Here is a 121,120-nt window from a genome sequence, read left to right as displayed (position 1 = left end):
GCAGGCTTCTCATTGCGGTGGCTTCTCTTGTTGAGGAGCACTGGCTCTAGGCACGTGGACTTCAGTAGTTGCGGCACGCAGGCTCAGTAGTTGTGGAGCATGGCTTAGTTGCTCTGCGAAGCTATTATTCTTGATTTCATTCATTAGCTGGAAGGTATTCAAATTTCCCTCGCATTATCTATGATCAGGGTGTGGAGACAAAACACGCACGTGTCAGTAAGTAAAGGAAGCCATCAGGTAACAGCCATCCAGGGACACAGTCATCCGTCCATTCACTCATTCCGTGCGTCCACTATTTTCTGGCACTGTTCTATGCACGGTGGGTCCCAAAAGAAAACAAGAAATCGAGGTCCCTGTTCTAATTGTTTACATTCTGGCAGGAGGAGACAGACGATAAAATAAGCAATGCGTAATGAGGGGGGCGGTGAGATCTGGGAAGACGGAAGAACAGGGGACGTACGAGAGGGGGCGGGGCAGGAGTTCCTTCATACAAGAAGGTCAGGGAAGGCCTTTCTGAGAAGCTAACATCTGAGCCGAGACCTGGATGATGAGAAGGAGCACTTGTGAGAAGAGCTGAGGGAAGAGCGTTCTAGGCAGAGGGAACAGCCAGTGCAAAGGCTCTCAGGTTGGAATGAGGACTAGAGAATAGACAGTGCGGCTGCAGCCCTGTGAGCAAGGGGAGGGTGGTAGACGCTGAGCAGGGGCCTCGCAGGCCATGGTGCCGGGTCGGGATTTATTCAGGTACAGTATGTCACCTGGGAGAGTTGTAACCAGGGGAGGGACACGATCACGTCTGTACTTCTCAAAGCTCCCTCTGGCTGCTGGGTGCAGAATGGATTTTAACGGGGCAAATGGTGAAGCCGAACAGTGAATGAAGAAGCTGCTGCCCGAGATGGTGATGTGGACTAGACATGAGCTGTAAAGGGAGATCTGGAGAGAGAGGGAGTGCTTTTTAGAGGAGAGGCTCTGGACTGCTGCTGACTGAATGCGGTGCTGATGGAAAGAGGGACTTTGGCGTAGAACCTGTGAGTGACACAACCTGGACTCACTGGGTCTGTCTGGCTCCCAGAGGCAAGCCTGTTTGCTGTGTTTATTTGTGGTCATTGGCCCTTCTATTGGAGCATCTTCCTCAAGTCTCAGGATGGGTCCCATCGTCTCCCGTGTGACACTGGGAGGACAACCGCAGGCCCCAGGCCACCACATCCTAGATGAGACCCCAAGAACTGTCCACAACGAACTTCAAATCTTTAAACGTGTCCCCATTTGTTCAGAATGGAAACAAACCCTCAGCACAGGCTGCAAAGCCCCCACAGCCTGGGCTAACGACCTCATCACACACCTACACTTGGGTCAGCACCGGGGTCACCGGGGGGTATCAAAAATATAATGCGGTGGCACAGTTTCCTGGTCCCCTACTGTGGTTAGGAATATAAGCAACACAACGGAGTATTCAGAAGCCCTTCTAAATGTTTTGCATCTAAGTGTTTACAAGTATTAATGTACATTAATTCACTTAATTTGCAAGTTGCCCTATGAAACAGATACTATTAGCAAACCCATTTAATAGATACGATGATTGGAGCACAGGGAAGGTAATTAACTTGCCCAGTATCATTCAGCTGGCAAGTGGTGGAGCCAGATTTGAATGCTAATAATCAGATCAAAAGCCATATATTGTATCTGTCCACAGTCTCCTTCTAGTGTTAAGTCTCAGGTGCTGAATGTGGGTGCGTATTTTCTTCTGAAAACAGGCTACTGAGGCCTGACTTCCACAGCCATGAAGAGAAGAGAGAAAACCTCTTGGGTCCACAGCCAACACTTTGACCAGGCCCTCTAGGGAGTCGCCGAGCCTGGGTTAGGACCACAGAGATTCAGTTCCTGTCTGTGAACTCAGACCCCATATCTGCACAAGTAAGAGAAAGGAAAGGAATGTCAGCTTCAACCTCCTGTTCTTTAGAAATCCCTGGTGCTCTCCTCAACCCCACCCTCAGGAACACCTTGCTTGAGATGGATTTCATAATGAGATGAAAGGCAGCCTTTATTTCTCAATAAGAGCATTAAACGCTTGTCAAATGCAGTCTATATTTAGCCACTAAAAATTACCTAACCGAAGACAACGTGCGTGGCTATGTCTGTGTGTGTGTGTCTGAGTGTGTGGTGCAATCGTGCTCAGCAAAGGGGAAGCTGCAGACCGGCACAGCTCACAGGTACAAGAATCTCAAAGGGAAGAAGGGAATTCTGAAGGTGGAGGCCAGGTCGGCCCTGTTACTGCGTGACTCCCGAAGGCCCACAGAGTCCAGCTGGGAGCACTGCGGGGGCAAACCCAGCCGGCATCCCTCCTGCTCCCCAGGCCCCAGGACTTGCCACGAGGGGCTGTGTGGCTCTTTACTTTGGCTCCTGCCAGCTCTGGGCTGTGAGGTTGGCCTTGGGCAGCTATCTTGAGAAGTAGCTGAACCACATGGCATTATCCCTGGGCCTCGGAGAACCATCACCGACTTAGGTAGCCTCTCCCACGTAATCCTCAAAAATAGAACACAGAAGAGTCTAAGCGCTGACGTAATTTGTCCAAGTGGTGGAGCTGGGGTTTGATCCCACGTCATGTTGGCGTCAGGACATGAGCCAGAGCGGGACTCCCCAAGCCCTCAGCCTCGTGGGGTACCAGGGACAGAGCATCACAGGGTCTGCTGCCTGCAGTGGAAATGACCACTATTTGAGCTCCCAGGGGAGGAACAACTGGAGGACAGGACTGGACGGCCACCGTGCAGAGCCTCCCCGGGAGCAGAGGGCCCCAACCCCAGGCAGGTGCAGGGCCCAGAGCACAAAGGCATGACCAGAGCAGGACCCCGTCACAGCAGGCAAGTCTGCGCCAAGCCAGGTAGCCTGGGCCCTCTGAGACCTACCCCCAACATTCGTGGGGCCAGGGCAGGAAGATAGATGGAGGCCACAGGCCATATGTCTACATATTTAAACTACTTAAAGTTATCCATCAAGCGAACAAACTTTTAAGTAAAACATATTCTCTCCTCCTACCTTGACATCTAAGCCTCCATGAGGCCCTGGGCGCCCAGGTTTGGGTTTAGAATTCTTGGACTCCACTGAGCTCTGTGTCTGACTGAGGAGGTGTGGGGAAAGTGGGCTCCAGCCCGAGGCCCGCCCTTCCTCTTCTCGGGCCCGCTCTCTTCTGCCTCTTGGGGGCCTTCCCGTACATGTGTGGACATAGGGCCTGCCTGTTCAAGCTCTGCCCACGGCTTTTTGTTTTTTGTTTTTAATACATTTATTTATTTATTTATTGGCTGTGTTGGGTCTTTGTTGCGGCACACGGGCTTTCTCTAGTTATGGCGAGCGGGGGCTACCCTTCGTTGTCCTGTGTGGGCTTCTTCTTGTGGTGGCTTCTCTTGTTGTGGAGCACCGGCTCCAGGCACGCGGGCTTCAGTAGTTGTGGTGCATGGGCTCAGTAGTTGTGGCTCGTGGACTCTAGAGCACATACTCAGTAGCTGTGGCGCATGGGCTTAGTTGCTCCACGGCATGTGGGACCGTCCTGGAGCGGGGCTTGAACCATGTCCCCTGCATTGGCAGGCGGATTCTTAAGCACTGCGCCACCAGGAAAGTCCCTGTCCATGGCTTTTGCAAAAAGCTGCCACTTGGCCACCATTTGGGTCCACTCAAGAGCACTGTCCACCCTCAGGGAGATGAACCCAGGGGAGAGGCCCTGGAAGCAGACTCGTGGCCATTTGAGTTGGGAATTCCATAGTCCCAGGGGCCCAAGTGTGGTCTAGAAGGGGGGTGCAGGCTTTCCCCTTGGCCCCGTGGATTCTCTGCCCTGTGGGGAGAGACCTCCAGAGCACGGCCTTCTAACCCGTGAGGCTCAGGGCACAGGAACCTCAGTCTGGGTCTAAGGAGGTTGTCGTTGCCACTTCCTCACTGATAAACTTTGAGCACATTGTTGAATCTCTCTGTCCCTTGTTTTTTACATTTGTAAAAAAGAAGATTATTGCAATAAGGAAGAACTGGGGAATAAATAAGCTTATTCAGTATAGGGAAAGTGCTTACGGCAGTGCTTGGCAGAGAGCAAGGGTTACGTAGGTGCCATCAGTTAAGTGTAATTACTGTTGGACTCAGTCAGGCATCCTCAATGTTGTTAATAGATAGAATGCTGCCCCAGAATCTCATTTCTTGACTGGCGATGGGCAAGAGCTCTTCCTAGAGACCTGGGGAATTCTAAGAGCCAGGCACTCCAGAAGGCTGATCGGTCCTCAGGCCAGAGCGTGTAATAGCACAGAAACTTTGGAAAGACAGGAACAGAAGGGAGCGGGATAGAGGGAAGGGTAGAGCATCGGCTGCTAATTTGTTAAAAATATGTCTTGGGTGGGCACTTTCCAGACCCCAGGTGATCCGAGTGCACAAGACAGACAAGGGTCTGTGCCTTCATTAGTCTTACCTTCTTGGGGCAGGGGAGAGGGAGAGAAGGAAGCTATTTCACAAGAAAGCAAAGACATAAACATGACCATCACTGATAAAGACAAGGGTAGCCAAAGCAACCAAAGAGGGTGAATGGAGAGTGGACGACTAGTGAGGAAAGGAGGGAGGGGGAGAACTGCTTTCTACAGGATGCTTACGAAGGCCTCTCAGGAGGTGATGTTAAACGGAGACCTGCACAATGAGGAGGAGCTGGCCGTGTAAACAATCAGGAAACCGTGTTCCAAGAAAAGACACTGGCCAGTGCAAGGGCCCTGAGGTGATAATGTGCTTGACATAACGTAAGAGACAGAAGGCCTATGTGGCTTAAAAGTCGTTTGCAAGGGGAAGAGTGACAGGAGACAGAAGTCAGAAAGGTAAAGAGATCATGCCCTTCTCAAAATATAATATGCCTACACACCATCTGGAGATCCCATCGAACTCCAGATTCAGATTCAGAAGGTCCGAGGTGGGGCCTGAGATTCAGCGTTCCTGGTGTGCTCCCAGGTTAGGCTGATGCCACTCGTCCGGCAGCAGATTTCACTTCAACCACATTCAGAAGACTTTAAATGATTTTAAGTAGGAATGTGACTTGGTCTGGCTGTATTTGTAAAGCTCGCTCAGGTTGCAGTGCAGAGACCTGGTTAGGGGTAAGAGAGGAGGCTGAATACCAACTGGGAGGCGACTGCAGTGGTCCAGGTAAAAGGTGGTGGAGGCCTAGAGATAGTGAGGGTCGGGGGAGTGGAGAGCAAGTCAACAAGCCTGGCTGATTGGATGAAGAGAGGGAGTTCAAGACAGAAGCTGGCAATAGCCCTCAGCTAACAGCAAAGTTGTAGGACCTCAGTCCTACCACTGCAAGGAATGAATTCAGCCAGCAACCTGAATGAACAAGGAAACAGATTCTCCCCTAGAGCCTCCAGAAGGAAACACAGCACTACCAGCACCTTGATGTTAGCCGGTGAGACCAGTGTTGGGCTTCTGACCTGTGGAACTGTAAGATAACCAATTGGCATTGTTTCAGACTGATAAGTTTGTGATAGTTTGTAACTGCAGCAATAGAAAAGGGATTCATGTGGTTTAAAAGCAAAAGAAGAAAGTGTTTCAAGAAAGAGGGGGCCATCTGCTGTGTCAAAGTGAGAGGAAAGAGGTGTGAGCCCTGGACCGGGTGATGGGGAGCCTGTGGTTAAACCTGATGGGCAGTTTCAGCCGTGTGGTGAGGCCAGAAACCAGACCGGAACCGGTTGAGGAGTACAGGGCGGGGTGAGGAAGTGGAAGCAGTGAACACAGACAACTCTGTTGTAAAGTTTGGTTGTGAAGAGAAGGAAGGAAACGGGATCGTATCTGGGGGAGGGTGTACGTTCATCAGGAGTTTTGTTCTGTTGGTCTTAGTGGGAGCCAGAGAGCATGTTTGTTTGCTGAAGGCATCGATCTAGTACCAAGAAAGAGTTAGGGTTGCAGGGGCAGGTGGATGGTATCAGGAGCAAAGTTATTGAGCCACAAGTGGGGCTGACGCAGAGCACAGTGGAGGGGTTGGCACTGATGGGAGGAAGGAGCTGGAAGGGAGACTAAGAAGAGGAGCACAGGTGTAAGGGGTTTGCAGTCTGATGGCTTCTGTTTTGTCATTCAAATGACTGAAGTGAGGTCTCACATGAGGGTATGGGGGGACAGGCATGTTGGAGGTTTGAGGAGAGACAAAAAGATAGAAAACAGTTTATCTTGGAACAGGGAAAGACACCTGATTATGGAAGTGAAGTAGCATTGCTCCAGGAAGGAAGTGGCTTCTGCTATCTTTCCTCACCCCCTGGCACTGGGACTGTGGGTGGTCTGTCGCGTCCAGGTTGGCCTCTGGAGTATATTACCTACTAGACACATATCCTGGAGCAACTTTCTTAGCCTGCCCGAGCCTCAGTTCTGTGTCAGCGTTGTCATCGGGCTTGTCCCGCCCATTTCCGTCAAAGGAGACGGCATGTGGCCAAGTGCCTCACGGCTGTCCAGCCCCGTCCAAATGTGAGACGTGCTCTTTCATCATGGGCGAGGTCCATCTTATAATTCCTGGCCACGGGAAGGGGAGATCCCACCAAGGCTGGAGCTTAGTGTCGGGGAGGGTGCCCGTCGAACAGCAGCCTCAGCATTCTGAGATCACTCCCTTCCGTAGATGAGCCATTCCTCCCACCTCCACCAGGTCCCAGGATGCCTGAGAAACTCCGGCTTGAGTTTGCCCTCCTGGTACCTGGAGCGAAGGGAGTGAAAATCTGTGTCGGGCTGCCTCCCTCTGGGGCGCTTCTCTTACAGCCTGCAGCCATCCCCTGGCTGGTCCTGCAGTGCCCCTTGCTGAATGGCTGCTTCCCAGGGGCGTGGGGGGTGGGGCATCAGAGCGGCAGTAAGATTTCCCAACTCAGGTTCCCTGCAAAAGCTGTCTGGTGGATTAGGCCGTGTTGTGTAGGTTGTTTGGAAAAGGGCTACCTTACAAAAATTAGATAAATAAACCTCACTGTGACCAAAGAGAGGCAGCGTTCTCGCAGCGGAAGGCTGGGATCAGAAAGCAAGAGGACCTTGACCAGCCAGGGTCAGACACAGTTCAGCTGAGGCCCTCAGGGTCCAAATCAGGTCTGTTTGACTCCAAGCTCATGTGGTTTTGCCCCCACCATATAACACTGCCTTCTGGGATCCAACAAGCTTGCCTGCTTCTCAGGAAAGGGAAGGGGAGGGGAGGCACCAGCATTTACAGAGTTCCTGCGTGCCAGCAGTCATGCTTCTGTCCTGGCCTTCTTTGCAGGAGGGGAAAGGAGAAGGTGCACCCCTGGGTGGCTGAGCGCCATCAGTATAACAGGGACAGAGGCTGCTTTGTGACTGAGTGCTGGCAGTCGGAGGTCTGCAGAGGACGGGTGTGCTCTGCCATGGAAGCCAGGCGGCACTCGGTATTTGGTCCTGGTTCCTGGAGACAGAGGACCAGGGAAATAACACCACCTCTTCTGCAAACACCTTCTCTACTCCTCCTCCCAGTCCCCCGTTGACATGGAAATGATTCCATTTTTTTCCTCTAAAATGGGAAGCAGCTAGACAAAAGAAAATTATCAGGAGAATGACGATGGGATAGAATGCCTTCAAATCTGACAGACATTCAAACGGTGGAGGAAAAGACATATAGAAACTGAATAAGGGATATAAAGAGAAATAAGGAGACAGCCCCTCCCATATGTATGACCCCCAAACCCTCCATTTCTGTTGTTTATTCACTTGCCATATTTCTAGATGATATAAGCCAGTTATGTGGCAGCTCTATGGACTTCTTACATTGCTCAAGGCCAAGGTTCCCGAAAGGAGCTGGGAGGAAGAGAAGGTTAAGCCCAGCACTTTCTTCTGGCATAAAGTTTTATGAGAGTTTTAATAAATAAATAGAGAAGGAGTGTGCTGATAATACTTTTAAATTTTATATTCACAGAGGGATATATGGCAGAAAGTGTTGGCACCCTTTCAAAAACAAAAACAAAAACACGATTCATAGCCTCTGTAAGACTAATGATTATCGTTTTCTTACCAACATCTAAGCATCGACCAGGACATGCAAAGACAAGAGAAGAGAGATCTCACATCTCACAGTCAGTGAGTGTGCAAGAGGGACCACACAAGTGTGATTACTTTCAAGACAAGGTTAATAATATAAACAAGTTTCCAGAAAGGACAGGAAGATAGGGATCTTTTATTTTAGATGGAAAGGCAAAGTTGGGAAGAGGAGATCTCGAAGGTCAATGAGGAAAATTCAGGCTCACCAAGTGGCTGTCTGGGCATTCCATGTTTTTATGAGCGTACAGTAGCAGACACTGCATTCCCCCTCCCCTGCTGGACCAGAGGGTGCAGTGCCCAGCTGCAGCTGCAGCAGGACCAACCACCAAACTGCAGAGTTTGGCACCTCGGGGGATAGGGTGACGCTATCTGGGCACAGCCAATCTAGAAAGCCGCTCTGTCCAACAGAAACCTCTTCTCAAGGGGCTGGGCAGGAGAGTGAAACCAGTGCTGAAGGGGTGTGGCTGACCATGGATAACAGCATGGAGCAAGTGGTTTCCGTAAGGAAGGAGAGGTGGAGCCTTGCAAAGTCCTTCAGGGTGTCTGCGGATAAGCAAGGCCATCATAAAATAAGAATGCAACATCTGGATGCTGATGTGGTCATCTGGGAACATAAAACACTCAGTATTTCTTTTAAAAAAATTTATTTAGTTATTTATTTATTTATTTATTGGCTGGGTTGGATCTTTGTTGCTGCGCATGGGCTTTCTCTAGTCGTGGTGAGCGGGGGCCACTCTTCGTTGTGGTGTGCAGGCTTCTCATTCTGGTGGCTTCTCTTGTTGCAAAGCATCAGCTCTATGCACGTGGGCCTCGGTAGCTGTGGCATGTGGGCTCAATAGTTGTGGTTCACAGGCTCTAGAGTGCAGGCTCAGTAGTTGTGGCACACGGGCTTAGTTGCTCCCGGGCATGGGGGATCTTCCCTGACCAGGGCTCGAATCCATGTCCCCTGCATTGGTAGGTGGATTCTTAACCACTGTGCCACCAGTGAAGTCCCCAAACACTCAGTATTTCATTTGGGCAATTCATGCAAAAGCATTAATTGAGTGCCTACGGTTGGGTAGGCAAATTCTTGCAAGATATCCTTTCTTCTCTATATATGACTCTCCCTCCTTTTGCATCTAAATGGCTTGAGTCAAGTTTATCTGGACACCTGAAAATCTCTGGTGCATTCATGACACATCTGGACATAGGTATTGTGACCTCTAGGCGTACTCAGATCTTAGCCTTTCCTACTATTTTAACAAAACAAGTGTTAGTTGAGCCTGGCTGTCCTGGACAGTGTGCTAGACTCTTTCACATTCTCCCATTTGATTCTTACACTCTACCTCCTGATGCTGGTCAACGGCTTTGGTCTGTGCCACCCCATTTACCCTCTTGCTCTGACAACAGTACTCCTTTTTCTTTGGAAAAGCGATCCTTTTTTACTCCAAACAGGTAGTTATTGTCAGGGTTGCCAATTACAGCGCTTGCCCCAGTGGTGATATGATCTCCCTGATCATAGTGACTGACCTAGGAATAAACAAACAATCCAAGCCTGGCCAGAGTTTTCCCCAGTAGTTTTCAGACTAGGGTTAGGAGAGAAATTCTGTTTTTTTTTCCCTCTGATCTCAAAGTTGAAAGCATATGGCCAGAATTCTGGACTTTCAGAAGCAGCCCAGCTGAGAGAATAAAGCCAATGTACAGAGACTAGAAATGCAGAGCAAGACGGTATCATGGTGTCTCTGAGGCCAGACATGGCTTTGCCCTACCCTTGATTTGGTTCTTTCAGGCAATCGATGTCCCTTCCCTGCTTCAGCTGATTCAGTTTAGGATCTTCTTGAGTATAACCAAGGGTCCTCCTAAGGTGCTCATTTATTCAGACAAATCCCAGAATCTCAAGCAGCGCTTTCAGCTGACCAAGAGGCTCAGCTCCTGCTCCTCTGAGTTTTGACATCCCTTTGAAGTTATCTTGTTTCCTCTGTAGTTACCCCCACTACACTGGTTCCAGCTCATAATTTTGGACTAAATATTTATCTTACCACTGCTAAGATAGACTGGAATTTTCAAAGACGATTAAAATTCTGAGGGCTGACAGCCAGCAAACAGACATGAGGTAATAAATGTACAGAACAGACACGATTACAGAACAGAAGTCTTCCACAAGCTTACTTCAGGGCGTGCAGACCTATATTACTGCATGAGCTCTCTTGAAATTACTTTGTTCTAATCCTAAAGATGTGGTAAAAGGTTTTAGCAATTCAGCTCAGATTCTTTGCTTGCTAGCTATGAGTCTGACTCCACATAGAGAGCATTGTGCAAAAATTAAAGAAAAAAATTAAATGTAGCAAACCAAACTCATTTATAGATGCAGAGCTCTGGAGTTGAAACCCAACTCCACCCTCATATAGCTGTGTGACCTTGGGCAAGTTACTTAGCTCTCTATGCCTCGGTGGCCATGTCTGTGAAATGGAGATCACAATATTATAGGATAATTCTGAGGATTAAGTGAGATAAAACATGCAAAACGTTCAGGGTTGATAAGTGGCATTTCCATTACACTTCATCCCCAAAAGAAAGCAAACTATAGGCGGACGCATCCAGCTTCTTTCTGGTCCTCACTTGCCTCACTGGGAGGGAGGACAGGTGACTTAACGGGTAAGCTTCTGGAAAGGAACTCCACCGTGCAGCTCCGTCCCTCCGGAGTCTCCTTCTCTGGGACCTGGCAGCCCATGTGGGGGCAGGTGCTATCTGATGTCTTCTCCTCCATTCAGACAGCTTACCACACAGGCTCCGCCCCTGTGGAGAAGGCCTGGAATTGGGGGTCATGTTTAATGAGGAACACTGTGTGGAAGCCACATTTTCCAATCAGCTTCGCCGGTAAGAAAGTGGAGGAGTTTTCGTTTCCATTTGTGTCTTGTGCTTGTTCCTCACTTGAGAGGGGACACGGGGGTATATTCACCCCGCCCCCCATACTGCCACCGCACGCCCCTTTACTTAGCACAGTGCTCGGCCCCTAGCAAGCGCTCGGTGAGTGCTTGGGCATCTGCTCCAGAAGCCAAAAGTTCTCCCAGCTCAATCTCACAGTATCACAAAGTCGGCAAGGTCCCCAGAAGCCTCCTATGGGGAAGATGGGACACCCTCCACCCAGCAACTCAGCAATGAGGCCTTGCTTTCGACCAGGCCTCCTTGGATGAGCTGCAGATTCCTGAAAGTCTTCTCTTCTGATATTGGCCAGAGAGCCCAAATAACAAGGTCTTGAGTGTACAGCCTCATATCTTCATTCCGCTTTAAATAATCAGCTTGTCCTTGGGGGCAGAGGGCGGAAGTAGGGAGCAGGTAGGGAGGTTAGAAATGTGTGTGGAGGGTGCCTAGTCCCTGTGGATTGCCAAGTGACCTGGGGACCCGGGAAGCTCTACGTGAACATAGGGTTTTGCCCCAAAGATCCCTTTCACAGAGGTTCCCATCTCAATACTCTGAAAGCTATGCTGCAAAGCCTGACAAAAATGGACTCTATCATTACCTTGCTGTGTGTCCGCGAGCAAGTGCCTTCACCTTTCTCGGCCCCAGTCTCCTCGACAGATGAAGAACAAGACCATTGGACTAAGTGTGAACAGGAAAGAACGAGGAGCTGGGAAGGACGTGCTTTGCCGCCCTCTTGTGCTGGCTCTCTCTCTGGTGGGTGGGTAGATCTCCAGTTCCCTGCTCCCATTCCGGAGAGTCACAGAAAGGCAGTTGGGGATTTTTGTGTTTTCCATTCTCACTTCTAAGCGCTGAAGGGCCTAAGTTTCGATACAGTATTCTGCATTCTCCACCCTCCTCTAACCTGCCTTTTGCCCTAGAAGCCCATCTCTACGGGCTGTAATCAGGGCATCCTCACCTCTGGCTTTGATTGGGTTTGGCCAATGGGAGGCACCGGCAAGACAGCAGAAGACTGGGGGAAAAAGAGGTGGAAGGAAGACTTTCCCGGCGCCTCCCTGCTCTCCTCCCAGCTCTGTGTCCCTGGCAGTGGCAGCATTTTGTGGTCATGGCTCCTGCTGGGTGGCTTCTCTTCCTGGATGGCTTCTCTTCCTGGACTCCAGCGCCCACTGGTTTTCCTCACAGCTCCCTCCCCTTGTCTCCTCCCATGGAGGAGTGCTAAAAGGACTTCCTATCATCCGTTGCTAGGGACCTCGCATCTCCTGTCGGTTCCCTCTACCCGCACACACCTCTGGAACCAGTCCATCCATTAACACCCCCCTCAGCAAACCTTCTGAATGTGCCTTCTCTTTCCTGCCATATCTGATACAGACTCTTACTACCTCTCTTCTGACTTTCATAACGGTTATTCTAACTGACCCCAGCTACGGAAAGGTTCATCTGGAAGACCAAGAGGCAAGTTCTGAAGGGACAAAGCAAAGATTCCTTCTCCACTGCTGGGCTCTTGCCTTCCAGCTGCTCACACTCTCTCTGATCCTCGGTGCTAATGAGTAAGTGGAAAGTCATCTAATGTTCTGCTACCGGGTGACATATTTTACCAAACACTGTCCTGTTGCTCACCATCATTATCTACATTGGTGTATAAACTGCATTCCTCTCACCATCTATCTCATTTTGGTGGACAGATTCTCAAATTCCCTCTCTTTTATTCATGCATAACACATGAGTGATTCACAAGCGGGAAAGTCAACAGGGCTCCTTCAACCTCAGTCTTCTCATCTGTAAAAATGGGATAAGACTCTCAACCTCATAGAGTTGGTGTGAGGATTAAATGAGTAACATCTGTAAGTGCTCAGAACAGCAGGTGTGAACTATTAGCCAATACTGTTATTATTCTCTCATCTGATCTATCTTGCCTCACTTTCCTACTTTCCACTTTCCTTGTATGCAGGAAGGGGAACTGGGAACCTGGGCAGGAATTCCTAAGTCCCTCCACTTTCAATGCTTTCCTCAGCATGCCTTTCCCCTCCAAACCCTATTGTTGAGTAGATATCCTTCTCTGCCACCTTTTCATCCCAGGAAGTTCCTGGAAGGGCAAGCAGGGAAGTTGTGATACTTGTTTTCTGCTTTCAATTTTAAACCGGTGGTTTTCAAATGGTGACCTAGGGAGCCCTGGGCTTCCCAAGAAGCCCCACGGACCACAGAAAGTGGGTATTGCTGTAGGTCACACCTTTTATCTTGCTTTTTAAAAAAAATTTATTTTTATTTAAAAAAATTTTTGGAGTATAGTTGATATACAATGTATTAGTTTCAGGTGTACAGCAAAGTGAATCAGTTATACATATACACATATTTATTCTTTTTTTTTTTTAAGATTCTTTTCCCATGTAGGCCATTACAGAGTATTGACTAGAGTTCCCTGTGCTATACAGCAGGTTATTATTAGTTATCTATTTTATACATAGTAGTGTGTATATGTCAGTCCCAATTTCTCAATTTTCCCTCCTCCCCTTATCTCCTGGTAACCATGCTTGTTTTCTGCAACCGTAACTCTACTTCTGTGTTGTAAATAAGTTCATTTGTACCCCCTTTTTTTTAGAGTCCACATATAAGTGATATATGATATTTGTCTCTCTGTGTCTGACTTACTTCACTCAGTATGACAATCTCTAGGTTTATCCATGTTGCTGCAAGTGGCATTATTTTGTTCTTTTTTATTGCTGAGTAATATTCCATTATATATATGTACCACATCTTCTTTATCCATTCCTCTGTTGATGGACAGCTTGCTTTTATCTGAGACTTCTTAGAAATTCTATTTGAATAGACTTCCAAGACTTAAAGTTGAAAATCCCTGTATTGCTGTTCTGAGGTATTGAAGCCCCACATTTTACAACTCTCAATGCTGATTTCTTTGGCCCCATTGCCAAGAAACTTTATTCCATTCAGATCATTTGTATTCTTTTCCATTTCTGATGTTCTGAAATAGATATGTGAACAAGCAAATCTTTGTGTATTTATGTGAGCTGTCCTTCTCAGGTGCTCTTCACATTCAGCCAAAATTGTCCCCTTAATTCTCAGGGAATTCTGTGGGGAAGAGAACTACAACATTATTTAACAATAGAGACATGTGAAGGCACGTGACTTTTCCTGGCACCTGATCCAGCCGCTAGAGTACGTCCACCCCTTGGAATCCAAGGTTGCTAGGGGACCATCTATGCAGTTCAAAACTTGGCACAGAGAATATGAATGCATGAAGGGAGCAAAAGCTCCAGCCTCCAGATCTCTTCCTGGAATACTCTTATCCCACATTGCCACAAGTTTCCCTCCCATTCTTCATTTGGGTCTTTGGCTCACATGTTACCTCATTAGAACTGCCTTAAGACTGGGGCAAAAGGAGCCCTTACCTTTTCTTCTGAGCAATCTGGCCCTCTTCCAGCCATGCCTCTTTCCACAGAGCTAGAAGCCCATGGGCCAAGGGGATGTGCCCACCCAAAGCTCCTGTGCCTTATCCCTGCTTAGATCGTACTGTAGGTACCTGAGACCCTAAACTCCTTGCCCCAATGACGCCAGGCCAGCTTCTAGAGGCTGCACCAGCCTTTTCCCGAGGTCTGTTCTCTTGAAGAACCAGGGAGTGGCTATTTGCTGGAGGTGCAGATGGAGCTCAGGTGTGCAGACAGGGATGTTATAGGTGAGGGCATAAGGTCCCTTGAAGTATGGGATAGAGCTGGGGTGCAAAGAGTAGGAGGAAGGTCTAGGGCCAGGGATCAGTTACCACCTAAGCAGCCCCATTCCAGTGTACATCTTGGGGGAAGTCCAAGAATTCCAAAATTGTTTGGCCTCCCAGATTATTATGAAGGTATACTTGTCAAGATGAAAGGACAGGAATTTTACATAACAGTTTAAATTGGTTTACAGTTTTAAATTACATAGACATAGGATATGTGTGCCTCCGTTTGCATTACTTACCCTGGCCCTGCAAATACCAGGGATGGGCCCATCCCTGACCTCCCTGCGTAAAACAAAATACCACTTCCTCTGTCACTTTATTCTTCCCCTATCATACATTTCTTCATAGCCTTTCTCAACATAGGATCTATATTTACATCGCTCTATCCCTATCCACACTAGAGTGTAAGTTCCATGACTATAGAGTCCTGGTTTTATTTACTGCCTTAGCTTTAGTACCTAGAGCAGTGCCTGGCACAAAGAAACCACGCAGTAAATGTTGAATGAATAACGAATCTAGTCTCAGATGGCTTACAGGTGACATGGGCTAATACAGTAGACAGAAAGGAGAAAGACCTTTTGTCACAACACTGAGGAATGCCTGCTCCCCTTAAGATAACTCAGCATTGGAGCTACAAAAGGTAGACCAGGAAAAATTAATCATTGACACTATAGTACACATGAACAAAAGATTAGTTATCAGGTTACTGGTGAGAGGGATCTGTGAGTGAATGTGGAGATCTGTGAGTAGGCTGGAGAGTTAGATGTGGGGCGCCTGGGCTGCTGGGAGCCCCAGTTGGAGGAATCGTCCTGACAACCTTAGGTGGCCAGACCCGCGTACTGAGGGAGCTCTGATTCCACCCAGTGGACCACGCCAATTCAGCCCAGCGCAAGACGGGGGGTGGCTTCTGATTCACAGTTAGGAAGCCCTCAGAGAATGTCTTCCTTCGACGGTCTCAGGCCTCAGGGGGTATGGACACATCCCCATGGGGTCACAGTGGTCACAGACTCAGAGACTGTCCTACCACCTGTCCTTCTCTCCCATGTGCTTCCAATTCACAGCTTCTCATCGCTTGGTGGAATCTCCACAACTTTCTGGGAACAGCATAAACAGGTCCACTCTACTCCCACGGACTCTTTTTCCGTTGGATGCGGGGCCTGTGAGAAGCCAAATGACTTCCTGGAGTCCCCGAGAGCGACCGGAACGGGGGCCGGGACGCTGCCCCGCGGAGGTCCCACACCTATCGTTCGGCGGGTGGGGCTCCGGGGCCAGGCCGCGCTCCCCGCCTCCTGCGGCCGCGGCAGACGGCCACGGGGGCGCTCGCCGCGGGGCTCGGACGCCAGCCCCCAGGGCCGGCCTCCCGCGGCTCGCCGGCCCACTGGCCGGCGGGCGGGGCGGGGCAAGGGGCGTGACCGGCCGCGGTGGGCGGGGCCACGCGGCTCCTCCCCACGACAAAGACAGGAGGTGCCGCGGAGCCACGGGGCACCGAGTGGTTCGAAACTTGCGCGCAGCGGTGGACTCCGCGCAGCTGCCGAGGATGGGGTGGCGCGGCCGCGGCGGTGAGCCGCAGCCGTCGCTGCTGCTGCTGCTGCCGCTGTCGCTGCTGCTGGCGGTGCCTGGCTGTGGCGCGGCCCCGCGCTCGGCGCTCTACTCGCCCTCCGACCCGCTGACGCTGCTGCAGGCGGACACGGTGCGCGGCGCCGTGCTGGGCTCCCGCAGCGCCTGGGCGGTGGAGTTCTTCGCCTCCTGGTGCGGCCACTGCATCGCCTTCGCTCCGACGTGGAAGGCGCTGGCCAACGACGTCAAAGGTGAGAAACCGGGGGCGGGGGGAGGCTCGTTCCCCCCCCCCCCGGGCGACCCCCGCCACCTGCCTCACGGAGGCCCCTTCCGCGCTACCCGCTTCCCCCTGCAGATCACCTCCGCCCATCTTCCTCTCTGCCCCCTCCTCCCCCCCCTCCAGTTTCTCAACCCTCAGCTCCATCTTTAGCTCCCGCCCCTCCCTTTCTTTTAACCCCTGTGGCTGGTGTGCCGAGTTTCTGGCCCCGTCCCCGCGGTCTGGGTCCCCAGACCTGCTCAGCTTTCCTTGTCAGCCCTCTGCCGGCCCCCAACCCCAAGACGTGGTCTCCTTTGTTCCTCCTCGCTGACACCTTACGGCTTCCTGTAGTTCAGCCTTGTGGCAGTCTCCTTCCTACCAAGTTCCGCAGCTGCGGTGGAATCAGAGCTGGGGAGAAAAAGAACTGGTACTCCTTCTGCCGTCCCCCCCGTTCCCACTCCTTCCTTACTTTCCCCACCCCTTGGCTAGTAGACCCAGCTGGTACGTAAACTTCCTTTCTCAGCTTTGTCTTGGAGGCAGTTTCCCTGTTTCCTGTTTCCAGGCCTCTCTTGACCTGCTGCCTCAAGCTCCTTAGCTTCTGAGCCACATCCTTCTCTCTCTTCCCCTTGCCACGCACCCTCTCCTGCTTTAACCTCCTGAGCCCAGAGGCCCCACTGAGGGCAGCCTCTGGGTGTGTGTTTGGCCCTTGCTCCATTTTCCCATTCATTGGCCTGACCACTAATACCATATTTTCTTCATTCTAAGAGGCCATCAATTGTGAGACCCACCATTCATCTGCTAATAGCCAGAGGGGTAGAGGAATAAGATGACCACTGATAGATGTATAGAGATTTAAAGATGTACTCCATTACAGAAATGCTAACATTTTAAGAAACTTAAGATTTGGGGCTGAGTAAATAAGGCAACGATAGTAATTATATTGAGTGCTTACTACGTTGTATGTCAGACACCTTCCTGAGTAAGTACTTGATGTACATGATCTCAGAGTTTCCTTTCCACAAGTAAAGATCCCTGTGGTGTCATCCATCTGCCTAGCCCAGGTGGTGGGGATTTGGGGAGCTGGTGTGGCGTGGTGGTAGTGGTGTGCCTCTGATATGCTGCCTCTGAGTGGGGCTCTTTCCTGATTGTGGTGCTAGGGTCCTAGCAGGGATGCTGACCTTCAGCAGGCACTGAATGAAGGCCTCTTAGGGAATAGGCCTCTTCCTGGAGGGAGAATAACTGGGATTGTTGTTCCCTTGCTGTGCCGTTGATATATTTTGATAAACTCTTCTGTTGGCGGTAGAGTAGTGCTTTTGTAGATGTTGGTTTTCAAACTCAGGCCACCTCTAACCCTGAGCAGCTTGCACAGTGGTTCCCGAAGTGGCTAGATGGAAAGATGTACCATCTGTTAGCCATATGGTCTTGGAAAGTTATTTTTAATCAAAACCGATAAGCCATCTTCCCTCCAGATTACTTGTAGACACTTCTCTGCATGCCTCTCTGGTCCCATCACCTGAAAGTGCCATTTCTCAGCAGCTCTTCACACTGTTTCAGTGATGTCTACGCATCCGGTCAATCCAAGGAGGTGTTTCCTGATGAGGCCCTTCAATATTTTAGTATTCTGAGGTGCCTTGAGAGAGTTTCATTGTGGGCCAGAGGAGGGCCGCTCTCACACCACCCTGGGCCTGAGGACATGTGGCCTCTGCCCTTGGTATGTCATGGATAGGAACAACAGGACTGTGGAGGTCATGGGGGGAAAGAAGAATTTTGCAACCCTGCCTAGCTGGCCTCGGGCATTTAATCTGACCGGCCAGGGTTCATTCCTTCAGCAACTTGTGGGCTAGGTTCTTTGGGGCAGTTGTTACCCTGGGGCAGAGCACTTGTTTCTAAGGACCTGGCTCACTCCTTTCTTTTCCGGAGCATCTCATTGCCCCACCATATGTTTGGGAAATTGATGGTGTTCATTTTAGACCTTCAGTCCTTTTCACTGGCTAATCAATCAGCAAATATTTGTTGAGTGACCTCTGTGTGCAAAGCATTGTTTACATTGCTATTGGGTAAATCACACAGCAGGGAAATTGGCACCAGTAAGAAGCTGTATTTGGAAAGGGTCAAAGGAGCATAACTCAGCCATTTCTTGTTGCAGGAATTCAGGGAAGGGGAGAGTCACAGAGGCCTGGTCACCAAAGGCCTTCACCTAAGCAGTTATTTATTACACGTTTGCCTTATGCCAGGCACTGTGCTAAGGGCCTTTATAGGCCACTGTTATATATAATCTTTACAAGAAAATAGCTGAGCATCAGATAGCCTTTTTATTTTTTAACAGATAAGTAACTTGCCCAAGATTACACAGATGCTGGAGGAGGTTCTTTTTCTATTTTTATTTTTTCTGTTTTTCGGCTGTGCTGCGTGCCATGTGGGATCTTAGGTCCCCGACCAGGGACCGAACCCATGCCCCTGGCAGTGGAAGCGCAGAGTCTTAACCACTGGACCGCCAGGGAAGTCCCTGGAGGAGGTTCTTGAACTTTTTACTCTTCCTGACACTCCAGAATCTGGGCAGGTGGAGAGACAGAGGACGGAGGAAGGGTAACTCCAGGTGGGAAAACGGCCTGTGCAGAGTGTGGAGCTGGATTTGTAAGGCATGGGTGTTGAGTGACAGTGAGCAGTGTTGGTTTCCTCCCTTTCTCCCCCAGGGCGGAGCCCTCCTCTGCTGCTTGTACCCCTGTGCTACCAGCGCGGAGCCTGGCCCAGGGGAGCCCTCACTGAGCACTCATGCAGGCCGATGGCACAAGCCTCACAGGATTCCAGATGAGGCCGTGAGTGACCAGGCCTTTTGCTGCTGCCGTGGCTCCTCTCGACTCAGACCTGGGGAGTCAGCCAGGCGTGAGGGACGGGGAAGGCGTTTTGTCTGTGTCGTGACCTCCCTGCCCAGAAGCCGGCAACAAGGAGGAAGGGATGTGGTGGTCACGGCCTAGGCCTGGCCGGCTCCCTGTGTCGGGGGGACTCCCGGAGACTCAGGTGGGGGTCTCGTGCTGACCTCTTGCCCTGACTGGCTCTTGTGGTTTGGGTGGGTCTGGCCTCTGCCTCAACAGAGGCCCAGGCTGCTTAACACCCAGAGGCCTCACGGCCATTCTTCTTGGCAAGAGTGTTTTGCCATCTAGTGCCCCGGCAGTTGTCAGAGCTGGAAAGGACTTGAGAGACCTTCATCTCGGCCCTCATTTGACCAGTGAGGAAACGGAGACCCAGAGAGGAGACGTGTGGAGCTCATGGTGCTTCGACCCGTTACAGCTGTATGCCGGCCCTGCGACTCTGGGTCCGGTGCCCCTTCCTGGCCTGTGAGTGGGGGCGGGGCCGCTGCCTGTGACTGCAGAAGGAGCCCCACCCCCCTCACCACAAAGCGTCCCCTCTCCCACCGCCCCAGGGTCCGCAGCTGTCCTGCCTGCACTTACCTCCCCTCCCTTCCCCTCCATTTGCTCGCTCACCCTGTTGTCAGTGGGGAGATTACTTTGCCAAGGCAGTAATTGTACCCGGGAAGGTTTTCCTCCTAAGAGTAGGGCTGGACTAAGACTGCTAATCCTTTTGGTGTTAGGCCTGCAGGTTGTGGTATTGTCACCCGGCACTGTAAAAAGCCTCTCTCACCCCCGTTCTGTGCCTCTTTGGCAGCAGTGCACTTCCCGTAAATGCAGCTTTGCTTTACCAGTGGAGCACCCAGATAAGGGTCCTCTCTATTCCTGGCCCTGTGACTAGAATAGTCAGGCCCGCGGTGATTAGTGTCAGACCAGAGCTTTATAGGTCATTATGGCTCATTAAGGTATTGACATTGATATTCCTGAGAAACATTCCGCAGCCTGGACTCTCCCAGCACCTGACTGGCCCCAACCTCCCCCTCCCCATCCCCCGCTGGGGCTGGTAAGAGGCGCTGGTTCTATTTCATGGAGGTGCAGGCAGTCAAGGCATACAGAGAAGGAGTCACAGACCTTCCAGGGGCCAGGAGCTGAGAACGCTCAGGCATCACCTCCCCCTGCATCCCTATAACTAACACCCACCCCACCCCGCCCTCTCTGAGTTTCCTGGCTGGGCAGAGCAGCTCTCTGTTGCGTCCTGGGGTCCTGGGACCTCTTGAGACCAGCGGGAGGCTCAGATCCTGGGTTCAGATCCCACATTCACCACTGATTAGTTGTGTGCCTCAGGCACAGTTATCTCTATTTTACAGTCTTTATTTTACAGGAAAGCAGGTCTGGAAATAAATACCTTTTTACTTTCTTCATAACATAGTTGTATTCTTCATCGCACATTAAACTGTGTAAGTTAGGCACATGATAACCTCTCTACATGCCTGATATCATCATCATCTAAGGGCTGAGGCTGTGACATTGACCGACAGTTGGGCATTACAGAGAATGGTATGTAACTAGAAGACAAAACTTTTAACCATTCTCTCTCTCTCTCTCTCTCTCATGGGGAAGGTTGTGATTGGAGCAAACAGCAAAAATATAAAGTTAGCATCCTGAGCCTGGTGATGTAGGGGATGAAAGTGGGTTTTTGGGTCTGGTAGCCCTTGGACCACTTGGAGGCCTCTTGATCTCTCTGTCCTCGTTTGTAAAGCAGGTAAAATAGTGCCCACCTCCAATGGGGTGGTGGAGTGAGAAAATCTGGGGTGTGCTGTGGGCGCTCACGGGACACTGGCTTTCTGTCCTCTCCCCTCCCTGTCCCTTCAGAGCCTCGTGTCCCAGTGGGCAGCAAGAAACAACTCTGGCCCGAGGGATGGTGGCCTGCACTCTTGGAGAGGAGAGGAGAGGAGCGGTTGAGGCCTGTTGTCCTTGGTCACCCTGCCAAGTGGCCTTGTGAGACCCCCTGCCGGGGCCATCACTGATGGTCACAAAATTGCCTCTTTTCTGCCCTGAGGTTGAATTGACTTGCTGATTCTTTTGAGAACAGCCGGGCCTCTCCTGGGGGTCTCTCTCAACAAAGTGACCAGAGCCCTAGATGCAGAGCCGGAGCCAAGCCTGGAATGTGCCAGGTGGCCCTACGGGGTGACCTGTGCTTCCCAACCTCCCCTGGGCCTCCCTCGGGCAGGGGAGGAGCCACAGGAAGGAGGCCTGGGGTGTTCTCCTTGTGACCCAGGGCAAAACCCCAGCTCGCTTCTTCTGCATTCGCAGGTGACAGGCATTAACCTCACCCCCTCCTGGACCTGAGGCTAGAGCAAGGCTGAGAGAAGATGTTCCAGCCCTGGGGCGGCCCCTGGACTGGCTCGATTGTATAATTCAGTCAGTAGTCACTGAGCACCTATGGCGTGCGGGATAATGGGGAAGCCAGGCAAGGAGGACACAAGGATGAAAAGACACGTAGGGATGGACAGGCTTGTAACTGTGGAAACGAGAACAGGGTCCTGAGCCTTGGACTTGGAAGGCAGCTCATCCTGGGGGGGAAAATCCTGTTCAAACTGAATTTACCTGACAACTGGGAGTTTGTTAGGAGGTAAAGGCGGCCGTGGCAGTAGCCTAGACGAGTATTGTGCTTTCAAGGAAGGAGAAGACCTCAGTGCTCCTGGAGCATAATTTGGGGAAGTGGTAAGAGGAGGCTGGGTGGGGAGGGACCAGATCGAGAATGGTCCGATGCCTGTAGGTTTTCTTCTAGAGGCAATGGGAGCCAGCAAAGAATATTGAGTAGAGTGACAAGTTCCGGGACAAGGTAAGAGGTCCTGGCAAAGCCACTGGTCTCAGGGATGTTGTTGATGTTTGGATATTAGTCTTCTGTCATTAGTGGGTTCTGGGTGGGCTGCCTGTGTAAATCCCCCACCCCATCCTGCGCTCCAGGTGGGAGGTGTAGGGCCCTGTGGGGAGCATGTACAGCCCCTGCCACTCCTCAGTCAGGCTTGCTCCTTCCCGCCCCTGCCCAGAGACGCCTGTGCTCCAGGGTGCTGTGGGAGTCAGCCCAGACCCCCCAGGCTGGCACGCCCACGCTGGTGGCTGCCCGCCTCCCAGCAGAGCTGCCCCTGCAACCCACCTGGTCTCTGTAAGAGCCCTCACAGTCTGTCCTCTCCATCCTCCCCTCCGCCGGTTCACCCCGTTCCTTGGTTCTCTGTCAACTTGACTGACCGTCGAGGCGTCACTCCATTTCCTCCTTTTCTGCCAGGTGCCCCGCTTGGTCCCCAGGGCTGGTCTCCCCTGCGGCCACATTCCTTCCTAGCCCTGTGCCACACAGCGGTGCACGGGTGCATCGCCACCTCACCGTCTGTGCAGCTTCACGTGCACATCCTCCCTCCCAGCGGGAACCGTCACTGTAATGTGGCACTTTGGTGATGCTCCCGGGGCACCTGACCTGGGACTGGAGCTCAGGAGGCCTGCTTGGTAGATGAGTTTGTTTTCTGTTTCCCAGATCCTGGGCTGCAGCCCCAACGGTGCCATTGTTCTCTCTGCCAGTAAGTTCCAGCCCTGTGGCCTGGGGCCTGATGAGGGAGCAGCGAGCCCGGCAGCCGGCCTGGGGAGCTGTTAATCTCCTTCCAGCCTCTGGTCTCAGGGCTTCTTTCCCCCGGCTTCTAGATCCCAGGTGTCTTCCCCTTCCTCCCCCTAGACTTCCTGCCTCCATGTCTGGCTGGGGAGCCGGTCCCCACCAGCCTATGTCCCGCCCACCCAAGCTGGGCTGACAGCCGGCACCTCTGGCCACAGAAGCCTTCACCGAGGGTCCACTGGGGAATTCCAGACTCCTGAGGCGTGGTCTCACCCTTCTGGGACCGATCCTCTCTGGAGCTCAGCAGGGACAGAGGCAGCAGCCCAGAGGCTTTTCCCCAGGAGGGCCAGGCTGCTCTCACAGCTCTCCTCAGCTCCTCCAGCCCTGGGCCCCTCCCCCACCGCAGAATAATGGGGGAGCACAGGCTGCTGTACAGAGTGGGCTGCTGGTGCTATTTAACTGTGTCCTAAGCACAGGCTAAATGCAGGATAACCCAACTATCTCAGAGGCCCTTTTTTGAGGAAGGGGTGACCTTTCTCCTAAGAGCTCTGGGGGCAGGTGCGGTGGGCACTGGTGCATGGGGGAGGTCCCCAGGCAGAGGTGCCAGCCCCTTACTGACCTCAGGGTTTTTTTTTTCCTTTCAGATTGGAGGCCGGCGCTGAATCTCGCTGCCCTGGACTGTGCTGAGGAGACCAACAATGCAGTCTGCAGGGACTTCAACATCCCTGGCTTCCCGACCGTGAGGGTGTGTGACCCGGGGGCCAGCGGGCCTGGGGGTCCGTGCTGTTGGAGCACAGTGCCAGCTGCTCTGCGCGTCCCCTGGCGTCTGCCCTGCTGCTGAGCTCTGTGGGCTCCTCCCAGGCTTCTGGGCTGGACCTGTTTAAATCTCAGCCCCTGGACCATATACCTATTTTAGAGGCAGAAAGGGAAATGAACTGGGAGGCCGAAAAGAAAGAGGCTCACTTGGTCTGGCACTTTCTCCCCTTTGTAAGGGAAAGGGGCTGTGTGGTTGTGTTGGGACGGGTGGATTTTAGCTGTGAAAAGTGATCATCACGTGGGCCGGTGAGGGCCCCCAGCTCCCAGGGGCCTCTTTCCAATGCGTTCCTCTCCTGCCTGACCTCCCAGCCTTAGAGGCCTGATCTAAACCCTGTAAAACCAGGGCTGACCCACCTGTGGGCAGGATCAGACTCAGGGGGGCTCATGGTCCCCCAGAAAAGACCCTGGAGACACTGGCAAGCCGCATTCTCATCAGGGAAGTGCCTTGAACCCAAGTGGCTTGGAAGTGACCTGTCAGGAGAGCCTTAGTCTGATGCCTCAGGCAGCAAGGATCCCCGTCACGGGAGTCGTCACCTCCGACACATGAGGGCCCCGTCACCCCGGCTTTGGCTGCAAGTACCACGGGCTCTCTGATGAGGCCTTGCCTGCCAGCCTGCCCACCGCGGGGCATCAACCGCTTAATTAACATCTGGACAACTTCCAAGGCTCTTACATCGGAGGCCCTGGGAAGCCCAGAGCAGCAAGGCTGTGCTGTCATACTTAGTGCCCTCCCCGGGGCTCAGGACCGGCTGTAATCCAATTAGTTCTCTTCCAAATTAAAGAACCCGAATCCAAATCTCTCTCTCTCTCCCGCTATAGGCAGTTAGCCTGCTCCCACCAGAATGGCATCTAGAAAACCAGTTTCCTCTCTAGCCACGAAGAATAATCAGGAAATGCCTTTGAAAACTGAAAAGCCAAGCATTGTCCCCAGAACAAGAAATCTCTGAGTTCAGGCACTTCAGTTGCCAGGCAGAACCATAAACCATATCTGAGGCTGATGAGGCCAAGGGAATTCATCTGGAGAGAAGGCACCAGGCTCCTCCAGCAACATCCAACTCTGACTCCATGTGACCTTTCTGTTCTCACGGCCAGTGAAATCCTGCTGGGTTCAGGGTTTCCACGGCCCAGGAGAGCTCCCTCCTGCGCTCCTGTTACCACTTAGGCCAAGGCCCAAGTCCCCACTCAGCAGGCCTGAGCCAACAGCTACTGCTGTATCATTTAGCGGTGGCAGCAGAGACATTGTTTATCAACAATCTCCTAAGTAAAAGACTTCCATGACGGGGCCATTGCCCTATCCTTGGCCCCAAGATGTGTAACTTACATTCAGAATTACTCTCCAGGGGAGCATCGAGCCCTCCGTTCCTTGTGCTGAGCCAGAGCGTGCAGCCCCACGTGGGAAGCTGGGGAAAATCAGTGTGGCAGCAGGCGTCCGTGTTCACAGGCCAGTGTCCTTCTCCCAGTGAGACTCCACGCGGGGGTCCAGCCACTGCCCAGCCCCCTGGGAAGGGGGTTGGCATTGGCCCCGTGGCCAGGTCGGGACATCCTGTGGGGGCTCGGTGGCGCCTGGCACCTGGGGCGTTCTGTTTCTGTCTGGGAGAGGCTGGGGCTCCGTGGATGTGAAGGAGGTAGCCCAGGTACATCAGGAGATCCAGGAGCTTCTCAGCGCCTACCCGAGTCACGCAGCACACGTAGCCTGAGTGCCTCAAGTGACTCATCATCTCCTCAGCCGCCCAGCAGACCGTGTGTGGGAGGGGCGCTGGGAGGGTCCTGAGCTGGACTGCTTGCTGCCTCTACACGGGCAGCATCTGGGCTGGGCTGGGCCGGGCCGGGCTGGTAGTCACCTGTCCCTTTCTTGAGAGCTCCAGAGCCTAGTGTTGTGACCGCCCTTGGCCAAGCCCTCCCTGCCTCTCCTGAGAAGCCTGCAGTTCAGCTTCGGCAGGGAGAGGCACTCGGTCCCCTGTCCTTAGGTGCAAGTGGTTCTCGCTCCTGGTAGGTCTCTGCTTGAAGGCCCTAAGCAGTGGCTTTCAAACATTGTTACTGTGACCTACAACGTTTACAGCAAGATCCAGAAGTTGGTTCGTATCTGTTATCCCTAAAAAAATGGTTTCCTCAAACAATATTCTGAATAAGTGCAGTACATGCTATTTTCTATTCTGTTTATTTTTTAAAAATACTGGCTGTGATTCACTAACTTGATTTTACAACTTACCACTAGATTCCTTCTAGTGTTTAGAAAACACAACTCAGTTTCCAGATCTCCAGAGATTCTGGCCTGAAAGCCTGGTGTGCCTGTGGGCAGTGTGGCTGGACTCCCTAAGAAGCAGTGCGGACCCTAGAGGTGGGCCTGGCTGCCCGCAGGCCAGAGAGACAGTCCTGTTCCCCTGTCTGCTGTCCCCTGGGGACTGGAGCCTGCCCTTGCTCCACCCATCAGGGCTGAGAGCTCTAAGATGAGGACGTGTTGAACAGAGGGAAGGAAGAGTGTTGCCGGTGTGATGGGGACAGGCCTGCACAAGAGTCTGGCCACCCCAAGTGACATGTGTCATTGTCCCTTTCCTCTGCTTCCTGCCTCTTGTCACCGTGAGCAAACAGTGAGCTTCTACCACCCCAGCCTGTTTAGCAAACAACTGGCCCTGCAGGGCGAGCCAACTATGCAGGGCCTTATCAGACTGGAGCCAGTGCCCATCTGGAGGAGAGCAGAGGGGAGGGACAGAGAGGGTAGCTTAAAGCAGGTTCTGGCTGGTGCTTGGGGACCTAGAGGCTGGAACCTTGCGGGGAGAGGCTTTGGCACGGGCCACAGGAGTGTCCCTCGGTGGGTCATGGAATAGGACCCTTTGTAGCCAGAGGCCTGGCTGGGATTAAGACTGCAGGAAGTAGCAGCATTGGGTGGGAGAGAACAGAAGTCTTGCCTTTGCGAGATTCTGAGGAGATAATTGACACGAGTTGAAATCCTGGCTCCCCTGCTTACTGTCTGTGACTTGGGAAGTCGCTTAACGATACTCTAGTCGCCGGCCTCAGTTTCCTTGTCTGAAAAATGGTATGATAGTATCTACCTAGTAGGGTTGTTGCCAAGTGTGAAATGAGGTCTTACGTGTCAGAGTGCCAAGACACTATGGCATCAGCCAGATTGGCATAAATGTTAATCATCTTCCTTGCCGTCGCCCTGTGGGCTCACGGTAGCCCCTCTGTGATACCGCCTTTGAGGCAGTCCATCCATCAGCAGCTGCTGAGTGAATGTTTGCTCACCGTCACAGAGAAGCCAGACCCATAAGCCATGGCCGGAAACATAAGGGAGGCCGGCCAGCCAGGACATTGCTGTCCGCAAGGGCACTCGAGCTCCCAGCTGGTCGACAGGCAGCAAGTGATGTGTACACAGTGGACACTGGGGGCGTTTCCCTGGGCTCACTGAGCTCTTTCCCTCCCACATCCGAGAGGGCTTCATGTGGGAGGAGGAGTTCCCAGAGGATGGGGGACTTCTGAGTGGTGGTAGGATGGATGGGGTTGGCTGGGAGAGAGGAGCAGCGTGGGCAGGGGAGGATGTGAGAGCAGAGGACGTGGGCGGAACCGTGTGGGGAGCTGAGAAGGCTGGTCTGGCTGGGGCAGAGGCTCCTGTGCAGGGCTGAGGCAGGGCCCCGGGACGGGGGAGCCCAGGAATGGCAGGTCCTTGAATTCAAGGCTGGGGATGGGGGGTACAATCTGGGCTATTACTTTATGTAGCTCTTGTGAGATGTCAGGGAGGGGAACAGAACTCAGAGGGACATCTCCTGCCTCTCTGGAAAAAGGAGATAGGCCCCCCCCTCTGCAGTCACCTGCCCTCTGCAGGCGTCTCCTCCACTGATGGTCCACAAGGTAGGACCTTGTGCATCCTCATGGGCTCACAGTAAGATATTTGGAGGTCACTTTACTCAAAACTTGTTTTAAAAGCTTGGATTCAATGCCATTGATGGTCACCACTGGAAAGTGTGCTTTCTGTGTAGCCTTATTTGGCCCCCAGGAAGGCAGTTGCTCCTGGATAGGTTGGTAAAGACCTGCCCAATGCCGCCTGCTCACCTGCCTTTGGGGAGACGTGGAGGATGCCAGGGGCTCCATGGTTGTGGAAGGCAGAAGCTGCTGTTTAAAGTGTTGAGAGGAAAGGGACTAGGTGCTGACTGCTCCTAGAGGAAAGGAAAGGAAACTGCTGAAGTCTTAACCACCTGTTTTCAAGGAGTGGTGGTGGTTTCCCTTGAGTAGGGCACACGCCTCCAACAGCTGACTTAATAAGGATGCAGATTAATAAGAGGACAAAAATGTGCCCCGACTCGATTTTAATGTGATTTTTACATGAGCTTCCAAGCTGATCAAAGGGCAGAGATTCTTTGTTCAACTGAACAGATGTCTTTTGAGTGTTTCCATGCCCTAGACTCTGTGCCAGGCACCATGGGGCTTGCAGCGGTGAATAAGCGATAGCACTGCCCTCCCAGTTGGGAGGTGGATGGGTGAAAAGTTCAAGTTCATCGTAGCTGAAATGTAGGGAATGGGGGGCAGGGGGAGGTAAGTGTGGCTGGGGGCAGATCCCCAAAGGCCTTGAATACTCTGAGTTTGGACATTATTCCTTGGCAGTAGGGAGTCGTGGAAGGGATTTTAGGAGGAGGGACATGATTAGATGAGAATTGTCCCTTAGAAACCTAAGCAAAGTGGCAGTGAAAGTGATGGCTGGAGAATGAAAAGATGGAGCATATTGCCATTTCTGAGGGCATGAGGTGGAGACAGGTGGAGGCAGGTAGAGGCAGTTGTAGTGGTCCAGGAAGTAGGTGGTGGGTCCTGGTCTAGACAAGGCAACTGGTCTTGAGGACTGTAGAAGAGGTATCACAAAGGTCAGGTTCCAGAGCACAGGGGTTGTGGGAGGGGAGATGCTGGTCTGGGTGACGGGGGAGGAGGACGATCGCTGGGTGAGATAAGGAACGTGGGTGGAGAAACAGTTGGGGGAGGGGTGACTCAGTCTTGGAGAGTGTGTGCGTATTGGGGGAGGGGTGCCCTGACACCTGGAAGAAACAGAAGTTAAGACAGGTGAAGACCTGAGACAGAGTTCAAACCATTTGGACAGCGTAGATGACATCAGCAAGGGAGACAAACAGTGGGTTTGTGTGTCCATTCACCCATTTATCCACTCATTCATTCACATCACAGATTGAGCCCCTCGTTTGTGGCAGTGCCTCCCAGGGCTTTTTAAACAGAAGCGTGCCGTGATCTGACGCGTGGCTGGAGGAGAAACTAAGGGCAGGAGACAGCGCAGGAGAGGAGTCCAGGGCAAGGCTGGGACGAGGGTGAGGGGAAGGCTGTGAGGGTGGCTCCGAAGCCCTGGGCAGTGTCAGGGGTCCCTTCACAAACCAAGGGAGGGGGTGACGTGAAGGCAAAGAAAGGAGAGTGTCGGGAAGATCCGGCATTGAAAAAAAGAAACAAACCAGCCCTGGACGAGGGGGAGAAGCAGGCAGTGATAGCATTAGATACTGCAGCCAGAGCAGGAAGGGCTGGAAGGTCCTTGGACCAGCCAAAGAGAAGGTCAGCCGAGCTTTCCTGGAGCGGTCGCGGCTGAGTGGCGGGGGCACGAGCCACCGCCGGCTTCGCGGGAGGAAGGAGGACACTGTTTTGAGAAATCTGGCGGTGCAGGGAATCGGGACGTGCAGAACTGGAGAACCTCTATTTCCATCCTCCATCCCTTCCTGTCCTTTTTTTTTTTTTTTTAACGTTGGGAGGATTTGAACCTATTTGCAAGCATAGGGAAGGAGCTGGTAGACAAGGGGAAAGATGAACGTGTGATTAATTGATAGGAAAAAATTCCTCTAGCGTGTGAGGTGTGGGAACCAGCGCGCAGGTGGTGACATTGTACTGGAAGGTGGCTGGGAAGCTTCTGGGGACAGAAAGGAAGGCTGTGTGACAGAAGTAACTGGAGAGAGGAGGGGGCCTTCCCTGTAGCCCTGCACCTCATGGAGGAGGGGGGGTCTTGGAGTCCCTGCACTCCCCTGACGCAGGCTCCTGTCTGACGCCCCGCTGGCCGTGGCTGGGGCTTTCAGAAGACTCAGCTGGGATCTGGGGAGGCCTCCTTTAGATGGAGGTAATGCCAACCCCTTTTCATAAGGCACCTACTCAGGTCTTGGAGACCTGATGGTTGAGGAAGAAGAGCCACCACACTACTTTACAGTAACTGACAACGGCAAGTGTAGCCGTGGGAAAGCCGCACGGCTTAAGGCTTCATGACGTCAGTCGAGTTTCTATGCTCATGCGAGCACATCGAGTCTGTTCTGTCTGTACAGGAGCACCGTCACTGAATAACTGCAGGTGTAAAGATCATCCTCTGGGTTATTATCTCTGAGCAAACCAAACCCCAAATTAGGTGTGTCTTTTATTTTGTTTCTAGGAAACAACGTCAGCCCATAAATGCCTTAACATGCTTTATCTGCTTAATCTCATGTCACAATCTTGGAAAACTGTGCTCATTTTTGCAAGTATAGTAAGGATAGCATATAATTTTATTAAATCAAAATGTATTCAATAACTGCGAAGAACACTATTATGAATATATGTGGCCTGTGTCAGTGGATGGTTTTCACCCAGAATAGACGTTAACATTAATGCTCTAAGTAGAGAGAGAATAAAACAGGGTCCAGGCGAGGTCAGCAGGAGCAGGAGGAGGTTGCAGGTGGGGAGAGATGGGTGGCTTCTCTGCATCTTTGTTGTTCATGTGGGAAAGGGGGGCAGGGGGCCTCCAGATTTTAGTTTTCTGCCTGCAGATGTCTAGAACAGACAGATCTAGCTGATCAATGCTTCCTAGTGTTTAAAAGGAACAAAGGAAGAGGATGATGATGATATGATAATAATAATAATGTTAACATTTCTTGATCTCTTACTGTATGCACCAGGTACCATGCTGAGCACTTTAGATGTGTTGTCATTGAATCCTCACAGCAGTTCTTCAAGGTAGATGATGTCATCCTCATCTTAAAGATGAGAAGGTTCAGAGAGGTTAATAGATTGCCCTATGTCACACAGCAAGAGCATAGCAGAGCCAGGCCTTGAACTCAGGTCGGTAGACCTGAGGGCCTGCACTCAACCACCAGCTTGGGATAAGGCTGAACAGCCATGCTGTTGGAGACAGAGGCCCAAGGTGGCTACAGGTAGCTCCAAGGTTAGGGACCTTAGGAAGAGGCCTCTTCCCTGCCTGCAGGCTCTTCCCCAGGCAGTTAAGTGGCCGTCTGTCAGGACAACTGAACTCCATTCTCTCCTGAGCCCAGGAGAGCACAGGCCAGAGTTCTGGCAGCTCTCACCACTTAGACAGGAGCCCAGATTCTAAGGAGTTGTCCTCTGTTCTCTCTGTCCTCTCTCCCAAGGAGGTGACAGTCTGGGCCTGGGTGTCATGTAAGTGGGGAGAGAGTTAAACTGGCCCATCTGTAACAAGGCTTGTTTCTGCAAGGCCTCAAGCCTACCCCTCAATAGGACCAAACTGGAGACCCCTCCCTTCTGGAGTGTCTGCTGAGCCCGGCTTGGGGTCCTCGGTGGCCAGAGACACCAGCCGCTCTGCCTCTTTTCCAAGATAAAGGAGCCAAGACAGATCGCCTTAGAGGGCAGCTAATATTTTCCAGGGGGTGGGGGTGGGGTATGAAGTGACTTCACTTTATTTTTTCAGATGGGCCTGCATCATTTATTCGTAGAGTAACTATTTTCTAGTCCCTATGTGCTGGGTCCCGGTGCTTTGTAAACAGGCCACGTCCAGTCAAGTGTCTGAGACGCAGCTTCCCTGGGGCTCCAGAGCTATGGGGGCAGGGATCGGGTGCAGGACACTAGGGAGAGGAACCAGAGTCCCGCTCCAAGAGCAGAGACCTCCTGCTCCCATTTTACAGATGAAGACACTGAGGCTCACAAACGGTATTTCCCCCAAATCGCCCCGTTTAGTAAACCGCTGGGTCTCAAACGCAGACCCGACGGGTGCAGGTGTTAATGCTCTTAGCTCCACTGACTCTTGCCTGTATGTTTGCTTCCAGTTCTTTAAGGCCTTTTCCAAGACTGGCTCAGGAGCGACACTGTCAGGTGGGTGTCCTGGCTCACGGGGTCCCACCGGCACTGTCAGCGTCTTCCTCTCCCCCTTTCACCTGGGCTTCTGCTGGGGTGAAGAGAGCCCAGCAAGGTCTGCAGGGTGAGGAGGTCCCCCGTGAAAGCCAAGTTTGTGTTTTCCTGGAAGTGCCCTTCCCAGCCAGCCTGGAAGATACCTTCGGGAAAACCAGGCTAAAGAAGCCCTTCCATTTGGGCCCCTGCTGGGAAGCGGGGAGGGTCACATGTTCCCAGAATAGCCCTTTGTGTCAGAGTGGGGCTGGCAGACAGCGTGGAGGGGGCCCTCGGGGCCCAGGTCTGAGGCACTCTCTCCTGCCCTGAGGGATGGGTCCCCCTCATGCTTAGGGCCGCAGGGGCGGCCCCTCCCACCCCGTACAGAGGAGGACCGATGTGCTCTGTTTTGCTCAGAACTAGCTTGTGCCCTGGGCCCTTTGCTTCCGTGAGGGAAGCTGACGACGGCACTGGGATCCGGTCACCTCTCTTCACGCCCCTTGCCTGTGTCCATCTTCATTTACAGTGGCTGGTGCTGATGTGCAGACGCTGCGGGAGAGGCTGATTGATGCCCTGGAGTCCCACAGTGACACGTGGCCACCCGCCTGTCCCCCACTGAAGCCTGCCAGGTATTTGGAGCTGGAACAAGCCCGGGGCAGCGTGACAGGATGGCAGGCCTGGCAGTGAGAGGACGGTGGGGACGGCGGGGCTGGGGACCGGGTTGGTTCTTCCTGTTGCCTGTGGGGCAGACGCCCAGTGGGCCGGAGCCCAGAGCCGCCTGGAACCGCTGGTGGAGGGCTTCCTGCGGCTGGAGGTCCTACCCGAGGAGCCCTGACTTCCTGGGGCTGACTGGGATGCAAGGGCCCATCCCACTGGGTGGGAAGGAGAGGATGGGCGGGGTTCTCCGGGTCCTACCTGCTGCTGCTTCTAACAACCTGGAATATTTGAGGGATGCAGCTGGATTTCACATGATGTAACCTGGGGAGGGTCACTGAGAGGGTGGGGCGTGGGGAGGAAAAAGGGAGACAAGAAGCCGTTTAGAGGAAAGGGGGTGGAGGGCTGAGAAGCACAAAGCCCTGTAAATGAAGGTGCTTGTTTGCGGAGCCGAGGCTGTGACGGGGGGAGGGGCAGGCGGCTTTGCCCCCCGCGCTGCGGAGCTGGTGTCCTGTATCTGCCTGCCAGGCAGGCTCCCAGGATTGCCTCTATTCTAGGACACCAGGGTAACGAGGTGCACAGGGTCTTGCCCTGACTCTTCCACACAGGGAGACAGACCGATTGAAAACACGGGGTCCTGCCCTTCTAGACGAGAACTCCGGACAGGAGAAAGCCCACCTTAAGGGGCTGAGAACACAGTGAAGGTTCCAGGTGCCCAGAAGGCCTCAGGAGGCAGACACTGGGGCTTGAGGCCCCCTAAGTTTGTGTGCTGGTGTCCTGAAAGTTGAGACCCTGCTGAGAGAGTGTGTTCCCAAGTGTCAGTTGGTGTTAAATCCAACTCACAATGATGCTTTTATCATTTTCCCCAGTTCTCCATCCTCCCAGAGGGCCTCACAAAGACCCTGAACTGCGCATATGGTCTTGGTTTGGGGTTCCACAGCCAGACCCCATCTCTCCAGGAAACACCCAGGCTAGCCCTACCCTGCTGCTTACTTCTTCCACTTCTCAGTGACCGTGTCTGTCTCTCTCTTTCTTACACCCACACCTCCCTCATGGTGCCTTTTCAGCCCAGAGGGATCTCAAAAGCAACCAGCCAGGTAAACCTGCCAGCCTGTCTCAAAGTGATCCTTCTAGAGAACTTTAGGGAGGCGGCAGAGACCTGTGATGGAAGGTGGACTGCCTCTTCCAGAAGTGTGAGTGGGAGTGGACGGGACGGGGGCAGGCTCCATGAACCCTGTGGTTCTTCTGCCAGCCTAGGGGAGGTCTGGTGAAGTTGCCTGAGACACCACCCGCTGCCATCCCAGGGGCTGCCGGTATCCATCCACCCACTGGGGTGTCCTCTGGCCCCCACCTCCCTGGCATGTCCGTTTGTACTGTCGCTGGGCTTCACTGGCCCCGTGTTGCGCCTTTTGTTTGGAGGTAACCACTGCCACGTCATTGGATCCGGAGGAGGGAAATAGGTCATCGGGTTGGGGATAAAAGTAGATGCCGTCATCTCCCATTACATCTGATGATGTTCTGCTTTTAACTGAAATAAGGGCACCAATCATTTTTGTATTATGTAATTGTTTTCTGTTGAAACTTGAATTTTTAAAACAACTTGTATCTTAATTCTTTGATTTGGGGGAATAATAAAATTTGCCTTCTTATTAATTTCCACCTTTGTCCTAGGGCCCTAGTTTCCTCGTCTTAAAATAAGGAGGTTAAAATCTTACAGTAAGATTAGGTATCTTGTAAGATGTCCTGTACCCAGGACTTTCTGATTCTTTAATTCCTTTCTTATGCATGCTCCAGGAGAGGAAAAAGCACATCTCCCAGTTGGTAGTGACTTGGCACAGATTAAGGCTTGTGTCTGATGGGTAGTAAACACCGGCCTGTTAGGGGACCAATAAAAACTGCACTCTAAACCTAGGCCTTGCCCAGAGCATAGAAACAACTGATCTCAAAGCATGCCTCCCCAGGTCTCCTCCCGAGACTGCCCATACTCACTCCTGACTTTGAAAAACAACCCAAATAGGTGGGTAAAATGAAGAACCAGGTTTAGGTAACAGGCAGAGAGAGTCTTTTTGAGAATCAAGGTTTGGTTTTTACTCCCACTGGAGGGCTGGCATGGAGAGACTTCCTCCAAGTCTTGTGTTCAGACAGGGGAGGAGGTGTGCGTGGCTGTACTCACAGTACTGTGTCAGCCACATCTGCTGTCACCAGCAGTTTTGCTTTCATTACCACAGAGAAAGTGACTGCCAGCATTGTCTCTTGCAGGCTGGAGGAGATTACTGAATTCTTTGCAAGAAATGCTGAAGAGTACCTGGCCCTGATATTTGAAAAGGAAGGCTCCTACCTGGGTAGAGAGGTGAGTTGCCTGCAGGATCCGGCAACTCCTGGGTAGCCACTGGGAGAGAGCCCAGTGTGTTCAAGAGCAGGACTGGTCCTGTGCGCTTCTTAGCCCAGCACTGGCCTGACCCCTGCAGGGGGAAACGGGAAGTGCAGGAGCTGGACCTTTCCGTTTAAAGCCTTTATGTGTTTTGATCTTCCGTGTGGAAACTGAAAATGATAACACCTGCCGTTTATCGAGCGTTGCACTAGATTGCTGACACACTTAATTGCTAATCTTTCTAATTAAAACAAATAGCAGGTCGAAGATCACACAGCCAGTGAATTGGTAGAGCAGGACTTTGAACAAAGCTCATGTTGTTTCCACACTGCCCCGCCCCCAAAGAACTGGCGTAAAAAATTTGGGAGGAAGAAACATCAGAGAGCATCTAGTCCCTCTTGAGGAAATGGGGTCCCTTCCCAGGTGAAACAGATAACAGAATCAGGCAGGTTGGAACCTCCACGCCATCACTTATGTGGTATGTCTGTGATCACGTTATTCAACCTTCCTGAGCCTCATTTCCCTGTCTTTGAAGTGGTGATAATTACCTTTTCTCAGAGTATGGTTGGGAACAGCAAGGGAGGCCGTTTAGGGGAAGAACCTGGATGAGTGGCACAGAGTACATGCTTTATAAAGATCCATCCCCAACCCAATGCAGAGAGCCCACCATTCCACTGCTGCCTCATGGACTTTGCAGGCCACTGGGCTGTACCCAGATGCAGAGGTGGGACGGGCCAGCGCCCGGGAGATGTTCCAAGGCGGTGCAAGGAGACAGAGCAGGGATGAAATTAAACACCGCTGTTGGCTCTGAATGGTTTTCCTCATGAAACTCACCAAGCACAGTTGAGTGCTCTGAGCTGTCTCCGAACCTCGCAGCCCTGAGGGGGGAGCATGGAGGTGGGAGGGACAGGGAGCTTTGCTGAAGGAGTGCCTGACCCTTCTGGTCCCATTCCCAGCCTGGGGTCATGCCTGTGGAGATGCTTGATAAGTGTTCTTTGGAATCAGCTCTTCCCCCTGTGCTCCCCCCATCTACCTAGTAACCAGGGGCAGGGGTCCCATGTCCATGCAAAGGTGCTCAGGGACGGGTAGTTTGAGAGGCAGGAGGGCACAGGTGGCCAAGAGCCCCGGCTCTGGAGGCAGATTGACCTGGGATTTATAGCCCAGCTCAGGCGCTTGTTGCATGTGTGACCTGATCCCATGATGTCACTGCCGAGCTTCAGTGTTTGCATCTACTATACAATAGGAGTTTTATTTTTTAAACAAATACTTATGTATGTACTATTTACTAGTTATTGTTAGAAGCACTTTTATAAAATTAACCCATTCAATATTCTTAACATCCCTTGGAGGTGGGTATTGTTACAATTTTGCAAGTAAGGAAGTTGTCAGGGAGAGGTTTAGTCTGGCGGGGCCAGAATTTAAACCCAAGCAGCCGTGGTATTCTGTGCCACCTGGCTTGCTCTCCTAGTCATTGTTCCTATTCCATAATGAGTGTTATTTTGAAGATTAAATGAAGCAATCTGTATATAGAACATAATATGTACTCAACACATATTACCTAATATTATATTTCTCCTTAATTTTTCTAAAAATAAAATCGTGTCTAAGTATGTTTTTCTGATTTGGAATATAGATAGAAAGTCTTACAAATATAAGAATAAAAAACCACATTTTGTTATGCCTTTTACAAATTGTTTTCATTGGAAAGAAAATTACCTTAAATTGGGACTGTCCTCAAAGATTCAAGACGTGTGGTCTGCACAGTTCTGAGCAGGCAGTGTTTGCACTCCTTACTGTGGGGTGGATGTGGTTGGTTGGTGGCGGGACAGTCTACTCTTGGAAGGGTTTCCAGTCTGGCTAGAGCACAGCCGCCACCCAGGCGCCTGCCCAGGGCTGCCTCTACCAGTGGCTTGTCCCCCACACCCAGATGTCCTACTGTCTCTGCAGGTGACTCTGGACCTGTCCCAGCACAAGGGCATAGCGGTGCGCAGGGTCCTGGACACAGAGCGTGGCGTGGTGAGCAAGTTTGGTGTCACCGACTTCCCATCTTGCTACCTGCTGTTCCGGAATGGCTCTTCCTCCCGGGTCCCCGTGTGAGTGTCTCTGTGCCCCCTCCCCTCTCCCTGTGCTCCTCCTTTCTTCCTGCCTGGAGAGGCTGCCAGCCTTTCCTGGGGGCTGATATGTTCTTTCTCCTGAGTCTTCTGAGGAGTCCGTGGGCAGGCAGGGAGCACCCTCTGCAGGAGGAGCAGATATCTGCCTATGGTGGGGTGGGGTGGGAGGAGGGGTAGGGAGGAGGGGGGGGCTCTACAGCCAGGAGTCGGGGCCCAGAACGCTGCCCCCGCCCCCAGCTCGGCAGTCCAGCCTCAGGTCCCTGGCGCACTCAGCACCCGGCGGGCACTTCTGCGCCATCCCCACCGCAGCCCTGGCCCTATTCCCCATCCTCCTCTCTTCACAGACAGACGTGCTGGCAGGCTGCAGGCCTGGCAAGCACTCAGTGATGCCTGACCCTCCCTCCCTTCGGTTTGCTAATTGCAGAAAAGTTCATCAGGAGCCAGACAATAGCCCGTTCCAAAATGCCAAGAGAGAACAATCAGGCCCGCCGCAGCCCCTCCGTCAGGCTCCTGCTGCTGAATGGCCGGTTCAGTGGCGCCAGATGGTGCCTCGGTGCCCTCCTCGGGCAGATGATTGATGTCCGCCCCGGCCCCGCAGGCAGGAGCGCGAGGGCCAGGGAGACCAAGCCTGGCCTGAGACGTCCAGTGAGCCGCTCCTCAGGGCCGTTAGTGCCATCCTGCACCGGGGCAGGGCAGCGCGGACACTGGCCCTCGCCCGGCCTGGTCCCCTGGCAGCGCCGGGCCAGGCCTCGTCCGAGAGCGCCGCCGGGACAGGGAGGGGCAGAGAGCGCCAGTCCTGGTGGGGAGCGGACGCGTGGTTTCCTCTCTTGGAGTTGGTGGAGGGGAAAATTGTTTGTGACGAGGCTGCTTCCGAGCCATCTGCTCGTGGATGAACACTGGGCCGGGACAGTGGAGTGGAAAACGGTGCTTCCCGATGCCAGGTCCCCGGGGTGTCCCATTACGCCGCTGGTCTTCACATCGCTCCGTCCAGTGGCCCTGACCGGGAGGTGTCACCTGCCCTCGAGGACTCCTCTTTGTGAGAAGAGAGAGGAAATCAAAAGGATTGTAAAAGAGTTGGGAATTTTAGTGGTTTGGGGTTGTTGCTGCTATTTTTTTTTTAAATCACATATCAAACTCCCTTGACCTCCTTGGGGATTAATGTCACCTCTGGTACCCTGGAGCAAGCTGATGAGTTTCCTTGAGTCCACGTGCCACTTTGTACCTTTGGTCTCTGGGGAGGGTCGTCAAACCCACCATCCAGTCCGTGGCCAGAAGTAGCACTGTTCCCAGAGGGCCCGCCTGCTCCCGAAGGTGCCCTGTCTCCCCACCTCCCCAGGGCAGGTTGAGGAAGTCACGGGCCCAGCCTCTTTTCCAGGTGAGATTTTGATTTCAGACTGGTGTCAGAGAGGCTTTCCACAGCATGAGCAGTGAATAGAAAGGTTAACGTGAGGTGGGGGTGCCCCGATTTTGACCTCAGTGCGGATGAGACCAAACCAAGTTCACATAGTTCTTAACAAACATTTCCGTCAGGTGAGCCACCCGCCTCCTCTCCTGCCGTGAGCTAGCTCTGGGGTTTTGTTCCTCCATGCTCACTGCCTCTCCCTCGCGGCTCCCTTCCCTCACAGGCTTATGGAATCCAGGTCTTTCTACACAACGTACCTGCAGAGATACTCTAGGGGCACCAGGGATGCTGCCTGGACCACGACTGCGCCAACCAGCACTAACGCGGTAGCCCCCACCGTGTGGAAGGTTGCAGATCGGTAAGGCCACGCCTGGTCCTCCTCCCCCCTTCCCTTCCCCACCCTCTCCTCTAATCACAGACCCCTCCCCGCCTTTCTGTTCCTCATCACAAGTTTGGCACAGGCCATCCTGAGCCCAGACCCCTGAGGGCTGCCCGTGGCCTTTGGGGGCCCCCGGCTGCTGGCCACGCACAGGAGAGTCTTAAATGTGTGGGGGCAGCAGTGTCTGCTGACTGTTCTTCATGATGGAATGCATGCTTTCCGATGCCCACATTCCTTAGGCTGAAATCTATTCAAGACCAAGTAAAATCAGCTTGGAAGGAAAATCTGCAGCCTCCAGAACAACTTCCCACCCAAGCAATTATTTCTTCAGCACGTATTTTTGAGTACCTGCTACGTGCCAGGCACAGTGGATATCGATTGTGCCGGGCGGATGTAGTCCCTGCCTAGAGTTTATAGTCCCTTCATAGCATCCCTTCTAGGAAGGCACCCGACCTCACTTGAATACCCCTGGTGTCAGGGAGCTCACTGCTTTTCGAGGTAGCCAGTGTCATCATGCACAGTTGTGAGCACAAGGAAACTGTTCTTCTCTCTGAGGCTCCTTAGCTCTGCCCTGGTGGTAGAATTTCTGCTTGTTGGGCAGGGAGACGAGGCCGTAGACCTCTTGCTCTGGCCCCCGGCGGGGTACCACGTGGAAATGGCTGACCAGGAAGCTCAGAGCTGAGTTCAGAGGGCAGCCTCCACGAGGGGGCTGCGTGAGACACCTCGGGGCAGGGTCACTGGATTTCAGGAAGGGTTTTGCATCCCAGCACGAGGGTCTCTGAGGGTGGAAAGTGCAAATGGAGAGGTTTTTAGTAAATCAGGCGAGAAGGAAAGAGCAAGTGAGAGGTGGGGATGGTCATCATAAGCATTCAAGTTATAACTGAGATCATTCACGTTGCCTGACGGCCGACACGTCTAGCCTCACGTGCCGGCTCTGCTGGGCACTTCTGTCCATCACCTCCTTTAGTCAGGGGCCGCTCCTTGCGGCAGAACACCAGGACAGAGGGCAGCTGAGGTCCCAGGGCCTCCAGGAAGTGGAGCAGAGAGAGGGGACTTTGGCACAAGGGTAAAACGCAGGTGGCCACAGTGCTCACCTCATCAGTTGAGCTTGTTGGCTCCCCCCTCCCCCTGCTGCCCCCAATCTCAGAAAGCAGGTGGGGCAGGAGTCCATTTCACAGGTGAGATCACTGAGGCTGGACAGGTGGGTTGAGTTTCCCGAGCTCCCATAGCTAGCCCACCAGAGAACGCAGCGAGGACCCAGGGGTCAGGAGGCAGGGGTAGAGAAGCTGCCCTTCGCTCAGGGCCTGGAGCCCAGATCCCACAAGAGCCTGATGGGCACCAGGTGGAGCAGCCAGCCGGGAGCCTGCAGCCCTCCCACCTGCCTGATGCCCAGGGTCTGGCAGCTGCGAGGACATCAGCCAGGATACATATAAACCCCGCTTCCCCTTCTCCCCAACCCCATTCTCAGCCTTGACGGGCAGCCAGACCCTTGGTCTTTCAAAGAGGGCCCAGCCTCTCCAGAGCCACGTTGTGTGGGTGCCCCGTTGGTCTATTTGTCTGTCCCTACGGATCTTTGTTCAGGACAGAGAATGAAGCTCAGCCTTCTACTAGTGGCCGGATTAAAACACCTCTAGTGAGTGATGGGAGGGGCTGGCCCTGGACGTGCAGAGAGGAAACCCCACGCTATGCCAGGAGCTGCTGAGAGTTTTGTGTTTGTGCTTTTGTTTAATTCTCTCTGCAAGCTACCTGTGAGCAAGTTATTATTATCCCCATCTCACAGATGAGGAATTGAGGCGCAGAGAAGTTAAGTAATTGGCCCAAGGTCACACAGCTAGTTACCATCAGAGCCAAGTGCTAACTTATTTTTATTTTATTTTTATTGAAGTATAGTTGCTTTATAATGTTGTGCCAACCTCTGCTTTATAGCAAAGTGACTTAGTTATACACATGTAGACGTTCTTTTTTTAATCTTCTTTTCCATTATGATTTATCACGGGATATTGACTATAGTGCCCTGTGTTGTACAGTAGGACTTGGCTGTTTATTCTATATACACTGGTTTGCATCTGCTAACCCCACGTTCCCAGTCCTTCCCTCCCCAACCCCAAGTGCTAACTCATAGGACTCTGTGACCGCCAGTAGCGCCTCTTCTTCTCTCCCTTTGGCCCTGGGTGCTGCCCTCCCCAGCCCCTGCCCGATGGTTAACACCCCTGTCTCCCTCTGGCTCCCGCTGCGTCCTCAGCTCCAAGATCTACATGGCCGACCTGGAATCTGCGCTGCACTACATCCTCCGGGTCGAAGTGGGCAAGTTTTCTGTCCTGGAGGGGCAGCGCCTGATGGCCTTGAAAAAGTTCGTGGCGGTGCTGGCCCAGGTGAGCAGGGCCCTGGCCTCCCTTGTCTGGCCGCTCCACACAGGATCCGTGCGCATCCCTGAAGCAGGTGCCGGGCCAGCCTGGGGGAGTCAGCCCGGCCCCTCCCTGGGGAGCTCGTCGCCGGGCGGCACGTCTGCATCCGCAGCTGTCCCAGTACGCTGTGGGCGGCCACCCTGAGGTCCCAGCTCTCCCCCCACCGGCCCCGCACCACCAGGGACAGCCCCCTTCCCCCACCCCACCCTGCACAGGGGGTCCGTGGGACACAGGGCCAGATGCCCTGGGGATATTCCCAGCCTGCTCATTGCCGGTGGCTCTGCCGGCCTGAGTCCTCTGCCTCTGGCCAAGCCTGGAGTGTGGCCTTTCACTCCCTGCCGTGATCACTGGGAAAAGAGAACCCGTGGACCCCACAGTGAAGGAAAGAAAGCTTTTCTCAATCTCTCTTCCCTCCCAGACACTGGCCAGAGTCTGACGCAACTCCCTGGCCTTAGCCATGTCTTCATTATTCCTCTGTGGTTTCCTGCCAGCCTGGCTACTCCACCAAGTGTAGCTCCTACTTACGGAGGACCTGCTGTGTGTCAGGCATTTAATCCTCTTAATCTCGCTGCAGGGTGGCAAGTACTACCGCCATTTAAGAGGTGCAGGTTGCTCGAGTGATTTGTCTTAGGTCTCCCATTAGGAGGTGTCCTGGCCAGGATTTGAACTGAGGTTCCAGGTTTAGAGCCCTTTCTCTGCCACACTCCTTGCTTGTCTCTGAAGGTGAGATGCCAGCCACCTCTTCCCTCTGCACCTGCCGCCACCTCCCTCCCTGCATCCTGCTCTGTGGCTCCAGGTCCACCGCCAGCTCTGCCCTACTTAAATCCCGTGGCTCTGGCTGCTGGGACTGCTGAGTCAGATGCGGGCTCCGGTCCCCTTCAGAGGCTGACTGCTGACTCAGCCACCCTCCGCCCCGGGAGCCCGTCTGAGCCCCTCCTCCTGGCGCAGGTCTGCGGGCAGCCAGGGCTACTCCTGGGGGTGGGCTGCGTCTCTCCTGGGAGCTGCCGCCAGCCTAGTCCCTCTGCCCCCCTCACCAGCCCTGGACATCTGGTCGGCTTGGCTCAGTGACGGGCACGTGTGGGGACACCGAGGGCCCTGTGAGGTGACAGGTGCTTGTCACAGTGCTGGTCCAGTCTGAGGCAGGACGGCCGTCAGCCCCTCTCAGATGCCCCGGTTCTTCAGCCCAACCTGAGAATAGAGCCTTTCCTCGGAGGCCCTGTGAGCTGCTTGGTCCTCCAGTCGCTGAGGCCCAGGGTGGCTGGCCCAGAGAGTCAGAGGGCAGAAATCCTCCAGTAGTTCCGTGTGCTGTCTTCCTGCCTGCCACGTGAGGTGGGGCCCCAGGAAGCTGAGAGGGGGTCCCCTTACCCCCCTCAGTCCAGTCACTCTGAAGGACTCCTCCCAGGGGAGTTGTTTACGGTGTGCTGCTCGCATCTCTCCGCTGGACTCACAGCTGGTTTTGGTGCGACCTCCAGTGGGGCTGTGGCAGCCAGTGTGAAGGAACAGAATGAGACCCAGGGAACGCCCGAGCGGGACAGAGGCTTAAGTGGCGCCCTCTCAGTGGTGCCCGCCGAGCGTCTGCCCTCAGCAATGCTGGAAGTGCGTTTGGGGTGGAGGAGTCCTTCCTGCTGGAAGCCAGGGCCCTCAGAGAGGAGAGCGGAGGGCTGGGGGGCACACACGCGGGGCCCCTGGGTGAGCTGCACAGCACGGCCCCTGGAGGCTGCCCAGGGTTCTGGTCCTACCCCAGCGCGCGTGGCAGGCATGGCAGCAGCTCCTGTTTCTTGAGCTCTGACAAGCTGTCCGACGCTGCACGGGGCTCCTCTGTGTCTCAGCTGGTCCTTATTTCTCAGAACAGACGCCGTGGGGTGGGAGCTAGCGTTATCCCGTCACAGAGCGGGGATGGAGGCCCAGGGGGTAGAGCACCTTGTCCATGGTCCCCCAGCCAGTGAGCGGCTGAGCTGAGGTTTGCACCTACGTCTCATCTAACCCACGTCTTTATCCACTGTGTGCGTGGGGCACCAAAAACCTGAAGGGTGTCAGTTCCCTCTGCCCTCTCAGCCTTGGGGGCCTGTCAGCTGTGGATGGGGCCCGTCGGGAGGCCCTGGCCTGGGGCCCAGCTGGGATCTCCCTGCTCCCTCGCGGAAGCGACTGGCAGGACTGGCCACTGGGTGGCGTGTGGTCACCAGGGTTTCCCCGCCCCCGACGCCGGGTGACTCCCCAGAGTCCAGAGCCCCTTAATTCATCCTTCCTCCTGGCACTGTGGCCTTAGAGGGCATCATCCTTCCAAATCAGGACGATGGGTGAAGGTCAGTGAGAAATGCTGACCCGAAGCTGTAAATCTGTGTTGCGAGCCCAGAGGCCCGTGTGAGCTGACCAAGAGGCAGTGTGTCAAAGCACAGGATTCCTCCTGGCCTCCTCTCCCACTGCGGGCCAGTGCCAGCCTGGAGGTTTGATCAGACTATGCCACGACTGTCTCGGAGGACTGGGTCCCTTTGCAAGTTTTTCTATTTAGGGATCATTCCTGTCTCCAGCGTCCTTCCTCTCACAAATGTTTTTCTTTGCTCTGTTTCCTCTGAGTTTCTCTGTGTTGTCCTCTCAACCTGCCTCTTCGTGTTTATCTGACCTGCTGTGCTACTGCAGCCCTTTCTCTCCCTCCTGCCGCGTAAACACACACACACACACACACACACACACACACACACACACGCATGCATCCGTCCTCCTCCCTGGAGTCCTTGTGGTTTTAAAGTGCTGATACTAATCAGATTTGAGTTGACTTATTGTCAGAGTGGCTTTTCATGCTCCGCAGAGACTACTGGGAGTTCCCATCAAGATTTGGATCTCGGCTCTAGCCCCTGCGCTGCCTTGTCCCCCTTGGCAGCCCATGGAATACAAATGAAAGGCCATTTGCCAGCCTAGCCCAGCTGGTCAGTTAGCGAGTCAGCTGCTCTATCAGGAGATCACCTGCAAAGAGGCCCGTGTGGCCCGGAGGCCCCAGCAGCCCTGGGTAGCGACACAGGCCTTCCTCCCAGTGGGCATGTGGTCGGGGTCAGTCCCGGAGTCCGCAGTGGCCTTGAGGGCCCAGCCCCACTGAGCGCCTCTGCCCACCCCTCCCCCTCACCTTTCCCGGGTGCCTCAAAGCAAAGGCAGTGAGGAGCGCACATTTGGGTCTTAGGCAGGATGTTTTCCTGGTGGTTTTGGAGCATTCCAAAAACCTGCCTCGGCCCGCTTCAGCCTGGCCCCCTGCCCTCCCCGGGACTGTGGAACTGCAGGGGAACTCTTTCTCACTCTCTACTTATCGATCCCATAGTACTTCCCTGGCCAGCCCTTAGTCCAGAACTTCCTGCACTCCGTGGATGATTGGCTCAAGAAGCAGCAGAAAAAGAAAATTCCCTACAGTTCCTTTAAAACCATCCTGGACACCAGGAAGGAGGTGAGTCTGGGAGGCTGAGGAAGATCTCCTCTTCATCCTCGATGTCTATGGGAATGGGAGGCATTCACCCCGTCACCTCTGACCTCTGGCACCAGTCCGCACTCAGGACGGAGGCAGCGGAGGCAGTGATCTTGGTTGGGTCCTTCCATGAGTAATGAGTAAACTGCTGTCTGTTGAGCTCTCTCTGTACAGCCCTCACTTAATCCTCACAGCATTAGTGGGAGGTAGTATCCCCATTTAGCAGATGAAGAAACAGAGGTCTAGCAACTTGTCTAAGATGGTACAGCCAGTAAGTGGTCGGGCCAGGATTTGGAACCGGTTGTGAGACACCGGTGGTGAGACACGGTGGTGAGAGAACTTTAAGCTACAGCTCTCTGTTGCCTCCCAGCACGGCTACCCTCCAGGGGCAGCTTCCTGGGCTCCTGCTCTCACCACTGTTTGCAAAGGTGGACACGTCAGCCAGCAGAGGTGCAGAGCCTCACAGACGTGTGGGGGTGTCAAAGCTTGAAGGGACCTTAGAGATGAACCCCCTTGCTCTACAGAGCGGGACTCTGGGGTAGAGTAAGGATGTGACTTACTCCGGTCTGTGTCACGGGTTCTCAGACCTCCTGCTCCCTTGACGGGTGTCACCAGGGGAAGAGACGCGCCACCTTCGAGGTGATAGGCTGAGCGAGGGACCGTTTGTCTCGGGGCTGTGTGCTGACCTGGGGTCTCCCGCAAGGCGCTCTCCCACGCCAACTCCATTTCTTCTCCACGCCAACTCCATTTCTTCTCCATACATGCACTCACGCTCGTGTGTGTCCCTTAGGGCACTGTGATTGCCGAGAAGGTGCACTGGGTGGGCTGCCAGGGGAGCAAGCCGCATTTCCGGGGCTTTCCCTGCTCCCTGTGGATCCTCTTCCACTTCCTGACCGTGCAGGCAGCTCGGCAAAACGTAGACCCCGCACAAGAAACAGGTGAGTCCTGGCCCGTGCACCCGCTGGGCCTCCGCCTGCCCCCGCCTGCCCTCTGCTGGCTCCCGGATGCGGGCCTGGACTCAGGAGAGCCGCGCGGTCCTGCCGGCCGCCCCCAGGGTGGTGCCCCACGACATCGGGGTGGTGCCCCACCAACTCGGCGGCGGGAGGCTGCTCCCTGGCTTTCTCGTGGTCATCAGCCTGACTTATTTTCAGTCTTCATGAAAGAGTCCTGGTTCTATTTTTTATACCCCCAGGAAGAAAAGAACTATGTCTTTTTCACAATTCATGCGGCTGATATGGTGGACTCTGAACAATTTTGCTGTATTTCCCACGGAAAAATCATTTTCTAGGGGAAGCTGGGGAAGCACGTTTCCCCTTTTGCACCATTTCATCCCAAACCACGCAGCTGCTCTCCACGACCCACACTGCCCACAGCCCCACACAGTGACCGGACGGGTGGGCCTCCCGTTCAGTCCTGTTCAGTGAGGTCCCAGGCTCACGCCAGGCCCTGGCCCAGCCTGGAGGATACAGAGGAGGAGGAGACAGTCCCTGCTCCCAGGGGACGGTGAGACAGGGGGGCACAGGGCCCAGGGAGAGAGGAGGACGTGCGGGTGGAAGAGAGGGAATGTGCCACGCCGTCGGGAAGACAGGAGGAGGTACGTGAGGGGGAACGATGGACAGGAGTCCCCGACAGAGGAGACGGCCTGCGCAGAGGCAGAGGGAACTAGAGGGGCTGCTGGGCGTGCGGGCAGACAGCCAGTCTGTCAGCCCAGATGTACGGAGCATCTCCAAAGGGCTGGGCCCCGCTCGAGGCGTGGGGTACAGCAGTGCGTGCCGCGAGACGTCCCTGCCTCGAGGGGACCATGTTCCAGTGGCAGGAGATAGTAAACACACAGATAGATCATTTCAGGTGTGATGGTGAATCTGTGAAGAAGACGGAGCCACGCGGTGAGGGAGGGGGGCTGGGGGTGGGCTGCTGTGTTGAGGCGGCCTGGCTGGCTGGGGCCCCTGTGCTGAGACCTGATTGGTGAGAGGGAAGCAGAGGGGGGACCTCTGGGGCGAGAGCCTCCCAGGCTGTCTGAGTCTGCTCAGGCCACCATGACAAGGTGCTACACGCCGGGTGGTTTAAACAACAGAAATGTATTTTCTCACTGTTCTGGAGGCTGGAAGTCCACGGTGAAGGCGTTGGCAGGGTTGGTTCTGCTGGGGCCCTCTCCTGGGTTTTGTAGATGGCCGTCTTCTCCCTGGGTCTTCACATGGTCCACAGTGTGTGTCCCTGCCTGTGTCCAAATTTCCTCTTCTTTCAAGGACACCAGTCATATTGGATTAGGATAACCCCGATGACCTCATTCTCACTTTAAAGACACTGTGTCCAAATACAGTCACCTTCAGAAGGTCTGGGGGTTAGGACTTCAACGTAAGAATTTCAGAGGATGTCGTTCAGCCCATAAAACAGGTTAAGGACTAGCAAGTGCAGGGAACAAGTCTGGCATGTGCGCAGCACCAAAAGGAGGCCAGTGTGGCAGAGCCTGAGAGTGGGGAAGGCAGGAGAGGAGGTGGGCACTGGGAGGTCCTGGTGAGGGAGGGCGTCTCTGCATTGTGAGACTCTCCTGGAGAGCCTAAGAGGAGTGATGCGCACTTTAGAGGGATTTCTGGGTGGCGGGCGGGCTACAGCAGAGCAAGGTGGAGGCAGGGGAGCCAATGAGGGAGTCGTGGAACCTGTCCGGGAGAGGCGGTGGCAGCCGGGACTAGGGCTGGAGGTGTGCACGTGGAAGAAGGGGGCCGATTTGGGAATATTTTAAAGGTAGAGCTGGTAGGGCTCAGTGACAGGTTGGATGAGGAATATGCAGGATTAAGGGCATTGCCTGAACGTCAGGCGGAGGATGGTTCTATGAGCTGAAAAACGGGAAGGCTCAGTGGTGGGAGGGAGTCGATGGGGGGAGGGCACACTCAGTGGTCTGTGCCTGTGGCATCTCTGAGTGGAGGTGTAGACAGCTGAGTCCGAAGGTCCGGGGAGAGGTCCAGGATAGAGGTACAGATCTTGTGGTCGTTAGCATATATTGGGTTGGCCACAACGTTTGTTTGAGTTTTTCCATAAAATGTTAGCGAGAGCTGTTTCAGTGGATTAGTGGAGAGGGAGACCTGGTTGGATTGGGTTGAAGAGAGACGAGCAGAGAAGAAATTGGAGGTAATGGGGGAGTGATTGGGGTGTGGCTTGGGTCAGAGAAGGGATTTCTTTATTGTAGTTATGTTGGAAGGAGACCATATAAGGGAGATATCGATGATGCCATAACAAAAGAAGATATTTACAGGAGTGAAGTCTTGGAGGAGGTGAGAGGGGTGAGGTCCAGAGCATGAGCCAGGCGGGGGAGGCGAGCATAGCTGCAGGGCAGGCGGTGAGGGGGGCAACAAGGGTGAATGTGGGAGCGGAGAGGGCCGAGGAGGTGAGAGGCAAGGCACGGCTTGGAGCGGGCACTGAAGTTGCCAGAACCGAGGGTGCGGGAGTGGTGGTAAGCGGGGCAGAGAGCAGGGTGCTGAAGCCCCAGTGGATGGAGGGGTGAGACTGGGAGATGGGCTTTTAAAGGGCTGGGGGTTTCGCAGCAGGAAGGAGAGAGAGTTTGGAAGCAAGCAGTAGCAGGGAGGGTACTTCCACCTCCTCCAGCCCTGAGGTGTATGGAGTGTGGAAGACAAAGTGGTTCGAGAGGGATGGGTTTGGGGGAGCAGTGGCATCTTCAGGGAGGAGCCCGTGTCAGAGCAAGAAGAGGGTGGGGGGGGTATTCAGAGCCTGTGCTGTTGCCAGTCCAGAGGGCCCAATGGGAGGGAACGAGGGGTCCAAGGAGAGTTGGAGACAAATTCGGGAGTGTTCAGCGCCAGATCAGGATGGGCTCTGGATGTAGTGCCCGAGGGAGGAGGCAGGATGGGGAGCAAGTGGGAACAGGAAGCCTAAAGCCACCGGGACCCAGGGGTTGGGCAGTGGACGCTCTGGCCCCTGCCTGCCTCTCCAGCCACGTCTCTAAGCCTGAGTATCCTGACAACGAGTTTGGACTTTATCCTGAGTGTCAGTAAGTGGTGAGGGCCTGGATGAGAGGCAGACAAGGGAGACGGAGGTTTAAGACTTTGGGAGAAGACGGCATCAACTCTGACATGACCCCTGGAAGGGGACGCAGACAAGGAGGCCTGGGCTCCTCATCGGGTGGGCTGGGGTGTGTGTTCCCTGTGCAGAGGCGACCCTGGTGGGCCTGTGATGGGAATGATGGTGGGGCTGGCAGGGGAAGGCAGCCTGAAGGGCCCCTGTGACTGGAGTGTCCTCTCCCATGTAGCCAAGGCCCAGGAGGTCCTGCAGGCCATCCGGGGCTACGTCCGCTCCTTCTTTGGCTGCCGAGACTGCGCTGGCCACTTCGAGCAGATGGCCGCTGCCTCCATGCACCAGGTGGAGAATCTGAACAGCGCCGTCCTCTGGTTCTGGTCTAGCCACAACAAGGTCAATGCACGCCTCGCAGGTAAGGAATGGCCACCGCCAAGGCTGGAGTCACCTGCGGAGGGAGGATGGGGGCGGGGAGCTTTGGAGTCCTGGACCAGAGGCAGGAGACGGGACCTTCACGGTCCTCGAGGTAACACCCCGTGTTTCACGATGCGTCTCGGTGCCCAGCGCCCTCTCCCGTGCTCTGCCAGCCTGCTGATGCATGTCAGTATCATCAGCCCTATTTTCTAGGTGAGGAAACTGAGGCTTTGGCACCCTGAGACCCTGGTGTTCTGATGCCATTGCCGTCTCCCCCCCACACACACCAGGACCCCTCCCTCTGGCCTGTTGGGGTCCCTTTCCTGCCTCCCCTCTTCTGCTTTCTGGCTATTGGCCCCTTCCTCAAACCAATACAGAGGGGAGAGCTGGGCCTTTCCATCCCGTGGGAAGGGTCTGATGGTAAAATGTACTTGAAAGGGAAAACCAAGTCCTTCCTAGAAATACCAAGGACCGATTCTCACGGGGGAGGCCTTGTCTTCTGAGTTTCCCTCATTTACAGTGTTCTCTGTTTCCCATGCACAGGAGTCTGATGGGTCCAACAGGCAAAAGCATTAAACTCCAGGGGCGACCAGAAGCGGGCGGGGTGGGAGCCATCTGTGGACGGAAGCCTGGGCTTGTCTGTGGGGAGAGCGCGCGTGCTTGGCTGGGACAGACCTCCCCGGGGTGGGAGGTGGGGGATGAGGCCTGGGGCGGGGCCGAGGTGAAAGGAGCCAGTGGAGCAGGTGCAGGCGGCCACACTTGGTCTGCATCTCCAGGGGCCTCCTGGTGGACTTCAAAAGAAGACCCGTGCCTGTCTCTCCTCCCACCCCTTCTCCCCCTGCGCCCCCTCCCCCCACCACCACATGCTCGTCTGACCCTCCAGCCTCAGGACCTGCAGGCTTCCAGCTTCCCTGGGAGCCCAGCTGCTGCTGAAGGAGCCCATGCCCCTCCCTGAGAGGAAGGCGGTGCCCGACTCTCTCTAGGGGAGGTCCTTGCAGATCCGCTAGTCACAGTAAGGAGCAGGTGCACAGGGAGCGCGCACTGCGCGAGGCCCGATTGCTATTACTCGTCACCGGGCCCGTGGCCTCTACATGTTGCTCCCTCCCCCAGATAGTCGTGCTGAGTTTTACATCACTTGCTGCTGCTGTTTCAGTCTGGCCAGCAACTTTTTTTCCCCCCGTTAAACCCTTTAGGAGAGGTGCCTCCCCCAAGAGAGATGGGCTGATTCCCATTCCCCAGGTACACTGGGCGAGGGGCCGATGGCAAGCCCGCTGGGGCCCAGCCTGGGGCTCTGCCCACAGGGCCGGCCCTGCTTGGGGTCCCAACTGCCCGGCGGGAAGGCCAACTTCCTGACTCTCTTCTGAGTGTCCTCTTCCCCATCCAGGCCCCCAGGCCTCCCCACACCCCTCCTTGGGGCCCACCCGAGAAGGAAATTCCACTAACTCCTGACTACCCCAGAGGGCCACGGGGGTAAAGGAGAACGCCTGGTAACTACCATGTGCCTTGAACTCTTGCTTTAAAAACATTTTCCCTTAAATTATAAAAAGAATATATCTTCACTTATATAAAACCTGGGAAGTTTCAGAAACACGCAAAGAAGATAAATAGTAGTGGACCAACCGAAGTCTGCAAGACAGATTGTTCTGAGTCTTCCTGCCCTTTCTCACGTCTGGTCCAGCAGGGGTGCAAACCAGCAGTGGAGTTTACAAAGAGAGACAGTGGGTTGACCAGGGGGAGTGGCTGGCAGGGACGCTGTGGCGTGCTGGGGGCGGGGCTCCACTGTGGGCCAGGCCCTGTGCTGGGTCTTTCCTCTGCCCTCCCTCATGCCCGTCCTCACCCAGGCAGCAGTGCCCGCTTTTTGCAGAGGAGGGAGCAGGTGTCCTGAATGGAAGAATGAGGTCTGGGCTTCTGGGTGGCCAGTGTGTCACAGGCAGCCTGTGTGTGCTCCCCTCCCCAGGTGCCCCCAGCGAGGACCCCCAGTTCCCCAAGGTGCCGTGGCCGCCCCGTGAGCTCTGTCCCGCCTGCCGCAGTGAGCTGCGGGGTGCGCCTGTGTGGGACCTGGACAACACCCTCAACTTCTTGAAGACCCACTTCTCCCCGAGCAACATCGTCCTAGACCTTCCTTCGGCTGGGCTGGGCCCCCGGAGGGGTGTACAGAGGATGGCGGTCGCCCCAAAGCAGGTGGAGCTGGAGCTGGCGACGGGGAATTTTACTGTGGGCCCTGAGAAGGCTGGGATCGTGGCGGGCCCAGGGACCGCGTCCCCTGGAGCCACCGTCCCAGATGTTGCAGCAGAGGGACTGGGGGCTGGCCTCGGCCTGGCCAGAGACGAGCCAGACCAGGACGCTCCTGAGCACACAGCGGAGCTTCAGAGGGATGAGTCGGAGCGGCCGAGAGGGCAGCGGCGCTTGAGCAGGCGAGACACAGGAGCCGTGTTGTTGGCTGAGTCCCTGGCTGAGAAGAGCCCCCCCAGGGGCCCTTCAGAGCTGAGGCGAGTGGGCCGCAGCTCCAAGCAGCTGGCCGGCGTCCCTGACGGGGAGCCAGAGGCCGGGGCCAGGCAGGGCCGGGGCCCGTGGCTGCAGCTGCTGGAGGGGGACGTCTCCCACCTGGACATCAGCCTCTGTGTGGCGCTGTACTCCCTGTCCTTCATGGGCCTGCTGGCCGTGTACACCTACTTCCGGGCCAGGATGAGGGCCCTGAAGGGCTGTGCCAGCCACCCCGCAGCCTGACCCGTCCCGCTTGGGAGGGTCAGGATAGGGAGCGGCCATCCACGGCTCTTCCAACCCCCCCCACCGCCACCTTGGTCCTTGTCCGGGGAAATCCAGGAAAAGCGGTTGCTGGAGCAACCCTCCCTGTGGCTTCTGGAAAGGGATGTACTATAGACATGGTCCCCTGCCAGCACAGGGGAGGACAGCCTTGGGCATTGGGGTAGGGAGGCTCCGTCCTGGGCCTCTCAGCAGCAAATTCCTCTTTTTCAGCTTGTTTGAAGTCCCGCCTCATTCTCCTTGAAGCTTCCATGTTTCACGCTTGGTGTTGGCCCTAAACTGGGGCAAGTGAGGCTGCAGCCCCCAAGGTTCCCCATCTCCAGAGGAGGGGCCCTGGGGCTGGAGTGGACGCCTCACGACATCCTGGGACTCCGCCCGTCCTGCTACAAAGAGCCCTTTGCGCCAAAGAAGGAAGGACTGCCTCTGGCCCTATGTGCCTGCCCGTTCTCCAGCCCCCCAGACCCCCCACCCCGGGTGGGGTTGGGCTTTAGGGTGGGCTCTGGAAGCTTCTGGAAGTCATGCTGGTCTCCCAGGTGAGGTCTGCGGGAGGAGAGCCTCTGGCTGGCTCCTTTCCAAACCTCGGGTACAGGAAGAGTCCAGGCTGGCATCGGTGGGGGGATGGTCCTGGGGTGGGGGGTTGAGGGAGGGCTGTTGGGGTCTCTAGTGCCTTAGCTGTGAGAGGTCGCGTGAAGCATTTGCTTTGAATGTGCTTTGGCTTCTGTGCATTGGGCTCGACCCTTCTTGGAGCTGGGTCTTTAGTCTCTTGATTTTAGTCTCCAAAATAGATGCTAATCTTTGACTGTGGAGGGAGCTGGTGGAAGGGGAGTATCGTCCCTCTTGAGGGTCCACCTCCCGTCATGTAGAGGTGAAAAGGGTCGGAGGGGAGATTGACCCTGTACACATGCTTGGCTCCCACTCTACCCCACTGTTGCAGAGGCTGTGAAATAAATTATTTTTGTTAAGGCAAACACCAGTGTGTTCTTTAACTTGCTGCTAGGGTCCAGGTCTAGATAGAATGTGCAAAACCCAGCTTCACCTGGGGTCCAGCCAGCTCCCAGGGGATCCAGGTGCCTTTGTCACAGCCCCTCTCTCCTGGATGGGGCCCTCCCCCACGGCCCACAGAGCTCTCTGTGCCCCGAGCCCCTCCATCCCACCTCCCCCTCCTGCCCCCCCCCCCCCCGGGGAGCACCTGCCCCAGAGCTCTCAGTTCTGCTCCAGGAACCTTGGCCTGCACCTGCCTGGCCCTCCTCAGCCAGGCGGCCTCCATCTCCAGCTCTCTCTGGAGGAAGGAGAGGGGGCTTGTTTATGAGAGCGACCTGGGCTGGCTGCTCAGCAGGGAGGAGTCCGCCAGATTAGAGAGCCTGCCCCTGATCCGGCCTGCTGGGTTTGACAAGCATGAGAGCCGCTGGTAATGAGCCTCATTAAGGGGGAGCAGGAGCCTCCGTCGGATCTGGGGTTCTCTCCTCGGCATCTTCACTCTGCTCGGACGGCCTCGGCCTGGGTGGAGCAGGTGCGGTGCCAAGCACGCTCCCTCTGCTAGGGCGGCTGGGGGAGGAGGGGGCGGGGCCGGCAGGGGTCAAGGCCACCCACCTCCGCCCCCCGCTTGTGTTAGCCCTGTGTCACCTCCTTCGTTGCCTGCCTGGCTCGTCAGGTGAATTGCAGCCCGGAGCCTCTCTGCAGGCCTCTTGTCTGTCCAATCTTCCTGCCCTCTCCATCCTCCGAGGTGGGCTGCCCCCACTTACACCCCTGCCCTGCTGGGCCCCGGCTGACAGGCTGACGGGCCCACAAAAGGGTGAACGAGGCTCCCGGGGCCAATGCCCACTGGGCCAAGACCACTTGAGTACGCCTGCTCCCCCCCCCCACCTGGTACCTAACACGATGCCAAGAGCAGAGGATTTCTACCAGCCAGCCCTCATGGCTCCAGTGACCGTATTTTCTAAAACCAAGCTCGGGTGTTCAGAATTAGGACTAGGCTGGAAAAGCCGATGGGGCAGCCGCAGCTCCACGGTGACTGCCCACAGTGCCTGAGGCAGGAGGCAGGGCCTTACTTGGGGACGCCAGGGCCCCAGTGGTGGCTGTGGGTCTCCTTCCTCACCGCAGCCTCTGGCAGGCAGCCGAGCATCTTTTCACCCTGTCCCAGCCCCTCTGATTGATAAACAGGGGTGGGCCTCCTCCTCCGCAGGACTGCTGCCTTTCACCCTGATTTCCCCAGGGCCCTCAGCAGCATCGATAAACTGGCTTCGCCCACCAGCTGGTCCCCTCCCCCACCCGGCTGCCAGCCTGGGAGCCAGGGCTTCTGTGATTTGAATGCCGCCCGCCTGTCATTTTAGGTTGTTCTCTGCACCTTAGGAGAGGTCCCCTGCTCTGGGGAGGGGATCCTTAGAGGAGCCCTGCAAAGCAAAGGGCCCTTGTTCTGGAGCCAGACAGAGAAATTCATCTCTGCCTGGGATGTTACGTGCTGAGTTCAGGAATGACTTCCTAGAGGAGGAGGCAGCTGAGCTGGGTTTTGAACGATGAGTGTGTATTAGCAAGAAAACTGAGGAAGAAAAGGCATCAGAGGCAGAGGAGAGAGCACGTGCCAAGTCCAACAAAGAAAAATAGTGAATACAAGAAATTCTAAGCAAAAAGCTTAAAAAAATGTTAAGAATTTTTTTCCAATGCTGCACTGGTCTAGAAGCTGGGGATAAACACAGGAGAGAGATGCGCTGTTATAGAGCTTACACTCTAGAGGAAAAGACAGACAGATGACAAGAAAATGACAGGTTGTGGTAAATGCTCTGAAGGCTAAAGAACGACAGGGGGTTAGGGAGGTTTCTCCGACATCTGAAAGAAGGAAAACCAAGCAGGGGTCCCACAGGTGGAGGTGGAGGGACCACAAGCCTGAGGGGCTGCTGCATTCAAAAGCCACCCCTGGGCTGTGGACATCCCAGAGAGGTGGCCCACCTCTGGCCTGGCTCCTCCCCGGCACGCTTGGCACAGAGCGGGTGGGGGAGCCTTGGCGACTCTGTTCCTCGCAGAGGAGGGGGTCTCCTTCCCAAGCCTTGGTCTCTGCCCTGGAGAAGAGCACCCCCATGAGTGGGGGGTGATGGCCTCCAGGAGGGTCCCTGGAGTGCACAGGGCTGACAGCTCAGTCTCTCTGCTGGCCCTCTCTGCCCCTTCCCTCTAGGTGTCACCTGTGCCCAGGGGGTTGGGGGGGTGGTACCAGGCGTGGGTACCAGACAGGGAGGAAAAAGTCTAGAAGTCACAGGGCAAAGGTGGGGGGACCTCTGCCAACAGAAAGGGTAAAGCTAAGGGGGGCAGTCCAGGGGGGCATAGGCCTTGGGCATGTTGAGGGAGACTCAAGGGGCATCTATTTAGATTCTAGGGTGAGATCTACCTGGCAGGGCTGGCAACTTTCCAGGCGCTTCTTTGGCAAGACTTGCTCATCTCTACACTGAGACAGCAAAAGGCCTTTCCCTACTAGGGTGACCGGGCTCCCCCAGAGGAGAGTGGGCCTAAGTGCTGCCTGTTAACCTTCTTCCTCCACCACCGCGATGGCACGTCCTGCCCTCACCAGGGTCTTCCTGGAAACCAATGCTGCCACAGAATTGCAGCTTGTGGTTGGAAGGAACTGAAACCCCCATCGAGGTTGAATCTGCTCTCGTCCCCATCAAGTTCTCAACCCTCATGCTTCCAATGGTCATAGAGTTTAGCAAATGATGTTAAGAATATTGATCATTTGAGGAAAACTCAGCTAAGATCCCATTTTCACACCATACACCAGAATAAATCCCAGTGATGCAAAAACTAAGGCATAGGAAAATATCGCTGAATACTGTTTTTATAAGCATAAAAACAATGGAAAAGATAACTAAGGTGAGAGTTTGATCTGCTTGATAACATCAATTTTTAAAAATAAGTTAAAAATCAAATCAAGCTACATGTTAAATGAACTGGGAAATATATGTATAAATATTACAAAGGGACATGTCTATTATGAAATATGCCATCTTGAGAAAGAGGTCAGTTTGCAAGTATTGACAAAATATGTCCAAGGATACATTTCTATAAACATAAGTATTACCCTTTATTATTACCTTTATTAATAAATATATATAACACTGATTATTAAATGTAATTTAATGTAAATGTAGTAAATTAAATTATTAAATTTAATATAATATATCCATATATTAATAATGTTATAATGTATATAAATAATGTTATTTATAACATTATTAATATATGCAATGTAATATATATGTGTATATATATATATATATATATGTGTGTGTTAATGTTTGTCTAGAAAAAGTCTGGAAGAATATACACCAAACTATGACTGCTGCAGTTATATCTAGAGAGTGAGGTTGGGTGGACTTCAAACAGGGCTGGGAGTAGAGTGAGCAAGGGAGGTATGTAGGGTGCAAAATTTAAGGAGACACATATTCAGGGTCCCACTAGTGCAGGTCAGCCCCTGAGAATGAGTGCGTCCTTAAATTTGGTGCCCAGGTTCCTCCATAGCCTCACCCTAGTGCTGGCTCTGACTTAAATACTTAAGTATGTTTTTGAGTTTTTGCAATAAACATTTTTGAAAAGAAAACAATAACAAGGAAAATAAATAGAATTAAAGGATTTTAAAGGTCTATTGTAAAAAGAAAAGCACTAAAGCCCCATTGAAAATAACGAACCAAAGTATTAAAACCAAAAGAGAGATGCCACTTTTGTCTATCCTGTTGGCAAAAATGAAAGGAAAAAAAAAAAGTGGTAGCTAGAGTGAGAGGAAATGAGATTCGTCAGCTACCTTTTGTTGTATAACAAACCGCTCCAAAGCTTAGCAGTTTGAAATGAGTCATTTATTTTGATCACAAATCTGCACCTTGAACAGAGTTTAGCCGAAAATGGCTCATCTTGGCTCCATGCAGTGTATCTGAGTGTTGTTGTATCTGAGTGTTGCCGGTGTATCTGGCACATTGATGCTGGCTGTCACCTGGAAGCTCAGCTAGGCAGTGGGCAGGAGGCCTCAGTTCCTCTCCACACAGGGCTCTCCATGGGCTGCTTGGGCTTCCTCGCAGCATGGTGGCTGATCTCCAAGAGCAAACACCCAAAGAGAACAAGGGGGAAGTGCATGGCATTTTCCTGTGCTAGCCTCAAAAGTCAAATAGGGTTACTTTTGCCATTCTTCACTGGTTCAGACAGATTTAAAGGTTCACCCGGGATGCAGATACAAAGGCCTTCCCAGGTTCAAGAAGAGGAGTCCTAGGCTCCACCTTTTGATGGCACAGTGATAAAGTTCTGGAAAACTATATGAGATGGAAGAGATTGTTGAGGTCACCTTAATATAGCCTGCCACAGAGCACTCTCAAACACTGCTAGTGGTAGTATAAACTGATACAAATTTTGGGAAATATGTAATTTTTAATGTAATGTAACTGGTAGTAAATTTTAAAGCTTTAAGAAAATATATAACCTATGATCCAACAATCTATTTTTGAAATTTATCCTAAGGAAGTAATTGAGGATATTTGCTAAGATTTGCTACATGATGAATATTTATAATACCAAAATAAGACTGACCTAAAGTCCAAAACAGGAATGATTAAATTCTGGTACATCATTACAATGGAATACAACACAACCAACAGAAATGATTTGAATGTGTCTTTTTTAACTTGAAAATATTTCCACACCATATTGGTAAGTGAAAATATGAAGTTGCAAGAATAGTTCTGTATAGTATGATCATATTTTTGAAAAAAGCACACACACATATACTTATGGATACTGGGTACAGTGGCCAAAACCTGGGATATATATACACCAAAAGTGTTAATAGTGCTTAATAGTCAGTGGCAGAGTTATAGGTGTTTGTTTTTCTTTTAACTTATCTGTATTTTCTTATTTTTATTAAATAAATATGTATCATTTGTCCAATCAAAAACACTTTTAACGGGCCATGAATATGAACTGTCAATTCATAACAGAAGAAATACAAAGATCAATAAATATATGAAACAATATTTTTCAATAATCAAGGAAGTGAAAGATTAACGCAGCATCTTTTTTATACATCATGCAACAATAAAATCTGAAGCTGGAAAGGTGGTAATGTAAGTTGGCAGAATATTTCTGAAAAAAATCAATCTTAAAGGTGTTTATACCCTTGATTCAATAATTAAACTGCTCGAAATCTGTCCTAAGGAAGTAATCAGAGATACTGACCAAAACCTGGAACCCCCTGCATGTCCACCATCAGGAGACCTATCCCCATGGTGTGCAGTGCCCATAGGGCAACTGGGTCCCCCCTTCCCAGGGCCAGAGTTCCCACCTCTTCCTTTTGCATCCCCGATTTGGAGGCCAAGGGGCATTACCATTTATCATCACATTTGCGCTGTCGATTTAGAAGAGGGAAATATTTCTCTGCACTCGTATCTCTACACGAGTCATGTTTCAAGAAAAATGAAGAGAGCGTTATCTGTGTGAAGAATATTCCTATATATTTAACACTCAGGCAGGGCATATCTCCGACTAAGAACGGAGCTAGCTCACTTCATTGCTTACCTCAGCTGCCTGCCCCATAGGCATTTGAGTGGTGACCTGGTTTTAGACTCAGCTGAGACCTCACTCCGTCGGGAAAGCCCTCTGAGCCCCTCAAGCCTGAGTCAGGTGCACATACCCCATGAGAGCACTTACCACCCAGCAGCACCATCGCCTGGCTGTGGCCTCCTCCTCCAGTTCCTCTGAGCTCTACGAGGACGGGGACAATCTTCTCCCCTTCCACTGCAGTGCCAGGACTTAACACGGGGCCTGGCACATCAGAGGTGGCCAGCAGATGTCTTCTGAATCAATGGGCATACATCCTAGGATCTGTATCTCTCAAAGCATGTTGTTCATTTCTGTACCCCTTTCAGTGCCAGTGAGTGCTTTGAGCATCAAAGATGCTTAATGAAGTTAGGATAAGTGAATGAGAAATTATTAAGAATTTAAGGAACTTCCCTGGTGGCACAGTAGTTAAGAATCTGCCTGCCAATTCAGGGGACACGGGTTCGAGTTCTGGTCCGAGAGGATTCCACATGCCGTGGAGCAACTAAGCCCGTGCACCACAATTACTGAGCCCATGCACCACAACTACTGAAGCCCGCGTGTGTAGAGCCCGTGCTTTACAACAAAAGATGCCACTGCATTGAGAAGCCCATGCACCACAACAAAGAGTAGGCCCTGCTCACCACAACTAGAGAAAGCCTGCATGCTGCAACAAAGACCCAACGCAGCTAAAAATTAAAAAAAAAAAAGACTTTAAGAAATTATTGGGACTTTCCTGGTGGTCCAGTGGTTAAGACTCCATGCTTCCATTGCAAGGAGCGCAATGGAGGCATGGAGTCGGGGAACTAAGATCCCACACGCCTCATGGTGTGGCCAAAAAATTAAAAAAAAAAAAGAGAAGAATTTAAGAAATTATTAAGACTACTGCCATGGAAAAGGAGATTTTAGAATGAAAAGACCTAGGTTCAAATCCTGCAGCTGCTCCTTACCGGCCACGTAACCTTGGCAAGTGCTTCTCTGAGCCTAAGTTTCTTTATCTGTAAAGAAGTTTGCACAGGGTTACAGGTGTGTCTGACAGCACCCAGCACATCACAGGAGTTCAGACAGGGTCCCACTATCAGAACCGTCACCCTTCCCTCCTAATCACAGAGGGCCAGGGATTGGGAAGGCGGTGGACCCTAGAGACCCAAGCAGCAAACGACAACCAGGCAGCCAACACCCCTGGCTGCACCAGGCGCTGGGCCCTGGGTGTTGGGAGTGGCCTGGAGGCCTGGCCACTCCCTACGGCTGCAGAGCTGCAGAGGCAGGGCCCTGCTCCACAGAGCGGCTCAGGACCATTCCTAAAAAAGGCAAGAAGCACTATGTTTTCAAAGGCTTTTCTCGGAGGCCAGTTTCATTCATGGCCAGCCACAGGTCAGACCACGGGCACCAGCCTGAAACGTGTGTGGTAACGTGGACAAATTACTCTGACGCGTTCCAATTTTCACTCTCCAGGAGCAATTCCCCGCAGGCCTGTTCCGGAGCGGCAAGTGTGAAATGCGGCCTTCATGGTGGATTACTCGCCTAAAGGAAGCTGTCACCTCCAGGCGTGGGGGACAGAGCGGGGCTCGTTCTGCCTCTTCCTGGGAGAATTCCTTTCTGTGTCCAGCCCGTGGCCTGAGCAACCCTTCCCGCCACCACTGCCCTGTTTCTGTGACTGAAAAGACTGAATCCATGTTGTGTGTGTGTTTGGGGGGACGAGGGGGGACTTGCCACAGCAGGCCGCGGCCACACCCGCTGCAGATTGGGGAACAGCCTCCTACAGAAGGGCTGCTCCTCACACCTTCCCCCCTTCTAGGGGCAAGCTTTGGGTGGGCTTCTTCTGAGGGGCGGTAGCATTCACAGCACTTAGGTATGTGGTGTCCTGCCCTCAAGGAGCGGGATGTCTAGAAGCGGGGGCCCACCTGTAAAGAGTTTCATTAGAAATTCAGTCACAGAACACTGAGGGCTGAGGTGCTGAGGAGCCCCGAGCAGTCACCACGTCTTCGGGAGGGAGATGGGGGGCGTCAGGCAAGAGGAGCGGGGGCTCACGGGGAAGTCAGCCTGAGGGGCAGGGGGCGCGGGAAGGAGGAGGGGGAAGCACCAAGAGTGAGTGCGGGGGACGTGGCCGGAGCCGGGGTCTGAAGGAACAGCCTGAGGGTCAGGACCTGATCCTGCAGGCAGCAGGGGCGGGTGGGGTGTTTCAGCAGGAGAGGGTACGGCCTCGGGTATTTTTCAGCAAGCTGTCCCTGGTGTGAGAGGTTCAGGCCTGAGGTCCAGGTTCTCCTCCGCCGGTAGCAGGTAAGACCTTGGTGCGGTTGCCAGCTGTGCTCTGACGCCTCCCGCCTCTCCAGCTGCCTCTCCGGCCACCCCCACAGGCACCCCCCACCCCGGGCCAGACAGCAGGACTTGTGGGTCCCCCAAGTCTCAGAATCTCTCACTCCGTGGGCCTTCGTACGTGTCCTTCTCCCCAATGGAAATCCTTCCCCACCAAGCTCCTATCTGGGCTCCTATGTCACCTCCCTTGAGAAGCCTTCCCTGGCCCTCCCTACGCACCCCCCACCCCTACCCCGCCGTCAGGCTCTTCCCCCTCCCCTCGCGAGGCCACACTAAGCACCATCCTTTTCCTCTCTTGCTGCTCCCTGCATTGTTGAAGGCATGTGCTGACCGCATAGCCTCCCCTATCCGACTGTGAACTCTGGGAAGGCAGGGCTGCATCCTGTCCATCCCTGTACCTCCTTATTTGTCATCCTGGCTGCTCAATGACTAGCTGATGAAGGGACGTGCAGCCCCCACGCGCGATGGTAAGTAAAACACTTCCTGACTCCGCTAGGACTCATCTCCTCTCTGTCCCAGGCCGATTCAGCTCTCTCTGCCCTGGCTGCGCTCAGTACCCTAGGGAGAGCACAGATGCTAAAAAGCATTTGTTTTTTCTTAGATGTTTAGGTTCTCAGAAGCACCATGCACTGATAGGCCCTTTTTGGTAAGCTTGTGGCACATGGTCTCTCCAGCAGAGCAGCTGAACATTTTACATACACAGGGGCCCCACACCTTCCAAGTGCCACGTCTTCTTCAAGCTTAGTCCCAGAACAGACCCAGTGTCACGCCTGCTGCATTCTGTTGATTGAAGTAAGCCACGGGCCCAGCCCAGATTCAAGGGGAGGGGACTCCACAAAGGCACGGATACTGGGGCTGTTCAATAGGCATCACTTGCGTGACACACGATCACGTGACCTTTTCCGACTAGTATGAACCCCAAAGGTCTGCTTCAGGTATGAGAATGTGCTGTGGTGTGTGTGCTCTTTAAGGATGCGGTCATCTTAAGTGGCAACCAAATTTTTGAGAGCAGTTCATTTTTGTGTTTTCAAGAAATAGTCAACAATCTAAAATTCAGTTAAAAATCATAGCCCACTTTGTATGGGTCCCTAGGTCTGAAGTGGGTCTCTTGTAGACAGCACATATATAGGTCTTGTGTTTGTATCCATTCAGCCAGTCTGTGTCTTTTGGTTGGAGCATTTAATCCATTTACATTCAAGGTAATTATTGAGATGTATGTTCCTATTACCATTTTCTTAATTGTTTTGTGTTTGTTTTTGTAGGTCCTTTTTCTTCTCTTACGTTTCCCACTTAGAGAAGTTCCTTTAGCATTTGTTGTAAGGCTGGTTTGGGGGTGCTGAATTCTCTTAGCTGATGCTTGTCTGTAAAGCTTTTGATTTCTCTGTCGAATCTGAATGAGATCCTTGCTGGGTAGAGTATCCCTGGTTGCAGGTTCTTCCCTTTTATCACTGTGAATATATCGTGCCACTCCCTTCTGGCTTGCAGAGTTTCTGCTGAAAAATCAGCTGTAAACCTTATGGGAGTTCCCCTGTATGTTATTTGTCGTTTTTCCCTTGTTGCTTTTAATAACTTTTCTCTGTCTTTAATTTTTGTGAGTTTGACTACTATGTGTCTTGGCGTGTTTCTCCTTGGGTTTATCCTGCCTGGAACTCTCTGTGCTCATAGCCCACTTTGAAAAAGCAAAGACTGAATTATGAATTTTGGAGATCATCTCATCATTGTAGTTTAAATAAATGGTGGAAAAGCAAGTAACTCCAGATGATAGTTATTTTGAACGTATTTACAATAATTTAGGCGTTAACTATAAAGCATATGTAACACACTAGCAAAATCACACTGTGAATTAAATTTATTCAAGGGCAAAACTTTGTGGGAAGAAATAGTCCTGGGCAGAACTGCCTGGAAATGGTTCTGGCTGCCTCTGAAAAGGGAGCCTCTGAAACCTGCTGTGTCCACGCAGAGGCCAGATGCCCACTGCACAGGGGTGCACACACCTAATTTTGCAGGGCAGGCAGTGGGCTAGAAGTCCTCTCAGATGCTTCCAGCCTGAGGATCTGGTCCTGCGATGTTAGAGATGGCTTTAAAGAGGGGCCAGGACTTGGAAAGAAGGAAAGAAGCAGTGTGCACCCTGGGCCTGGGGCAGCACCCTGAGGGCAGGTGGGCAGGAACCCGCCCCGTCCCAGCAAGCAGCACTGAAGCAAGAGGCTGGCGTGGCTCTTCCTGTGCCTCGGTGTCTGGGTCGTTATCCCAGGCTTTCCGCTTCTTCTTTAACCCGCATCACAGGGATCACGTGGCACATGTAATAAAGTCCAAAGAGTTCCATGGGAGAGCAGGAAGTACATAAAAAGCCAGGGACCATTAGGGGTGAGAGGTAAGTGGGGCCCTGACAGCTGAGTAAGCCTGAGTTCCCGGCCAGTGACCACACTGATAACAGCCCCAGCAGCCTAACCAGGCCTGACAGGGCCCTGTGGCCGCTCTGGGAGCAGCTGCTGAGAGCCCGTCGCTGCTCCCAGGATGATGTGCTGGTCTGATTCTCGGGCTGCAGCGGTGGATGACTTACTAACTCACTCGCTCCTTCATGCGTTCGTGTAACCTATATTCACAAAGACCCCGTAATATGCTGGTCCCTACACTTGGAGCTGGAAACATAATGGCAAACAAGACAGTTTTTTACTGTCAGCAGAGAGGTGTCAAGAAAGGGGCCCGAGGATGTCATAACAACATTTATGACCATCTGCAGAGCACCTGTTCAGGGCCAGGCCCTACGCACAATTATTTCAGGTGTAATCCTGAGAGGCAGGTGTTGCTCTCTCTGTTTTCCTGTGGTTGAGTAATTGGCCAAGGTCTCCAAGCGCTGAGGCTGCTGGTAAGTGAGATCGCCTTCGGAGAGCACAGCTAGTGAGAATCAGCAGCACTTGAACCCTGGAACAAGGTGGGGGCACCCGAGGTAAGAGCAGGAATGTGTAATATCAGGGATGTTGTTGTCATGAAGATGCTGAACTCCTAGGAAGGACCTGCCCCCTGTTAGCACAGGGATCGGGGAAAGGAGCCTCGTCCACACTAGTTGGTGTCTGAGGCCAGAAAGCCTGGACCCTGGGGGACCTGGGCAGCCTCCACAGGGAGGCCGCCCAGGCTACCTGCGAGACCAGCCGGCTCCCAGGGCTCGCCAGCAGCTTCAGGGTCTAAACCTGCGCCCTGACAATTGAGCAGGAGCAGGAGTGGGTGGGGCTCACTGGAGCCCATCCCTGGGCAGGAGGAGCTTCTCTGAGAGAGCCCCTGGGCTTGAGGGCAGAGCTGGGCTGGGCTTCGCCCCTCCTGCTGCAGCCTCGAGACTAGAGACATCCTGCACTCCGCACAGCACACACCTTTCCCTCCCTGGTGGTCTTCCCTTTCTGAACACTGCCTCTGCCGCCCTCCCCGCAGAACAAACATTTCTTGCTCTTTGGGGTAGTGCACCCACCCCAACAATATAAATACATGGTTTAACACTGGGTTTAAAAGTCAAGCTCACTTGGGGCTGAAATGCTATGTCCTCAAGGCCCTTGGGGGAGCCCAAGAGGAGCCTGCGAGAGGAGGGTCACTAGAATAATTCCAGCCACAGGTCAGAGACGATTGCATCATTACGTGTTCTCAGAACTTATTTATTTATTTATTTTTTTAGAATTGCAATCTTATTTATTTATTTATTTTTCTTTCTTTTTTATTTTTTTTTTGGGGGGGTACACCAGGTTCAATCATCTGTTCTTATACACATATCCCCGTATTCCCTCCCTTCCTTGACTCCCCCCCCTTCAGAACTTATTTTATGTTGCGCGCACTGACGTTTCTCCTTGTTCTGGAAACTACGTACTGGCTCTCCTCATGATACGTTTCAGGTGCTTTTGTTAAGCAAATGAAATAAGTTTATAGCCAGAATCTGAAGAAAATCAAGCAAACTCTTTCAATACAAAGGAGGGGAGGCACCATCTCTTCAAGGGACCAATGGCCGGCAGCGTCCAGAGGCTGGTCCAGCTGGTTGACATTGGCCTGTGAGTCAGGGACCTATCCCTGGTGAATCAGGTGCCACTGGTACTAGGAAGTAGGGGCTGCTGAGTGGGCCTCAATCTAGACACTTCTGCCAAAGCTTGGATACAGGGTGACATTTATTAACATACAATCAGTAGCTATAATAACCCCAAACATTTGTTGAACTCAGTATGTGCATTTAGGCAGCACAACAGCACCATAAAGTACTTGTTTTTATTATACCCATTTTACAGATGAATTTATTTTACCCTTTACTATTACATTACATTACTTTATCATTACAGTGGACATTCTCCAAGTATCATCACTTGTGTTTCTCTGCACCTACTCCCTGGTGCCAAATCCTGCCCGTTCAGACCCTGCCTCTCGTCCACCTCCTCACTTTTATTCGTGCCCTTTCGCTCATGGGATCCCCTCCTTTTCCCCCTTCCCCTCCTATCTAGGTCCTTCCCATCTTTGAGCCATCTGAACAGTGGGTGCCCAGTGGTCTCCCTCATCTGACCTCTGACCGCCCCCATCCCTGCCCCAGGCCTAGGCAGCATGAATCCCGGCTCTGTCCTCCCTGACCCTGCCTGGCCTTGTTTTCGGTCTGTGTTCTAGAAGAACAATCAGGTGCTCACACCCGCTTGGCCACTTTCAAAGAGCCTGGGGGCTCTGAGCGGTGAGAGAAGGGTCCTCCCAGGGCGGGCTGGGGGGCAGGAGAGGGGAGCAGGGGTGGCTGGGCCCCCAGAGGCCACAGGCCCGGCTCCCCCAGCCGAGGGACGGAGCGCGCCAGGCTCTGCGGTGGAGGTGCTGGGCTGAGCTAATCAGCTAGATGGACGCAGGCTGCTGAGAGACAGGCTCTATTCCCTAATAGAATTTGCCCTCAAGTGCAATTTAATTTTCTCGGAGGCAGATTCCACCCCCTCTGCTACCCTCCCCCAGACAGACCCTCATTTCCCCGGCTTCCGAGGGGGAGCAGAGCACCTTTTTCTCAGAGAAAAGAGGAGAAGGGCCTCCCCGGGGCTCTGTCCCCGTGTGTTTGGCCTCCCCCTTTGGAACAGCCCCCAGCCGGCCCGCCACGCCCCCCCCCCAGCTCGCACCCTGGATGGGGGTGCCGCTCCCTCCCACACACGCGCTGGCTCTCCTCTAGAGCGGCCTGCACGCGGCACGGCTGGGAACAGCCGCTCCGGCCTCCGGTCCTCACCACGAAGGCAGGCTCGTCCCGTGACCTCTGGTAAGTTCACATGGTTTGAGAATTCTCTTTGTCCTGCTTCGTGTCAGAGGCCTGGAGGGGAAAGAGTCAGGAGGTGGGTGTGGGAGGTCCTGAAGTGGCGGATAAGGCCCACGTGCACACACCCCCAGGCCCTGGTGGAGGGCGCAGACCTCCGCTCAGAGCCCTGTGGTTTGGGGCAGAGCCCAGCTCCCGAGCGCCCTGGCAACCTTCTTGGCCCACCTCAGCCTCTCCGGGGCTGGTTTTCCGCTCCCCGGGCCTTCCTCCTGCTCTCAGATCTCAGACTGCAGTGCCCTGGAACCTGACTCTGGTCACCGGGAGGATCAGAGGTGTGGGACGCTAGGCTCTGAGTTGTCCTGCTACCTTCAGAGTGCACGTGGGGAGCATCTTTAGAAGCTGCTTGCCATCTCTAGGACCCCCTCAGGCTGTGACAGGGGCTCAGGGAGGCCTATGCACGTTCATAGCTGGCCTGTGCCCATGGCTTTGGGCTTCTCTCCCATCCCTCTCCCATCCTCCCCACCCCTCCCAGCAGGGATGGGGTGAAGACCACAAAGAGAACCCTGGGGGAGGAACGGGGTGGGGACCCTAGGGTTAGCGGAGGTGGCTTTCAGGGAAGGAGGGACGCTTGTGGGGCACAGGCTGGTTCCTGGATTCAGGCAACCCTGCGACCCATCCTCTTTATCTGGCGAGCCCTGGGGAGGGAACACTACAATTCCTTTTTCTTCGCCATCAAAGCCTTGAAAAAGCAGAGGGTGGGGCCGAGGATGACGGAGAATGGATGGGTGGCAGGTCAGGGTCAACTGCAAGGGGGAGATGGCCATTCTTCAGGCACAGCCACCTGCTCAGCCCCGCCTGCTCCCTTGTGCAGCTGAGGTCTCTTCACCAGTGTGTGGGGCCATCTCCCATGGGGCTCCATTTGTGGGCATCCTCCCCACTCACCCACCAGCAAACGCTTATTAGTCCCCTACTCGGTGCCAGAAACTGTGCTAGGTGGGAAAAAGGGACTATTCTATGCGTGTGTGCACGCGCATGTATGTGCACGTGTGTGTATGAGCGTGCACGGTACAGGCAAGTCAAAGTGCCCAGGAACAGCACTGTCCGACAGAAATAGAATGCCAGCCATTTGAGTAGTTTTAAGTTTTCTGGTAACCATGCTAATAGAAGAAAGTAAAATTAATCATCAATTTTATTTAACCCAATATATCCAAAAGATTATAATTTCAACACGTAATAAAAGTTTCTAAAATCTTAATGAGATACTTTACACTCTTCTTTGTATCAAGTCTTGGAAATCCAGCATGTGATTGACATTTATAGCACGTATTTCCGACCAGCCACATTTCTCAGCAGCCACATGTGACTGGTGGCTTCTGTGTTGGACAGCGGCGCCGTAAAGCACCACACACAGTGGGGTCCAATGCCAGCAGCACTGGCACCACCTGGCAACTTGTTACAAATGCAAAATCTCAGGTCCCAGACCTGCTGAATCAGAATCTATATTTAAACAAAAAGCCCAGGTGATCTACGCGCATTGTAAATCTGAGGACCTTGTGTGTGCAGGGGCAGGGAAGTAGAATGAACTATTATGGAGCATTGCTTTCGAGGCTTTCCGTACTGGATCCCATATGGTCCCCCACAGCCCCTTCTCAGGAGAATTATCTGAGTGCTATGATCCGCAGCTAACACAGGAAAACAGGCGGGAGAGTTCAACTTCTCACAGCCACAAAGCTCAGATGTAGGGTAGATCCAGGGTGAATGTCATGGCTTCTACGGAATGCTTCCTTGGTGAGGTCTTGGGGCAATCCTTTGCCTGCCCCCCTCCCACCCACCCCCTCCCCAAGCTCTCCCTATTTCTTCCTTGACCTTCAAAAATGGCCATAGTCACAGTGTGTCTTGGTCCCTTCACTGCAGGCAGAAAGTTTTGGTGATGAAGGGCCAGCCCCTTCCCCGTGGACCAGGGCCGTGAAGAGAGGAGATGGCCACGCAGTGAGAGAAGTCAGAGGTCCTTGTCGTTATACACGCGTGATAGCTGGCATTTGTGGAGGGCTTGCCATGTGCCAGGCCCTGTGCTAACAGCTGGAGCCCTCCTGGGACCACACTACCATGGAGGAATTAGCACTCTCCACAAACCAGTCAGTAAGGGCGAGCTCAGAGTGGCTCGCCCTCCAGCAGGCAGTGACACTGAAGTCCGTCTGGTCCTCACCCCACCACATGAACCCCACCCCCAGCCTGGCCTTTCTCCTGTCACCTCTGCCCACATCTAGCACATTCACATTTTTTGGTTGTAAGTCAGTTCCTGAGAGGAAACTGCTGAGTTAAGCTCCTCCAGTAAAAAATCTTTCGCCAAGATGATGACGGGGTTGTTTTATAGATTAGCCTTGACACCTGCAGCTATTTTCAAATGGAGTCAGGCTGGACTTTCCACCCCTCCTCCTCCTGCTCCCCATTTCCAGCCTCCTCCTTAGAAGCCGAGACAACAGATCCAGGTTAGAGGCTGTGGGACTGGGCCCTGGGATGGTAGGGCAGACAGCCCCACCTTTCTGCGCTGTTTCCTCATGGGTCGAGTGGTCAGATTATGCTGAGCCCCACCTACCTTGTGAGGCTTGGGTGAGAAAAGGTGTGGGAAGGCCCTTAACCAACCGTAAAGCACTACAAAAATGTCAGTCACTGGATTGTTCTTGGATTCAGGATGCCTCTGAGTCCTGGAGATTGAAGAGGGAAATGGGGAAGTGAGAAAGGGTGTCAGCTGTGCAACATCTGGAGTCCAAGTTCATTTAACAAAAGAACGATTAGGTCAACTTTACAAACAAACAAAGGTAAAGAAAGCATAATTGCAGGTTGCGTGGGCAGAGCAAGTTCTGAAGAGAAGATGCAGAATCTGGTATCTCAGTGTGCAGTGGAGAGGCTGTTTGGGGAAAGAGGCAGAAGGAACAGAGCTCAGTTACTGAATACAACTTATTAACAACCACCACAATGATATTTGAGTACCTTCCGTGTGTTGGGCACTGGGCTCTGGGGTTTATATGAATGATCTCTATTCCAACAAGCACTCTACAATGTAGGGGGGGCATCTCCCCATTTTACAGATGAGGAAAGAAGTTAGCAAGATTAAGGAACTTGCCCTAGGTGTCAGGCGAGCCCTGATGGTCTGATCCATTGCACCAGAAGACTCTTTTCAGGGAACTCTTCTCCCAGTCACCACCCAGCTGTACTGTCCCCTTCCCTTTGCTTGGTACAAAAGCTGCCTGTTTCCATAATGGAGTGGGAGTTTTTCACGAGATAGTTAAAATTTCACCAAGGAGTAATTTTGGCACCTTGACCTCAGCTTGTGACCATGTTCTAAGAGCAGGTCTCCTCTACCTCTAAAGGGAAAACAAAAACAAAAAAATGAGTGGCCTCACGATCATGGGTCTCTCTCTCTTTCCCAACTAACATTTTTAGGAAAGGGGAGCTCCTAAGTTCTAGTCTTTACTTGAAAACACCCAAGTGAGTTTCTTGCCTCTTGGTTTCTCCCATAAATATAAAACAAGAAAAAGAAAAACATGCAAAATGTACAGAGGCTGTACAATAACGATGCCAACCAACATTTCCAGGGAAAAGCTTCCTAGGTGCTTCAGGTGACCATCTGTGAGGAGAGTACTAGCGTTATTTAGCCACTGAGAAAGCAAAGTAAGGAATCTGCCAAAGGTTACCCCAATTAGGATGCACACAAGTTGGGATTTCAATGCAGGTACTCTGAGCCCAGAACCCAAATGTCTGCTAACCCAGTCTCTGACACCCTCCTAGCACAAGGAAGGCAGATGCACCTGTGGGACTTGCTGACACTATTTCACAGGCAGGCTGGGATCCCTGGAGCAAAGTAAGCTATGGACTGTGTGCACTTGACACTCCCAGTCATTGTCGCCCAGGGCCCAGCAAGAAGCTGGCATTCAAGAGATGGTCAGTGAATGCACAAATTAAGAAATAATCTAAAATACTCTAGATTTTTTGATAAGAAATAAAAAGAATAAGCCCTGAAGTTAGAATGAAACCAAATTCCCCAATTCATTCCCCTGCTCCCCATACACATAGGCCATGGGGTGTGGTGGCTGCACAGGTGGGTCTCAGAGGACTTGGCCTTGCCAGGTAATGCGCTCTGTGTGAACCCACCAGCTGGCTGTGCCCAGGGACCTTCAAATAAAAGTTACTTTATAGTGCTGACAAAATAGAGCCAGACTCCCTATGACCATATCCTGCCTCCACTGTGCAACCTTGGGTACATCATTTGACCCCTCTGTGCTGACTCAGTTTCTTCATCTGATGGGGATAATAATAGTTCCTGCCTCAGAGGATTTGTGAGAATTGGGTGAGTTAATATATTCGGAGTACTTAGAGCAGTGCTGGCGATATGTGTTAGCTTTTATCACTTTCCTTCTTCCTCTAAGGATCCCAGTGCCCTTTACTATTCTGTTTTTCAGCCACTTACTGACTCATAATCTCATTTTGAGAGTTAGACATCCAAGTACAGGACCATCTCTTTTCCATGACCCTTAAATTCCTGTGTCAAGGACACAGGGCAGGTTTAAGATGAGCAGAAACTGATCAGCATCCCCGGAGGAGGTGGGGGGGGGCGGGGAGAGATCCCTGGAAGATTCTGGGAAGAGAAGGAGACAAATGACAAAGCGGTGGGCTCATGAAAGGGGCCTGTGACAAATGACTGGGAGGACTGGGTGGACAGATGCAGAAGAGCAAAGGCCCCTGTCCTTTTATTGGAGAACTCCTTGCGACTCCCTGAACACGACAGTGGCTCCCCAGGGGCTGGGCTAAGGGTTGGTCTCCCTGGTTTTCTCTGCTGGGATGAGTAATATGGACCAGGGCAGAGGGTCTATATCAATCTAGCCCAGCAGAAAAATGAATGAAAATTGAATTCCCCAAGGAGAATTGGGGAGCTGTTATCCAGACAGAGATAAATCAAAGGATGCCACAGAGACAGGGAGAGCAGGATTCCAACAGCAGGAGAATAATTACGGAAACAGTTTCAAAATGCAAATGATAAAAGAGGTTTGAGAGGAATAAGGACAAGGAGGAGATGATTGGAGAGCGGGTGACCAGGAGCAGGGGCAGTGAATTCGTTCCTCCTTGGAGGAGGAGGCTGGTTTTCAGGATTCCTGGCTTCTGAGGGTGAACTCGCCCACTCTGTGAAGTTCCTAAAATGCAAGGGTTAGAAGACACACAAGTCTGCTGTGCGGAGTGGAAAGAGCACCAGGTTGGGAGTCAAAGGCTGGATTTAATTTCCAGTTGACTCTGTGACTTATTAGCAGTGTGACCTTAGGCAAACCACTTTTAACTTCTCCGTTTCCTGATAATCAAACCCAAGCCCAGGCATGATTATGAAGATCAAATGAGATAAAATATGTGGAGGAACTTTGTAAAATGTAAAGTGCTAGACAAATGCAAGCTTTAATCATTTTCTTAAATTGAATTTCTGGAGATTCTTCCCTCAGAATTGGATCCACTGACATGTTGGGTTTGGTTCCCAGAAATGTAATATGTAAATGTCCAGAAAGTACTGGATACTCTTAGCGGCTACTGACCGACTGCCCTGACAGAACTTAGACCTGGAGAAAGCCAACATCGCCACCAGCCCATCCTCTGGTATCCACCCTCCCATTGGGTTGTAGCTGAAAGGCGCAGGTCTGAGGAGGCTCTGATGACCATCGCTCCTGGGAGGTCACCTGCAGCCTTCAGTGGGAAAAGCCCTGAGTCAGCTCAGAGGTTTAAGTCCAAACAGATCCACCCTGATGGTCTTCCTGGGCTATTTGACAGGATAGATTATCTGCCCTCTGTGGGAATCAGCCATTCTTCCATTCTGCGGACGGTAGAGACTAGCTTAGCCCACGTTGACCTCAGTTTTTCACCCACCAATACCACTTATTGAATTGTTGTGAATAATAGAAGGAATTATACAGGTAGAAGCACTTACCTTGGTGCCTGATACAGTTTTAAACTTTCAATAAATGTTGGCTATTATTATTACCCCCATATGCTCTTATGTTGTTATTACTATTATTGTTATCTGAGGCAGCAGCAAGCACTAAAAATTCATTTAAGGAAAGCTTTTTATTGGGGGATTCATTATTAGATGGGAAAGCTAAGGCCCCAGGAGGAAAGTGAAATACTTTGGCAGATGTAGAAGTTAGTGGGAGACCTTGGGACTGGGACTCAGGTTATACCAGGAGTCAAATACCTCTAGAAAAGTTTGGGAATGCCAAAAGGGCATTTATTGGTGGAGCTGCATTGTGTGTACATGTGGGAACACAGAGGGGTGTGGGGGGGGGCTTCTGCTCACAAGGTCAAGAACTGAGAGCCCAATAGATCTCCCAGGGCTCTTCTGCCACTGGATAGAGTTGAAAGTGGCATCCCCTGAATCAGCCCTCCGCACATGAGAGTCCCCACCATAGTAATGCTGTCCCTCACCCAGTGACAGGCTAGTGACATGCAGTGGGAAGAGGGCAGGACCCAGGCAGGTTCATACCAGGGGAGCAGGAGCTGCAGAGAGCATTTTAAAAATGTAAAATTAAATTATAAAAGTAATGACCACATATGTGCTACATTTCACTGCATCTAAATATTTTATCTCTTACTAATATTACTGAAAACATACAACTTTATAGTAAACCTGGAAAAGAGAAGAAAGAAAAAATTTCATAAAATACACCTCCCTAATATACTTTTTTCTGTAATATACTTCTGAATAGCATTCTGATATATTTCCTTCCAGTTTGTCCCCAATGTTTTTGAAAACAACTTTTATTAGTTTTTTCTGCCTTATAAAATAATGTGCTCACTGAGAAACTGAAAAAAGCAAAAGGAAGAAAATAAAAATTATAGTGTACAGGTAACCACTTTTATATTTTAGCATATATTTCTATCTACACTTCTTAAAAAAAATTATCCTAAAGTTCATACTGCTTCATATTCTTTTTCCCCTCACTTCCTTATAAATCTCACACACTTTTCTACATTATTAAATATTCTTCTGTTGTATTTTCTAATGACTATAACATTCCATTTCGTATACTCTCATAATCCCCTATTGTTGGATACGTAGGTTATTCTCTTTTTAAATATTATAAACATCCTTGCAACTATATCATCATAAATATTCTTGATTAGTTACTGTGGACAAATTTTTATACTGATTGGGTCAAATCCATCACACTGTTAGGCTATAAAAGACATTGCCAAAATGCCCTCAGAGGACATTGTCCCCCTATGCATACCCACCAGGAAACTGTTTTCTAATTTCCGAACATCCTAGACAACAATGGAATTATCACTGCTTTTATCTTTAATATTTTTACATACTTATAATCATACAATATTGCATCCTGCTTTTAAAAAAAATTTAGTACTTCACAAGCATTTCCATGTTGCTAGGTTTCATAATTAGTTTCCATAATTGTATACCATATTACTTTTCTTTTGTTGGATATTTGTTCTTTTTCTCAAAAAAGTAATGCTGTAATAAGTATCTTCATGTATGAAACTTTTTTCAAATTTTATTATTTCCATGGGATAGACACTCAAAAGTGGACATGAGCTAAAGGGTATGAAAAATTTATGGGTTTGACACATATTGCCCAATTGTTTTCCAAACGAATTTAAGAGCTTAAAAGCACACCAGCTATATTTGTGAGAGTACCAGTATCAAAGCACCTTCACCTGCACTGAATTCTACGATTCGCCCCCCACCCCCCTTTTTTTTCATTGAACAGACAAAAAGAGGGATAAGTACTACGATGTTTTGTTTTTCCTGTCTTTGATTCTTAATGAGGCTGGCATTTCCTCGTGTTTGTTTACTAGCTAAATTTTTGTAGAAACCATGTTGGTAAACACTGTAAATGTCACCGGGTTCTTGGCTTTTTCTCTTGTGCTCTGGAGTTACCTCGCAGGTAAACAGGGCAAGAGATGATGTCAACCCAGTACTAGGACACGGAGAAGTCACTGCGACTTCATTGCAAACAAATTCTAGGCGCTGACAGCCATGCCATCCTCTCCCACCAACCCTGGTGTTCCCTCTTTGGGGACAAGGCCAGGAGAAAAAGCAGGGGACACGCTGGAAGTGTGGAGAGAGCACACAGTTCCCTTTCCCACCCGAGCTGGACCCCACTAGGTTGAGATTGCACATCTGTCTACATCTCTGGAACGAAATTCTGAGTGGCGGTGTCTCGAGGGCTGGGATCCGGAAAGCCGCCTTGGCGGAGACGTGTCCCAGCGGCGGGCCTTCCTGTTTTATCTCCCCCAAGGAACTCGCGTTGAGAATTGGTGTCTGTGTGTGTCTTGTAAATACCAGAAGCCACACGCGAGCGTTTGCTGGTTAGCGGCCCCCCCGGGGGTGCGCGCTGCCGCCCCGCACGCACGAGGTGGCGAATTGTTCAAAACGCCCGCGGTCGCAGCGCCGAGGCAGAGCGGTCTCCGAGGACCCAGGGCAGCACGAGCTGAGCGGACGCAGGCAGAGCAGTCGGGACGGGGCGGAGGAGGACCGCAGCACCGAGTCGGGGCCGCGGGCCGCGGCGTGCGTGGGCGCGCGCCCCGCCACCTCCGCGCGCAGCCCCTGGCCGCCCTCCCCGGCCCGCAGCCGCCCGCTGCGTGACTCGCGCGTTCCGGGCTGGGGACGGGCTGTCCCTGGCCCGGCCTCAGCCAGACGCGGGGGAGCGAGAGAAGGGCTGGGAAGCGCCAGCGGGAAAGGAATTGGCTGAAGGAGCAGAGGAGGAGATGGAGGAGGAGGTGGAGGAGGAGGAGGATGGAGTCATATAGTCACGGAGCGCGCTCGGTCCGGCCGAGAGAAGCCCGGGACCCAGAGAGCGCGACGGGAGGACTCCGCGGTGCGGCCCCGGCCTCCGGAGAGCCTGCCCCGCCCTTCCCCGCCCCTTGGTTCGAACGGAGGGGCGGAGAGGACATGAGCCGCCGGCTAAGGCCGGAATCCCCGGCGGATCCACGGAAACCTGCGAGCCCCGCGCGCAGCCGTCCGGGACCACCTGCTGCCGCGACCGCGCCGGCCGCAGAATTTATACCCGGGGCGCGAGCCCGCACCCGGGGAGCCGGGGGAACGGCCCGTGAGGCCCCGCCCCGCTCCGCGCGGTCCCGCCCTCCTGCCCGGCCGGCCTCTCTCGGGGCGCCAGGACCCCCACTCCGGCCTGGGTCCGCCGCTTGCTGGCGGGTGGGGGGCTCGGCTGAAGGGCGGGCCTCCCTGCGGAAAGCGACGTCACGGCCGTTCCTGCAGTGTGAATGAATCAAAATGCCTGGGTGACCGCGGCCTCCCGGGCGGCCGGCACGCGAAGGGTGGAGGGGGAGGGGGAGAGAAGCGGGCGGGGGGAGGGAGGAGGGGAAAAAAGCCAGAGCTGCAGCAACAGCGTCTCCTCAACCCGGGATGTGCACGAACCCGGGAGAGCGAGATCAAAGGGATTTGAAACAGACTGAGGACTGGCGGGGGGAGGGGGCCAGGCAGCCTGTGGAATCCTCCTGGAGGAGCGGAGGGTCCGGCTTCCACCGTGACTTCGGCGGTCTCGTTGGGGTTTTTATTATTATTTCCAAATTTCTGAACCCAGCTTGAGCGAGAGAACGAGAGATCTCCGTAGACTGCGACTCGCTGGCTCTCGCTCGGAGATGATGCAGAGCGCAGCTGTCCCCGCGGAGGGGGCTGTCAAGGGGCTCCCGGAGATGCTTGGTGTGCCGATGCAACGTAAGACACCCCCCTTTCTCGCTGATTTAATTTGATAACAAGACAGTCAGCAGCTTTGGCCCATTTGGGGCGGGCCGGACGCTGCGCGTAACCTGGACCAGAGGGGACGGGCGGGGCGAGGGGCCGGCGGCCCGGGCGCAGAGGCGGTCATAGGGCAGGGGCACCAGCCAGAGTGCGTTAGAAGGGCCTGGCCCTTGGCTTTGGGGGCCGAAAGAGAAAGCCTCCCGGATGGTGCTTGAGGCGAACCGTGGGATACCGAAGCCCGCATCCCCAGCCCATTGCTTTTCTAGGAGCCTTGGGGAGAGTGCTGTCTGGGGACACCAGGGGAACGAGCTGCAGGCCAGGCCTGAGCGCTGGGGTGGTCCCCCCAAATCCTCCTCCCCTCCAGGGGGGTGCCACGGCCACAGCTCGTAGTACCGCTAGTGCAACTTCATCCCAGCTGGCGGGAAGTTGGAGAGCGCGTCCCCCGCCCCCGGGGCTGGAGGCGCAGAAGCCCAGGCCACACGCTCTGTCCCTGCGCGCAGAGCGTGCGCGCCTGGTGCGTCCGCAGCCGCTGCTGCCCGCGGCACGCGCCGCCTGCGCAGCCAGGGACGGCAGGCTTCTAGTGAGGAAGTCTACTCGCCATATTCCAGCTAGCCGAGGAATGAAGGCATGAAGGCAGGGAGAAGCACCGGGACGAAGTTGTGAACTAGGGGTACAGCCTTGACGCACGCGAGGGCAGGCTCTCAGGATGGTTCGGACTCCGAAGGGGAGAGTCTAGGGTGTGCAGGCGCTTTGCTCGCCCTCTCTCTTTCTTTCCCGCGCCCGAAATTAGGAAGGTGGCGGGAGCTCGGGGCCTGTTTATCCTCAGGGGTGTGTGTGTGTGTGTGTGTGTGTGTGTGTGTGTGTGTGTGTGCGCGCACAGCGATTTTCCCGTTGAGTATTTTCTCTGTACCTTACTCGCAAACGGTGAGTCTTCGATGGAGGATCTGTGCGGAGGCCACAGCAGGTCCCGTGGCGTTGCGCTCGCGTGGCGCGCGCCGCGTGAGCCCTGCCCAGCAGGCTCACGGGTTCTGCGTAACGCCCCTGGGCAAGGTAGAGAGAAGAAGGGCTCCCTCATTCCGCTCGCCAAGGGACTGTGCTTCTGCCCGCGACTTCTTCAGTGGAGCAGTAGCTACATCCTTGAGGTTTAAGAAAGCACCGGCTCATCCACGGATGGTGCCTGCCTACGAACTAGGGCGCAGCAGCGCGCCCTCCTGCGCCCCGGCTCTCCATGACACGATTTCTGCCCCAGCAATACCTCAAAGGCAGACTGACCAGCGTGTCCCCCCACCCCCACCCCGCGACTTCCTGGCAAGTTTGTGAGAAAGGACTAGAAGAGGATAGCCTCACTCAAACCTCTTTAGGTTGTTCCTTGACTATATCCTACAGTTACCTTTTGTGTCTTTTTCTGTCAACTGTTGGCAAACAGTTCCAAGTCTGCGCTGTGCCTTGGGGCACTGTTAAGATTTGTCTGTAGAAGGCATTGGGGTTCACTGACTCCTTACTACCCCCAACCCAGCAAGGGCAGGGAGGGAGTGGGTTGTCAGCACCTGCACGCGAGAGACACACACACACACACACACACACACACACACACACACACACACACACACACACACACACACACACACACACACACACACACACACACACACACACACACACACACACACACACACACACACCCTGGCAAAGGTGCTCCAGTTTAAGCTGATTGTAACTCTGCGCGGGTGAGGGGAGTGTGTGAGTGGGCGATGGTGTGTGTGACCCGGTACAGCTGTGCTTAATAGTTGTGGTCCACAGGTGGCCTGTATTTGGGCCGCAATGTACCACGGTGGATTTTCCCCTGACAGCCTTTCTTTGGATGCACCGCACACACTCTCAGATGGTCTCACTTTTTATTTTTCTTACTTAGAGACAACTTTGATTTTGTCAGGAACTCGATTTCCTAAAATGCCTAGAACTCACCTTCAGAGCTACAGTTTGCCAGGGCTGGGTTTCCGGGTTCGAACTGTGGAAAACTTAATGAGGTAGAGAAGGGAACTCTCATCTTTGGGGGGTCCAGTGAGGCAAGGCTGAAACAGGAGCGGTGGTCTCTCCTTTTTGTCTTGCCCTGGTTCTGTGGCCTGGGTTGGAGAAAGTACTGGCCAAAATTTAGGGGACCAATCCCAAAAGCTTTGGGAGCAGCTTTTTTCTTCTTTTGGGGATGTGTGTGGATGGTACCCTCCCCCATTGCAGCAGATCTGGCTTCTGGCTATTAAGCTGCTGGTGTTGGGAACTGGGGGCTGGTCCCCTCTGGCACATATACCCAACCATTCTCCTTCTTGGGATGTCAGACCCAGTAGCCTAAGAATTCAGTGTTGGGGTGGACATGCCCTTGGGCCTCAGGGAGGAAGAGAGGTAATCCCAGGCTGTGGGTGTTGAAACCCAGGGGGAGAGAAGACAACAGAAAGGCTCTTCCGCAGGGGTCCCTCCAATCCAACAACTGGAGGGTTTACCCCCGCCCACCACCACCACCACCACCCCTTACTTCTTCACCCTGAGCCACCACAGATGGAGCCCTTGGGGGCGCCGGTCTAGAGATCCCCCAACCTCAATGCCTCCGGTGCCCGGGCCTCTAGGGGCCTTTTAGGGGTTGGAATCCAGTTTTGTCTTTTGCTTTGGAGGAATGGCTGAGGCGCATTCCCTTCAGGAAAACGCTACCAAGTTATGTAATTGTTTCTCTCTCGGCGGCCCTCGTCCTTACACCCTGTCCCCCCACCCCCGCGACACTGCTCGCTTCTGGGCGGCCTGGTCTTTGGAGCGCTCGCCGTCCTGCTGCGTTACCGCGCAGAGGTTGTGGAGCAGGTCCCGGCCTCGCCGCTCCCACGGCCCCTGGGTCTCCCGATCCGGCCGCGCCCGGCTTGGGCTTCTAGGGGCAAGCTTGGGGTCTTTATCCTTTTGAGGAACGTAGGCCTGAGCAAGAAGCTCGGAAGAATCTGGAGGGAGGAGGCTGGGAGCAATCCGAGAGCAACTTGGGGTAGAGAAATCGAACACACCCCCTTAAAACTCGGAGTGGTCGCCGGGGCAGCCCCCCTCCCGCTTCAGGTCAGTGTTTTCTAAGGAACTCAAACCCCGGCTCCTTGCTCTTGGTGGCGGGAGTGCTCTGTTTGCAGGAGGCGACACCATCGACACCCTTGGGGTCACATCCAGGACGGGCAGAGTTCCTTGTTTTGTGGGCGTCGGTGGGTAGGTTCAGAAAAAGACTTGGTCCTAAGCTGATGGGTCCCGGCTACCTGGCCCACGATTTAGGGTGGCTGGTTTCTCTTGTTCCCCGGCACAACCCGACTCTGTCCAGGGTCATCCCCTCTGCCTGCCTCAGGGCTGCCAAGGTACGAGTCCCCACAGCACCTGACCCTGGGCAGCGCTGGGTGCGGTGGCCTCTCAGCCTCTCCCGTACCTCTCTCCTGCCTGAATCCAGCAGTTCCCCCACATGTCTGGGTCCTGCCTGCCCCTCTTGCTGGCCAAGACGTTTGGGAATAGTGAGGGACATACAGGGAGGTGGGCGTTTTATCTCCCCCTTGCCCTTGATTTTGGCCCATCTCACACGGAGTCTCCTGGGACACCCAGGCAAGGACAAGGGACATCCTGGAATGCTGGCTGGAGAGCAAGCCAACACCCCCCCCGCCCCCCGCAGGAAGGGGTGATTCCTCGGGTCCAGGCTGGGGGTGGTAAACGGGGAGGGGGGCGTCACCTATCCCTTCCTTTTCTCCTAAGAGATCGATCTTGCAGCTCTTGTGAACCCCGAAGCTGTGGGGAAAGGGGATTTGATTTTGTGTTTGGTAGGATCCGGGCCAAGGGCGTCTCAGGACACCTCACTACCCTTTCTTCCCTTCCTAGTCTCCTGCGTGGGACGAGTCTCCTCGCGCTGGTCGCGTCAGAACCCTCGTTCCCAACCTTATCCTCTTGCAGGCCATTTCTTACGGATGGAGTGAACTCATTTCCCGGCCGGGAGTTCTCTCAAACTCTGGAACAGCGATTCGCTCTTCTTCCCATTCCTGCCTTTTCTCGTGGTGCCAGGAAAAAAAAAAAAAAACAACAACACGGAAAAAATATATAGAGAGATTGAAATTCCATCAGATTCCGATACAGATATCTAAACAGCAGCCCCCGACGCCACAAACCTCCTTCCCCGCGTCACAAAAATATTGTCAGGGACGGTCCAACTTTTAAAGGTCAGACTGGATGTCCCCGCCGGCACATTCGGGCCTCGCGGGTTGGGGATTCGGATTTTCCAACCGCGAGGATCCCGTGCCAGCGTCGGGCCAGAGCTGCACACCAGCCGGAGGGAATTTGGAGAAACCCGGTGACTGCGGCCGCTGCCTCGCTTGGGACGGCAGGAGGCCGAGGGCACCCGAGGGGCGCGCTGGCTCCGGCCCCCTCCATTCCCACGCCTAGATCGGAAAGGGCAGAGAAGGCGGAGGGGAGCCCGCCTTGGGAAGCCGCAGTCTCAGGGCACTCAGAGAGAGGAATGAATGATTTAACCCGGATAAAGAGCAGCAGGTGGGGCGGGTGAGGGGCGAAGGTCTGCAGTGAGGGGGTCCCATGTCCATGTCCAGCGGAGACGAAAAATCAGGACTGAGAAGAGGAGGCAGGACCTAACTCAAGCGGTTTCCTCGCTTGGTCGTGGTCCATGCTCGCGGAAAACCAGAGCCAGGCGGGGCCGCGCGGGAGCGGCGTCCTCGGGTCTGGGAGCGCGACCTGCGTGACCTCGCCGCCACCAGGGCAGAGCTCCTCCGCCCCGCGGGCAGGCGCCGGCCTGGGTGGCCCAGGGGACTGACGATGAATTACTTCCAAAAGCGTTTACTGCGCACCTGCGCGCGGCTCAAGGTCCCGAGCGAGCCTGCCGCGTGCCCTGGGTTTTGGACGGCTCGCCAGGGGAGGCAGGTGCGATCAGGGCGGCCCTTCCCGGGGAGCAGGCTTCGCAGCACCGCGTCCAGCCTCCCCGAGTGGAGGTCGCAGCTGCGAAGGGGGCGAAAGAGGGACGGTCACCGCGCGGCGCATTCGGCATTTCTGCGCCTTGGTCCTTTCCCTCCGTCCGCCTTGCCCGTTCCTCTTCCGAGTTGATTATCCCGAGCGGTCTGGGACTGGCCACGCCTGGAACCGGTTTCCTACCTGTTTGGAGCGGGGCAGACTTTTTTCGCCGCGAGAGGCGCGGCAGGTGGGAGCGCGGACGGCGAGTCCGGAGAGCCAAGACAGGAAGCCCTCTTCCCCTGCATACGCATTTCGCACCAAGAATTTGGGGAGACAGAATCAATTCCCGCCCCCCGCCCACGCTGGCGGCACAAGTCTTTCCCTGACTTTTTAACCTTTAGAAAGCGGTCCTCACGTTTTAGGAGCGGCTCCTCCGGCACAGAGCTTGGAGGCAGCCGGCGGGTCCCTGCGCTGCGCGCCCTCTGCCCACATTCGCGTCTGGGCTCCCGGCCCTGCTCCCCGCGCTTAGCGGACCTTAAAGAGCACTTGGAACGTGGCAGGCTCAAGAGAGACAAGGTCTGTACCCGGGCAGCCATTGTTGTAAATTAAATTAGACTTGGGGAGGGAATTGGTAACACTGTGCGCCCGGGAAGGAGAAATGGAGCCGCGTGTTGTACCCACCATCCTACAGAGGAAGCCGCGGCTGGCCTGGGACTCAACGCAGGCTTCACTCTTAGGGACTCAGAGGTTGCCTTCATCAAGAATGGGACTTTTTTTTTTTTTAATGTAGCTAGGGCGAATGTCTTTTAAAGGATTCTGAGGGGTGACGCTAATCAGGAAGAAGAATTACTAGCAAAGCCCGGGCAGGACGAAACCGGGAGCAGCGGGAAATTAAAGGAAGGAATACCAAAGCTAGGTGTACCTCCCTCTTGACACGCCGAAAACAAAGCGGGGTTAAGGCAAGAATGTAGGCTGAACGCTCTGGGGATTAGAGCAACGTGGGTCCTCAAGACGTCTTGGAGACTGCCTACGAGACCAAGTACCAGAGTCGGTTTTTAAAAATCGAGTCCTCCTAGAGGTGAGGTGGGGGTCGAGACAGGCGGGAAACCGGCAAAGCAATGGCTTTCCACTGAGTAGACAAAACACAGCCCAGAGGGGCGTCTTGGATTTTGAACAGTGACCTGATGACCCCACTGACCAGGTGTAGACAGCCTCAAGTCTTAAATATTTCCATTGTCCTAACGCTTCCCTTTTGCCTTGGATTTTAGTGTCCTTTCACTCTGTGCTACAGTTAATTAGTGATTACTTAGCACCGCATTAGCAGACAGAACCCAGAGAGACACAGGTGCTGGGAGGGCTGCAGTGGAGGAAGGGGAGGGAGACAGTCACACCTGCAGTCATCCAGGGATGGGAAATTAGTTAACAGGGACTCGCCTTTGTTTCTATCACATTGTTAAGAAATCTCCTTTGAGCCTCTTGATGTAGTAATGGTGGATATCTGGTGGGTTCCTCCGGGAAACTAGTGTTCTCCAAACTTAGGAGTTGTGGAGCGGGGAGGGTTGGTGTGGTTGGATGGTGGGACCTTGTGCCATTTCTTTCAATTAGGGAAATTTATCAGGATTTGGGCTGAGAAGCTTTGGAATGCAGAGAGACTTGGAACCAGTTTAGCTGCTGAGCTGACGAAAGGAGTAATCTTACCCACTTTGGGAAACCCGAGGTTGGAGAGAGACTGAAACAGCAGTTTGCTGTGGCAGCACCAGATGCATTACTGTGTACATTGCTGGGTTCAGAGATGGGTGGGGGGGGGGGGGGGAGGAGGCAGGGGGTTACTTCTGTAATGGTTTTCTGCCTTTCCCCCTTTTCTGGAATGAGTCGTTAACAATGCCTATAACACAGTTGTGAGTGAGCAGGGTCTACTGCTTTCAGTAAAATTCCATCGTGGCTTGAATGTCTTCCTTCTCTCTCTCTCCTTCCTTTATCCCTTTCTTCCTCTGTCTCTTCCTTCTTTGGTGAGAGGGAAGTATGCAGGGGGGAGTATGGGTTTGTGCAGGAATTCTGAGCACTGGGGTCTCCCTGGGGGTTGAGTGCTCAGTAAGCTGCAGAGAGGTGAGATCTCTCTCTCACTTTGTTTCCAGGAGGCCTGGGAGGGAAGAGCAGTTTCTGGGTTCAGAACAGAAGCAGCCCTGGAGCTGGGCTATTGTTGCTTATGGTAGGAAGAAAACCTCACATGCCGCTGTGAGCTTTTACCTTTTTTAGTCCTTAGTTTTATAGGGACCCTGATCAAAATGAAGCACAAATCAACCATTTTGAGGCACTGCAGTTGAGTTTAATTGGCAAAATTGAAATTGATTCTCCCTTGGAAAATGTACTTTGGGTTAACTGTTAGCTGCAGACTGGAAAAGCATCTTGGGAGGCAATTCCTAACTCCCGTTGTTATTTTGGTGGATTTCTTTTCTCAGATCGCCCCACTCCGCTTCCCTCTGCCAATCTGGGTCTAGTTACAGATGTTTTACTGCAGTATCTCACCCCCAGATGCCTTTAAAGTATAATTTGTTTTAATTATCATGTTAGGGGGTTAAGGGATTGGTTCTGGGAATAGCTTAATAGAGACAAAACTTGCAGCCAAATTAATTGAAAGTTTCTTCTTATGAGGGAGCGGTTGCCAAACATATGGAATATTGCCACAGAATGAGACATCAGAAAAATACATTGTGGAGATTTAGCAATGATTAAATGTGAAAAATGGAGTGGAAATAGAGAGAGGTCTACGGCATTTCCATAGACTATCGTGGATTTGTTTGCTGTGATTTTTCTGTTTTATTTGCCATCACTGAGAATATTCAGTATTCTACTGAAGATTGCTACTTCTGTGTAAATATATAATCTAGAAGATAATTCTATACCTGCAACTACATGTTTACATTTCTTATTTTATTTACTATGGGACTGCTTCTGTTAAAATGTTATCCAGATTCAGCCTTAAAATGGTAACATTGAAAGTGTCTCAAGAATATTTTTGAATTTGATGTTTTATAGAAGAGGTTACTATTTTTGAGCTAAGCAGAAGAACAAAGGAGATGTTCAAAGGGACCTCAAACCACCAAATGAAACAAATAGGACCCATGGTGGGAAGGCTTCTGGAGGAGAAATGGAGGGAAAAGACAACGTTAGGCGTGATTATTTCTGATATGAAAAGGATTTTCTGACCTTTTCTAGTTGTTAGTTATTTGTCAAGACAGACTAGAAAAATACCTAGAAATTAGATAAGACACGTAGATTGATGTATTTTTAAAGTATGTAAATGAATAGAATTATATTAGGGCATATAATTTACCTTAAATGTGATACCAGTTTTTTTGTTTGTTGTTTTTTTACTTTTCCCAGTATTTTTGTGGCTGGCCCAGATTACTACTATATTTAATGCTGCCATCACCATCACAAAATAACACAATGTTCAATAAACCTTTTATCCTTAAGTTTTAGAGAATGAGTATTGGAATGTTGTGCTTCAGCTGTATTGTTTATGAGATTATTCTTACTAGGTTATGAAGATCCCTTAAGAAGAAGTTTCTAAAAACATTTTGGAAAATTATGTTATGGTCTCTTCAAGATGCATTGGTTTAGAAAAAGGGGACCTATAAATAAGGATGCTCTAAACTGTTCAATAAAAATGAATTGTCTTTAATAGGGAAATAGCAAAGAAAGAGCTAAGAGGGGGGAAAATCAGACATATCTAGTTATGATTTGTCATATAAAACTACATCTTCGGTCTCAGTTCTCTGTTCCTTTGGTCACAGTTATCAGGTGATTTAAAAGGGGAGTTGTGACCAGAACACAGGATTTTATTGTCATGGTGATGGCAGTGACTTTGAATTGGAAAGTTTTGTTTTTAAAATATGTATCCAATAGCAGAACTTTTAATTAATTTAACTGTACCTCTGTTATAATTCTTAGACTTGGATATTCCAGAACTTAGGTGTGAGTTTAGGCAGACCTGGTGCCGTACTTGATATGTCCTGTGGCTTTATGTTGATACACTTTAGAATTAATCATTCCCAGTCAAAAACAATAAGCCCCCACTGAGAGCATTTCCCCAACCCGCCTTTTCAAAACCATCTTCCTTCTTACTTACTCAGAGAACCTTAGGTAACAGAGCAGCGTTGACTGCCGTTAACTGTCATTTACTCCCCCTTCTATGTGGGGCAAGGTTGGAGAATTCCAAGAAAAATATCTGCATAACATTTCAATTATAGATGTGTTTCCTTAAAGCCCCACTTGGCTTATCCTTTCAGTTTGTAGTCAGTCAAAAGAAAACTTAAATAAAATTATGTATTTTGGGAAACATACATCAGCCAAATGTTATTTAAGATGGAGTTCAAAAAAACTACTTACCAGCGAAAGGATTTGGGGTGAAACCCACCAGACAGAGCTGGCTTTGGTGAGCGTTGTTGGAAGCCTTGGTCTTTAGTCAGCCCCGGAATCTATCCCAGAGAAAGAGAGGGTTCTAGCCCTAGTTTGGCCCCCAACTAGTGTATCCTTAGGGAAGCCATTTAAAATGTAGATTACAGGTTCACTTTTCTCGGGATCTCTAGGAAGAGTAAACAAGCTTGCAGATTTGCAAGTACTTGACAAAGTTCAAAGGTAAACTGAAGGACCACAATCGCGGTTCTGTTTTGCAGATGGAGGCACCCTAAGTGGGCTGGAGTGCTCCTGGGTGTCCCAAGAGGATGGCCAGGCTGATAGGGAGCATTGTGGGGTTGCAGACAGGGAACTCTGGAAGCATCTCCCCCTGACCGGCTCCCTGTCCAGAAAGAAGTAAGGAAAACCTTTTCCTGGGTGTTAGGCTGTCAAGCTAAATTGTTTGTGAAACAAAAAGAATTCTGTTTGTCCAAAAGGTAGTGAAAAAGCAATGTCTTGCAGGATTCCAAAGTGGCCCGTCAAAGTCCAAATTTTACAAAATGTTAATCTGTTCTGAGACCATGGTTCAATGAACATTATTCCTACCAGTACAAAATGCCTGCCTTTAAAATGTTAAAGTATTTACCAGCTTTCTGAGTCCAATGGAAATACCTGAAATTCTAAATCATTTCCCCAGAAAGGTGCACTTTCTTAAATACACTTAAGTCATTGTCAAGTGTGTTGGTTCTAGTTTTAGTCTCTTTAGTGGAAAAAAATGTTTTTCCTCACCTTGTTGATCTTCTGTGACCAAAGAGACAGAAAACACAATTTTTCAAAGAATTAAAATCGATCAAACACACACAAACTATTTCTGAAATGTTTCATGGTGGCCCCTGGTTCCTTGAGAGCAGTTTCTTGGAAATGAAGAAACGTGAGTGGGGAATTAAAATGCACAATAGTTATATCACCAGAGGGGTGTGGGCAATTTGATCTACCACAGACCACATCAGACCTTTGTTTTCTTCCACTTCCCAGCTTTCTGAAACGTCACTAATGGAGGAATTTGGGGCTTTAAAACAGAGTCCTTTGTTTGATGGGCCACTCTGAAAAATAAGCCCCGTGTATCCCCACTGTGGCACTTCAGGTGATTTGTGAGTTTTATAAGCTTCCTTGATAAAGAAGTAGGTTACGGCTACAGGCAAAGGGTTTTTAGTTATTTCTTATCAAATAAGAAATAGTCACCTCACCACTGGGCATTTAGATGTCTGTAAGAAAAATACTAGAAGCCTCAAATATTAATATGAACTCAATCCATTCTTACCTGAATACATTACAGCAAAAGTGAAGTGAGGTCAGGCAGTTGGTGGTCCTAACCACCCCACTCTCCCCATTCACATGTGGGGAGGGGACCAAGGTCTGGCAAATTTGCCCTCATTCTATGGAAGAAAGAATCTGACCGATTTCTTTATTCCAAAAATAATGAATCTTGTAATGTTGCATTATCTGCTGTTCATGCTCTGGGATAATGTTGTTTAGAAAGGGTTGTATATTTGCTTTAGAACTGGGGGGATGGAGGAAAGTTTTGAGTGTTTTGGGGGGGTTATATTGGGAAATAATGAAGCATGAAGTAATTTTGATACACTTAAAGTATATGAATCCGTTTTGTTCATGGCTGGCCATGAGAAGGGAGAAGGGAGCTGGCCATTGAGCTTGGACAAAGGTATTATGGAGCTAAGCGTTTTATACTCATTAACTGATCCAATCACACATCAACCCCAAGAGACTGGTGTTATTATCTCCATTTCATAGATAAGAAAATTGAGGCTCAAAGAGGTTAAGCAATTTGTCCAAAATCACACACATGGTAGAATCAGAATCTCAGACTCTGATCTGGGATTTATTGTAAACGATTTGGCAGACCTAAAGATGTGAAGATCTAAACTCTAAACAGAACTGAAAACTTTCAAATTCCCTCCATAGTTCTCCAAAAAGATCTTCGGGAAAAAATATTCTAGTTTCCCCTAGCTTTCTGTTTCACTGGCTGACTAGTCTCCCCACCACTCCCGGTTTGGACAGCTCCCTCCTTTCGGAGATGGCTTCCTTTCCATAGACACAGCTTGACTTCAGAAGAATTGGCCTTTTTCCAGAATCGCCGTGCCTCAGCCCTTGTATCGCCTTGTATCAGGATATGTGTGTGCTTGTGTTTGTGTGAGTGTGTTAGTATCTGTGGCATATGTGTGTGTACATGTCTCAGTGTGTGTGAATATGTGTGGGTGTGTTTGTGTCTGAGCGAATATGGTATGTGTGGGTGCCTTTGTCTATGTATGTGTATGTCTCAGTGTATTTTTATTTGTGATTGTGTTCTCCTCTATGTGTCTGAGTGTATATGTGAGTATGTCTGTGTTAAATGTGTCTTTGTGTATATTGTAAGTATATGTGAATGTGTGTACATCTGACTGTGTGTATGTGTCTTTGTGAGTGTGTATGAGGGTGTCTGCTTGGATAGCTGTGCACACGCAGCTGTTCTCCCTGTGGGCTTAGGTCTGTGTCTTGGGCTATGTTTCTCTGCTGGATTCTGATGGATGGACCTGCAGATGGGAGTGTATTGTACCATGTGGTCCGGCATCTCCACAGCTTCCTTGTCTGTTCCAGGGGTGTTGCTGTCTTTTCATGGCTGGGTTTTCCCTCTGCAGAGACCCTGCAGAGAGCATCACCACAGAACACTTTCCTGCAGATAAGATAAAAATTTCATTTTTAAATGAAATGACTCCTCAGATCAGGAACTGAGTTTATAGATCAAATTCTGTCTTAGTGGCTGCAAGGGTCTGCTTAATCTCCAGTTTTTAAAGTAAAATTTCGTGATATCAAATACTACATGAATAAGTTGAGTTTACTAGAGATTTGGAAATCCTCTCACTCCTTGGAAATTTTGGTTATGACTCTCTCATAGGAGACCTATGTGACCTCTGTCCTGTTCAGACTCTCCAAACTATTGAAAAAAATCATAATTTATTGTAGGTTACAAAAAGATTTGTTTTGTTGCTCTTTAAAGTTTTCTAGATGTCTCACATCTCATACTCATCTAAATAACAGCTTGGAGCGCTGTCTCCTGAAGTGTGGGGTCTGAGTTCACAGGTCCCCACCCCCTCACAGGCAGGGATGAATCTGAACTTGACAGATGCCATCAACAAGCTGGCACCTTGCAGCTGGGTGGGGGCGATCAGCTGGACAAGGGTTCCCACTCCCAGCCCTCCTTGGGCATTAGGTGTCTGTCCGCTACAACACATGCATACTCTGTCCAAAGGATGGAAATTGGTCCCTCAGACATTTCCATTTGCCCAATTGTTAGGGAGCACCAGAAGCCAGTGCTCATCTACTCCTTGTCACTACACACAGAGCAGCTTTGAGACTATCTCGCTGCCTCCATCTTCCCTCCATAAAGTGACAGGACAGAGACAGCTGGATGAGATGATGTCTCAGATCCTCCAGCCCTGGGGTTGGGTAAGCCCATCTCACGCACAGGCTCAGTTCACATTCTGGTTCCCTCATTGCGGGACCTTGGACTTTTTCTTGACCTCTCCCAGGCTCAGTTTCCTCATCTGTAAACTGGGGATAATAATACCTCCCTCGCCAGTTTGTGTGGATAGAGGAAACATACATTCAGGACCTGGCACAGGCTCTTGTTGCCTGATTTTACTATTATTTTAGGTATAATATAGTGTGGATCTCTTAAACCATTTCTACATTATCTCTGTTTTTTAAAAATACTCTCTCAAAATTTACAGTGGAATACAATGGGAAAGGTTTTGATTTAACGTAAAAGGCATCTTTAGTATATCCCTTACATTTTTGCCAAACTCGAGGACCCCAGTTGGGTCCCGAAGCCATTCCCTGAGAACCCCTAGTTTGGGCAGCCCAGCCCGTCCCTGCAGGAAGCACCCCCTGCAAGCTGGAGGTTGAAAGAAATGGCTCTCTGCTGCTTTTAGTGTTGTTCCTAAACGTGATGTTGTCTCGGCTTCCAAGCCTCTAAAACTCCCGCAGCCCACCCTTCCCGCATACATTAGCCTTAATGTATTCTCTCTTGAATACTCATCGTATTAAGGCTGCCGGTAGGTACCTTGCTCGAAATAAATTTTATGGGCGTGCATCCTCACCCTCATCCCCATGCATTTGTGGCTGGCAGGAGAAATATAGCCATATCTTTCCTCGGAGGCCAAACAACAACTAGGTGGGAATCTGCGGCCCTCTGGCCCGGGGGGGGGGGGGGGGGGGGGTGGTAGGGTGGGGTGTGGGGAGGGAGCAGGCTCACGCCCCAAGAGTCGTTCCACACTGCACCCCGCCCGCCCAACCCGTAGGGCTTTCCAGGGGTTAATGTGCCTTTGCTGGCCCGGTACCTGGCTTCTGGGGCAAAGACATCCCTAGTGGGCCGTGTCTCCAGACTGATGGTCCACCTCGACACACAGGTCGGGTGGGGCACCCACGGCTCGGGGCACGGGTTCCTGTGGCTCTGCACCCGCCCGTCCGCACACCTCTTCCCTGAGCCAGGAGGGCTTCTCGGTTAGGGCTTCCTTCCCCTCTTTTTCGAAAAGATGCCTGAGCAATCTTCTACACCTCTTTCTTCAAGCCCCTGGCTCAGCAGCTGCCACAGCTCGGAATGCGAATGCCTGCAGGGGAGATCCACACCCTTTCCCCATTAATGGCCTTGTTTAGTTGCCTTGTCGCCACCGCTTGCCCAGGCTGGACTTGTCACATACACGAGCTCCAGGTTATGTGTCCCTCACTCCCTAGAGTCTCACCTCTTCTTTCCCAACCTCCCAGTTGGTAAGGCCTCTGCTCTCGGAGGGAACCCTCCCTGGCCACTCCAGGGGTGCTGGTCCCTGATGGTCCCTGGAGGGAGGCAGGCATGTGGTTGATTGGCACCTGCCTGGTGGTGCCAGGCATGCCCCCCAAGCCGCGGCATAGTTGCTGTGTGACGTGGACCCCCTCTGAACCTCTGCAGGAGGGTCTTGACATCTATGCAGGGATTCTTGGTGGGAGTTCAATGAGGTCAAGCTCAGAATCCTGGGCCCCTAACTTTCCTTTCTCTCAGCCCAGCGGCACCACTGTGAACACCTGGCTACTGCAGTTATCTTATCTCCTAATAATAGCAAGCCTTTTCTGAGCACCTGCTGTACATCAAGTCCTGTCCTACATGTGTTGATTCATTTATCTTCACACAGTTCTACCAGGTACTGTTGTCGGCATCACCCCAAGTGAGAAAACTGAGACAGAGAGAGGCACAGTAATTTGTTCAAGCTTAGAAAGCAGAGCCAGGATTCAAAATTAGGCTGTCTGCCTCCAGAATCCATGGTCTCAACTCGTGTCCTACCTAGCCCCTCTTATTTGGTAGAAATTCCTGTAGCTGTCATGTACTCAGCACTTTGTTGGGACTCCTTGGCAAGTACATATTGGTTGAACAGTTTCTTTGTCAAGGAGGAAACCCTTTGAGATAAAAAGAAAATCCCATCTGAACTGGGACAGGTAGCAAGTGTCCAGGGTTACACGTATCTGGTAGTTTTATGCGGCATTTTGGTCTGAGAATTAGGTCAAAGGGCAAGGCATCTAGTGAGTATGACTTTCAGGCAAATGGTGGTGGCTGCCGAGACCATGAAGGGAACAGGCTATGCTGGGGTTTAATTGGGTCCAAGATCGACACTTGTATGTACAGGGCTAATGATGACAGTTAGTGAACGTCCCAATAGCGTGTCTATAAATTTCAGATACAAGCGACTTAATACTTGGGAAAGCGTCCTCTCTACATAGGTTTAGATGTGTTCAAATTTTCCCCCTAATGCTTTGAGACTAATTCCCTTATTTTGACACTTTAAAATTACATTACAACCAATGAACTTGGTATGAATCAAAAAACATGAGATTCTTGAAATCTCAGGAGAGATTTGGTTTTACTATAATACTTTTGTTGACATTTTGGGGTGTGCAGAAAAAGTGAAGAACTGTTTTGAGGTGAGCTTCTTAGAGAGGATTTGATCAGTTATTTATTTAGTGACAAGTACCTGTGGAGTTACTCTTGTGTGCCAGGCACTGTGCTGGGCACGGAGGATACAAAACTGAGAAGGAAACACTGTTTCTGCTCCTTGAGGATCTCACCTTCTAATGGGAAAAACAGTGTATAAAAAAACAATTAGCAAAAAAGCTATTTATAATAGAGGTGAGAAACCCCAGGGTTATGGGCCTCATGATATGCTATATCACGAGGCTACCATAGGAGGCCAAATGCTTGCACCTTTATGTTTTTCTCCTTAACATTTGTTAAGAGCATCTCCCCTTTTTTGAGGAAAAGGACAAGGGAAAATGGCTAGAGATGCGAGCACTATTTATTCATCCAACTATGAAAGCCTGACCATTTTATACATTTTGAAACTAATTCAATGACTCACAATACTGTCAACCCCCTGAGCAATCCCTTGGTAGAGATAGGATGGTAGAGAAACAGACCATGGATATTGGAAGTTACCCAGCATAGGAACAGGGTGGGGTAGTGGTTAGGGTTCAGTTGCAGACAAGAGAATCCGTTTTCACTATTTAAGTGGAAAATGACCAATTACCAGGTGTGTGTTAGATGAATTTTAACTCAGCGGAGCCAGCTCTGGGCCAAGCTTCTGGGAATAACTCCCAGCCCCTAGAACGTCATTGCTTCTGCCATGATTGATCAGGACATTAAAGCCAGAGAACCCATCAACTCAGTTCTGAATTCAGGTCTCTCCTAAGTTCATCTGATTGGCAGACCCTAAACACATTTGGAACCCAAGCTGCAAGGGAGTCTGGAAAAGCAGTTTCCAGTTTTCTTGTCTGCAGTACACGAAGGCATATTAGCTGGGGGTGTTGGTCGAGTTAATTGATGGTGTCTCTTGCAGTTCATTAAAATGCTGAGATTCTCTCTCAGGAGATTCTCTCTCCAGGAACACCTTCGGACATGGACCTTGGTCACTACCCACCCCCAACATATCATTTGCTCTTTATGCCAGATGGCCTCTCAGTCCATGCTTAGGCAGGGCTTACTTTACAGGCTGAGGTTTTTAGCACAGATTCTACCTAGTAGTGAAAATGTCATAGAAATAAAGGTGATGCTGCTAGCCTTGTGGTGCTCTTAGAAACAGGCAACCCCTTTGGGCCAAAGCCAGACCAACAAAACATGGATTGGATTTCAGTCCCAACCTACTCCTTTGACCAGGCACCTTTGTGCAGTGTGCAACCTGTACAACTGTATGTGGCAGTGCTAGGAATTTGGCTTATGTCTTTTCCCAAAACAGGCAGAATGAGAAGGCATCCATACAGTACCTGGTTAACAGTGCTGTGCAGAAGTCTCACACTGCTTCTCTCTCCTTTCTCCACAGAGATCCCCCAGTGTGCTGGCTGCAACCAGCATATCCTGGACAAGTTCATCCTGAAGGTCCTGGACAGACACTGGCACAGCTCCTGCCTCAAGTGTGCAGACTGCCAGATGCAGCTGGCTGACAGGTGCTTCTCCAGGGCTGGGAGTGTCTACTGCAAGGAGGACTTCTTCAAGTAAGTCAGAACTGGGGGGCACACCTTGCTCTCCTTGCCCTGATCTAACTGGTTCCCCCATGCAGTGAGGGGGAAGCTTGCAGTAAGGCAGGGTGGGGAGGGTGGGGGTCTTCCCTGGGTGGGGTGGGTGAATCCTGGTGCTGCGAGGCTGTTTCTCATTGAGGTCCCCCCTTTTAAAATATTTATTTATTTTATTCATTTGGCTGTATTGGGTCTTAGTTGTGGCATGTGGGATCCTTGCTGCGGCACACGAGCTTCTCTCTAGCTGTGCATGGGCTCCAGAGCGTGCAGGCTCAGTGGTCGCAGCACATGGGCTTAGTTGCCCCATGGTCTGTGGGATCTTAGTTCCCCAAGCAGGGATTGAACTCATGTCCCCTGCATTGGAAGGCGGGTTCTTAACCACTGGACCACCAGGGAAGTCCCGAGGTCCCCCTTTTAATCACCGGCCCCATCACTCCCTGAGGCCCAGAATCTTGGCCTCACTGGAGCTCTGCAAGGGCCATGGGTGGGGAGCCAGCAGGAGGCAAGAACCAGACTTCTGCAGGGTGGCTGACAAAGGATCCCTGCAAATCCTAAATTTAAGGAGTTGCTCTTTCTGTCTTGGTAAGCTGGTGTCTCAGGGCACTTGGCTGTATAATTCCTGCGGCTTTCAGAGTGCTGCTTTGAATTTTGTGCCCCAAATCTAGAGGCATCTTTATGGCTGCTTCGAGGGTCTCACAGAAGAGTTGCTCCTGGTAGGGACTGAGCCAGGCTCAGACAGTGTCATCAACTTCAATGGAAATATGATGAAGAGACAGTTTTGTGTGATGGTTTAGAGCCCAGACTCTGCCTGGATTTGAACTCACTTATTAGCTGTGTGCTTTTGGGCAAGTTATTTAACTTCTCTGTGCCTCAGTTTGCTTATCTGTAAAATGGGGCTGATGATAATAGGGTTGTTAGTTTTGAATGAGTCAACGTGTAAATTCCTTAGGACAGTGCCTGGTATGTGAATATTAGCTCTCAAGACTGCCCTTGATGTTTCATTCTGGGGTTGGGGCCCTCAGAAAAAAAATCCTGTTGGAATTTTAGGTCAAAGTGAGGGGATCTCCTAGAATTTATTTTCCATGGCATTTAGTCTGAGACTTCTCTCCCAGAATTTATTACCTGAGGCACTTATGCTGATGCCTCTAATGACACGGGCCAGCTGGTAACAGCAAAGCCAAGAACAGGAGGTGGGGGTGTCTGTCAGTGACACAGAGCCCAGTGTGGGTGGCCCACGGGGTGCGTGGAGTGTGGTGGGACTGCCGGGAGGCTCACCAACACCGGGACACACTGGGCACAAATGTCCAAGCCCCAGAGAGGTGGTGTGCATCCTTCAGAGGATGTGTGTTCTGGAGACAGGGAGGAGAAATCGGGAGAAGTCCCAGTCCTCATACAGAACACGATTTCTCACAAATCCTCCCCAAGGTTTGACTGCAGGGATGCTGAGGGTTCTCAAATTTTGTTAGTCCAAGAGGAGCTGAAAAGCTTTAAAGATGATCTTGGGAACCACGGGAGCTGCCCCCATGGCTTGTGTTCAGAAGGCAGTACTCATCGTCACCATCACACTTTGGTCAAATAAGCACTGCTCTCTCCTTGGGAGTGTGTGTGTGTGTCTGTGTGTGTCTCTGTGTGTGTTTGTGTGTCTGTGTCTGTGTGTGTATGTCTGTGTGTGTCTGTGTGTGTGTCTGTGTCTATGTGTGTGTCTTTGTGTGTGTGTGTTTGTGTGTGTGTCTGTCTGTGTGTGTGTGTTTGTGTGTGTCTGTGTGTGTGTCTGTGTCTGTGTGTGTGTCTGTGTGTGTCTGTGTGTGTATGTCTGTGGTGTGTCTGTGTGTGTGTGTGTCTGTGTGTGTGCACGCGCGCACCAGAGCTCCCTGGGGGCGGGGCAGTAGCTAGCACAGGCACACCCAATGAATCCTTGATGGTTCTGCCAGTTGAGAGATGGGCCTCTGGTTCCTCCTCTAAGTCTTTTGTGGCCTGTTCCCCTTGCTCTCCACCTTCCTTTTGCTTTCCGCACCTCTGACCCTCGCCTTGTTGCCTTTTTTCTGGCATTTATGCAGTTCTCTCCCCCCCACCCACATCCTTTCTCAGTGACAAGAGTTTGCCTCTACCTTCCTCCCTCACGGATGCCCTGGCCAAGCACCATGGCCGCTCTTATGGGCCCCTGGATAGACAAAAGTCACCATGTGTGTGGGGGAGGGGGGCAGGAGGAAGTAGGTGAGTGGTCCTGGCCATGGGGGTTTGGTGGGCTTTCCCTGCTTCCGGGGCCAGTGCAGCATCCTCCCATTTTGTCTCTGTACCTTTGGAAATCCTCGGTGAGCGCCAGGGGCGAACAGGAGGCCACGTTGCCTTCTTGCCCATCCGGGGACAGGGTAGGTGCTGAGATGTCCCTGGGTCAGAACTCTGGTAGGGGTGCAGGCAAGGCCTGTCAGGACCACAGGCCTGGAGCTCTGTCGCCAGAGAAGCTCCTTGGCGTATTGTCCTGGTGTTGTCCTAGGGCCCTACCTGATGTTTGGACCTTGACTGGCTGGCTCCAGGTTTGGGAAAGGGAGGTGGCAGCAGCTGGAGTGCAGGTTTGGGTATGGGAGAAGTAGTGACAAGGAAAGAGGGTTGCTCTAGACACAAGAGGAGCTCAGAGTCTGGGGTAAGGAGGGATTAGCACAGGCCTACAAGACTTAAGCCCAAGACCAGAAATAACAATGACAACTGCTCACCCAGGCCATTGCCCTGACCCCCTGTCTCCATGGCCTTGATCATCAACAATGTCCCTACGCCTCTCCCCACCCCCTGCTGCCCACACACCTCCCCACCCGACCAGCATCCTCCCTCACAGCTCAGGTCCTGACCCCCCACCCCCACCCCAGCTCCTTTGGCAGGGGCCCCTGCCTACAGAATATTCCGGAAGCACTGTGCCGCCAGAGCCTTCCACCCCGTGCCCAGCCTCCCATCCGGTCCTAGCTCACTGATTTCCTTGGGTAGCCGATGCCTCCAGCAGGATGCCCCCTTTCCTAGCTATTTCATCGGCGAGGGGTGCTGTCCACCCTCTCAGGGTCTCCCCATCCTTCCGTGGTGGTTAGTCCAGCTCCTCGGTGGAGGGAGCCCCTCGCAGGCCTGACCGCCTTGTCCCTTGTCTCTCCCAGTGACTCAGCACGAGCTGCCTTGCTTTGCTCACTCCTCCTGCACCTGTTCCATCTTCCCTGTTGGCTTGAGGAAAGACTTATTAGTCACTCATTTTTCTGTCTTCCCCCACATACCTGGCCCTGAGCCTTGCCCATAGGCCATCACGGGGTTTGATGCAACAGAGAGCAGATTACATAGTAGATTTACGATGCATTGTGGGGACCCGTTTCTTCTGTACCTGGCTTGGCATCCTGCAAGTCACAGAGGCCCAGGCTGCCTCCATTATTTAGCCCCAGTTCTTCTCCTTTCGCGGGACTGCTGGGCTTCATAAAGCGGCCCCCTCTCAGGACTGGATCCGCTTGCAAAGCAAGGGAGCTGGCCACACATTCAGTGCTGAAACCAGGTTGTTAATTCTGTGATGGGGGTGCTGCATGGAGAGAAATTTAAAACGGAAGTGATTCTCCCCACTGCCAGTGGAGGGGCAATCAGACACGAAGATTGGGCGCCTCTGAAGCCCTAGGGAGACCACTTGAATTTACAGGTAGTCAGGCCTCACCCGGCTTTTGCGGACCATGGCTGTTTGGCACAGGAAGGCACATCTGCAGTACAGTTTGGTATAGCAAGTCACAGTCCTCAGCAAGGACAGGGCGGGAGAATTGTCTATGGTCAGAGTAACTTCACCTCCTACCCACAGGGGTCTTGAGACCCACTGCCTACTTGGGGCTCAGACTGTGATTTGGCCATGGAACTGGGGGTCTGCTCCTCATCATGGCTCATTCAAGGTCACCAGGCACCTGCTTTCAGGTGGCGCATGTGCAGACGGACACTGGGAGCAGAGAGAACAAGAGGCAGGGAGGAGGGGAGGGCCGTCCCGGGCGGCCCAGGTCCCTCCCTCGTCTCACACCAGGCTGCAGGAGTCACCTCTGGCAGCCTCGAGAGAGGGCCGGCAGGTACCGTGCACTTGAATTTGCCTGTCAGACCTCAGAATGCTTGTGGCTGTGGCACTTGAAAGATGCCTGGTCAGAGGCATCTTCTCTATGCTCCTTGAAGTAAAAGAGAAGAAGAAAAAAGAAAAAGCACCATCCTTGTATGATATCTGCCCCAAAGCTCAGCTCAGAGGCAGAGAGCAGGACTCATTGACCTTACCAATCAGCACTGTGGTTCCAAGTTCCAGGATCAATATTTTAAATCTCTTTGCCTAGAACAAGGGGCAGGGCCACTGCTTTGCACAATTTCAGGGGCATCTTTTATTCTGTGTGAAGTTTTGTGACTCAAGACTGTCATGTGAGGAGAGCCCCGCGGGAGGTGTGTGATACCCCAGAAGTGGGCGGGAGGACAGCAGGTTGAAGCTGAAGCTTGGCTTCCACCAGCCTCCAGCCTGTGAGACATGGTGGTACTGGTGACTGGCAGCAGAGGGCGATGTTGGTGTGTGCAGACAGAAGGAAGTATTGTTGGAAGGTTGTACTCTGTGGTTGTTGCGTTTTTGAGGAGCTGTTAAACTCTGCCTTGCTCTGTAACATTGGCTGATTTTTGCTGTTGTTTGTTGTTTTGCCTCTTGGGTCCTTGGCTTCCCTTCTCCAAAGGAAATAAAGTTCTGAGGCCTGAGAGGAGAGGCAGTGAGTTGACTAATGCAGTGTGCTTCCAGGACGATTACCGTTCGAATTGCAAGCCAGGGAGTCAACAACTCCTTGGGTTGCGTTTGCTGAGCAGGTCTTTTCTGGACTGTGCGTCCAGCTTGTGGGGGGTCCCTGGCTCCCTGCAAAAGGACTAGAGCCTGGGGAGAGCAGGGGTCTGGGATTTGGGCTTCTGGGTCCCCTCCTCATCACCGATTGTGTCCTGGGATGAGCCTGGCAGCTCCCTTACTCTGAAGCGCGGTGAGAGCAGGTTTTCTGCGCTAGGAACTGATTCACATGCTGGGCGTCCTTAGGCAAGTTCCTTAACATTTCTGAGCGCCAGTGTCCTCTGCAGGAAAGATGGGAGTGCTAATGGCGGCTGCTTTAGGAGACCTGGTACACAGGAGCATTTCGCAAAGGAGGGTTATTCTATGAGTAGAGTGGTCTGGTGAACCCAAACGGAGCTTGATTGGATTCCTGTCCTGTGTTTTACCAGCTATTTGTCAGCAAACAAGTGACGAGGCCTTCTTGGAACTCTCATTCCCCTGTCTACTAAGAGGTGACATTCTAACCCACAGAGTTGCTGTGAAATGGGAAGAGGATCGTGTGTAAACTGTGTCCAGCGCTGCTGGGTGCTTCACGCTAGGTGCTGTATCTCTGGGTTTCTGGCCCTGGATGTGTTCACCTGAGCCGCAGCCGTGGAGGACTAGCTGGCAGAGCTCTCCCTCAAGGCTGGGCCTGCACTGGCTTCTCCTTCCTCCTGCTCCCTCCAGCTTTGAGACCTTCTCATTGAGATGACTTTTAAAGGCCTAGAGCTCCTCAGATGGAGGTGGGGGTAGCCAGGCAAATGGAGAGTGTACACGGTGTGTGCCGGGGATAAAGACGCCATGCCAGTTTACATGAAGACGGGAGAAATAAATCAGTGCTTATTATAATAAGAAAACAAACTGCTAGAGAATCAAAGAAAGGGCAAGATTCAGTGTCAACTTTTAGGGTAAAGCACAGCCTTTAAGAACATTCCAGGCTTGTGGGCAGCTTCAAGCCATGCCCTGGCCACCAGGTGTGTGCGCTCACACCTGCCTGCCAGAGGGGGGCCGTGGGGAGGCGTCAGAGGTGTCCTGGGGGTGACTGCCACTCCAGGGGGGGGTCATGCCTAAAACTTGATGCTTCTGTGGGGGGGTGTCCCTGCCCCAGAGGCCCTCACCTGCTTGGCACTGCGGAGACCCAGCGGGAGGGAAGGCCGCTGTGCCGATGTCAGTGGGGAGCTGTGTCCCCTCCCCCAGCCAGTCAATCTCCAGGCAGTCAGCGCGGCTGCCAGCCAAGGGCAGGTAAGCGGCGTCCTTGGGAGCCCGGGAGCTGCTGATTTATCCCCGCAGTTCAGAACAGCCTGTTTCAGCTCCAGCGCGCTCTGCGTTTGGCCCGGCCGCAGGGTGATTTCGCTGGCTCTGGCCAGGTCTTCATTAGTGACCTTGGGCCAATCACTCTGGGGACCAGGGCCTGCATCCCTCAGCTGGGACACAGGACATCGGGCAACATGGGGAAGGGCCCCCTCAGCCTCTCTCCAAGGTGGACGTTAGAGAGGGAGCAGGTGCTGGCTTTGAATCCAGGCTGAGTGTGAATTTGGGGCATAAGATCTCTCTGAGCCTCACTCTCCCGTCTTGGAAAAGGGATGGGAATAAAAATGCCCAGTTTTGTGAGAGAGGAGCACTGACATACACACACTACCAAATGTAAAATAGATGGCTAGTGGGAAGCTGCTGCATAACACAGGGAGATCAACTTGATGCTTGGTGATGACCTAGAGGGGTGGGGTAGGGAGGGTGGGAGGGAGGCTCAAGAGGGAGGGGATATGGGGATATATGTATAAATACAGCTGATTCACTTTGCTGTACAGTGGAAACTAACACAACCTTGTAAAGCAATTATACTCCAATAAGTATCTGAAAGCAAACAAACAAACAAAATGTCTACTTTCTAATTTACGGTGAGGACTGAGTAAAATGAAGTGCTTAATATCCATCATTATTGGTAGCTATTCTTACTAAGGCCATGACAGTGTATCTATGTAGGGAGGAGAAAAAAAGAGAAAAGGAGTATCCTGGGGACAGAGGCTACAAAAGGCCTCGGGCCAGACAGGGTTCTGGGAGGGAGGTGGGGCCTGTCCCGTGGCAATGGCAGGTGGGGGAATTGGAACAACCGTCCGCCTCTCGGCGTGCGAGTGGTGTGCAGAGCTGCCTGTGTGGTCCAGAGCTCTGCGGCAGTGACTGCAGCCCTCAGCCTCCACTTCCCAAAGCGGGGTTCCCAGCTGTGGCCGGAGGGTCCAGCCTGTGCTTGTGTGACCACCTCTAGCTAGCTTGTACCCTGTTGCCTTAGGAAGAGGCTACTTCAGTTCTGGGGTTGATTGTGGTCCAACCTGGGGCCAGGTTCTTGCTGAGCCACTTGTTATTTTGATAACTACACACCTGCTAGGCCACACACACACACACACACACTTTAGCAAAATGTGCTTGAAGAACTCACAAGGGGAGGGTCTCTTTGACGTGTGACTTTCCATAATTTCCGAATAGTTTATAGTCTAATTCCCTCGCTAAGCAAATTAAACCTCTTAAGGTAACGATCAGATGGTCCAGATAGTGGCTGTGTGTGTGGACATTTGTAAGATTCAAACACACTGGTGGGACCAGGCCCACAGTCATTTGCAAAGGCCTGTAATCAAGGCAGAAGCAATTACTTAGCTGAGCAGCTCCCCCTGGGCCCTGAGGCTGTATATCAGGCGGTGATGAGTCCGCGGATTATCTGTCTGCCCACCCCGTAGCCCTCCTGTTCAGCTGGCCCGCCCACCCTCCCGGAGCCGGGCTTGCAGTGAAGGCCTCCTGACATCTGTGGAACATACCGGAGACCTTTCTGCCTTGGGGGAATCTGTTTGGAACCAAAGAGTTGCAAATCAGCCTGGGAGTCAGACGGCATCTGGGCTGTGGAAACACAGTCCCCAGGCAAAGAGGGATGGGGTGACATGGGAGTGGAGATAGGGGCAGCTTAAAATACACCAGCCAGCTGCAGCGAGTCCTGTCCTCTTACCACTGGGGCTCAACATCCTCCTTCCTTTACCTCCCACCCCTGGCCATTCAGGTACCAAGATACAGGGTCCCAGCTCCAAAAGGCCCTCTCTTTCCATTCCCACTGCCTCTGTCCCTTCTCGGGCCCCTGTCACCACCCCTCTGTACCGCCGGAAGCTTTTCCAATTGCCTGTCCTTCCCCTCTCATCCCCCTCTCAGCCAGTGTATGCCTTCCTGCTGCAGCCCGTCTTTGGCCACATTGCCTGCATCGCTCCTGAGTCTCCCGAGCTCAGTGCTCAGGGTCCCGTGGCCTGGCTCCACCACATTTCCTGTTGACTCTCTGGCTGAGGTCACACGAGGGCCCAGGGAGAGCCAGTCTCTGACTTGTGGCTCTGGCTTCTAGGGTCTGTCGATGCCCCTGGAAGCCCCACTTGAGGAGACGCCACAGACCAGCCTTGGACCCTGTGGCGGGAGTTGTGGGTCTGTGCAGCGGGCTGGCCTGGGGTGTGGTGTGAGGGGGGTGGGCTGGGGCCTCTGCCCCTGAATGTCTGTGCTGCTGCCTGTCCCAGCGCCTGCAGCACCACCATTGAGAATGAGTCCTCAGCTCCTGAAGGACTCAGGAGTCAGCAAGCAGGCTGCAGGTGCTGTGAGAGGGCCCAGGGCGTCCGTGACTCGGGGTTTCTCAGCAAATGGTCCATGCCACTGCTGCACTGAGGCCACCCGTGCGGGGCTTGTTGAAAGTGTGGATTCTGGGCCCAGAACCAGGAGTCAGGGGTGGCTTTTCTGCTTTTAAGCAAACACCCCAGGTGGCACTTCTTCACAGGGTAATTTGGTAACAGCTGAGCTAACACCATGGCAGAGAAGAATTAGTCTGGAGTAAGGAGGGCCTAGCAGGTGCCTGGAGGAAAGGAGTGGGAAGGAGGGACGATGTTGTTGGGCTGGTTGGCAGCCTGTCCTGTTTGTGAGAAGGGAATGATAAGGGCTGCAGGTAAGGCTGTTGTGCGCTTTCAATGAAATAGCTCACATGAAATCCCCTGGTGCCTATTGCACACTTGACGTGTGTTCACAAAAATTAAGAGAGATGGGCTTGTAGAGGAGGGCCAGATCCTACACGTCCCGTTGGCCTCTTGGGAAGCAAATCTCCCCCCAGCAGGGAAAAGTGGGGGGGGGGGAGGGAGAGTTGGGCTGTAGACATTTTTCTGCCAAATCTTCCCCCAGCAGGGAAAAGTATGGCTGGGGGAAGGGAGAGTGGGGCTGTAGACCTTTTCTGCCACTAACTGGGCTGTGTGATCTTGGGCAAGTCCCTGACCCTCTCTGGGTCCCAGTTTGCTTCTGTGTTGAATGAGGAGGTTGGACTAGGTCACCGGTTCTAAAGCTTTTCCAGTTACATTCATCTCAAAGTAATATTGAACGCTCATCGAAAAGAAAAACATTATATTAAAAACTGCAAATAAACAGCAGCACCTGAGGGGCAGATCTGGTGGGTGTATGTGTGAGTGTGTATGTGGGGCGCTGCGTCCCCATCCTCTAAGGCTCTAACATGCTCCGGTGTCAGGCCTTCTCCAGGTATGGCCCCCGTCTATGTCTAGAGAAGGCTGACCGTTCTGGGGCAGAACTGTGTGTGCCGTGACATGGCTGTGGTGGTGATATATGTTGGAAATATTGGTACATACAGTAACAGTAAATATCAGCGACTTACCTGTCAAGTGTGGTGATGGATAAAAGAAATACATGGAGGGAAGTGTCAACTGGGAAAAAAATATACAGCCGGCAGTAAATCACCACCAAGCAATTAAAGCATAAAATTAAGTTGTGTGGTATTTTGTTTCCTTGGGACGGTGCGCCACACGGAGGGAGCTCCTACACATGGGAGGCTGGTGTGGGCCTGGGCTGGCCTCCGCTGACGGCTCCCAACGGCCCAGGGAAAGGAAGAACATTGGGTTCAAATCCCAGCTCCACCGTCGATGGCTGTGAGGCCTCTGGCATGTTTCTTACCCTCTCTGAACTCGTTTCCTCATCTGCAAAAGGAGGAACGTGCATTAATGCGTATCATACCAGTGCGCCATTCATTGTGTATCACCAAATATTTACTGGACATATATCCCGGGCCAGGCACTGCTCTAGGCGCTGGGTCCAGCAGTGAACCAGATACAGCCCTGCTGTCATGGAGCTTGCCTTCTAGAGAGGGGGAGAGACAATACAGTAAACAGACAAGAAATGTGCAGCAATCCATGGGAGATGAGCGCTTTCAAGAAGGGAAAGGAAGTGCTGGTGTGTGTTGTGGGGAGGTGGTTAGGGCCCGACCCCTGAGAAGCATACACCTGAGAGGAGACCCGTGGAAAATGCAGGAATGAGCCATGTAGGTGTCTGGGCAAAGAGCTCCGCGCCCAGGAGGCAGGCCGGATGGTGCAGGCTCTTACAGGCCAGTTAGGGAACTTCAGCTTTTACTCTGAGTAAAAGGGGAACCCCTGGGAGGTTTTGAGCAGGGGAGTGAGATGGTCTGACTCAGGGTCGCGGTGGCCACTGTGTGGAGGATAGACTGTGGGGTAAGGGCTGCAGCCTGGGGACCCATTAGGGGCGGCTGTGGTCGAGGGGAGATGGTGGCCTGCACTGGGGCCACCCCTGGGGAGGCAGTGGCGGCGATGGCAAGGGGTGGCCCAGTTCTTGATATAATTTTGGGTGGAGCCAATGAGGTTTGCTGACGGATCAGATGAGGGTGTCTGAGGCCGTCGGCCTGAGCAACTGGAAGAATGAAATCGCCCTTCTCTGACATGGGGAAGGTCACCAGAGGAGCAGATGCTGGGGGAAGATCCGGAGTCTGGTCTTGGGCGTCCAAGTCGAGATGCTGAGGAGGCCATGGGGTGTACCCATCTGGGGTTAGGGGGAAGGTCTGGGCTGGAGGTGGACGTGAACTTGCCAGGGATGTGGGCTGGACAGAGAAGAGGTATGGCAGGTGGGGGACCGGCTGCCAGAGGCAGGAGCAGGACCAGGAGAGCTGGGTCCTGAGGCCAAGTGAGCACAGCATTCTAAGGAGGAGGGACAGCCAATGTGGTAGGAGGTCAAGGAAGATGAGACCTGACCACTGGGTTCAGCAGTGCCAGGGCCATGGTGACCTGGTCAAGTGCAGTCGGGGTTGGTTGGTGGGTGGCACCCTGACTGGAACGTGTATTATTCAGGGTTTTCCACAGAAATGCAACCAACAGGGTATGTGTGTGTGTGTGTGTGTGTGCGCGTGTGTGTAAAGAGATTTAAGGACTGGCTCACATGATGTTGGTGGCTGAGAAGCCCCAAGACCTACAGTCAGCAGGCTGGAGACCCAGGAGAGTTGATGGTGCAAGGTCCAGTCCCAAAGCTGGCAGGCTTGACACCCAGGAAGAACCAGCATTTCGGTTCAAGTCTACGGGCAGCAAGAGACCGATGTCCCAGCTCCAGGCAGTCAGGCAGGAGGACTTCACTCTCACCCTTGGGAGGGTCGGCCTTTCGTTCTCTTCAGGCCTTCACCTGATTGGACGAGGCCCATCACACTGAGGAGGGCAATCTCTTTTACTTGGTCAACTGATTCAAATGTTAATCTGTTCAAAACCACTTCCAGACACACCCAGGAAAATGTGTGACCAAATATCTGGGTACCCTGTGGCCCAGTCAAGTGGACACATGAAATTAACCATCAGAGTGGATTCAAGAGAAGATTGAGAGCAGGGGCATTAGAGACCCTGCGTACAGACCCCTCTTTTGAGGAATTTTCTCCAAGGGGAGTAAGGTGGTAGGTGCAGGGAGGGGTAAGATCAAGAGAGGTTTTATTTTTTTAAGTGGCAGAAGTAACAGCATGCTGTATGCTGCTGGGTAGATGTGGTAGAGACGGGAAATTAATGATGTGGGCGGCAAGGGGACCAGGTGCTGGACGAATGATCTTATTAGGCAGGCAGGAGTGGACTCTGTGCCCAGGTGGGCAGTTGGCCTTGACCAGGAGCACAGACGGGTCAGCTGTGGGAAGTCGAGAGACCTGGGCACGTCGGGGCAGGGGTGGACGGGAAGCGGGAGTGCTCGGCAGGACTTTGCTGAGAGCTCTTTTTTTCTACCGGAAATAGGAAGCCAGGCCAGCAGCTGAGACTGAGGACGAGAGAGGGAAGGTGTGGGAGGGTGGGAGGGTTAATGGACTGGGAAAGTGCGTTGTGCCTTGCCGGGCCCTCTTGAGGTCCAGACCCTGAATTTAAAGGGAGGCCAGTTGGCGAGGTGGTGTGCTTTCTTCAGCCCTGTTCAGATGCCCGGTGCTGCTTGGAGGAGGTGGGAGGTTGAGAGCGGGGTGGGGCGTTGAGGGTGTGGGCAGGAGGGGGTTTCTAAGGTGGACCGTGGAGTCTTTGCTGGGTAAGGGGGCAAGCGAGGCCACGGGCGGAGTGAGGGGCAGTGAGGGGGGTGCCGGGTTGCAGGGTCGTGGGAGTCAGGCTGCTGCGGGGACTGAGCTGGAAGGACAGGATGGTGCAATGGTTGGAAGTTCTTTCTGGAGGCAGCGCGGTTCCTGGTGACATGGTCTGGGGTGGACCATGGGGGTGAGTGGCTGAGGAACGGTGGAGGCCATGACCTTCAGGAGAAGAGGTCAAAGAACTGAGAGGGCAGGGGACATTGATGTCACTGAGAATTATGGCAGCAGGGGCGGTGAGCGTGACGCTGAGCCTGGAGGGAAACTCGCCCAGGCGTGGGGGGCGGGCCGGGGGTGGCGATGGCTGCCCCAGGGAGGAGGCGGGCTGTGGCCTCAGGCTGGTGGTGAGGATGAAGTGAGGGTATGGACCACAGGGGCGCACAGCTTGGTGAATGGGAGCTGTTGGTGACCAGAGTATGGTACCTGGCCTGATCGTAGGTCAGAACTTAAAATCGGGAGTGTGCTGAAATATCTGCGGTAGAGGATTTACATGCACCTGTTTCTAGAAGATGTGGTGCCTGCCAGGCCTGCCTGTCATCCTTTCTGCAGTATCCAGACCCCCTGCACTGGAGAGCGGGCCAGCCAGGCCTGTCGAGAGCCGCTGGAGTGGACGGATAAACAGGCAGAAGGAGCTCAGGCTGAGCATGAGAGCAGAGGGGGAGGCCAAGGCCAAGGCCTGGCCTGGTCCCAGGGTCGGAGGCAGCCCCTGAATGTGAGCCGTGACGCCTGGTGCATTTCCAGACGCTCAGGCCCCTTACGTCTGACGTGTAGGTGCAGGAAGGCGGTGACAGGACCGGCCGGTGTGTTGGGGCGCCAGCGTGGCCGGGGGCTCCTGGGGCAGCCCCTGCATCACAGGGCTGGCAGCTGCGTGCTCAGTGGCTTGGGGCAGCGGGGGGTACTCGAGGGGCACAGGGCCCCGGACCCCACTTCCAGTCCAGCGTAGGGGCACCACGGCTGGCTTCTCGGTGATGTTTGCTGCCTTTGATACCCGCCGTGTGCCAGCTGTGCTGTCAGAAGCACCAAGTTCAAATCCTGGCCTTTTTGCTCTTTGCCTGTGTGAGCTGAGGCCGGCCGCTCACCCACCTGAGCCTCCGTTTCTCATTTGTCACAAGGTGTCACATTCCCCACCTTGCAGGCCGGGCACTCAGGAGACATCTGTGGATGAGAGCAAAATGGGGATGGAAAGTTTATGTTTTCGTAAACTTCGGGCCTCGTTTCAACGGGGGTTCAATTGCCTTCTTAGAAAAGCGTTTGCCGGGAGGTGCAGTTAATATGTTGAGCGCGGATCCTTCCCTGCCTGCTGCCGACACCTGCTTGAACGAGCCGTTCTTGGCTCATCGCTCCCGCGCACATCCCTTCACTCCCTCCGTGGGTCTTTGCGGCTGGCCAGCTGTGTGCGGGCCGGGGATAAGAGAATTGCCGTGATGTTGGTCTGAGGAGGAAAGGAACGGGAGCTGTTAGCAAGTCCTTCCTTGTGGTCTTCTTTGTCATTTGGATCAGCTCCAGCGGCTTTCCCTGGGGGGACCGGCTGTCCCCGGAGGCCTGGCCAGGCAGGGCTCACCAGAGAGAGATTGTCCTTCTGCTGGGCAAGGCCAATGCGATTTGTACCCGAGTGGGCAGGGCCCTGCACCCAGTAGGGGCTCAGTGATAGGGTGAAGGGGGTGCTGACCAGAAAATTCCTCGGAAGCCTCTTCCCTTGCCTGTGTCCTGCTCTACTGCCACCCCCAGCATCCTTCGCCTTTGGTCAGGTCGGTTAGACTGTTGGTCCTGTGTAGCAGCCAAGTTCACAGTTTTACCTCATTTTGGACCAGGGAGTTTTAACCACGGCCATCTCATTATTGCCTGTCACAGAACAAGTCATGCAGCCTCTCCAGGCCACGGTGGTCTCACCAGTGACTGGCTGGTTTAAGATCTGGAAACTTGGGACAATGTTTTCATTACATCTGCACCCCCACTGGACGGCCCCTTATCCTGGGCCCTCTGGCTCTGACCAGAAGCAGGGGTGGGGGTGCTCCTCGGGACGGGGCCATGCTGGGGGAGCCCTGTGAGCCCCGGGGCTGCACACAGTCCCCTCAAGGAGGGTCCCGTTGGCTGTGCTTCAGGGGAGAAAGGTAGCGAGGAGCATTCCCATTGGTATAAATCCCACAATCAGGAAAATTGCTTCAATTGCTAAAAAACGCTGGTGGGAAAGTCCATTTATTTTTCATTTTTCTTGTGCACTTGCCACCCTCGTGCATGAATCACTGTCGGTATGTAGATTAAATTTATACCCCCGTTATCTTTCATGTCTCTGGGGCTCTGGTGTCAACTCGGTTTCTGGTTACTGAAAGCCACTGCCTGCTTTTTAGTGGGGAGAGGATGTGGCCCTCCCCACGGGCAGGGTGGCCACGGGGTCTCCTCTCTGTTTGGGGATCTCCGCCCTGCCCTCCTCCCCCTCCGGTCTCCACCCCCTTGATTTGGCCACAAGCTAGGACTTGCTTTTTGGAAAACTCTAGTTCTTTTCTGGAGCTGCTTCTGTGTCAGCCTTTGCAGCAAAGGATTTGGACACTCAGGTTTTGGTGTTTTCTTTGGGAGGGTTTGCAGTGAGCAGGTCGAAGACATTGTTTCATTTTGAAAGCCTGTTTTGTGAATTGGACTGGACTGGATAGAAAAGCTACAGGCAATTTGAAAACACACTCTAGTAATACATATGCAAGCTTCCTTTCTCTTTGCCCCTCAAACACACACAGACGTGAGCGCACGTGTACACACAGACACACACACGCGGTAGAGCTGGGTACCTGCCTGGCTTCCTTTCTAATACAGATGACGTGCTTAGAAAGCAGTTGTGGAAGAAGCCTGGTTCTCACGTGTGCTCTGGGAGGTACAGACCATCTAGAACTGACGGTAGACTTTCTTCTCCATTCTCAGATTTAGCCATCTCCTTGCACAACCTCTAGAAGCATGGTTCTTTATTTACTGATGTATTTTTCAACAAATGTTATCTCTGCCTTCCTGGGTCCTGGACTTGAAATCTGTTGAAACCTTTGATGAAGGCTCTGAAGAGGCCTGCTCCCATGCATGCCACCCTCCTCACAAAACCGAGAAGCATTCCAGGAGTTCAGAAGTCTGGGGTCCTTCCAAGCCACATGCCTGAGGCCCTCACACCCAGACACCCTCCTCAGATCTCATCTCAGAAGCACAGTCCCTGGGGCCACACTCCTGGCTCTTTCGGGGTTACCCATGTAGACTTCGAGACCCCCCACTTCTCTCTGTGAACCATGTCCCTGGGCGGGGGCTGAAGCCTCAGGCGACCATGCCTGCTCCAGGCCCCTGCAACCCCCCCAGCAGGTATCATTACTGCACAAGAGACCCATCATTCTGCATTAATCTGGGATTCATCATGATAGCTGTGACCATAATTAATTTATTTGGTATTAATGTGGATGAAATATGTACTGTCCTTTCAGGGGAAATCAGGCTGCCTATAAGCATTAGTTAAAAGGACCATTAAAATCAAACCTTCCCCAGATCCATTAGGCGAAGTCTTTCATCCTGAAGAAGATAAAGTTCTACTGTGTGAAATGTCATGAATAATTAGGTTGATTGCTGTTTTAAACTCTGCCCCTTCCTCCCCAGCCCCTCCCGCCTCCCTCCTGAAGCAGGGAAGGCTCACCTGCAGGGGAACACCCTCCACCCCACTTCACTGTCGTGTCTACACTGGCCCCAGATTCCCCTCTGGCCTCTACGACCACTGGCATGGCTCTGTGTATGGCCGGAATGGGGAATGGGGCTTAAATGACCCAAGTGGACTATATTTTCAATGAGTCTACCTCTCTTCCCTCCCCAACCTTGGTCAAGTTGGTAGGCACCTTCCTCTTGCCTCGGTGCTGTTCCAGAAGGGTGTAGACAGGAAGAGGTATGAGGCAGCATTTTTTTAAAAAATTTTAAAATTAAAACAATTTTTATTTTTGGTTGCATTGGGTCTTCATTGCTGTGTGTGGGCTTTTTCTCTAGTTGCGGCGAGCAGGAGCTACTCTTCGTTGCAGTGTGTGGGCTTCTCAGTGCAGTGGCTTCTCTTGTTGTGGAGTGCGGGCTCAGTAGTTGTGGCTCATAGGCTCTAGGGCACGGCTCAGGTGTGGCGCATGGGCTCGAGATGCGTTGGCTTCAGTAGTTGCAGCATGTGGGCTCCATAGTTGCGGCGTGTGGGCTCTAGGGCGCAAAAGCTTCTGTAGTTGTGCCGCACGGGTTTAGTTGCTCCGTGGCATGGGGGATCTTCCTGCGCTAGGGATCGAACCCGTGTCCCCTGCATTGGCAGGTGGATTCTTAACCACTGTGTGAAGCAGCATTTTTCAAACTGAGGTCTGCAGTCTCCATGCCCTGAATGGTGGCGGGGGTATGAAAATGCAGATTCTCGGGCTCATATTCTCAGGGGCTGTGCGTGGGAGGGGACAGAGGCTGGTACAGAGAGTTTAATTTGTGCAGGCTGGAGGGGAGAGGCAGGAGAGAGAAGCCATCGGGAGAGCTCCACTCTGCTGCCAAAGTGTGATTTCTTCAGAGCTCCGTGTGCAGCCTGGCGTGCGGGGTGTCCTGGCCACACGGGCTGCTCCCGCGGGGAGCACGGGAAGGGGTACTGTGCCCGATGCTTTATGTACACCAGCCAGGGGCCCACGCAGTTGCCCTGTGGGGCTACGCCTCTAGGCCTCACCATAGAGCTGAAGACACCAGGGGGCAGAGGGTGAAACTGCCTACTCGGTGGGACTTAGAAACTCCTACAGCCCCAGGTGAATTGATAGGCTGTGAGTTGTGCAACGCAGAGTCCTGGGATGTCTGCCTTGGAGAAGGCCCTGGAGACTCCAGGTCTGATTCTGATCCAACCCCTTCATTTTGTGGTTAAAGAGCCCAGGGCACGAAGCAGTGAGGCTGGTTGGAGGCTGAGGGGGACCAGATGTAAGCACTGGGTGGCCCAGGGGTGGAGGCCCGTGGACACTCCAGGGGTGGGGCCGATGAAAAGTGGGGGGAAGCCAGACCCTCCCTCCCAGCCCCGTGTTCTAATCCTCTCACGCCGCCCTGACAGGCGCTTCGGCACAAAATGCACGGCCTGCCAGCAGGGCATCCCCCCAACCCAGGTGGTCCGCAAGGCGCAGGACTTCGTCTACCACCTGCACTGCTTCGCCTGCATCATCTGTAACCGGCAGCTGGCCACGGGGGACGAGTTCTACCTCATGGAGGACGGGCGGCTGGTGTGCAAGGAGGACTACGAGGCGGCCAAGCAGAACGGTAATCAGCACGCCCCTGCCCCCGCCCTCCATGCTGGCCGGGCCCTCTGCCCCGCCTGAGTCCGGGCTGCCCGCCCGCGGAGCCCTGCCTGCACCCTGCCTCCTCTAGAACCTCCCCAGAGGCCTGCAGGGAGCGCGCACACCCACCCCCAGCCCTTGGCACTTGCTGGTCCACGGAAGCATCCTTCAGCTCGCGGTTGCCGAGCGCCGGCCTGTCTCCGGCGCTGCTGGTTGGTACGCTGGCTCCGGAGCAGCCGGGGACCTCGGGCTCGTCGTCTCCAGGCTCCTCGCCTGGGGCGGGGCTGGGAGGGGGCTCCGTCTACAGTGGAGACTGGAGCGGCTCCTTAGTTTTATATACTGGGGTGCACGTTTACCTCAGAGGCTTCAGTCAGCAAGAGACCTCACACTGCCTCCGTCACCTTTGGAACAGATCAGCTGGTATTTCAGGTAACTGTGTTCTGTTTCCCCTCTCAGACTGTGGGCTTCTCCAGGGCAGGGACTTAGAGGGGATGACTCTTGTGTCTCCCAAGCCCCTCACATGGGAGCATATGCTCAGCCAGTCTCCACATTCACGGACTCTCAAGCAACGCAACCTTCTGCTCCCGTGCACCCTGCCACCCTTCCCCCGCCGCCTCAGGGCCACGTCCACGGTCTGCACAGAAGCTCACGGCTCAGGCTGAGGCTGATGTCAGGTCTCGGCATTTAGGAACCGCCCCTGGAAAGCCTGCCTTCACAGGTGCAGCCTAGGCAGCAGCTGCTTCTGCCCTCCGAGGCCATGTTCTTGGGCAGCCCTGGGTGTTTCCTGGGCCTTTTCAGGGCCTAGAGTGGGCTCGGACCCCTGCATTCCCCGGAGCTCCCTTCAGGAAAGCAAAGCTCGACTCCCTACCTCCTGCAGCCTCACCTCAGGCTTCTCACTCACGGCTCTGCCTTTCACCCTGGCTCCAAACATGGCATTTGGCCAAACTCAACCTGGGAATCTCACATGCACAAACTCGTGAAATATTCAAGGTCGTTCACCTTTGACTAGAATTTTTATCAACACGCGGTGTTATTGTGGAATGCTTTTGTTGACAGCTCTGGCCTTGATGAAAAAACAAAGCAACAACAATTTCATGTGTCTCCTTCCAGATCTTTCCTGGGCCCCCACATATATATTATATAGATATGATCAGTATATGGAGAAATTAGTTTTTTGCTTAATAAATGCAGTTAAAGGGTTTGAGATGGTGAGGAGGCCCTTTTGGTGAGGCCGCTGGAGCCAAGCTCGGCTTTGGTGAAGGTGGGAGGGATGGCACTGCAGGGCCTTCCTCTCTCATCTGCCACCGCTTCCCATCCCCACAGCTCTGGCCTTTGGCATGGGCAGCCCTTCAGTCTCTTCTCCTCTTTCTGGGGCCTCTGCCAGCCTGCTCCCAGGCTCTTTGCCTTAGTGTATTCATCTGCTCCGGTTCCTTAAAACTCACTCGGTGCTCTTGCTTTGGAGTCAATTATGGTGTCACAGAAGATTAGGGCATCTTGTTAGGGATAAACCATCAATGCAGATGGACTCAGAGCACCCAAGCTGCCTTTGGAACTCTGATGCCCTTTAGCAAAGACACTAAGGATGCAGGCCACCCCCAGGGCCAGCAGCTGCTTCTTGCTGTCAGAGGCCTCGATTAGACCCTGAGCACTTGCAGCCTGGCATCCACTGCTGCTGTGGATGGGTCGAGAGAAAGGGGGGACCAGCTGGGGAGGCAAGAATGACTCACTTTTATCCAGGGTTGTTTGCACCACCACAGACCTCTGTAGGACAGTGAAAAGACACTGGATTTGGCCTCCGAGGCTTGTGGGCATCTCTGCTGGGTCATGCACTAACTTGGGGTTTCCACGTCACTCACTCAATAAGAATGGTGAACCCAGATCTTCTGACTCCAAGAAAGACCTTTTAGAATTGCCGTGAGGATTGTAGTCACATAAAGCTCTTAGATCAACACCAGGCACATAATAGGCGCTTAATAAACAGTAGCTATTATTATTTTTGTTGCTAAGAGAGGGTTTTCTTGGATGCAAAGGAAGAAAGGTAGGAAGATAGGCATGGAGCAGACCCCCTTCATAGGACACATGTGGACGGGGCAAGTTGTGTACCTGGTTGAGCCTTGGCGTCTCAGCTCCGTATGGGCGATCAGAGCCCCTCTCACACAGGGCTGTGTCCTGAGGTTTACAGAGGCTGATGCTTGTGGGGTGGGATGTTACATGAGGGAGAGACCAGCATGGGAGAGAAACGCAAACGGTAGGCGAGATCTGCTGTAGGTTTGCCAGCAGCTGGGGTTACACAGTGTTTCTGGTGTGTTCCCTCTGCCTCTGGCTGTGAGCAAGGGGCCACTCCATCCCGTGAAATCTGGGTGGTCCTTAGTGCAGCAGGGCCTTGGTCTGCTGCAGGACATTTGGCTCTCTCTTTTTATGTTTTAATTCCTCCTTGCTAATCTAAACCCTCTTTCAGGCTTAGGTTCCCTCCCTGGTGCTACACAAAGGATTGAACATCAGCTGTTTGTACCTTGGTGTGAATGATTTTGTTCATTTGTTACATCTCCCTGGATACTTGCATTTTCAATATAATGAGGTGGCATTTTATGCCAGGGACAAATGGTAGGAGACCCTGCATAATTTAAAACTAACATATTTTAAGACTAATTTTCCCATAGGAATTAATGTAAAAAGTGGGGGGGGGATGTATTCTGGGAGCACATAAATCCATAACCAGTGAAGTGTATCTTTGCTTTAATGCTACTTTTTATTTTCTCAGCACTATCTCAGTTCCCCCAGATGCTCTCTCCTGAATTAACAGCCTAGGGTATCGTGGTCTTGCTTGGCCTTCCTCATAGCATTTTATCACATTTAACTTCCGTACCAAAGTTATTGATTTTTGGGTACATTTTTCAGCACGAGCACTGCCACCGCTACTTAATGAATACTTGGATGACATTGTTATAGGATATAAAAAAGATTTTAAATTATAATAACAGTGAATGTTAAAATAACAGCATAATAGTCCCCATAATCACGAGAAGGAAGTTCTGTGCACGTAGCCAGCAGTGCAGAACCAAGGGGCCACCAACCCAGGAGGACAGGGGTTCATCCCAGTGGCGCTGCCATCCGGCCATGGTGAGAACAATCTTCAATGCACTAGCCCAACCTGTTTTGAAATTAAGCAATTCTCAATGAATTGAAAAATTTTGGGGTGGTTGCATTATTTCAAATTTTGTATGTAAAGGCCGTATGGATATTTTTAAAGTGCACTATTTCGTATTTGCATCAAGTGCTGTTATGCTGTTATCTCTATAAATATGGGCAGAAGGGAGTGATTCCTAACAACAGAATTTAAAGAATTTTGGAGGTTTTCCTCAGTGTGTACCTCGGTGGCTCTGGAGTCCTTCCTCTTTGGGTGCAGGACCCCAGGTGGGGGACTTGGGTGGCAAGGCTTTGAGGATGACACTGCTCTGCTGGGGAAGAAAACAGCCCAAGGAGGAGAGAGGACTGGGGGCCTCGTCCCCACTTCACTGTGTGCATGATTGATTGTTGTGTGAACCTGAGCTGCACGACGACTTAATCCTACAACGTGCTACCCACCCAGGCTTCAGGGGGGCGAGGGGATTCGTCCACGAAACTTAATGAGAATGGCGAACCCAGGTCTTCTGACTCTATGAAAAACCTTTTAGAATTGCCATGAGGATTGTAGGCACATAAGCCTACGATCAACACCAGGCACATAGTAGGTGCTTAATAAATATTAGCCATTATTATTGTTGTTAGTAAGAGAGGGTTTTCTTGGATGGAAAGGAAGGAAGGAAGGAAGATAGGCATGGAGCAGACCCCCTTCAAAGGACACATGTGGTGGGGGCACAAAGAACCCAGAGGGCTGGACACAGGTGCCCATTCCCTCTTCCTTGACTCCGGGGGTGCTAGGCAGAGAACGGAAGTAAGTCTAAGTGTTGGGAGAGGAACAAACCACTTACACCCCATGCCTCTCTCTGTGCCCAGTTCTAACTGAGAATCAACAGCCGTTGACCCACAGGAACCTGGGTCAAAATCCATTGAAGACAGTTGATTAATCAGCATGTTGTCCTGAACACTCTTTAGACCAGTGTTTTTCAAAAAATTTTGACTGTGATCCACAGTAAGAAACTCGTTTCATGTTTCAACTCAGCACACATATTCATATAGCAAACACTGATCAAGTTTCATGCAGCCATACATGCTTTCATCTGCCTCATCCATCCCATCCACTCATCCATCCCATCCCATCCCATCCCATCCTATCCCATTTCATCCATCCCATCCCATCTCATCCACTCATCCATCCCATCCTATCCCATCCCATCCCATCCTATCGCATTTCATCCATCCCATCCCATCCCATCCCATCCCATCCCATCCCATCCCATCCCATCCACTCATCCATCCTATCCCATCCCATCCCATCCACTCATCCATCCTATCCCATCCCATCCCATCCCATCCCATCCCATCCCATCCCATCCCATCCCATCCCATCCCATCCACTCATCCATCCCATTCACTCATCCATCCCATCCACTCATCCATCCCATCCCATCCCATCCCATCCTATCCCATTTCATCCATCCCATCCCATCCCATCCCATCCCATTCCATCCCATCCCATCCCATCCACTCATCCATCCTATCCCATCCCATCCCATCCCATTCCATCCCATCCCATCCCATCCCATCCACTCATCCATCCCATTCACTCATCCATCCCATTCACTGATCCATCCCATCCACTCATCCATCCCATCCCATCCCATCCCATCCATCTTATTTCCTCTTTTAGTTTGACTTTACAACCCACTAGTGGGCTCTGACCCATAATTTATGAACACTGCTTAGGTGAATAGTGAATGTACAGCCCTGCTATACCCAGGGCTATAGAAAGGCAGCGAGGCTGTGGGTGGAATCTGGGGGAACGGAGGCTCCTGATGGGAGGAGGGGCAGGTATCTGAGGCAGCCCAGAGCACAGACTTCATTCTGGCTCCTTCACCTTCACGGCCTTGGCAGTAACTCACAGGGTTGGCCAGTCAGAGTGTTTGTCATGATGGGGAAATGCATGGGATGGTACACCTTCAGTCTGATGAGAGCTCCTGTGTGGCTGGGCTGGCAGAGGATGGGGAGAGGCAGGGAGCTGAGGGGAGAGGACGTTGTCCTCACTTTCCAGTGACTCGGAAGGCCTGTGGTGCAGGAGTGGGCTCCACGGGGTTTGGGAGCACTCCACTTTGATGTGCCCCATTTTCCCACACTCCTGCCCATGGCAGGCAAGATTATGTAAGGAGAGGAGGAAGGTGGGATGAGACCCAGCTGCTTCAGATGTGCTGGACCCAGTAAGAAGTGGTTTTCATTGCAGATGACTCAGAAGCCGGAGCGAAGCGGCCCCGGACCACCATCACAGCGAAGCAGCTGGAGACGTTGAAGAACGCCTACAAGAACTCCCCCAAACCCGCCCGGCACGTGAGGGAGCAGCTGTCCTCGGAGACAGGCCTGGACATGAGGGTCGTACAGGTGAGACCTCAGCCAGGCCGGCGCCCAGGCCTCCTCTGCTGACCGGGGATCCCGGGCCCAGCACCGCCCAGGCCGGGCCAGGCCAGGCCAGGGGCAGGGGTGGAGGGTGTCCCCCTGCGGGTCCCTGCGTTGGTGCCCGCCACATGAGGGAGGCCTCAGGAGTGGTAACCATGGCACCTCATCAGTGGTGTCACCGATCCCCTTGGGGAGTGGGTTCAGGGCCACGGCCGTGGGAAATGTGCCGGATCGGAGACAGCTTCCTGCGGCCCAGGCAGGGGCAGCGGTGGACACGTCCCGCTCCTGCTCCTGAGCTCTGCCGAGGCTTCAGGCTTGTCTCGGGGACCCTGGGGGCTCTGGGTTCGTGGTGGACCCCCCTCCCGAGAGTGTCCCTTGTGCCCGTGTGGCAGGTCTGGTTTCAGAACAGAAGGGCCAAGGAGAAGCGGCTGAAGAAGGACGCGGGGCGGCACCGCTGGGGGCAGTTCTACAAGAGCGGCAAGAGGAGCCGCGGCGGCGAGAAGCCGGAGAAGGCGAGCTCGGCCGAGGACTGCGGGCTCAGTGACAGCGAGCTGAGCTTCCGAGGTGAGCGGGGCGGCAGGCTCGGGAGGGGCCTTTCTCCGGGCCTGGCCCACTGCCTCCTGAACACGGGCGCCTCCCTGCCACTTGGCGGCCAGGCCGGGGGGCAAGGGCGGCGGCCCTTCCGGAGCGGACGCGGCGGAGGAAAGCAGAGCGCTGCCGCCCGCACGTGGAAGCCGGCTTCCGGGCCCCTGGGCCCCAAGGCCTCGCCTCGTTGCCTGCTGCCCGGGGCTCCCCCGCCGGCCCACGCAGCTGTGCAGCGCAGCTGTGTCTCAGCCTGTGCCCGGGCCCCTCTCCCGCATTTCTCCTGGTGGGGGGGGGTGGGCTCTGGCCTCCCTCCCGTGACCCCCTAGAGAGAGCCCCCTCCTCTCCCGGTGGTGGGGGGACGTGCTCAACAGGCCCTTTGCCCTGGGAGGTCGGTACCGTGAGCGCACCTGGGGGGGGGATGGGCCTCCTTCTGAAACCCCTCCCCCCACCGCTCCCGTGCTGGGTCCCCGGCACACACGCTTGGCCGCATGCGCTGCATTCAAATCTGTGCGTCAGCAAAATTGCACGCGGCTGCATGTTTTGGATCCTTCCGTTGTTTGCAGATAGCCATAACCGTTGTCATGTATCGAGTCCTCAAATGTGGAAGGTCTTCTTTTGTGGGGGGGGGAAGGGAAGAGTCCTGAGCTGGGGGATCAGAAATCTGGTTTCCAGTTGTGGCTCTGTCAAATTGAGTCACTTGTCTTGAGCCTCAGTTTCCCCGTCTATAAACGGGGACTAACCACATCCTTGCCCACCTCACAGTGTTGTTGGGATCCGTGAACCCAGCTGACTGTGGATGTGTTTGGGGAAAGCTCCGCACATTTTTACGCTTGGAAGACACAACCCTCCCCTTAGGAAGCCTGTGACTCCTACAGAGGGCCCTGGTCACGTGGGATGACAGGTGTAGGCAAAAGGCCAGTTAATGGCCATTTTACAGTGGAGCCGAGCCTTCGTCTCCTGCCCCCTTTAAAGGGCATGACTCACCTCCCCCTTTTCATTTTTAGGGGTGGGATGAGGGACAGCCTAGGGCAGGTTGTCAGAAGGGATGGGTGTTGAAGTCCACTCTCGGGCGGCCTTGGTAGGAATGGATGCACGGCCCAGGTGGGACTAGAAGGGAAGTCTGTGGAGCAGCAGATGGCATGAGCTGCCTGCCAGGACCATGACATCCTGAGAGGACTGTAGCCCAGCCCAGAGCTATGCCCGTGGGGCCCTGAGGAGGGTTCAAGGGCCTTATGCTCACCCTCCAGGCCACTTGCTGGGGGAGGTGGAAAGCCACTTGATCTCCTCTAAACTGCTGAAATCAACACCTGGAGCATACAGGATTGTTAAATCTTGTTTTTTAGCTCCTTTCTGTTGGGTGCAGGTGGGTCCCCAGGTTGACATATCATTGGTCCCTCCAGGTAATTATATAATCTTCTTTTTCTTAAGACTAAAATTGCTCACCTCTGTTGGGGAGCTGAATTCTTCTGGGTGGCAAAAGTTTCTATTAGATCCCCTTAATGAAATTCTTCAAAAATAAAGAAGGTCCATTTGCCTTAATCAGTCCAATGCTTTGTCCCCAGTGAAGAGCTTATTGATAGAGAAACCAAGTCCTTTGATATTGGACCACTTTCCCAAGTAGACCAGAAGGCTTTTGTACATATGTCTTAGAGAGGTCCTCAGCTCCCCTGACCACGTGGGCTTACTTGTTTCCCAACCAACTGAACCAAGCACTTTTCTCAGCCTGAAAGCGTTCAGATTAAATCTTGTTAGTGCAGAGTTTCTTCCATTTGTGATGTGGAGAACATACGACCCACCAAACCACAGGCGTTCGTATTCCTCAGTGTAGTCATCTTCATACACGAGCCCACATGGGACCAACAAACTCACCAAACATTTGTCCGGCCTTCTGGGACCTGGGCATTTGGTCTCTGCAGGTGTTTGTTCTGTTTTCCCCCTTGACATGGGTCCATCTCTGGATGCCAGGCTGACATATTGGTGTCTGGCTCATGCTTGGGCTTCTTTCCTGGACATGTGTGAATATTCCTAGGTTGTGAAGAACAGGGGACCACTGGAATCCTGGCGGCTGACAATAAATCTCCGTTCTTTTGTCCACAGAGGATCAAATACTCTCAGAACTTGGCCACACCAATAGGATTTATGGCAACGTGGGGGACGTTGCAGGCGGACAGTTAATGAACGGGAGCTTCTCCATGGATGGGACAGGACAATCCTATCAGGACTTGAGGGATGGGAGCCCCTATGGAATCCCCCAGTCTCCATCCTCCATCTCGTCCCTGCCATCCCACGCTCCTTTGCTCAATGGGCTGGATTACACGGTGGACAGTAATTTGGGCATCATTGCGCACGCGGGGCAGGGAGTAAGCCAGACGCTGAGAGCCATGGCTGGGGGACCCACCTCTGACATCTCCACAGGAAGCAGTGTAGGCTATCCCGACTTCCCAACGAGCCCAGCCTCTTGGCTCGATGAAATGGATCATCCTCCTTTTTAAACACCTCTCCTCCCCACCCTACCTGTCCTTCTGGCTTGAGAGAATATCTTCAAGGATCATAAGAGACTTGCCTTTTAAGGATCAAAAGTGCGCCAATGTGAATTTCCATTATTTTCGATGGAAGTCTTCTGCCAATCCCGGGGAGGTCGTGGGACCCCCCTCGGGCTTGTTTTCCTGGGAAGTGGTGGAGAGCAGCCTCCTCTCGGAACACAGCACAGGGGCACAGAGCCCAGAGTGCTAGGGTGCTGGCTTGTTGGCTCCTCCCCCACCCTGCTTGCAGGCTTTGGCTGCACAGTGCTTGGTTGACGGGGTGACTGTGTCGGGCCACCTTGGCCTTTGGGAACTCTGCTCCAACTGGAGCGTCTCATGAGATGCCTCCCAAACCACTGTGCTCACCAGAACCGAGATTCCTGAGGTAGAGGCATCATGGCCCTTGAGTATTGACAAAAGTGATTTCTGGACCGCCCTTATTGAACCCTAATTTTCAAAGTAAAACGTCACTTATTAAAGGTCAGTGGAAAACTTTGATGGCCACAGTTTGATGTTGAAAACGTGCTCTCTCCTCTTTTTTGTTTTTTTTTTGCTGTGAAAAAAATATGACTTCTTCCCTACCCAGAAATACACACTGGAGACAATTTTGTCAGTTTTGGTTTTTACGAAATCCCATCTGTATCACTGAATCCCTGATGGCAAGAAGTGGTTTTCATTGCAGGTGACTCTGAGGCTGGAGCCGCGTGGCCCTGGATCATCCCAGCGACTGCCTGACAAGTCCCCCTGGTGCACAATGTGCCTTTTTAATTTGCTTGTATTATTTATTCCGCAAGGCAGGCTGTGGGTTCCAAAAATGATCAAAGCTAAAATACGGAGAGAACGGAACGACAATCAGTGAAAACATTTGTAGACGTTTGGGTTCCAAACACGCAGTCTGTTTAGCCAAATCAGCAGGTGCCAGTCTCCCAGAGTTCTCATCTGGTAGGGGGAAATGATATTGTGTCTGTTTTGAGAGAGCTGGTTTAGATGAGCTTGTAAGCCCACCGCCGCCACCTGCAGCCAACCCTCCTTAGCCCTTCAAAAATGAGAGCTCTCTCTTCTGTTCTAGCTGACTCAACTGGAGGACAGTCTTGGCCTCTTCCAAGTACTAGCATTGCTTCTTGGCCTGTCTTGGTTGGGAAAGATCATTTAGGGAGCAGCCCTACAAGTGTGCGAAGTGTTCCACATTGTCCTTGGGCTGCATCCCTCTGGGTTGCTGGCTGGCCTCACGCCAGGCCCCAGGCCTGCACTCAGAAAGGCAGGGCTCTCCTGCCAGAGGGAGTACAGAGATTCTCAGCTTGCAGGTTTGCAATAGCACGTCACCAAGCCTGAGGCAGGGGCAAAGCCAACCGCTACTTTATGAGCTGCCGTCTCTGTGACAGACCGCACTTCTACAGGAAATACTGTTGTGAATGGTGCTGCAAGTCCCACTTTATGCCACACATCTGTCCATCAGGAAGCTCTCCAGGTGCACGCTGGAATTCAGTCAGGTAGAATTTATTCCAGTCCCCTTGGGAAATGGTGGTTTTATTCTTCTGGCCTCCTATTGTCTTAAGATCAGCAAAATGGGAAAGAGTAAGAAGGCATTGCCTTTCTTTCACAGCAAGTGATGGGAGCGAAGCACCTAAGGACCCTTCCTTCCAGGAATGGTTTTGAGGACCTCAAAGATTTAGGCATATGGTAGGCAGACTAAAGGAAGAAACAAACACTTCCTTTTTGGATGCTGCATCTTTTGTAAAGTCCTTTCCAGGACTAAACTAAGGTCAGTGAAGCTTCTTTAAAATACATAGTCAGTAAATTCCTGGGTCAGCCTTCAGGCCATCTTTTCTCGGATCAGTTTTGTAGCGTATCCTTATTTTTTGGATATGCTCAGTTGTCGTGAGTTTTTGCTTGGGGGTCTGCAAATGTAGACTCTCTGCCTGAGGTTCCAGGTGTAGGGATGATGGTGGGTTAAGCCTGGCCAATTCTGTGCTGTTGGGAACTCCCCAGTAGTGTGAATACTCGGAGTGGGGGTGGAGACACAAATACAAGATAACAGGCTGTTTGAAGGAAAAGAAAATGCAACTGTCTTTTTGGAGGACAGCTTCTTAAGCGCACTGTTCTAAGCAGGCTGCTCACAAACACAGGAGAAGGACTGCTGGGTTAAAACCAGCTAAAAGCTGTCCCACCCAGACCACTCTGTCAGCTTGATTACTTGGAGTAGCATCTCATGGGACCTCAGAGGCTCTTTGCATTTTTGGTGAGTGTAGTATTGGGAGTGCAGGCTCTTTAAAGGGGGCATGCCCCTCTGTGTGGCACTGCTTTTTGAGACCAGATGAAAGTGACCAGTTTTTGTGTTTGTGGGCAGGTTAATAATGCTCACTCCCTATTCATTGGCAAGAGAACGGGAGGCTTTTCTCATTCATACACTAACAGGAGTCTCTTG

At 52.7% G+C, this 121,120-nt stretch overlaps 2 protein-coding genes across 3 annotated transcripts; both read left to right on the top strand.

Moving 5' to 3' along the window:
• The first annotated feature begins 16,090 nt into the window (after positions 1-16,090).
• On the top strand, positions 16,091-52,731 carry QSOX1 (quiescin sulfhydryl oxidase 1). 2 transcript variants are annotated; one of them, XM_057726718.1, is made up of 13 exons: positions 16,093-16,452; positions 23,552-23,652; positions 31,736-31,781; positions 32,320-32,422; positions 34,707-34,797; positions 36,766-36,911; positions 38,555-38,689; positions 40,953-41,082; positions 44,423-44,545; positions 45,354-45,501; positions 48,822-49,001; positions 50,958-51,181; positions 51,977-52,731. In XM_057726718.1, the coding sequence occupies exons 1-13, from the start codon at positions 16,182-16,184 to the stop codon at positions 51,983-51,985; spliced, it is 1,707 nt and encodes a 568-aa protein (XP_057582701.1). In that variant the 5' UTR covers positions 16,093-16,181; the 3' UTR covers positions 51,986-52,731. The 2 variants fall into 2 exon arrangements, with proteins under 2 accessions (XP_057582700.1, XP_057582701.1); XM_057726717.1 differs by having other exon boundaries at positions 16,091-16,452; positions 50,958-52,731.
• Positions 52,732-75,527: 22,796 nt separating this feature from the next.
• Positions 75,528-118,665, top strand: LHX4 (LIM homeobox 4). Its single transcript, XM_057728834.1, has 6 exons — positions 75,528-75,603; positions 92,370-92,541; positions 109,822-110,024; positions 115,419-115,573; positions 115,981-116,152; positions 118,271-118,665. Exons 1-6 carry the CDS (start codon positions 75,528-75,530, stop codon positions 118,663-118,665), a joined length of 1,173 nt encoding a protein of 390 aa, XP_057584817.1.
• The last annotated feature ends 2,455 nt before the right edge of the window (positions 118,666-121,120 follow it).

The sequence above is a fragment of the Hippopotamus amphibius genome, chromosome 3 (genome assembly GCF_030028045.1).
Source record: "Hippopotamus amphibius kiboko isolate mHipAmp2 chromosome 3, mHipAmp2.hap2, whole genome shotgun sequence".
Taxonomy (NCBI): Eukaryota; Metazoa; Chordata; class Mammalia; order Artiodactyla; family Hippopotamidae; genus Hippopotamus; species Hippopotamus amphibius.
This window is presented reverse-complemented; position numbering and strand designations above follow the sequence as displayed.

Bases quoted from the DNA above. Each gene is read 5' to 3' on its own strand.
- QSOX1 (XM_057726717.1), top strand. From the start codon at position 16,182: ATGGGGTGGCGCGGCCGCGGCGGTGAGCCGCAGCCGTCGCTGCTGCTG. The intron at 23,653-31,735 runs GTGTGTGACCCG...GTTTGCTTCCAG, and splicing joins CTGGCTTCCCGACCGTGAGG to TTCTTTAAGGCCTTTTCCAA. The intron at 32,423-34,706 runs GTATTTGGAGCT...TGTCTCTTGCAG, and splicing joins CCCCCACTGAAGCCTGCCAG to GCTGGAGGAGATTACTGAAT.
- LHX4 (XM_057728834.1), top strand. From the start codon at position 75,528: ATGATGCAGAGCGCAGCTGTCCCCGCGGAGGGGGCTGTCAAGGGGCTC. The intron at 75,604-92,369 runs GTAAGACACCCC...CTTTCTCCACAG, and splicing joins GCTTGGTGTGCCGATGCAAC to AGATCCCCCAGTGTGCTGGC. The intron at 92,542-109,821 runs GTAAGTCAGAAC...CCGCCCTGACAG, and splicing joins TGCAAGGAGGACTTCTTCAA to GCGCTTCGGCACAAAATGCA.